Source organism: Monodelphis domestica, chromosome 5, assembly GCF_027887165.1.
Source record: "Monodelphis domestica isolate mMonDom1 chromosome 5, mMonDom1.pri, whole genome shotgun sequence".
Taxonomy (NCBI): domain Eukaryota; kingdom Metazoa; phylum Chordata; class Mammalia; order Didelphimorphia; family Didelphidae; genus Monodelphis; species Monodelphis domestica.
Window position 1 is genome coordinate 86,738,603 of NC_077231.1, and position 144,179 is coordinate 86,882,781.

At 38.3% G+C, this 144,179-nt stretch overlaps 2 protein-coding genes and 1 long non-coding RNA gene across 5 annotated transcripts in view; 2 read left to right on the plus strand and 1 right to left on the minus strand.

Annotated features, from left to right (window-relative positions):
• The first annotated feature begins 8,466 nt into the window (after positions 1-8,466).
• LOC103098723 (mucin-16-like) lies at positions 8,467-53,725 on the plus strand. Of its 2 annotated transcripts, none has more exons than XM_056798715.1 (15): positions 8,467-9,024; positions 23,194-23,321; positions 23,443-23,510; positions 24,623-24,792; positions 25,627-25,665; positions 26,850-26,966; positions 34,906-35,004; positions 35,733-36,365; positions 36,879-36,992; positions 40,203-40,250; positions 47,258-47,385; positions 47,509-47,576; positions 48,663-48,835; positions 49,539-49,577; positions 53,269-53,725. In XM_056798715.1, the coding sequence occupies exons 1-15, from the start codon at positions 9,000-9,002 to the stop codon at positions 53,574-53,576; spliced, it is 2,157 nt and encodes a 718-aa protein (XP_056654693.1). In that variant the 5' UTR covers positions 8,467-8,999; the 3' UTR covers positions 53,577-53,725. The 2 variants fall into 2 exon arrangements, with proteins under 2 accessions (XP_056654693.1, XP_056654694.1); XM_056798716.1 differs by having other exon boundaries at positions 8,468-9,024; positions 47,261-47,385.
• On the minus strand, positions 42,128-47,905 carry LOC130454518 (uncharacterized). Its single transcript, XR_008912131.1, has 3 exons — positions 47,769-47,905; positions 45,831-45,914; positions 42,128-42,682 (listed from the first exon to the last, which is right to left on the minus strand). It is a non-coding gene; the product is annotated as an uncharacterized LOC130454518 (long non-coding RNA).
• Positions 53,726-95,485: 41,760 nt separating the features above from the next.
• Positions 95,486-144,179, plus strand: part of LOC103100152 (mucin-16-like) — a 55,931-nt gene continuing 7,237 nt past the window's right edge. Inside the window, exons 1-11 of one of the 2 annotated variants that reach the window (XM_056798717.1) lie at positions 95,486-105,505; positions 105,540-106,712; positions 120,882-121,009; positions 121,131-121,198; positions 122,311-122,480; positions 123,315-123,353; positions 124,538-124,654; positions 132,596-132,694; positions 133,423-134,055; positions 134,569-134,682; positions 137,893-137,940. In XM_056798717.1, coding sequence (XP_056654695.1) covers positions 106,688-106,712; positions 120,882-121,009; positions 121,131-121,198; positions 122,311-122,480; positions 123,315-123,353; positions 124,538-124,654; positions 132,596-132,694; positions 133,423-134,055; positions 134,569-134,682; positions 137,893-137,940 — 1,441 coding nt within the window. In that variant the 5' untranslated portion in view covers positions 95,486-105,505; positions 105,540-106,687. Of the gene's footprint in view, positions 106,713-120,881; positions 121,010-121,130; positions 121,199-122,310; positions 122,481-123,314; positions 123,354-124,537; positions 124,655-132,595; positions 132,695-133,422; positions 134,056-134,568; positions 134,683-137,892; positions 137,941-144,179 lie in introns of both variants that reach the window. The other variant, XM_056798718.1, reaches the window with a different exon arrangement.

Here is a 144,179-nt window from a genome sequence, read left to right on the forward strand (position 1 = left end):
AAAATCTTAAACAAAATTCTTGGATTTTTATAAAAATACAATCTCAAACAAACAAAAAAAATTCAAAAAAATATTCTTAGATTTTAAATTAAAATACAATCCCCCCTGAAGTAAGTATTAATAAATACATCAAGTTTAGCTCAGAATGCAATTTTCAGTTATGGGCTTGTTTGTGTCAATTATCAAAAGAATAGAAAAATAATCAAAAACATAAGAAAAATTCAAAATGGGCCTTGTATAGATCCAGTTTAAAGTAATTTCTATCCCACAAGTATGTAGGACAGGATTTCAGTAATATTTCACTTAGACATTTGTAGCCAAGACTACAGGAAGTTTCCAAAATATAAGAAGAAAAGAATTAGAATTCTATTTTGATGGGGAAATGTCATTCACTCGTCTGATTTTTTTTTCCCTCAGGGATATAGGAAGCCTGCATGATAGTCAAGCTTTGTAATTGTTTGAGTACTTCATGATGATACAATTTATGAGAGTTACACAAAACATTTTCCCCACATATTAATATATATAATTAGATGTAAATTTGGTACTGGCTAAGAAACAGAAAGGAAGATCAGTGGAATAGACTGGGGGAAAGTGACCTCAGCAAGACAGTATACGATAAACCCAAAGATCCCAGCTTTTGGGACAAAAATCCACTATTCGATAAAAACTGCTGGGAAAATTGGAAGACAGTGTGGGAGAGACTAGGAATAGATCAACACCTCACACCCTACACCAAGATAAATTCAAAATGGGTGAGTGACTTAAACATAAAGAAGGAAACCATAAGTAAATTGGGTAAACACAGAATAGTATACATGTCAGACCTTTGGGAGGGGAAAGGCTTTAAAACCAAGCAAGATATAGAAAGAATCACAAAATGTAAAATAAATAATTTTGACTACATCAAACTAAAAAGCTTTTGTACAAACAAAACCAATGTAACTAAAATCAGAAGGTAAACAACAAATTGGGAAAAAATCTTCATAGAAACCTCTGACAAAGGTTTAATTACTCATATTTATAATGAGCTAAATCAATTGTACAAAAAATCAAGCCATTCTCCAATTGATAAATGGGCAAGGGAAATGGATAGGCAGTTCTCAGATAAAGAAATCAAAACTATCAACAAGCACATGAAGAAGTGTTCTACATCTCTAATAATCAGAGAGATGCAAATCAAAACAACTCTGAGGATAAACTATGGGAGTGGAAACACCGAGAAAAAGCAACTGCCTGAATACAGAGGTTGAGGGGACATGACAGAGGATAGACTCTAAATGAACACTCTAATGCAAATACTATCAACAAAGCAATGGGTTCAAATCAAGAAAACATCTAATGCCCAGTGGACTCACGCGTCGGCTATGGGGGGTGGGGAGGAGGAAAAGAAAATGATCTATGTCTTTAACGAATAATGCTTGGAAATGATCAAATAAAATATATTAAAAAAATATTTCTGGCACTACTCAGGTTTAGTCTCTACTCCTTATTTTTATCCCTTTTCCTGGAATCAGAAACAAACATTAATCACAGTCCTATAATATTTTATCAATAAATGGCAGGTTCCCATAGTTTAAAGCTTTGAGGCATATATTGATATTATAGCAAGAGTATATATATATTAACTTGTATTACTGCAGGAAAAAAATAATATTAATATTAATTATGTGTACCTTCAGTACAAATAATGAGAAAAAAATCAAATATTCTGATCAAAAAAGAAAAGAAATAAGAATAATAAGAAAAAAATCAGTAATTCAATATATTCTTGAAAAAACAGCATCCATTTGTCTATGGATTATTATCTCTAATTCATATGATAAGGTAGAGTCACCATTCATATAATAGGATAGAGTCAATCAGTCTCAGCAGAAGATGCTTTCTTCACATGTGAGCCGTGAATCCAAGAGTCCCTTTCTCCAATCTTTATAGATGTTGGAGTAGTTAATAATATTTGGAATGGTCCTTCCCATGAAGGTTGAGTTGCTCCAGTTGGCTTGAAATTCTTGATATAAACTTTATCTCCTGGGTTCAGGTCATGCAGAGAAAAGCCTAATGGTCCAGCTTGTTCTGCAACTCCGGATTCATGAAGTTCACGTAGTTTGTTCTGTAACTCCTGTATATAGGAAGCAATAGTAATATCTCTCCCTAATAGCGATGTATAAGCCAGGGAGAAAGGCTTAGCCTGTATAGGTGGATGTCCAAAAAGCATCTCAAATGGTGAATTATGTAAGTCTCCTCTAGGCCTGCTTCTAAGATAAAATAGGGCCAGAGGGAGAATTTCAGGCCATTTTAAATGGGTCTCAGTGTATAATTTGCCAATCATAGTCTTAAGTTCTTTATTCATCCTCTCCACTTGGCCTGAGCTCTGGGGGTGATATGGAACATGGCATTTTAGAGTTATCCCCAAGCAAGAATATATTTGGTTTAAGACAGAATTGGTAAAATGACTCCCTCTATTGGAGTCAATATGTGCTGGCAGGCCAAAATGAGGAATGATTTCTTTTAAAAGTATCTTTGCAACAAAATCTGCTGTGGCTTGAGTTGTAGGAAATGCTTCCGGCCATCTGGTTAGTTGATCTACAATTACTAGACAAAATTTATAATGTCCAGCCTTTGGCATCGTTATGAAATCTATCTGTAGATGTTCAAAAGGTGTGTAAGCCAGAGGACATCCCCCAAAGGCTTTTCCACAATATGCATGTTGGTTATATGCATGGCAGATAGGGCAGGCTGAACATACTTTAGAGGCTATAGTAGTTATACCAGGGGCTATCCATACTCTCTTGACAGAGTTCACGATGCCCTGGGTGCCATAATGACCATTTTTATGAATAGATTGGCAAATTTGGTTATAGAAACTTCTAGGGAGCAGGGGTTTTCCTTCAGATGACACCCATACTCCATTAAACTGTTTTGCTTTAAATTTTTGTTTCTATTTTTCCACTTCCTTTTCATTATAGGAAAGTGATAAATTTAAATTATCAGTGGTTGTTAATGTTAAAATTAATCCAGGTCCTTCTATGGCTGCTAGTTTTGCAGCGGCATCTGCTCGGTCATTTCCTCTAGAGACAGGGTCAGAGCCACCTGTATGGGAAGAGCAATGAACTACAGCTAGGTCTTTAGGCAGTTTGAGAGCAGAAAGAACTTCATTAATAATTACTGCATTAGCTATGGATTTTCCAGCTGAGGTTAAAAATCCTCTTTGGAGCCATGGCATCCCGACTGAGTGACAAATGCCAAAAGCATACCTAGAATCCGTATAAATTGTTGCCTTTTTATCCTTGGCAATTATACAAGCTTGTTTTAGAGCTATGAGTTCTGCTCCTTGAGCGTTAAAGTTAGAAGGTAGTGAAGCTGACCATTCAGTGGCAAATTCTGAGACTAAGGCAGCTCCAGTGTAACGTATGCCATCCCTCATAAAAGAGGAACCATTGGTAAATAAAATCAGATCTGCATTGTCTAAGGGAGTATCCAAGAGATTATCTCAAGGCTTTTCTGCCATGGACACTAATGTTTCACAGTTATGTAATGGTTCTCCAGAAGTGGGTAAATCTGGAAGCAAGGTGGCAGGGTTAAGAGTTGAACAGCGTTTCAAGGTAATATTTTCACTATTTAATGAGGTTATTTCATACCTTGTAATTCTCTGATCCGAGAATGCCTGTGTTCTATGTTTTATCAATAATGCTTCTATCTCATGTGGGCACATTATTGTTAATGGACATCCCAATGCTAAATCAACGGATTTTGTTACTAGTAAGGCTGTAGCAGCGACTCCTCTAAGGCATGGTGGTGCTCCTGCTGCTACTTGGTCTAGTTGGGCAGAATAATAAACAATTGGGTCCTGAGAAGGTCCCAAAGTCTGGGTTAACACACCAGAGGCTAGTCCTCTTCGCTCATGCACATATAAAGTATGGCTTGTTGTAATCTTGTTGTTGAACCCAGGACCTTCTGTCTCTAGGCCTGGCTCTCAATCCACTGAGCCACCCAGCTGTCCCTTAAGATTAAAGGGAAGAAAAAGAAAAACTGCTGATTCCAATTTAACTTAAGAAGAAAAGAGAAGAGAGAAAAAGTTTTTTATACTCATGTGTTCTAGTAGCTGTGTCTTTAAGCCAAGTTTTTTGTTAAAAGGGACTAAGTGGTGAGACGGTAGAGTAAAAAGGCAAGGAATTTCAGAAGTTTATTGAGAGAATTCTTTAGACTCCCGTGTGGTCAGCCACAAATGTGAAAAGGAAATCACTTTAAAAGACTGATATATATTAAATTAAGGTCACCAAAGAATTCAGCTATGTAATTCCTAAATGAAAACTCAAGTCAGCAGTCAACCTTTTATGGAGTTTAATTACAAACAGGAGGAAGAAAGGTATTAGAGATAGAGAGAGAGAGGGAGAGAGAAAGGGGAGTGAAGGGAATAGGGCTTAAATACCCCTTCTGTTTAGGCTGGGCCAAAAGGCCCAAGCCCTTAGATAGCTGAGGCAAAGAAAAGAGATCAGTCCATATCACTCACGTGACCAAAATGGAGAAACAGTCTCAGGGGCCTCCACCTCCAGCTTCCTTCAGAGCAAGCTTCTCGGAGCACAACCTCTCCAACCAACCACCCCTAGTCCTCAGACCCCGCTATCTTTAAGGAAACCATCCAAGTTCCCTCCCCTCAGTTCTCACATTTACCAATCACTGTCCATGTCTTCCCTGTGCCAATGGTGGCTCTACCTTATCCCAGGACAGCCCAGAGGTCTGTGGCTTTGCACATGTCTGTTGAAGGTCATATTCTCAAATAATTAAATCTTGATCCTTTGCTTCAGCCCTTCCTAAATCCTGTTACCCTGAGTATGGTGGAGATTGGAATAATTAAATTTTGATCTATGCTGCAGCCTTTTCCATTGTTCAGCAAAATGTTTCTGTCCTAAAGTAATTGTAAGAAGGGAGGAGGAGGAACCTCCCTTGCCAATGGGGTTCACATTCCAATAGAGTTCCCACTATCAGTATGAAATTTTCCAAGTATGAAATTTCCCAATGGTGAAATTTCCAACATTTATAAGTCTAAGAAATTTTAAAGTTTACAATGCCTCCTCTTTGCTTCCTCTCCTGGAGAGTGATTCCTTCCTACTCTTTGCAGAAAACCCAGTGAAATCACCTCCAGAGACTGCAGTGAAGATACCTTTGTGAAGGGCACTTGGCTTCAAGCCTTTGTGGCAATAATGCTCTTTTGATCTCTCTTCCTAGGCATATTATATAGGGCTTCCTCTTTCCCCTGGGAGAAATATTTTCGGTTTGACCAACCAATGTAGGCCAGGATAAGAGCCCTTAATTAAGCCTGACCATCTATTGCATTCCCTGTTCTCATCTGTGCCTTCTTTAGACTTCATTTGGGATGAAACAAGGATATTGGTAAAAATAAAACATGGATCCCTTCAGAAACTTTTCTATGATTGGTAAATTTCTAATCAGAATTGGAGGCAGGTAGCCACCTGCCAAAGATAATGGCCTGTTTTTCTATGGGACCTAGCAAGCCACCATCAGGAGTTTCGGGTAGAGTCTGTCCCAGCCTAGACAAATGGACTTCTAGCCCCTGAGTCTACTGTCCATGTTGCATTAGAGAACTCCTCTATCCCTCCTCTGCCGAGGGTTTACCATTCCTGAGGTTTCATTTTCTGCTTTGTGGCAGTAATTCACTGGTTCATCTTTAGAATCTCAGAGGAACAGGCTTCTTGAGAATTGGTTTGGCCATAGCTTTCAAGTCCCCAAGGATTATTGAATGAAAAGCAGGTTATACTTGAGAAAGAGACTGGACTGAGTCCCACCCATAACTGCAGAATCCCCACTCCAGAGTAGCCAACAAGCATCCCCAGTGCAGCATTTCTAACTTTTTCAGTAAGATTTTACATAGAGGAGAACCCACTACTTTCTGGGGCAGCCTCTCATTTTGGGGCAGTGCTCAGTGGTAGAAAGTGACTTCCTGACACTCAACCTTAATTTCTCTTTGTTCTTTTGCATCTATTGCTTTTGTTCTTCCTCTGGGTAACAAACCAAAATAGTGTTTCCAAGAAAACACTTCCAAAGGAAAACCATTCAAATACTTAGAAAACAACCATCATGTTCCCTTTGAGCCATTACTTCTCTGAGTTAAAGTTCCACAGTTACTTCAACAGATACTTAGTGGATATGGTGTTGAGATGTTTTTTCATTCTGGTTACCCTCATAGGATCAGTTATCTAGAACTTGAAAGGGCCTTGGATTTATCTTGTGCTAATGTCTTATTTCAATGTAAAGGAAACTGAGTCTGAGGATGGACCTTGGTAAACCACTCCAGAGAAGCAGGATGCCCAGACAGTAACAGAGTCAGGCTTATCTCAACATCTGCTGGTGGAGAAACAAGCTCATTTCTGTCTACAGAAGGACCAAGTGATGGTAGAAACAGTGTTCAGCCTTTTTTTCAGAGAACACAGATGCTCCTGGAATCACTCAGAATGCATGTATTCCACAGCCCCACAGTCAGACAGGGGCTCCACTTCTTTGCCTAGCCTAAACAAAGGAACCAAGTAGTCCAGGACTGTCCCTTCACCCTTTGTTAGGAGTATGATGAACACTGCCATGATTGGAGCTCAGATTAGCCCAATTGTACCTTTTTCAAAGGAACCCACTGAGTCCCCACTTCCTAAGAGGGGTCCTCCCTCTGTTGCACCAGTGACTGAATTCAGAACCAGGGACAATGGACAGCTCAGTGGTGTTTCCTCCTTGTCCCCCAGTTCCCCAGAATGGGAGGCCATAGAGTTGGTAGTTTAACTGTTTCATAGCTCAGTACACTCACATCTGGACAGTCTCCCTCAGAGGAGCTTGACTGGCTGTCTTCATGGCAAGTCCTGTGAAAGGGTCCAACCCAGAGCCAGATATTTATACTGCTTTCATCCAAATCTCAATTACTACAAGAACTAGGATCATAGAGTGTGTCTCAAACTTGACATCAACCAGTGAAATACCAGCTATGTCCACCAGAAGCAGCTCCCCAGCTTTTTCTGAAGGAAGAATGGGCACTCTATGGCCCTAAGGCTCAGAAGTCACAAGTCTCTCACAACTTCAGCCCAACTTGGCACATGACACTCTTTTCCCTCCAACTCCTATTCCAGTTATTCCTGTAGCCTCTTCCAGTTATACCCATGGCAAAAGAACAGGAGATCTGCTGAAACCGCTACTAGTAACAAACAGACAACTCTGTCTCTTAGCAGCAAAGTCAGACATAATCCTTTCTTCTATGAGCACTGTCACTCGAGCTCCAAGCACTGAGTCAGAAAGCAGCACAAGTCACCCCTTGACCAATTCTTTTTCTGAAGACCCCAAGGTGTCCTTAACCACTGTTTCTGCAGAAAAATCCCGATTAGTCACCTCTATTAAATAGCATCCCTTGACAATCACAGCCCATGGCGGCCAACATACAGAATCAGAGAAAATCTCTCTAATCCCCTTACCCACAGGGGCCACAGCCAGAACTTTTACTGTCAAGGTGACAAACAGTACCTATCCTCAGCAATTTCATTGCTCAGCTCAACACCTGAAGTGAATTCAGTTCTGCCTCCTAGTACAATTCCAGGGGATATCCCAAAGAGTTTAAGGTCATGACTCTGGAGAGACAGGTGGACTACTGTAAAGATTAAAATTTTGGGGAGACTGAAGCAAGATAGAAATTAGTTTATCTCTGCAAGGAATATTATATTTTATGAGGTTTATTGAAGAATAAAATATAAAGAAAACACAAGTAAGAAAAGCACGTGTCTAGGCCCAGAGAGCCTATACACGACCACTCACATCTTGCCTGCTAGGTGGAGAGCCGACCACTCATATCTTGCCTGCTAGGTGGAGAGCCGACCACTCACATCTTGCCTGCTAGGTGGAGAGCCGCATGTGCTCTGAAAAGGAAGTAAAAAAGAAGGCTGAGCCTATTCACAACCAGGTTTAAATACCCCATCTCACTCTTGGCCCAGGTGAGAATTCAGTGAGATTCGAGGGCATTCTGGGGAAGTGGAGCAAGGATTTCTGGGGAATGAAGTCCTGGATTCAAGTCTATTTTTACATTATGCTAAACACAGTGACCACTGCCAATGCTGATTCAGGTTCAAATCCAGCTGCTGGGAACCAGGGTTGAGCTATCTATAACTCAAATTCCATTAGTCACCAAAATTCACAGGGGAGGGACATAGAATCCGTATTATTTTTTCATCCTATACTTTAGTCCAGTGGAACTAATTCAATATCAGCTTCCAATTTGATGCCAGGACTAGGGGACAGCCAATATTCTATGGGTAACATAGGCACAGAGGCCAGCCATTAACTGTGCAATCTCATATCCTCGTATTTATGCAGCACAAACATATGAGTGTGCTGTGGACATTGTCACCCTCAATGGAAAGTAGTCTTTGAGGCCAAGGGTTGTGTCATTTTCCTCTTTGCATCTATAAATTTAAGCACTGAATATTTGTGGATTTGTTTGACAAGGAGACACTGGGGTCTCAGGAAAACAGGCCAAGGAAACAGAGGTTGGACCTCAGACATGTGTCCCATGAAGTGATCTCTTTTAAAACCTGACACCTAGCTTTCTAAGCTCTTGGACTTGGATTTAATCATCTAGGAGGTCTCTTGCAGCTCTAAAAATAATAACTAACATCTATATAATGCTTACTTTGAACCAGTCCCTATGCCAAGTGCTTGGCAAACATCTCATTCAATCCTCGCAACAACCTTTGAAGGTAGGTGCTCTTATAACCCCTATTTTTAGGATGAAGAACTTGAAGCAGTCAGAGTCAAGTGATTTGCCCAGAGTACCAGAAGTAGTAATGTCTGAGGCTAATTTTGAACTCAGGTCTTTCTGACTCTAAGTCCAGTTCTCTGTCCACTGCACTACTTAACTATTGGATCATAGGTAGATTTATTTTCTTCTGTTTCTCTCCTAAACATAGTCTCTCCTCTCATGGCTGTTTTCTCTCCCTACAGGTTATAAACATCAAATGAGCTTCCCTTGCTTCACAAACAGTGAGTATTCTTATCCTGGCACTGAACAGAGGATACAGTTTGTGCATCCTGACCTTGTTCCAATAGCATCTTAGGAAAGAGAAGCTGGGATAGGAGGGCCAAAGAGAGAGAAAGACACAGAAAATCCTGGTTCCTTTCTCATATTTCAATCCCCACATGTCACCCTGTGACCATGTGAAACAGAAATAGTTTCCCTTGTATTTTATAGCCCCTCCCTATGATCATACATGCTTATCTGGTCCATAGTTTTCATTCATGATCTTTCTTCCTCAGTGCCTCAGAGAAAAACCATCACTTTAGCATTCTCTCTGACTTCATCCTCAGTTCCTCTCACTGCAGGTAGCATTCATTTGAATTTTTGATGAATGCTGGTAAATTTTGCTGCATTTTTTATGAAGTTGAAAGCTAGCTACTGGTCCTAGACTCATAAGATGACAGACTTACATCTATAAGTGAACTTCCAGGCTATCTCGTTCAATCTACTCATGATAAAATTAAATAAAAAATTTCCAATGGAAAAAAAGCTATCTTTTCTACCTCCCCTTAAACTATAACTGTAAGAAATACTTATAATCTAATAAAACAAATTATTTCATTAGCCATTTCAAAAGCATATATCCTATTCTGCCCCCTGAATCCAACACCAATCTGTTCAAAAGTATGCTTCATCAATGATTCTCTGGTATTCTGATTAGTCATGGTAGTGATCAGAATACTTAAATCTTTTAAAGTTATTTATTTTTATGATGTTGTTATTGTATACATTGTTCTTCTGGTGCTACTCACAAGTCTCCTCAGGTTTTTCTGAAAATATCTCAAAATTTATTTTTAAGAAAGCCATGATTTTCTGTCTGAAAACTGGTAGTAAGTATCCATTCCAAGGCAGAAAGAATGTTACAAGCTAGGCAACTGGGGTCAAGTGACTTACCCAGAGTCACACAGCCCAGAAGAATTTCAGGCCACACTTGAACCCAGGACCTCATAACTCTAGAGGTGTCTCTCAGTCCATGGAGTTCTTTGTTCCTCTTCCATAATTTCTTATAGCAAAATAATATTTCATCACACTCATGAACATCAGAACTTGTTCAGTCATTCCCCAACTGATGAGAATATCTCCTCAACTTCTATTCTTTAGTATCCATTCATTCCAATCTTTGCCACATTAAAAATGTTTGGAATATATTCCTTAGGATATCTGGTTCTTTTTCTTTGAACTCTTTGGGATATAGATCTAGTAATGATACTTTTTCAGTCAAAGGGCTTACGCATAGTTTCCTGGCATATTTCTAGTTTACTTTCTTAAAATTTGACTCCAATGTACAGCACTGCTCTAACAATAGTATATTAGTAGACCATTTTCTCTATTACCCATATTGGTCCTTTCCCTTTTTTCCAGCATTTCTAATCTTATCGGCTTATGTGAAACATCTAAATTATTTTAATTTTCATTCTATAATTATCAGTTATTTGGACAATTTCTTCACATAGATACAGTTTCTTCATTGAGACTCCCTATTCATAATCTTTGACTAGTATTGGAGAATCAATTTGATTTTTTCAAAATTAAGTTTTTCTGTTATATGTAACAACAGTTTCTAAATTTTTTTTAAAATATATTTTATTTGATCATTTCCAAGCATTATTCGTTAAAGACATAGATCATTTTCTTTTCCTCCCTCCCACCCCCCATAGCCGACGCGTAAGTCCACTGGGCATTAGATGTTTTCTTGATTTGAACCCATTGCTTTGTTAATAGTATTTGCATTAGAGTGCTGTCCCCCTTTTCATCTTTAATGCTGTGAATTTGCTTTTCTTCCTTCCTTTTTTTAATTAGATTGACCAGTACTTTGTCTATTTTGTTTGTTTTTTCAAAGTACCAGCTTCTTGTCTTATTTATTAAATCAATAGTTCTATCACTTTCGATTTTATTAATTTCTCCCTTAATTTTTAGGATTTCTAATTTGGTTTTCTGCTGGGGGTTTTTAATTTGATCGCTTCCGAGTTTTTTCAATTGCATTTCCAATTGATTGATCTCTGCTCTCCCTTGTTTGTTAATATAAGCTCTCAGGGATATGAATTTGCCTCTGATTACCGCTTTGGCTGCATCCCAAAAGGTTTGAAAGGATGTTTCGCCATTGTCATTTTCCTTGATGAAATTATTAATTGTTTCTATGATTTCTTCTTTAACTAAACGGTTTTGGAGTATCATATTGTTTAATTTCCAATTGGTTTTAGATTTGGCTTTCCATGTACCATTACTAATCATTATTTTTATTGCCTTGTGATCTGAGAAGGCTGCATTCATTATTTCTGCTTTTTTGCATTTGTGTGCTATGTTTCTGTGACCTAATGTATGGTTAATTTTTGTGAATGTGCCATGTGGTGCTGAGAAGAAGGTGTATTCCTTTTTATCCCTATTTATTTTTCTCCATATGTCTATTAATTCTAATTTTTCTAAGATTCCATTCACTTCTTTTACCTCTTTCTTATTTATTTTTTGATTTGATTTATCTAAATTTGATAATGGTTGGTTTAAGTCTCCCACTAGTATGGTTTTATTGTCTATTTCTTCCTTCAATTCTCCTAGTTTCTCCATTAGAAATTTGGGTGCTATATTATTTGGTGCATACATGTTGATTAATGATATTTCCTCGTTGTCTACAGTCCCTTTTAACAAAATATAATTACCTTCCCTATCCCTTTTGATCAGGTCTATTTTTGCATTGGCTTTATCAGATATCATGATTACCACTCCTGCCTTCTTTCTATCAGTTGAGGCCCAGAAGGTCTTACTCCATCCTTTAATTCTGACCTTGTGGGTGTCAACCCGCCTCATGTGTGTTTCTTGAAGACAACATATGGTAGGGTTTTGGATTCTAATCCATTCTGCTATTCGTCTACTTTTTATGGGTGAGTTCATCCCATTCACGTTCAAAGTTATGATTGTCATTTGTGGACTCCCTGGCATTTTGATTGCCTTCCCTAATTCTAACCTTTTCTTCTTCGGCTCTACCTTTTAGTCCAGTGATTTACTTTGAATCAGTCCCCTTGTCCCCTCCCTTGATGTTTCCCTTTTTAGTCCCTCCCTTTTTCTTCCCTCCCCCTCCCCCCTCTCTTTAACTCCCTTTTTGTTCTCCCTCTCACCCTCCCCCCTTGGTTTTCCCTTCTCCTTACCCTTGTTTGGTAAGATAGAATTCAAGATCCCAATGGATCTGGATGTTTTTCCCTCTCAGAGTTGATTTCCCTGAGATTGAGGTTTAAGTAACCCCCCCCCCTCTCTTCCTCTCCTTCTTATAGGAGTTTTCTTCCCCTCCCCTTCCCATGTGAATCTTTGTGTGAGAATGATTATTCTATTTGGTCTTTCTTTACCCCCTATTTATACATTACATTTCCCCCACATATTAGTATACGTAGATTGATATAAATGTAGTCCTTATAGAAGAGAGTTTGAGTAAAAGAAGAAGATAACATTTTTCCCCTTCCCTTAATATTTACCTTTTCAGGTATTCCTTGCTCTTTGATTTTCAGTATCAAACTTTCCACAGAGCTCTGGTCTTTTCTTTGCAAAAAGTTGGAAGTCTTCTATTTTGTTGAATGCCCATACTTTCCCTTGGAAGTATATAGTCAGTTTTGCTGGGTAGCTGATTCTTGGTTGGAGACCCAGCTCTCTTGCCTTTCTGAAGATCATGTTCCATGCCTTACGATCATTCAGAGTAGAACTTGCAAGGTCTTGTGTGACCCTGATTGGCATTCCTTTATATCTAAATTGTCTTTTTCTGGCTTCCTGTAGGATTTTTTCTTTTGTTTGATAGCTTTGGAATTTGGCAATTACATTCCTGGGAGTTGTCTTTTGGGGGTTTAGTGTAGAAGGTGTTCTGTGAGCTCTGTCAGTGGCTGTATTGCCCCCTTGTTCTAGAATCTCTGGGCAATTTTCTTTGATTATATCTTGTATCACCATGTCCAGTTTGGTGTTTATTTCTGGCTTTTCTGGGAGTCCAATTATTCTTAAATTATCCCTTCTCCTTCTATTTTCCAGATCTATCACCTTGTCGGTGAGATATTTTATGTTCTCTTCTAATTTCTTGGTGTTTTGGCTTTGCTTTATTAATTCTTGCTCTTTTACACGATCGTTGTCTTCCAGCTGCCTGATTCTGGCCTTTAAAGCCTGCTTTTCCTTTTCAGTTTCATCATAACGGTTTTGTAGATGCGTGAATTTCTTTTGCATTATTTCCAACTTTTCCTCCCAGAAGGCTTCCATCTTTTTGGTCATTTCTGATTCAAATTCTTCATAGGTTTGTGGAGAGTTTCCATTTCCTTTGGAAGGTTTTGGAGCATTTTCTTTTATATTATCTTCTATCTGCTCTGTATTTTGTATTTTGGCTCCATAGAATGTGTCCAAAGTTGCCCCTTTCTTCTTATTTTTCTTGGTATTTTGGGGCTTCTGTGCTTCTGTGGAGTTTGCCATCTCTGAATGTGGAGGATTAGCTTTTCTTATCTCTGTCTGGTGTTCGAGGCTTTAGTCCTGGGCAGATGGTTCTATGAGCTTTCCCTGGGTTAAACTGAATATGCCTCACTGGAACTAGAATGGAAGGGTCGGACCACGTTGCTTTCCGGAAGTTGCCTTCAGAATTGCTGGCCGTGAGGCTGTTTCGTTGGCCTGTGGGGGGATGAGCTGCAGCTTCCCCAAGCTTCGAGGGCAGGGACTTTCACTGAGACTTTGATAGCAGGATCCAGCCCCTGAGGCTGTCTTGCTCCAGGCAGTGACTTTCACTGGGACTCAGATAGAGGGCCCTGAGGGTTGTTGTTCCGAGGACCCTGCTCTCTGAGCCGGGCCTGGCTGCGGCTTCCCGGAGCCTTGGACTCTGCGCTCCTACCCCTGAGGTCCGAGTGATCTCGGGTTCTGGGTTTTGAGGGGAGCCGTACCTTTTGAACCGGGTCCAGGTCCAGGAGGAGGGTTCCCAGGGTCTGGGCTGTTGATCGTTTTGAATTTCGGCGCCTTAGGAGCTTATAGTTTGAGATCGGTCGGGAAGGGTTTTCCGGAGATCTGAGCTTTAGCTTTCTCTAAGCCGCCATCTTAACCGGAAGTCCCCAGTTTCTAAATTTTTTAAGGATCATTGAGACACAAATTCCCCCACCCACTCCCCAATTTTGAAATAGTAAGTAAATAATATGTAGATTTTACATATGTAAATATATAAAAATTTCGCATATTAAACCTTTTATGAAATGAAACTGAAATTAAAAAAAAATATAAGGTGAAAATGCTCCTGTTTTCTTCTGGATTTAGAATTCATCAGTTCTTTTTCCCTGGAAGCAGATGGCATTTTAAAAAATCACGAGTCCTGAGGGAAAGTTTTGGATCATTATATTGCTGAGAAATAACTGTTATTCACAGTTGTTCATTTTACTGCATTACTGTCACTGTCTTCAATGTCCTCCTGGTTCTGTCTATTACCCTATGCTTTAATTGCTGTAAATCTTTCCAGGTTTTTCTGAGTTCCTCCTTTTTTTTTCTTATATTACAATAGTATTCCATAACAATCATATAATATAACTTTGTCATTCCCCAATTGATGGATATCCTTTCATTTGCCAATTATATACACGTCATATCCCCCTAATATCCCCCCAAAAGAGCTGCTTTAAATATTTTTTGCACATATAACTTCTTGCCCCTCCCCCCCTTTTCATCTCTTTGGTAAAGAAACCTAATAATGGTATTACTGGCTCAAAGAGTATGTACTGTTATAGGCCTTTGCCTTTGGGCATAAGTCCAAATTGCACTCTAGAATGGATAAATAAGTTCACATATTCCATAAAAGGGCATTAGTGTCTCAACTTTTCCATTTGCCCTCCAAGTTTTGTCATTTTCTTTTCTTCCATCATAGGAAATATTTTTTTCATTGTAAATTATTTATTTAATCAATTTTGAACATTATTCCTTGGTTACAAGAATAATATTCTTTCCCTGCTTTCCGTCCCCCCAACCTTCTAGTAGCTGACATGCAATTCCACTGAGTATTACCTGTGTCCTTGATAAAACCCCATTTCCATGTTGTTGGTGTTTGCATTAGGATGTTCATTTAGAATCTTCATCCCCAATCATATCGCCTCGACCCATGTAATCAAGCAATTGTTTTTCTTCTGTGATTCTTTTCCCACAGTTTTTTACTCTGAATGTGGATAGTATTCTTTCTCATAGATCCCTCCGATTTGTTGAGGATCACTGCATTGCCACTAATGGAGAAGTCCATTACATTCGATTATACCACAGTGTATCGGTCTCTGTGTACAATGTTCTCCTGGTTCTGCTCTTTTCACTCTGCATCAATTCCTGGAGGTCATTCCAGTCCCCATGGAATTCCTCCAGTTCATTATTCCTTTGAGCACAATAGTATTCCATCACCAAGAGATACCACAATTCCTTCAGTCATTCCTCCAAATGAATGGCATTCCTTCCTTTTCCAATTTTTTTGCCACAATAAAGAGCCCCAGCTATGAATATTCTTGTACAAGTATTTTTCCTTTTTATCTCTTTGGTGTACACACCCCAGCAGTGATCAAAGGGCAGAGAGTCTTTTAAAGCCCCTTGGTCATAGTTCCATATTGCCTTCCAGAATGGTTGGATCAATTTACAACTCCACCAGCAATGCATTAATGTCCCAACTTTGCCACATCCCCTCCAGCATTCAGATTGGATGAATAAGTTAACAAATTCCACTACAGGGCATTAGTGTCTCAACTTTTCCATATCCTCTCCAAGTTTTGTCATTTTCCTTTTCTTCCATAATAGCCAATCTCTGATGAGTTGTAGAGTGACAACTTAGAGTTGTTTTAATTTGCAATACTCTATATTATAGTGGTTTAGAACATATTTTGCACATCTGAAGAGAACATTAATTACTTTGAGAATTCCCTCTTCATCTCCTTTGACCATTTTTCATTTTGGGAAAGATTTGTATTCTTGTATATTCTACTCATTTCTCTACGTATTTGAGAAATAAGTCTCTTATTAGAGAGATGTGTAAATTTTTTTTTTGCTTCATTTTGATTAGTGAATATGAGAGTCTCCATCTTATTTACTCCTGGTTATGTTCTGGCCTCCATTTCCCCCAATTTGCGCTCTTTTCTTATCAGTTCTTTTAACCCCTTCTCTTACTCCCTTCACTTCCTTCTGTAATGCAGGGTAAATAGATTTTTAATACACACACATATACTTTTTTTTCTTCATCTTTTGATTTTCTTTGATTATTTCTTGATATCTCATGGAGTCATTATCTTCCACTTTCAGAATTGTCATTTTTAATGTCTGATTTTTTTCCATTTTTATTTTTTAATTAATTAATTAAGAATATTTTTCCACTGTTGCATGATTCCTGTTCTTTCTACCTCCTGCCTCCCAGAGCTGAAAAACAATTCCACTGTATTATACAATTATTATTGTTCAAAACCTATTTCCCAATTACTAATAAAGTGATTTTTAAAAGTCAAAATCAGGACTTCTGGGTTAAGATGGCTGCTGTGTCTAAGCAGGACTTTTACTCTCCAAACCACCAACCAATATAGAATACCTCAAAAGGACAAAAAACCAAGTTCAGATGAAAAAAGGAATACCACAGTAGAACTCAGCATTGAAATGACAGTCAGAGCCAGCGAATCATAATCTGAATCAACTCTAGCTCCTTGGGAACTAATTAAGACCACCAGGGACTTCTTACCCCAGAAAGCAGCTAAACTTTTAGAACTCCAGAAGACTGAAGTTTGTAAACATTCGGTACAGAGATAGAGCAGGGAGATATATCACCTCTAATGAAGAGGCAATTAAGGTAATCATTAAAAACTATTTTGCTCAATTATCTGGCAATATAAATATGGAAATCTAGGTGATATAGATGAATATTTACAAAAATATCAATTGCCTAGATTAACAAAAGAAAGCATAGAATACTTAAATAATCCCATATCAGGAAAAGAAATTGAATAAGCAATCAAAGAACTCCCTGAGAAAAAATCCACAGGACCAGATGGATTGACAAATGAATTCTATCAATCATTCAAAGAACAACTAATCCCAATACTATTGAAAATATTTAAAATAATGAGAAAAGAAAAAGAGTTCTACCAAATTCCTTTTATAACACAAACATGGTACTGATTCCAAAGCCACATAGATCAAAAACAGAGAAAGAAATCTACAGACCAGTCTCCCTAATGAAAAATCTTAAATAGAATATTAGAAAAAAGAATCCAGCAAGTCATCATGAGGGTTATTCATTATGATCAGGTGGGATTTATACCAGGAATGCAAGGATGTTTCAGTATTAGGAAAACCATTCATATAATAGACCATATCAACAAGCAAACCAACGAAGTAACATTATTATCTCAATAGATGCAGAAAAAGCTTTTGACAATATACAACAGTTATTCCTATTGAAAACACTAGAATGTATAGGACTAGAAGGACTTTTCCTAAAACTAATGAACAGTATAAATATATCCAAAACCATCAGTAAGCATCATCTGCAATGAGGATGAATTAGAATCATTCCCAATAATAAAAAGAGTGAAACAAGGATGGGCCCTATATAACCTCTATTATTTAACATTGTACTAGTAACACTAGCTATAGAAATTAAAGGAGAAAAAGAAATTTATTAAAATAGGCAGTGGGGAGAACAAGCTATCACTCTTTGCAGATGATATGATGGTCTACCTTAAGAATCCTAGGGAATCCACTAAAAAGCTGATGAAAAAATCAACAACTTTAGAAAAGTTGCAGCATACAAAAGGAACCCACATAAATCATCAGCATTTCTATATATTTCCAACACACCCAGGCAGCAGATGTTAGAAAGAGAAATTCCATTTAAAATCACCCTAGACAATATAAATTAATTAGGAATCTATTTGCAAAGACAAAGAGAGGAATTATACAAACACAACTACAAAATACTTTCTACCAAACTAAAACTAGATCTAAACAATTGGAAAAATATTAATTGATCATAGGATTAGCTAACTTAATAAAAATGATCATCTTACCCACATTAATTTACTTATTTAGTGCCATGCCTATCAAACTACCAAGAAAACTTTTTTCTGCATTTGAAAAAAAAAACTATGACAAAGTTAATTTGGAAGCACAAAAGATCAAGAATATCAAGGTTAATAATGAAAAAAAAGGGGAGGAAGGTTGCCTAGCAGTACCAGATCTTAAACTTATACTATAAAGCAATGGTCATCAAAACAATATGGTACTGGCAAACAGACAGAAGGAGAGGATCAGTAGAATAGGCTTGGGGTAAGTGACCTCAGGAAGACAGTCTATGATAAACTCAAAGGTCCCAGCTTTTGGAACAAAAATGCACTATTTGACAAAAACTGCTGGGAAAATGGGAAAATAGTATGGGAGAGATTAGGTTTAGATCAGTATCTCACACCCCACAACAAGATAAACAAAGAATGGGTGAATGACTTGAATATAAAGAAGGAAACTATAAATAAATTTAGTGAACACATAATAGTATACTTGCCAGTCTTTAGGAAAGGAAATAATTTAAGACCAAGCAAAAAATCACAAAATGTAAAATAAATAACTTTGATTACATTAAATTAAAAAGGGTTTGTTCAAACAAACCAATGCAACCAAAATCAGATGGGAAGCAAAAATTGGGAAATATTTTTTATAAGAAACCACTGACAAAGGTCTAACTAATCCAATATATAGACCTTAATCAATTGTATAAAAAATCAAGCCATTCCCCAATTGATAAATGGGCAAGGGATGGGACATGAATAGACAATTTTCAGAAAAAGGAATCACAGCTATCAATAAGCACATGAACAAATGTTCTAAATCTCTCATAATGAGAGAAATGCAAATCATAACAACTCTTATTTACCACTTCACACCTAGCAGATTAGCTAACATGAAAGCAAAGGAAAATAACAAATGTTGGAGGGGATGTGGTAAAATTGGGACATTAATACATTACTGGTAGAGTTGTGAATTGATCCAACCATTTTGGATGGCAATTTGGAACTATGCCCAAAAGGTTTTTAAAGACTGTCTTCCCATTGATCCAGCCATATAACTGCTGGGTTTATAATTCCCCAAAGACATCAAAGGGAAAAAGACTTGTACAAAAATAATTATAGCTGTGTTCATTGTGGTGGCAAAAAAGTGAAAAATGAAAGGTGTTCCCTTCAAATGGGGAATGGTTTAACAAATTGTGGTATCTGTTGTTGATGGAATAGTATTGTGCTATAAAGAATTATGAACTGGAAGGATTCCATGTGAACTGAACAACCTCCAGGAAGTGATGCAGAGTGAAAAGAGCAGAACCAGGAGAACATTATACACAGAAACTGATACACTGTGGTTCAATTGAATGCAATGGACTTCTCTATTAGCAGTAATGCAATGATCCAAGACAATTCTGAGGAACTTTTGGGAAAGATAGCTATCCACATTCAGAGGAAGAACTGTGGGAATAGAAACACAAAAGAAAAACATCTGCTTGATTACATGGGTTGTTGGGGATATGACTGGGGATGTAGACTCCGAACAATCACCATAGTGCAATCAAAATTTGGAAACAGGTATTCATCACTATATATTTCCTTAATACATGTGACTTAGAATCATTTTGTAGTCCTTATCTTTCCTTGATAAATCAATGACACAAGTAAAACGCAGTGGAATTGTGTGGTGGCTATGGGGGAGGAGGAGGGGAGGGAAAGAACACGAACCATGTAACCATGGGAAAATCTTCTAAATTAATTAATTAAATGAATTTTTTTCATTTCAATGTAAAAAATATAATGTCCAAAAGTCAAAATCCCCAATCATTATCCCAATCAGATCATATGATGAATCATAAGTTTTTCTTAAGCATTTCTGCAATCACCCCTCTTTCTCTGGATGTAGGTAGCATTCTCTTATAAGTCCCTATAAATTGTCCTAGAACCTTGCATTGCTACTAGTAGAGAAGTTCATTACATTTGATTATGACACAATGAATCAGTCTCTGTGTACCATGTTCTACTTCTGATCATTCTCTCTGCATCTTTCTGAAGGTATCTTTCTGATTCACATGGAATTCCTTCAGTTCAACAATCCTTTCAACACAATACTATTCCATCACCATCAGATACCACAATTTTTCAGCAATTTTCCCATTGATGGACAACAGATGATTTTCTTGAGTGAGGTTTTGTAGTTCATATTCCCTTTGGCCTATTGTACTATCTAAAGTTGTTTTCCTCAGCAAATTTTTATACCTCTTTTTTTCTCCTAGTGTTAATTTTGCCTTTCAAGAAATTCTTCAGTGTATTTTTGTGTATCTTCTTCCATATAGCCAATTCTACTTTTTGAAAGAGTTCATCTCTTCTTTGAATTTTTATAAAATGTCTTTTACCATTTCGTATATTCTGATTTGAAAGATGTTCATTTCTTCAATATTGTTTGTGCCTTCTTTAATAAGGTATTGACTTTTTACATGAATATCCTATATCACTGTCATCACTTCTCCTGAATTTTCTTCTACCTCTCCTACTGGATCATTAAATCTCTTTTTTGAGCTTCTTCCATCAATTCTTTTTTAGGCTTGAGAGCAATTCTTATTTTTATTGCAAAGTTTGCATGCAGCGGCATTGATTTTGTGTAGACTTCTACTGAGTTTGTGTTTTGGTTTTCTCTGTCACCAAAATAGCTCTCTGTGTTGAATTTCTTTTTCATCTTTTTGCTCATTTCCAGCCCTTTCCTTTCCATTTAAAAAAGACAGTTAAAATTGAATCTGTACCTGTGGTGATGTGAGTACTGCTCCAAGTTTAAGGTTCTTTGTACAGCTGCCCTCAGAGTTAAATCTGGGGATCAATCTGCTTATGGCCCTTCAAATTTGGAATCATGAAAGCAATGGTGTTTTCAATACCCTTCTGCTCTATATTCTGCCTTGTGAGTAACCTTAAGCACCCTTTTCTCCCCTGGAACAGTGACCAGGGAGAGTCTGATTCTCTCCTGTGGCTACAAGCACTGGTCTCTGCTAGCCCTCTCCACCCTGAGAATCTCTCCCACAGACTGGGATATGAATATAAGCAATGCAACAAGAATTGCCTTAAGAGTGAGTGAAGGGACCCCATGTAATCTCCTTCTAAGCAATTTTCTGATCCCCCACTCATTTATTATCTGGGGCTTAATGCTCTAGAAGCCTTTCCTGTTACTTCAGTTGTGGTCAAGGCCTGCTGGCTTGGTGGTCCTGCCCTGGTGCAATGTGTTCCACTTCTACCTCTACCACAGTCCATCCCATCTGTCCTGCTAGCTTTTCTAAGTTGTTTTGTGCTGGAAAATCAGTTGTCTTTTTTGTGTTATAATACTGCTCCAGAATTCATTGTAAGACATTTTATCAGGATTTTAAAGGGTAATTTGATAGAGATCAAGTGAGAGATCACTATATTCTCTATCAATTTGACTCTGCACTTGGCTTTTATTCTTATAAATTTGAATTAGAAATGAGACCCCTAGCAGAAGAATTTGAAGCAAATATTTTTCCCCTCAAATACCTGATTCCCTTCTAATTTTACTACATTGGTATTGTTTTGAGGGGAAAACAATTTAATTTCATGTAAGCAACATTATCCATTTTACCTTGCTGTCCTATATATCCCTCATGTGACCATGAACTCTCCCCTGTCCATTAATATGTGAGTCAAAAATTTCCCCATTACTCTCATTTCTTTTATATCAACTTTTGTATCTAAATCATGAACCCATTTGGAATTTATTTTATGTGATGCAAGAATATTGGTCCATTCCTAGTTTCTGCAAAATGAATTTTCAGTATTTTCAGCAATTTTTGTTATGTAATCAGTACTTAACATTGAAAATGGATTAACCTCCTCATTTTACTTGTGAGGAAACTAAGGCAAAAACATAGGACGTGGCAGGGCCACAATTTGAACCCAGGTCTTCTTTCAAGATATGTTCCATGGTCTCTCACTATGTGAGGTGTTACTCCTCCTTTGTGTAATGAATCAGTTGAGAAATAGAGTTGAGACCTGCTATGTGCTCAGTCCCACATGCCTAGGAGTCACATAGCAGTCTGCCATTGCATGGAGGCTTGTTTATTACATAGTTTAGTGATCACATACTTCTTTGGCACACAGTCAATTTTATACATATATGTTTCCATGCAACTTAACAGCAAACACCAAGCCTAAGTAAATACTCAATGAAACATTGTTGCTATAGATGAATGACATAACAACAGTGTGATCTAGATGTTAGTTATCCCTGATCTTAGGATAGTCATTGTTACTTTTGGTCAGCTTTCACAATCAATCACAATTACTTAGGATATGGATAACAAAACATTTCATACCTAGGTGCATGAATCGAAGGTTAATTTGAGACAGACCAGATTTGGGGTTTCCTTCAATTTACATGTTCAATTTTTTTTGGTGTTACTTTAAAGCACCTGGCAATGTTGCCTGGTTTCTATCTGCAGTGGAGTGTGTCTTGAAGGTTATTGATGTTCTTGGCTTCCCTGGCTTGTAATAAAAGTGAATGTAAATGTGGAGAGGAAAAAGAAGGGGGATAATGATCTTTATGTTTAATTCTGTGAATGTAAACTTTTAGGGTAATAATCTGGGAGGATTAAGGTATAGGATGTAGATGTGTGTTAATCCTATAAGTATTTGCTCTCATAGTACTTCTCCTGTATTGGGGAGGAGACAATCATCTTAACGAGACCATTGTAGTAAGGGATGTTGGAGAGAGAGAGAAGTCACTGAGAGGGATCAGTGGGAACCTCATTTTCAGGGAGCTGCCTTGCCAGGCTCCCATCTCCCAAACTGTGACTTTGCCAGACAGTAAGGATTTGTCAGCTTCCCTCAGTCTTCTAACTCCAAGTCCACAATTTTTAACACTGCTAAAAAAATTGTGTATGGCTGGAGGGATCCTCAGAATTTCATTAGTGGGTTCATTCTGCTGAGATTTCCTCTGAGGAAGGACTTGAACAGTGCCACCTGGAATAATGATGATGATCATTGTAATGATCATCACAATAACTAGCTTTTAGATAGAACTTGAAGGTTTACAAAGCATTTCCTCTCATTTGAATGACATTTGCAAGTCTCAGCCAATGGGATACCTTTCCTTTTGTACAGTATCATGGAGCTCTTGCTACAAAACCTTCAAACTCAGCTTCACTATTACCAACATGTTTTACACAACAAAGATGAATCAAAAGGACACCAGAACATTCAAGGCTGCTGAGCATATCCTACAAATCTTGGTGAGATTCTACTCCCATTCCCTTCTACCTCCTCTGTCCCATGCTACCTTCCTTAGCCCTGTGTATTCAGGCTTGTTCTAGCCAGGTATACAGAAGTCCCCTTCTCTCTTTTTGTTTCCAGCTCAAGGTATTGTTTGGAAGCAGCAAGCTTGGCTCTCAGTATTGTGGATGCAGTGGCCTTTCACTGAGGTGAGATTCCTTCACGACATCATCAGCTCAGATATTAGGGACCAGCAATTTCCATTTCACTCAGATGTTGCCCAGGCTGTTTCTTCTGCTTCTTAATAGAAATTCCTTCTTTCCCAAGCTGTAATGGATAAAATCTTCCAACCAAGAAGCCATTAAAGTATTTTAGACTCCTTATTCTCTTTCTCAGGTAGAAAAATATTCATTCCCCATTACTCTTTCCAAAGATAAGTTTGCAACTGTTTTCACTTTATAACTCCACATGAAAGGAATAACCTAGGAGGCATCAAATGAGTGCTTAGAAAATGATTGATTAATAAATACATATCAACATTACCTTTCTCTAGAATCATATATAGGCTCCAAGCTGGAAGGGACAGTAGAGGTAACCTGGACCATTCTCTTCATTTACAGATGAAAAAATGAAGACCCAAGGAGATCCCAATAACTTTCCCCAGGTCAAAAATAGTCAGAGTTTGAACACTTGATCTTTGATTTTAAATTCATTGTTCTTTCCACTACTCTAAAGAAACTACTGAAAATAATCAGACCCCACAGACACTTGTAAACATACAAATAAGTGATGTTACAAAGCACTGCCAATTCCGTTGTCGTGGATAAGGTGGTAAGTGTGGAATCAGAAAGAACAGAGTTCAAATTTTCTCTCACTTACCAGATGTGTGATGCTATGCAAGTCACATAATCTGCCTTAGCCTCCATTTCTTTCCTCTATAAACTGAGAGGGCTATATTTGATGGCTTCCAATGTCCTTTTCAACTTTAAATCTACAATCATCTCTAAACCTTTATTCCAAGTCAGCCACTTCTCTCAAGAGTGTTCTCTGAATAACTAAATTTCAGAAACTAAACCAGTGGTGTCAAACTCAAAAGGAAATTTCTGAAGCCACTAAAGTATACATCAGCAAAGTCCCTATAGCCTGCATTTTGGCTCAGAAAAGCATATACATTTATATATATACATATACATATATATGTATTACTTTATAAATTAATAAGCTAACACATTAAAATTAGATTGGAACTACCCTTAATATAGCTCATGAGACTCCTAGGAAGGGCTGTTTGAAACCACTTGTCTGAAACATTAATTTCCAGGTCTCTGAGGAACAGCATAGCAACTGGAGTAGATATACTCTGCACTTTCAAGAAGGACTCCTCCAACCTTGTCCTGGACAAAAAGGTGGTTTCCTGGGAGCTGACTGAACAGCTCTGTAGAAGAGAGCTAAAACACCTGGTTATAGACAATGATAGCCTCATTGTGAATGGTAACTAGCTTGACTTTTGGGATATGTGCCTCTCTTTCTCTGGGTGGTTCCCTTTCCAGAAAACAACTTACCTGCCCCAAATTCTTCTTTCCTTTCGGGTCTCCTTTGTTTTCATGGTTTTTCTCTCACTCCTGGGAGCACTGGCCCTCAAAGTGGTGACAAACTATGAAGACATGGGGAGCTCACTTCTCAAGATCAGAAGAGACTGGATTGTTTTTAGACTCCTTCAACAAAGAAGTATGCCATGAATGCCTTCTTGAATGCTGAAGCACCATTTTTCCCCTATGGGCCCCAAACCAACTCCTCTCCATTACTCCTTTAATTTTTTTGCCCACAAAGAGATACCCTACTCAAATTCTCTTCCTCCCTCTCTCCCCCCTCTATCTTTACTTCCCTCTCTCCTTCTCTCTCCTTCTTACTCTCTCTCTCCTTCTCTCTCTCTCTCTCTCTCTCTCTCTCTCTCTCTCTCTCTCTCTGTCTCTGTCTCTCTCTCTCTCTCTCTCTCTCTCTCTCTCTCTCTCTCTCTCTCTCTCTCTCTCTCTCTCTGTCTCTGTCTCTCTCTATCTCTCTGTCTCTCAACTTTCTTTATTTCTTCTATCTTTTCTCCCTCTCTTTTCTCTTTCTATTTTGGCCTTCTTTTCTGTACCTTTCCCAAAATCTTGTGTTTATGTCTCTTCTGTCCCATTCTCTTTTTTTCCTCTGCTATTCTCTTCTTGTCTTCCCTCCTTTCATCTGCTGTCCCTTGCCTCATCCTTCCCTGCCCTCACCTTCTCTCCAAAACTTGTTCCCTCTGAATTTTTCTTTCTTCTTTTCTTTTCCCTTCTCAAACTACAGGGTATCAACATAAGCTGCCAGGAATCAGATCCACAAAGAGTAAGTTTTAGATTTCTTTATTGTCTGTTTGTATCTATATTTATATCCACTCTCTTTAATGAGACACTACAATGAAAGATTTTTTTTTATCTTTTTGGAAGGGATTAATGTAGGGCAGAGGATTAAAAGTGGTGTTAGGGATTCCTAGAATTAGATACACTATTAGATATGGCCAAAGTTTAGACTTCATTTACTCATTTGTCTATTCTCTTTTTGCTACTCAAAATATATATAAATAGTTCAAAAGGGAAAATTATCCCATGGGCCTGGGAAAGCAGGCTGTCCCTATCTCTTTCTTGTTCAAAATTAAGAGTCAGACCTTGTGGTCTTTGTAATCTTCTGATACATTGAGGGGATCTCCCAACATTCCAGAGAGACTTGTGGCTCTCCCTTATATTCTTCATTCACCAAAGTTGCCCAATAGTTTTCATTAATAATGTTTTTATTCTCTGCTCCTTCAATAACTACACTCTCTCAAACCAGTGTCTTGCTCGGTTGCTCTCAGATTTGAGATTCATCAGAAAAGAGATGATAGATAAATTTATGTGAGTTTATGAGCACTGAGTGAAATCCCATAGAAGAAGAGAAGAAGAGCCCAGTTCAAAACCTTGTAGGGCACCTACAGGAAGGACTTAAGTAAGAATCCAGCAAAGGAGACTAAAACAGGATAATCAGAGAAGTCCTAGGACAACCAGGAGAGTTTTGTTATGAAAATTAGAGAATTTGGGTATCATGGAGTGCAGAGAGCTTAAGAAGAATGAGGATTAAGAAGAAGGCCATTAAGAGATTTTTGCAATTTCATTTGAATGATGAAGTTGAAAACCAGACTGTAGTTAAAAAAAAAGAGTAGGAAGAAGGGAAGTAGAAGCACCTTTCATAGATAGCATTTTCAAAAATTTCAATCCCAAAGGGAAGAGAGAGATAGGAAATGATAGCTATCAGGGATAGATGGATAAAATGAAGGCTGTTTTTCATTTGGGGTTGAAGGAAAGCTGCCAGTAGATGAGGAGAGTTTGAAAACAAAATGAAACAATGGGAATACTAGAGAGATTCTCTGCTGGGTGAAGGATGAAGTAAAGAGAGCACATATTTTGGCAATTCCTACAGAATATATGGGGACAACATATTGTCCTTTCTACACCCACTCCTGTGGCTGAGATATATGTTCTCATCTATTGTTCTAGGAAGTGAGGTTGGTGTAGGACCTGTCACCCATATCCCAGACCATGGAGAACCAGGAAAAATCATGACATCACTGACTAGTGGCCTCCTGATCCGTGAATCCCCTGTATATGCTATAGGTATGAAAATATATTTTCTTTCTTTTATACTGGCATTTATCCTTGCTTTGGGCACTTGTTTTCAATTTTGAGATATGGAGTCACCTGCATAGACTGAGAACAGGACAATCACTTATGGGGGAAGTTTGTCATTAGGTTGTAAGATTTGACAATTTCCTCTGTCCTATTGCTTTCTGCCCTAAAATTTGCTGTGATAGTAGCCTTTGGATGAAGATCTCATGGGGGATTTTGCTATTTCTTTTGTTTGCTTGGGTGTATACATATAATAGCCTATTCTTTTTCTTTGATCATTTCTCAACTGTGGAATGACTCTTTTAAAAATAATTTTGTTAATTTATAAAACATATACATTCATAATGTGTATTAAATATTATATAGGACACATAAAATTTATAATTGTCCCCTCCAATGTAGAAATATTTTCTTTGTTCCTTATGTGAAAAATCTACCCCATTCTAACTCTTCCATCCCTCTTCGTCCAGTGCTTCCCTCTTTATCATCCCTTCATTCTTTTTTGGAAATCATTCCAATATCATAGACTGATACACATGCTGAAATAGAGAAATATAAACTGAGGAAATTATTTCTTTTGCAATGACTACTCTGGCTGGCTTATGACTAGAGAGAGTTGCTAGAGGGAAACTTGAAAACTGTTTGGGAGTAATGGAGGTAGTAATGAGAAATGCTGAGGGATGCTAGTACAGGGATGGTACCACACAGGGGAACTGCCCTGGGGAATGCTCTGAGGTTTGCCTACTGATCCCTACTGATGGCTGATGGATCAGTATCTGTTTCTAACTTCCTCCTCCCCTTCACTCCCTCCCTTCTCCAACACTCTCCTTCCTGCCTCCCTCACCTCCCAGTTCTTCTTGAAGCTTTTGGCTTCTTCCCTTCTCCCTTGAGTAAAGTATAAAGATACTCTTTTCTTTTCCTTTTTCAAGTCAAGGGGTTTATTGGGATAACAGGATAGGAAACTGAGGTAAGAGGGATGAGGATTTCCCTCATCTATAATGAAGGGAGAATTTGAGGGTTTGAGAGAGTAGTCCATTCACAAACTGTGACTCTAAGACAGAGAGATGAAGGACAACAGCTGTTTAAAATCTTCTTTTACTTCACAAAGTCAGCAAGGTCTCTCAGCTTAATTAACCCCAGAAAGAAAACAAAGTCCAAAGTCTCCCAGTTTCTCCTGGCCAGCTCAACTCTCAAAGAGACAACCAACTCCAAAAGCCAATTTCTCCTTCTTCTCCTCTCTCTGTCATAGTTTCTCCTGGCCAGCTTAACTGCCTGAGTCAGAGAGCCAAAGTTAAAGCCAAGTTTCTCCTTCTCCTCTCTGTGGCCAGAAACCCCCAACTGCCACTCCTGGGAACATTCCATTTGGAACCTTCCTCTTGATTGACAGGCAGGTTAGGTCCCCAGCTTGTTTCTTGCATCTTGGCTTACAAGTCCTCTCTCTCTCTCTCCATGTCTCTACCGCAAATCCCCCCTTTTATTAGCAAAAAATGTAACTTGCATTTTTCAATGATACTTACCTTAATCATTTTATCTATCTTAACTCTTTGCTATCTGAAATATACTCCACCCCCCCCCATTACAAAATGCTAAACTCATCTTAGCTGTTCTATCTAAATGCTAAGCTAAAATGGGTTATAGGAAAATGGTTACATGAACATAGTTTCACATAACAAAGCAAATAACAATTTCCAAATCATCTCAACAATTCCCCTATCATTAAGAATATGCAAATATTCTAATTCCTAATGTCTATAAATTCACTAAGTAAAATTTCCTATCACTAATAAATGCTAACCTACAATCATAATACAATATAACTTCCATGCTTCAGAACTTCTATGTCTCTACTTTCTTAAGCCTTAAACAAATTCAATAGGCTATTACTAATGTTAGTAGTTAGAATATTAATAAACTTACTCTAAAAAGTTAGCTCGTTAGTCAATTAGTAAGTTTAGTACAGATTTAAATATATACCTCATTCTAAATTTCTGTGCAAACTCATGCAGAAAAGGATATTACTTTCTGTTTGAATTTCCCACAGAAATTTCTCATCAGTGTGTCTTTGTTATCATGCATGTCATGTAATTACCCATTCCATGGATATCTTATTTTGCTATGTAGGATGTACATGCATACATGTGGTGTTTACATGTATGACACAGTCTTACACTTATTCATGGCCAAAATTTCAAAGTTCCAAAGTCCTTCCATGTCCATTCATGTTGCCTGTAGAAACTCTTCCATCCTTTCTGCTCAACATATCACTCTTCTGTCTTCCATCACTTGATTGAAGACTTGTGTTCTTCAAGTCAGGATCCACTGCAATAATCAGGAACCTGGGAACACACAAACAAACCACGAACATGTGTGCAAGTTAGTTTTTTACATATGTCTGCAAGTAAATGTGAAAAGTTACTTTTGCATGGAAGTGAGATGAAATTTTTGAGTAACAGAATGTATCAATTTTTTGTGTGTGCAAGTAAGATAACATGATTTTCTTCATGAATGGGGGTAAGCTTTTTGCATTTGTACATCTTCGTGTTTACAAGTTAGGTCAACTTGTGTTTTTCCTCATGCAAGGGGGTAAGCGTTATGCATAGGTTTTCAAGTCTTTGGTAAGAATAATGACATCAATTTTTTTTTCTTTCAAGGAGGTTTATGATATGGTTACTGTATGTAGTTCTTGGATGGTTACTATATGTAGAATTTGGAGATAGTTCTTTTTGTTTTGTTACTATGTCAGGCAGAGGCTTTTATATCTTATATTGAGGCTTTGTGGCTGCTAATCTTTCTCATGCAAGGTTTTACTTTCATATTACTGTGTTACTGTCTGTATATTTTCAGGGTTCTATCCTTTCATTATTTTAACTTGTGCAGGGGTCTCTCTACTCTATTCTGGTGGCAAGTATTCATGTGCTTTCCTGTGTTTCTGGTAGGGACTGCATTTGCTTATCAATTATTTTCCTAGGGCTACTCAATATTATGGTTGTGATGCAATTTCACATGTGAAGCATGGAACCATGGATCTCTTTGATCAACTTTTATAGCTATTGGGGTTGTCATTATGACTGTAGTAGGTCCAATCCATCTTGGTTCTGTAGGAGATTCTCTATTAAAGTTCTTGACATAAACTTTATCACCTGGTTTTATCTTGGGCAATGAAAAATCTAGTGGTGTTCTTTGCACAAGCAAACCCAGTTTCCTTAGTTCTTCAATCCTATGTTGTATCTGTTTTAAGTATTCATGAAGAACACATTCACCTCTTAACATGGATACAAGTAAGGTGGCTTTACTGTCCTACGATGCCAAAGAGGGCTGCCCATACAGAATTTCAAAAGGTGATAGGTGCAGGTCAGTCCTAGGCCTGGTTCTAATGTTGAAGAAAGCAAGGGACAAAACATCTGCCCATTTTAAATGTGTTTCTGAACAGAGTTTACATATTTTTGTTTTTAACTCTTTGATCATCTGTTCGAGCAGCCTGGAACTTTGGGGCCGATAAACTGAATGGTAATTGCACTTAATCCCCAAGTTCTTATAGATTTCTTGTAGAACCCGGGAAGTGAAGTGGGTCCCCTTGTCCGAGTCAATGGTATTGGGAATGCCATGTCTAGGTATAATCTCCTTCAATAGAAATTTCACTACTGTAGCAGTGTCACTTTTCTTATACGGACATGTTACAACCCATCTAGTCAGTCTATCCAATATAACCAATGCATATTGGCATCCCCTTTCCTTAGGCATGTTGATATCATCAATTTGAATACAGTGGAAAGGCATATAACTGAGTGGTCTGCCTCCCAATGCAACACTCTTGAAATGTCCTTGATTTTATCTCCTGCATGTTTCACGTGCCTTGACTAGTTCTAATGGCATTTGTAGTCATTCCTGGTGCTGTCCAATATCTCTTTATGCTATCCAAAATCCCTTGTACTCCGTAATGTCCCTTTGCATGAATTACGGTGCATAGATGTTGATACAACTTTTTAGGGAGAATAGGATTACCCCCATGAGCAATACAGATGCCTTTGATCAGTTCAGTAGCTGCTCTTTCCATGAATGTATCTCTTCTCTGTCATAGGCTTTAGTGAGATTATTCCTTTTGATCAGAGAGAAATGCAGCACATGGTGGGAACCGAACCTAACAGCATACTTTGATGTTATGTCTGCTCTTTCATTGTTAGGGATATCCTGTCCTATCCATGAGTGTGTACCTTACAATGAATTATGGCCACCTCCTTAGGAAAGTCTACAACATTAATAATACTATGTATAAGATTGCTATATGCAATTGGTTTCCCAGCTGAAGTTTTATAACCTTTGTTTTTCCATATGTATGATGACCAAAGCACAGTGGAGAAAGCGTAGTGTGAATCCAGAAATATATTAGCTTTTTTCCCCCTAGCTAATTCCAGGGCCATGAGCATAGCCTTAAGCGTGGCTCCCTGGGTGCTCACATGACTTGGCAACGATACGTGCCAAAGCATTTTGTCATTGTCAACAACCGCTGACCCTGAGAATGTCTCTCCCATCACGAACATAGAAGGACCCATCTGTGTATAACTCCATTTCTGAATTTATAAGAGGTGTATCTTTCAGGCGTTCATTTGGCCTATGCATGAGTTCTACTATCTGATCACAATCATGCAATACTTCTCCACCCATTGGCAAATCAGGGACCAGAGTGGCTGGGTTCACCGGTGCACATCTATGAATTGTGATGTTATCATTGCCTAACAAAATGACTTCATACTGGGATATTCTTGCATCGGTGAATGAATATGTACTCTGTGACCGTAACAGATTTTCAATTTCGTGTGCAGAATACACCTGCAATTTACATCCCAGTACTATGTCATAGGACTTCTTGACCATTAGAGTTGTAGCTACTACACTCCTGAGGCAATGTACTATGCCCTGTACAACCGTGTCAAGGATAGAACTGTAAAATACAATAGCCCTTAGATTCAACTGAAAATACTGTGCTAACATTGCAGAAGCATTGCCTTTTGCTTCATGGACTTCCAAGTGGAATTCTTTCTTATATTTAGGTATTCCCAAAGCTGGAGCTGATAGAATATCTCCCTTCAACTGTGACAAAGCATGCAAATGTTCCTTATTCATTTGCAATGGTTCTTTGAAGTCTTTCTTTGTCAAATCAGTCAAGTACTTGGATATATGAGAATAACCCACTATGTACTGCCTCCAGAAACCAGCAACCCCCAGAAAAGCTCTCAGTTCTTTCTTAGTTCGAGGGATGCCTAGCTTCTGTATATCTGCTACCTTTTTATTTGAAATTTTCCTGGTGCCCCCCTCCAGGACAAATCCTAATATTCAACTATTGGTAGGACCCTTTGAATCTTCTTTTTAGAAACTTTATGTCCCCTCTGATAAAGTTCTATTAACAATTTCTTTCAATGTTCTAAACAAGTTTTAGGGTCAGGAGATGCTAGCAACAAATCATCCACACAGTGTATCAATTTGCTATGTTTGATCTCTTTGCAACAGTTGAGAAAATATTGAAGCCGACTCCCAACAATCTTGCACTAATCTAGTATAGCACAGCTGGGTTTGTTGCCATTGGAAAGCAAAAATATTTTGAGAACCAGGGTGCAACGGTATAGTGAAGTAAGCATTGCTCAGGTCCAACACTGTACACCTCCTAGCTTCTGCAGGTATCTGAGTTATAATATCATTTGGAGATGGTGTTACAGTATATCTCTTCCTAATGAAATTATTCACAGCCCTCAAATCATCACAAATCTCCATGCAGGAGTGCCATCTTCATTCAGCTTATTCTTTTTAATGGCTAATATTGGGTTATTGTATTCAGATACCATAGGTCTCAATATACCTTGCTCAAGCAAGCTATTTATAATGGGTATTATCCCTTCTCTTGCTTCTCTACTCAACTTGTATTGTGGTATCTTAGGTGGTATCCCTTCCCTGACCTCAATCCTAACAGGAGTAATCGATTTAATCCGACCCACATCATTTTGGTGTTTTGCAAGCACCCCCTGTGGCATATCTGTGGGTATGTCATATTTAGAAGTCACAACTTGAATTTTTTCAGGTTCTTCCTCAAGTTGCTCTAAGTAACAATGGATAGTGCTTCAGTGAATTCTTGGGTAGATGCAAAGAAATTACCCCATATTTTTCACATTGTAATGTTGCCTGCATGTTGCACAAAACATCTTGTCCTAAAGATTGGCTAGGCATGATGGAATCAACAAGAAGTTATGATCTATGGTGAGAGGACCTAGTTTAACCATAGTGCTTTTGAGCTCAGGGACCTATTGTCTTTGTCCCATTGCTCCAGCTACAGAAGCCATACCCCCTATGTAGGTATCCCCTGGACTTGTATTTAGGACAGACTTTGAAGCACCAGTATCCAAGAGAGCCTTAAGGTTTTTCTTCCCCACCTTAATCCATACCTATGTTTCTGGCCTGTTTGTAGGTAAAGAGTTTATTGCCACCGAATTAGTACTCGTGTCTTTGCTACCCTCTGCCAGCTGCATATGTAACTCAGTTAATTCTTTTTGATTTGATCCATTCCCAATGAAGTCTTCAATGGTACATGAAGCTAAACCATCACAGTAGCTTTGGCTGGATATCCCTTTGCCACTTAGAATGCTGACTTCAAGCCTGCCTTTTGAATTCTTGGTGGTTATTCCAATTGAGAAGAATTCCATTCCATCCTGCTTTTCAAATTTAACTGAAATGTCACCTCCACTACTTTGAATATGATAATTATTTTCAAAAGTAATTTCAGCTTCATTATCAGTTAGTTTTTACTTAACTAAATCACTCAGTACTGGATGAAAGGTACTAGCTTCTCGATTCCAATTAGATGTCATTTCTGAGGGTATATCTGCCATAAAGCTCTTGGGAGAATTAACTAAGTTAAATGGGACTTCATCTGTGAATGTTTCTAGAGCCTTGTCATATTTAGCAACAGTAAACGTTAGGGAATTGAAACTATGATTTTTGGTATTAGTCACTAACTTTTTCTTGAGTTCTTGTGACTCTTTCTTTTTCTTTTGCATAATTCAATACTATTATCTATTCTACCCTGGAAAAATTTCTTAAGGAACGATCTGATTTCCTTTACAGACTTTTCCTGTGTGGTTACTATAGGTCTTATCAAAGTCTCTCATCTCATTTGCAATTGGAGATGTTATTTCATTAATCTCTGCCTCATTTTCTTTAATCTGGCTCGGCCTTTCTCTTGCTTTATTGAAATGGCTATCATTCATAGAGCATTTTCTTATACCAATTTCACTATTTCCCAAGCTTTTTCTATTATTTTTATCTGTAGCCTCATTATTACTACTTTTTCTACCTCCAAGTGTCACCCTATGTGCCTGGCTTCATAATTCTCTTCTAACCACATCTGAATACTTTGGCTTTGCTCCAGTTGTTATAGCATTTTGTATTTCACTCAAATCAGGAGCTTGCTGTGAGGACTTTAACTTGCAGTGTGAACAGTAAGTAATTTTCTTGTATCTAGTTTCGGCATTATGTTTGTCTCTGTTATTAATCTTATGTTTCTTCTTCAAAAAGCAGCTTCTAAACCAGACTGTATAGTTAAAAAGAGAATAGAAAGAAGGAAAGTAGAAGCACCTTTTATGAGCATCCTCAAGGATTTCAGTCACAAAAGAGAAGAGAGACAGGAGAATATAGCTTTCAGGGACAGGTGGATAAAATGAAGGGTTTTTTTCCAGATGGGGAAGTAATAAAGCTGTCATTAGATTAGAAGAGTTTGAAAAAATGAGAATATAGGAGTACTAGAGAGATTCTCTGCTCGATGAATGATGAAGAAAAAAGAGCACATATTTTGGAGGTTCCTTCAAAATATAAGGGAACAACATATTGTCCTTTCTACCCCGAGTCCTGTGGCTGAGATTTATGTTCTCACTTATTCTTCTAGAGAGTGACATTGGTGTAGGGCCCTTCACCCATATCCCAGAACATGGAGCACCTGGAGACATGACATCAGTGACCAGTGAATCTACTGTATGTGCCATGGGTAAGAAAAGATTTCTTTTTCTATTATATTGGTATTCATCCTTGCTCTGGGCCCTTGTTTTCCAGGTTTGAGATATGATATGGACTCATCTTCATAGTCTGAGAACAGGAGGCTCACTGATGGGGGAGTTTGTGATTAGGTTGTAAGACCTGGCAACTTCCTCTGTCCCATTACTGTCTGCCCAGATGTATACTGTGATGCCAGCCTTTGGATGAAGAGCTCATGGAGGATTTTGTCCATTTCTTGTGTTAGTTTGTGTGTATACATATAATTTACTAGGATAAAAGTCAGCTACTGGAGGACAGGCTTTTCTATGCCCAGCACCTAAAACCCTGAATGGGGTACCTGATTCTTAACAAATGATTACTGCTTCATTTTCCATTTAACCTGAGCAGATATCTTTCAGGCAGTTTGTCTGAGCCACGTGCCTTGTCTCATCTGAGGGCAAGAAGACAGGACAGATCCATCTATATATCAGTCTCAGCTTATTTAATACTTTCTCATGGTGGCCATGCACCCTAGAGCACAAGGAGATCCTAATTCCTGTCACAGTCTTTTTGTTTTGAAAGTGCTTGTCAGGGAGAAGGTGCTAATGTGAGGGGTTGGGGATTGGTTGCTCTTCTCAGGAAGTTCAAAATCCTCACAGGCTCTGGGGATCTCTGTCCAAATGAATCCAAACTTCCCCCATCAACCCTTAGGCATACTTCAACTAACTGCTTTGGTCACAGGATTCTCTACTGAGACTTCAGGGACACTGAAGAATGTGAGTGGATCTGACCAGGGAAGAGAACCAACGAACTCCACCAGTATCCCTATGACTGGCTTTATCGGGAGAGATTCCATTGCTTACACTGAAACGGACATACGTGTCATGGAGACAACCTTGGAAGCCACAGCCACTCAAGACCCACTTCTCACTGTGCCCACTGGAGCAGGTGACCTCATCCCTGGGATGCACAGGAGAACTGTGTCCTCTCCCACCGAAACCTCAGTTCCATCTGAGATATCCTCTGGAGTCACCATTGCCATTGCAAGGACCTCACTCTCCATGACTCCAGTAGAAATCACAGCTAGCCCCGGCTCCAGTGCTCCCTTAAACATCAGCCTAAGCACAAGAACAGCTTCCCTTGAGCCTGCTACTTCGTTGGAGGACCCAGGGCCAGCCGGCCTGACTCCAGAAACTGAGAGAAACCCACAGGCAACACCAACTCCAGCTATCACCCTGCCTCCAGCCAGCACACAGGAAGTTTGCACAACAGCATCTCCCAGTCCTCCTGACACAACCACAGAGGGCAGCAGTGTCCAGGCAGGGACAGCCTCTGTTTCTGATCAGGAGCCTTCCACTTCCAGCCTCTTCCCAAGTAAGCATATTTTAAATAAACTTCCCAGGGAGGAAATTGGGGTATGGTCTTGGAGGGAATGGAGAGTGTCTGTCCAGGGAGGGTTAGTTTGTGCCTTTCTAAGGGGAAGGGTCTTCCTCCCAGGTCCTTCCTCTCTTTAGCCTTCCATTGAGCCACTGTAGGGACATTTTCGGTTCCATATCTGTTGAATTAGTGTCATCTCTCCAGGCTTCCTCAACTCCATGCAAGGATAGTTTCACAGTCCCTGTGCTAAAGTGATTCTCCTCTTCTTATTGATGGGATTCTGATTCCACTTGATTTAGTGGAACCTCATGATTTAACATATATGGGGATTGTCCATCAGTGAGTCCATGCTTTGAAGGGGAAAATTTGATTATTTATCCTGTGGGGAAAAGTCAGAGAAGCCATGTATTTTTGGTCTCAGCAGTTAGTAGCAACAATGTACTTTCCTTTGGGAGTCCACCAATAAAGACTTGACTGAGCTCTGGTTTCTCCCCTCCTCTCATCCTGTAGGAGGTGATGCTGGTGTGGTGCCAGACACACATGCCCAAGGCCATGATGCACCAGGAAGCACAGTAGCACCAATAAGGAGCTCCCTCACCCCTGTGTCTACTATTATTCCCACAGGTAAGTAGGTACCTCCTCTCTGTCTCTGTGTTGGAGGTTTATCCTTTTTAGGGCCTTGTTTCCCAATCTTACAGAGGAAACATGAAATTATTTTAGAGATCAATCCTCAAGAACTCTTCTGAACCTCTGATTCCTTTCTATGTATAGCCTGGAGAAGAGAAGTTTTAGAGGTAGGAGTGAGATTCCCACTGCTAAGGTCTTTTATATAAGCAACCATAGGTATAAAGTTGGAAGGAAACTTTAAACCATCAGGTATTATGGATAGCCTCTCATTTTACTGATGTGGATACTGAGGTTTAGAGAAGTAAAGTAATTAGCTCAGGGTGACCGGATATGACTGGAAAGGACCCTTAAAGGTCATCTAGCTGGATCCCATCTTTTTACATATTGGAAAATTGGGGTGGAGAGAAGTTATGTGACATGCCCTATGACACAAAAGTAGAAAGCAGCAGACGTGAGATTTGAACCTAGGACTCTATTATGCTGTATTTCAAGGTCAAGAGGAGAAGTCAGCCCTAACACCTCACATTGAATGGCTTCCACTTTGGGAAAGATTCCTTCTATGAACTCTCCCAAGTTCATAGCAGAGAATGTGTTTTTACATTCTTATTTACATCTTCAGTATTTAGGATAGAGCTGGGCACATGATAAATACTTAATTAATGGAAACTAATTGATTGCTTTGATCTAATGAGTAGATTTGTGAGATTCAGTTTATTAAAAAAATTTGTCTTAAAAATGTATCTTATAAACCTACAAACTGAACTTGCCTATGGAAAAGTGAAGGAGAATGGAATAAGCAATTACGTAACCCTACTATGTGCCAGGCACTTTGACTAAGCATTTTTTATAGAAATAGTATCTCATTTGATCCACAGAACAACCCTAAGTGTTGGGCTTTATAGTTAGCCCCATTTTTCAGATGAGAAAAAGATGCAAGCAATGACTGCTTGACTTTCCCAGGGTCATACAGCTAATGAGTTCTTAGGTCACATTTGAACTCAGGTCTTCCTGACTCCAGGCTCAGCACTATCTCCACGGTGCCAACTAATTGCTTATATGGTCTGAGCCACAGAGTTCCTGGTGTCAAGAGTCAGGAATGGAGACAGATCCAAAGGCTGTGCTTTTTAGCAGTGAACTTGGGGAAGGTGGATCCTGCAGATATGGGCAAATCACTTTATTTCTATGAGCCTTGACTTGCCAAAGAGGAAAAGAATGGTTCTGGGACCTTCCCTTTAAGGTATGATTTCATGACCTTCTCCCTCATCTTAGCTTAATAGTTCACTTGGACCTTTGGTGATTGATTGCACTTGGCACACCCATTTAATACTGAATCCCAAGAATTTGCCTCTAGGTTTTGTCCTTTCTGAGAAGTTCTTGAACCAGGGATGCCTCTTGGTCACTAGTTTATGGATTGATTCCTACACATTAGCTCTGTGATTCCTGTGTCCTGGTCGTACTCTACTATGGCCTCTGAGTGTTTCCAAGAACTTCTGTAGCCAGGAGATCCTAGATTGGTCAGAGGTCAGAACTGAAAAACTGGACCTCTCTGATGTCATTGTCTCCAAATGGCTCCTGGCAGCCCTTCAGCCTGGTGGACAAGGTCAAATTTGGAGTTCTAGGTGTGATGATGTAATAGTTAAAATAGATGTTTGTCTTAAACTGTAGTGATTAAAATAGTGGAAGACTTAAATTGTAGTAGATAAAAGAGTGGATGAGTAAGTTGTGACCGCAGAAAATATGTTTTTATGACAGTGTCTTGTTTTAAATCAAATATAAGGTGGTCGCCAGGGAAAAATTCCCAATTATTAGAATATACCCAAGTAAACTGGGTTTTATAGAGATTTTAATTAATACAATGAGGAATTAAGAACGAGAGAGAGAAAAGGGGAATAATGAGAAAAGGATAGGCTGGCCCAGGGCAGCCCTGGCCAACCTAGGCCTAAGCCTTAAGAGAAAGATCAGTCAGTCCTTAATCACTCATCACAAGATCTGTCCAAGCAAGGATTCTAGTGACACCCGGCCAGCTTCATCTCAGCTGATTCCACCAGCTCAATCCTGAATCTGAATGTCATCTGAATGAATCTGAGCTCCTATTTAAAGGGAATTTTCTACTATGTCTCCTCCCCTAAGTTCTCACATCTACCAATCACAGTAGACATTTTTCAAAGGACAGACCATTCTTAGTTCACACCTGATTAGAGTAGAATCTCTGAGTAAGTTTTCATCTCTTTGCTCCTTGTAAAATTCACAAGCTGCCTGACCTTTATAGGTACTTAGCACCCCTTTGTATTAGTTCTAAAAATAGGCATGGCTTAAGAACTTTTTGTCTTACTATAACTATGGGTTGACATACTTTGTATGTAAAAGTATCTTGTATCAAAAGTATCTTTCAATGTTTCAGCAAAGACTTTACAACTTCATCTTCCCCTAAGGCATGCTTAAGTATGGTGAAGTGGAGTTCTCACATTCCTGTTTTAAGTACCTTCACTGCCCAAATGGTGAATGGTCCAAATGGGGAATGGTCTTAACCCAACCTCATGAAGTAGAGTCTGAGAAATTTTAAGGTTCACAATGGGAGATGAAGATGAGGAGACAAGTGTCTCTAGATCAGTGGTTCTCAACCTCTCAATATGTAGCAATGAGAATACATAATGCATATCAGGTATTTGCATTCCTAATCATAACTGTAGCAAAATTACAGTTTTGAAGTAGCCACCAAAATAATTTTTTGGTTTGGGGTCACTGCAACATGAGGAACTGTATTGCGGGGTCATGGCATTAGAAAGGTGGAGAACCACTGCCCTAGGTGATCTTAGGTGAGGATTGGAGGCAGACCATCAAGCCATTTTCTGGATAAGAAACTTCAAGGAAGGGAAGTGTGTCCCATGTACCATAAAATCCCTAAAGCATCCTCTTATTAAGTTGTGACTGATATTCCTCTCAATTTGTTTATTGCTTTTGTTAATAATCCTTGTTCAGACATCTATTTCCAATAGAAAATCACCTATGCTATTAGAGAAGCTGTATGTCATTCAGCATTGCTGTTGAGAAATCAAGCCATATCTGATTAGCATGTTGCTTAATAATCTCTGATGCTCTTTATCTTTTAAAATTTGACTTTAATTAAAATAATTTTATTTAAAGATATGATATTTGGCTAATTAAATCTAGTAATAATTTTCAATATATGTTTTCTGAAATTATTAGGTCCAAATATTGTTCCCCCTTTCCTTCGGTCCCCCTCTTGGAGAGATGGTAAGTAATTTGAAATGGATTATACATATATTATCATGTAAAACATAATTCCATATTGGTCATTTTTATAAGAGAACACTCATATCAAACCAGAGCCACATAAACTGTACATAAAATGATGTGAAAGGGAGTATGCTTTGAACTGCAGCTGACTCCCACATTTCTTTCTCTAGAAGCGTAAAACATTCTTGGTCAAAAGTCCTTCAGAACTGATCCAGATTGCTGTCTTTCTGAGAGTAGCTACAACTTTCACAGTTGATCAAATGCAGATCAAAGCATGCTCCCCTTTAAATTCAATTCAAAATTATTCATGTTATATCTTATAATACTCTCTGTTTCTTGTTTGGTCTTGTCATGGTTATTGTCTGCCTAGTAATTATTGATCTCTAGAGAGCTGTTAAAGATAGATAGATAGATGAGTGAGGAAAGGTAGTAGTCAAGGTGGAATGGCTCATGTTGTACTCTCTCACTCTCTTTTCCTGGTCTATGGTAGCTGAGGAGTATCTCTGGGAAATGGTGATCCTGGGTGATGTGTTAGTGTAAATAAGTTAGGGGAAGGTTTCCCCTATTGAGAGATAAGAGGGTTACCCCAGAATTAATTGGCACAGTCTTTTAGAATTGTAAGCCTCTCCTCACTTCATGACTCAGTGAGGAGTCCTGACCTGCACTTTTTTTTTGCAATGGCTGATCATGCACAAAATATATCAATCTACTTTCCTTATAGTGGATGTTTGTAAGGTCTTTCATCAAAATTTGGGAAAATAATCACGAACTTTCACAGAACCCTTGGGACAGGCAGAAAGAGGTCAGCTGGATTCCTTTTCATATGAATGCAAAAATCTTTTGGGATTCCTCGTGTATTGGGATGGAGACAAAAGCAGTAAATAAATCAACTACTGTGAAACATTTTGCATGAGTGGGAATTGCATAAATTATCATTGCAGGACTTGGTACAACACAGTGGTTTTTTATCATATGGTCATTGACTGCTCTCAGATCTTGAACAAATATATAGACCACATTGCTCTTTGCATCTAACTTGGGCTTTTTCACAGTGAATATGGGGGTGTTTTATTTGGAGATACAGGGTACTAGTATTCCTCGCTGTAATAGGGACTCTATTATGGGGTTAGCTCATCAATTGCTTCTTTGCTTAGTGGGTATTGTGGGATTTCTTGTGGTGAACCTTCTTTAGTTCTTTATCTTAACAGGGACTGCTGATTTCAATTACCCAACATCTATAGAATTGGTGGCCCATAAACCTTCAGGGATATCGGGTGATATTTCATTGATGTGATTTCCTTTACCCTCTGAATCTATTGCATCTAGAAACAATACTAGAAAAAGATTTAGGGATTCTTCAGGTAGTTCTAGTGAAATATCTCCAGTAGGGGTACTGAGAGAGATGGCTGACCAAAGCTGGGTCTGGGTAGTCCAAAAGCCCTAGGTAAAGCAGCAATGCTGCTCAGACCACTAGCTCAGGCCTACTCAGTCCTCTTGAGGGAGCAATCCCAATGGAGGCACAACCTGAAATATCTCTGCCAGCATGGAGACTTTGCCTCCTCAGCAGCCACAGCTCCTTACCACCTGGCCTTGCAGAGGATGAGTCCAGCTGATGCCAAAAGCAGAGCCAAGCACCAGAAAAACAAGCAGGGCAGAGGGAGCATCAGTAACAGCAGCGACGGTGGCGGCGGCCTTCAAGTTCCCCCACCCACTGGCATGGCTTCCCCCCAGAGTGCTGTAGCAGGCCTGCTCCTGGCCCCGGCCGCGGAACCCAAAGGACCCCTGGACACTCCGTAATCCTCTTTCTAACTAAGTTTCTTCCATATTCTCTACTCCAAAGAATAATTTTTGACAATTACAAATATCCTCTTTCCATTTCGATATATAAACATTTTAACTCTTTAATGAGTCCATTCAATTTTCTCTTTTTGATTTACCATTTTGGGCTTCTCTTCTGTATCATGTTTGGACATAAAATGTTTTATTTTGGTCTGACTTATTCCTCAGGAATACTTTGAAATCTTCTATATTATTGAATTTCCATTTCTCCCCTGAAAAAATGTACTCAGTTTTGCTGGATAGGTGACTCTGGCTTACAAACCCAGATCTTTTGCCTTCCTGAATATCCTATTCTATAACACTCAATCCTTCAGTGTAGAAGCTGCTAGATCCTGTGTGATCCTGATTTTGAGTTTCATGGTATTTGAATTGGTTTTTATGGCTGCTTACAGTATTACAGTATTTTCTTTTTATCTTGATGGCTCTTGAATCTATTACATTCTTGGAAATTGTCATTTGAGCATTTCTTTCTAGAGGTGATCTGTGAATTCTTTGAATTTCAATTTTATTTTTGTGTCTGACAATATCTCAGGAGTTTCTTTGGTAATTTCCTGTAGTGTGACAGCCTACACTCAGAATGGGTGAATGACCTGAATAGAAAGAAGGAAAGTATAAGCAAATTATGTGAATACAAAATGGTATAATTGTCAGATCTTTGGGAAAGGAAAGACTTTTAAAACCAAGCAAGAGCTAAAAAAATCACCAAATGTAAAATCAATCATTTTGATTACATCAAATTAAAAAGCTTTTGTACAAACAAACCTAATGGATCCAAAATTAGAAGGGAAGCAACAAACTGGGAAACAATCTTCATTACAAAAACCTCTGACAAAGGTCAAATCATCCAAATTTATAAAGAACTACAGCCAATTGTACCAAAAAACCAAGCCATTCTCTAATTGATAAATGTGCAAGGGACATGAATAGGCAATTTTCAGTTAAAGAAATCAAAACTAGTAAATAAGCACATGAAAAATTGTTCTAAACCTCTTATAATCAGAGAAATACAAATCAAAACAACTCTGAGGTTATCACCTCACACCTAGCAGATTGGCTAACATGATAGCAAAGGAAAGTAATGAATGCTAGAGGCGGTGTGGCAAAGTCTGGACATTAATTCATTGCTGGTGGAGTTGTGAATTAATCCATCCATTCTTCAAGGCAATTTGGAACTATGCCCCCAAAGGGTGCTAAAAGACTGTCTGCCCTTTGATCCAGCCATAGCACTGCTGGATTTGTACCCCTGAGAGATAATATAGAAAAGGACATGTACAAAAATATTCATAGCTGGGCTCTTTGTGGTGGCAAAAAATTGAAATATGAGGGGATGCCCTTCAATTGGGGAATGGCTGAACAAATTGTGGTATATGTTGGTGATGGAATACTATTGTGCTCAAAGGAATAACAATAAAGTTGAAGAATTCCATGGCGACTGGAACAACCTCCAAGAAATAATGCAGAGGGAGAGGAGCAGAACCAGGAGAACACTATACACAGAGCCTGATACACTGTGGTACAATCAAATGTAATGGACTTCTCCATTAGTGGCAATGCAATGACCCCGAACAACCTGGAGGAATCTACGAAAAAAACTGGAATTCACATCCAGAGGAAACACTTTGGGAGAAAAAACACCAAAGAAAAAGAACTGCTTGAATGCCTGGGTCGAAGGGATATGGTTGGGGATGCAGACTCTAAATGAATATCCTAGTGTAAACAACAACATGGAAATAGGTCCTGATCAACGACACAAGTAATACCTCATGAAATTGCGGGTTGGCTGTGGGAAGGGTAGGTGGAGTGGAGGGAGGGAAACAATGTGATTATTATAACCAAGGAATAATGTTGTAAATTGACTAAATATACTAATTCAAATTGAAAAAATAAATAAAAGGCATGTTAACATTAACATTTAAAAATTAATATATAAATATATTTTGAAAATACAAGATTAAGTGTTCTTTTCATCAGTGAGTTCTCATACCACTTTTTAATATAGCTCCAATTTTGCCGTTCTAGAAGTTCTTCTTCTGTGCATTTTTGTATATCTTGTTCCATATGGCCAATTCTGCTTTTCAAAAGAGTTCCTCTCTCCTTTGAATGTTTATGCATCTCTTACCACTTTGTCTATTGTGATTTTACCCCCATTTGAATTAGTTTATTTAGTCAATTTAGAACATTAGTACTTGTTTACAATAATCACATTGTTTCCCTACCTCCCTCTTCATTTGAGGTGGTCTCCCTATTCATCTTGGATACTGTCAATTAGATTTTTTTCTTTCCTTTTTTTAATTAGACTGACTAGTATTTTGTATATTTTATTTGTTTTTTTTCAAAGTGCCAGTTTCTAGTCTTATTTATTAAATCAATAGTTCTTTGACTTTCGATTTTATTAATTTCTGCTTTGATTTTTTGGATCTCTAATTTAGTCTTCATCTGAGGAGTTTTAATTTGTTTGCTTTCTAGATTTTTAATTTGCATTCCCAATTCATTGACCCTCTGCCCTTCTTAATTTGTTAATATATGAACAGACATCAGAGAAGGAACTAGAGAGGGAACATAAAGCTGGCTGACTGGCCAGAGCTGTGTAGATCCTCCATATTTGCTCCAGCCTTACAGGAGGTGATGGCCTCAGAGCACACCCAGCCCAACCAATCTGAACTTAATCTCATCAAAAGTCTTCAGAACTCAGGGAAGTCCAGGGTCCACACCCCTTCCTCATTGACTGCTGGACTTTAATGCAATCAAAAGACTCCAGAGGACAGGGAAGCTCAAACCCCCAACAACCCTCCCCAACAGACTGCACCAAGAGATCTTCTGTCACAGCTCCAAGAGGGGAGACTGACAGAAGCCCCGAAATCCCCCCAAAATGAGAGGATCAAGATCACAGACAAATATAGGGAGCAAAGAAGTGGTGAATATGAGCAAAGAACAGAAAAAGAAGAAAGAAATTACAGTAGACAGCTTCTACACAGCGAATGGAGCAGAGGGGGAGGGATCAACAATCAATAAATCAGAAATCCCAGCGAATTGGATACAGGCTTTGGAAGAACTCAAAATGCAATTCAAAACACAATTAAGAGAGGCTGATGACAATTTTAATAGCAAGATAAGTCATCTGGAAACAGAAAACAGTGTCTTGAAAGCCAAAATTAATCAGCTGGAAAACAAGGCAAAGAAGATGAGCTATTGTGCTCAAAGGTATAGTGAACTGGAGGAATTCCATGTGAACTGGTACAGCCTCCAGGATTGATGTAGAGGGATGGGAACAGAACCAGGAGAACATTGTACAGAACCAGGAGACTGATACACTGTGGTAAAATCAAATATAATGGACCTCTCTATTAGTCGCAATGAAATGATCTAGAGCAATTCGGAGGGATTTATGAGAAAAAACACTATCCACGTTCAGAGGAAAAACTCTGGGAGCAGAAACACAGAAGCAAAACAATTATTTGACCATATGGGTCAATGGGAATATGATTGGGGATGTAGACTCTAAATTATCACCCTAGTATTATAAACATCAATAATATGGAAATAGATTTTGATCAAGGACACCTGTAAAACCCAGTGGAATTTCACACTGGCTCTGGGGGGTGGAGGGGGGTGGAGGGGGAGGAGTGAGGGAGGTGAGGGAAAGAACGTGATTCATGTAACCAGGGAAAAATATTCTAAATTAACTAATTAAATTAAATATAAAAAATAAAAAGAGACAGTTAAACTTGGAATCTGTACCTGTGGTGAATGGAGCGCTGTTCTCAGTTTCAGATTCTTTGTGCAGCTACAGTATACTCTCTGGGGATCTATCTTCTTTCAGTTCTTCAAATGTGGTATCATGCAAACAAAGGTGTTTTTAATAGCCTTCTGATCTAAATTCTGGTTTCTGAGTAACCCCAGCCATTTCCCCCCACTTTGAAATGTGACCAGGGAGAGTCTGCTGCCATCCCCCCACCCCCGTGGCTACAAGTACTCCTGTCTGCTCGCACTCCTCCACCTTGAGATCTCCCCCACAGATTAGGGTCTCATTCTGAATATGAGCAATGCAGCAGGAGAATTGCCTTCACTGTCAGCAAAGGGATTCCTGTAATCTCCTTCTGAGTCACTCTCTGATCCCTCAACCCCTTATTGACTGGGGATGAATGCTCCAGAAGCCTTTCCTGTTGCTTCAGTTGTGGACAAGTCATTTTGGCATGATGGGGTCTGCCCTGGTACACTGCTTTACTTCCACCTCCACCTCTGTACACATCATCTGTCCTGCAGGTCTTCAAAGTCGTTTTGTGCTGGAAAATGATTTGTTTTTCTTTTTTTGTGATATACTCCTCCAGAATTCATTTTAGGACATTGTATCAGGTTTTGGGGTGGTAATTTGATAGAGATCAGATGGGGGATGTGTATCTTCTCCACCAACTTGGTGAGACTCTGCCCTTGGCTTCTATTCTTATACATTTGAATTATTGGAAATTGGAAATGAGACCCTTATCAGAAGAATATGAAGCAAAGATTTTTTCTCTCCAGTTAGCCAATTCCCTTCTCATTTTACCTACATTGGTCTTGTTCTGGAGGAAAACCCAATTTTAAGTTAGCAACACTCTCCATCTTATCTTGCTGTCCTATCTATCCCTCATGTGCACATGAACTGTCCCTCTGTCCATTAAAATGAAAGATACAATTTTCCAGATAACTCATTTTTTTACATCACCTTTTAGGTAGCTTGCTCATATACCCATTTGAGTTTACTTTGTTATGTCAAGCAAGAATATCGGTCTATCCCTAGTTCTCCTGGACTAATTTTCAGTATTACCAGCAATTTTTGTTAAGTAATGAGTTCTTACTCTTGAAACTGGATTAACCTCCTCATTTTATGTGTGAGGAAACGAAGGCAAAAACATAGGATATGGCAGAACCATGATTTGAATCCAGGTCTTCTGACTCCCAAGTCCACAATTTTTAATACTGCCAGAAAAAAGTATAGTAGAGGTATCCTCAGTTTTCCTCTGAGGAAGGACTAGAATAGTGCCACCTAGAATAATGGTCATGATCATGATAATGGTCACCACAGTAACTAGCATTTAGAGAGATCTTTAAGGTTTACAAAGCATTTTCTCTCATTTGAATAACATTTGTAAGGCTCAGACAATTGGGTATCTTTCCCTTCTGTACAGCAGCAGGGAGATACAACTGGAAGAGCTTCATCCTTAACTTCACCATCACCAACATGTTTTATACAACCAAGATGGCTCAAAGGGATTCCAGCACATTCCGTCTTCCTGAATGTTTCCTGCAGCGCATGGTGAGACTCTTCCCCTCCACACCCCTCTTCCTCCTTGCATCCATGCTTCCTTCCTCATCCCTGGATATACAGACTTCCTCTAGCCAGGTACTCAGAAGTTCCCTTCTCTCTTTTTGTTTCCAGTTCAAGGTATTGTTTGAAAGAAGCAGCCTTGGCTTTCAGTATTGTGGATGCAATGTGATCTTGCTGAGGTGAGAATCTTGAAAGCCATGAGCTCAAATAGCAGGGACCATAACATTCCCATTTGACACAGATCACACACAGGCTGCTGCTGCTTCCCAATAGCAATTCCTTCTTTCACAAGCTGTAATGGATTCACCACCACAACCACCCCCACTCCCCCCAACCAACAAGCCATTAGAAATATTGTGGGCACCTTCTACCTTTTCCTTGGTGGAGAAAAACTTCTTTTTCCACAAGTCTTCCAAAGACAAGGTTGTAAGTTTAATCACTTGAACTTTATAACTCCATGTGAAAGAAATAACATAGGAGGCACCAGAGTGCTTAGAAAATAATTGATTAGAACATATCAACATTCACTGTCTCTAGAATCATAGGATTATAGAATGGAAGCTTAAAGAGATAGTAGAGGCCATATGGACCACTCTTCATTTACAGATGAAAAAATGAAGAGCCAAGGACATTCCAGTGACTTTTCCAAGATCAAAGATACTGTCAGATCCAGAATTTGGACACAGGCCATTTGATTTTAAATCCAGTGGTCTTTGTAGTACTCTAAAGAAACTACTGAAAATAATCTGATCCCATACACACTTGTAAACATAGATGTGAGTGAATTTACACAGCACTGCCAATTTCATTGCAGCAGATCAGAGTGCTGAGCTTGAAATCAGGAACACCTTAGTTCAAATTCTCTCTGAGACTCTTAGCAGCTGCGTGACCCTCAGCAAGTCACATCATTTGTCTTAGCCTCAATTCCTTCATCTTTAAAATGATAAGGTTGGTTTTGATGCCTTCCAATGTCCTTTTCAACTCTCAAACTATAATTCTCTCCAAACCATTGTTCAAAGTGGGTCACTTCTTTCAAGAGTGTTTTCTGAATAATTAAATTTCATTAATTAAACCAAAGGTGTCAACCTCAAAAGGAAACAACATCCCTGTCCCCTGCATGTTGACTCAGAAAATTATGCATATTTATATATTTCATCATGAACACTTTAAAATTATAGAGGAACAGTACTACACTATAGTCTTGTTCAAGTGATTTTCAGGAAGGGCCATGTTTGATATCTCTTGTGTAAATCATCAATTTCTAGGTCTATGAAAAATGGGGCAGCAACAGGAGTGGAGGTTATATGTTTTTATAAGGAAGTTTTCTCTGTCCCCGTCTTGGACAAGAAGAAGATTTACCAAGAGCTGAGTCAAGAGACTAATGGAATAACAAGGCTTGGACATTATATTCTAGATAAGAAAAGCCTCTATGTGGATGGTGAGTAGCCCAAATTGGGACATACATTTTTATTTCTCTAGGTGATTCCATTTCCAGAAAACAACCCACCTACCCCAAATTCTTCTTACCTTTTTAGACCACCCTTATTTTCATGGCTTTTTTTTCTATCCCTCCTGGGATGCTGGCCCTCAAAGTGGTGACAAAATATAGAGATATGGGGGTTTACTTCTAAAGATCATAAGTGGCTGGATTTTTCTTAGGCTCCTTAAACAAAGATATATGCCATCAATCTCCCTTCCTCTTGATTGAGGAAGTGCCTTGAATGATAAAGTGCCATTTTACCAACCTTGTGGGCCCCAGAACATCTCTCCATTGCTTCCTTCAACGTTTGCCCAGATACCCTACTGAAATATTAATGTTTACTCTCTCTCTCCCACCCTCCCTGCTCCTCTCTCTCCTCTTCCCTCAACCATTACTTTTCCTTCTCATTTCATTTCTCCTTCATCTTTTCTCCCTTTTTTTATTCTTCTCTTTTTTCTATTTCCCCTCTCCTCTTGTCTTCACTTCCCTTCTGTCCAATTCTCTTCCATTTTGTTCCCTTCTCCTCTCCTCTCCCCTCCTTTCATCTCTGTTTCCCTGCCTTCTTTCCCTCCCTTCTTCCCTTCCCTCCCCCGAATCTCTCCTTCTCTCCTTCCCTCTGAATTTCTTCCTCCTCTTTTTCTTCTCCCCTTCCCAACTATAGGGTATAACCCTCAGATGATGCCACCCCCCTACACAAAAGGTGAGTTTTCAATTTATTAATTTCTCTATATTTTGACCTTTTTTTGGAAGGAGGGGAATAGGGAAGAGGGGAAATGGGTTTGGGGGGTTCAGAATGAAGTGTACTGTTACAAATGGCCAATGTAGAGCCCTTCTTTACTCATATATCTATGGGGGTTATTTTGCTACTCAAAACATATATAAATTGTTCAAAAGGGTAAAAATTAATCCAATAGGACGTGGAAAGCAGGTTACCCCTATCCCCTTCTCATTCAATATTTAGTCAAACCTTGTGGTCTTTGTAACCCTGGTACAAAGAAGGCATCTCCAAGGATTTCAGGGAGACTTGTGCCTGTCCTCTATGATCTTCATTCAGTAATATTGGCCAATGGTTTTCTTTTTTTTTTTTTAATTTAATTTAATTTTTTTGTTGTTGCAATACTCACTTTATTTCCCTCCCTCCCCTCCAACCACCCTTTTCCAGCAGCCAAATTGCAATTTCATTCGGTATTACTTGTGTCCTTGATCAGAACCTATTTCCATGTTCTTGTTTGCATTAGGATGTTCATTTAGATTCTACATCCCCAACCATATCCCTTCGACCCATATATTTAAAGCAGTTCTTTTTCTTTCGTGTTTTTACTCCCACAGTGTTTCCTCTGAATCTGGATATTGGTTTTCCTTGTAGGTTCCTCAGAGTTGCACAGGGTCATTGCATTGACACTAATGGAGTAGTCCATTACGTTTGATTGTACCACAGTGTCAGGCTCTGTGTATAATATTTTCCTGTTTCGGCTCCTCTCATTCTGCTTCAATTCCTGGAGGTTGTTCCAGTCCCCATGGAATTCTTCAACTTTATTGTTATTCCTTTGAGCACAATAGTATTCCATCACCAACATATGCCATAATTTGTTCAGTCATTCCCTAATTGAAGGGCATCATCTCATTTTCCAATTTTTTGCCACCACAACGAGCCCAGCTATGAATATTTTTGTATATGTATTTTTCCTTATTATCTCTTTGGGGTACAAAGCCAGCAGTGCTATGACTGGATCAAAGGGCAGAAAGTGCCCTTTGTGGGCATAGTTCCAAATTTCCCTCCAGAATGGTTGGATCAATTCACAACTTCACCAGCAATGCATTAATGTCCAGTCTTTGCCAACACCTCTTCCAGCTGTCATGTTAACCAATCTGCTAGGCGTGAGGTGATATCTTAGAGTTGTTTTGATTTGCATTTCTCTGATTATTAGAGATTTAAAGCACTTTTTCATATGCTTATTAATAGTTTTGATTTCCTTAACTGAAAATTGCCTATTCATATCCCTTGCCCATTTAAATTGGAGAATGGCTTGCTTTTTTGTATGATTGGTTTAGCTCTTTATAAATTTGTGTAATTAGACAAACACAGGAAGTATATGAACACAACTACAAAACACTTTCCACAAAGTTAAAACTAGATCTAAACAATTGGAAAAACATTGATTGCTCATGGGTGGGATGAACTAACATAATAAAAATGACAATCCTACCCAAATTAATTTGGCACTTATGGCACTTATTTAGTGCCATACCCATTGAACTACCAAAAAACTTCTTTACTGAATTAGAAAAAACAACAACTAATTTCATTTGGAAGAACAAAAGATGCAGGGAAATCATGAAAAGAAAATGCAAAGGAAGGAGAACTTGCAGTCCCAGATCTCAAACTATACTATAAAGCAGTGGTTATAAAAACAATTTGGTACTGACTAAGAGACCAAAAGGGGATCAGTGGAATAGACTTGGCGTAAATGATCTCATCAAGACAGTTTATAACAAACCCAAAGACCCCAGCTTTTGGGACAAAAATCCACTATTTGATAAAAAGTGCTGGGAAAATTGGGAGAGTGTGGGAGAGATTAGGTTTGGATCAACACCTCATATTCAAAATGGGTGAATGACTTGAACATTAAGAAGGAAACTATAAGTAAATTAGGTGAACACAGAATAGTATACATGTCAGACCTTTGGGAAGGGAAAGACTTTAAAACCAAGCAAGACTTAGAAAGAATCACAAAATATAAAATAAATAATTTTGACTACATCAAATTAAAAAGGTTTTGTACAAACAAAACCAGTGTAACTAAAATCAGAAGGGAAGCAACAAATTGGGAAACAATCTTCATAAAAACCTCTGACAAAGGTTTAATTACTCAAATTTAAAAAGAGCTAAATCAATTGTACAAAAAATCAAGCCATTCTCCAACTGATAAATGGGCAAGGGACATGAACAGGCAGTTCTCAGCCAAAGAAATCAAAAGTATTAATAAACACATGAAAAAGTGTTCTACATCTCTTATGATCAGAGAGATGCAAATCAAAACAACTCTGAGGTATCATCACACACCTAGCAGATTGACTCACATAACAGCTATGGAAAGTAATGAATGGTGGAGGGTATGTGGCAAAGTAGGGGCATTAATTCATTGCTGGTGGAGTTGTGAATTGATCCAACCATTCTGGAGGGCAATTTGGAACTATGCCCAAAGGGCGATAAAAGTCTGTCTGCCCTTGCATCCAGCTATGGCACTGCTGGGTTTCTACCCCAAAGAGATAATATGGAAAAAGGCTTGTACAAGAATATTCATAGCAGCGCTCTTTGTGGTGGCCAAAATTGGAAAATGAGGCGATGCCCTTCAATTGGGGAATGGCTGAACAATTTGTGGTATATGTTTGTGATGGAATGCTATTGTGCTAAAAGGAATAATAAAGTGGAGGAATTCCATGGGGACTGGAACAACCTCCAGAAAGTGATGCAGAGCAAAAGGAGCAGAACCAGGAAAACATTGTACACAGAGACTGATACACTGTGGTACCATCGAAGGTAATGGACTTCTCCATTAGTGTCAATGCAATGTCCCTGAACAATCTGCAGGGATCTAAAAAACACTACCCACAAGCAGAGGATAAACTGTGGGAGTAAAAACACCGATGAAAAGCAACTGCTTGACTATAGTGGTGGAGGGGATATGACTGATGAGAGACTCTAAATGAACACTCTAATGTAAATACCAACAACATGGAAATGGGTTCGAATCAAGAACACATGTGATACCCAGTGGAATCACGCGTCGGCTATGGGAGTGGTGGTGGGAGGGATGGGGAGGGAAGAAAAGAAAATGTTCTTTGTTTCCAATGAATAATGTTTGGAAATAACCAAATAAAATGATGTTAAAAAATAATAAAAAATAACTTTGTGTAATTAGACCTTTGTCAGAGGTTTTTGTAATGAAGATTGTTTCCCAGTTTGTTGCTTCCCTTCTAATTTTGGTTGCATTAGCTTTGTTTGCATAAAAACTTTAATTTGATGTAATCAAAATGATTAATTTTACATTTTGTGATTTTTTCTAGCTCTTGCTTGGTTTTAAAAGTCTTTCCTTTCCCAAAGTTCTGAGAAGTATACTACTCTGTCTTCACCTAATTTGCTTATAGTTTCCTTCTTTACATTCAGGTCATTCACCCATTCTGAGTTTATCTTGGTGTAGGGTGTGAGATGTTGATCCAAACCTAATCTCTCCCATACTGTCTTCCAATTTGCCCAGTAGTTTTTATCAAATAGTGTGTTTTGGTCCCCAAAACTGGGATCTTTGGGCTTATCATAGATTGTTTTGCTGAGGTCATTTTCCCCTACTCTATTCCACTGATCCTCCTTTCTGTCTTTATATCCTTTCTAGAATCAGTCTACCACCATGGGTCCAGAAGATGGAGGAAAGTCTACCGAATGAATGGGCATCTGTTTCAATCCAAACGTTTTAACAGAAGAGCCTACTGTGCCCAGTGCAGTGAAAGGATATGGTGTCTCGGAAGGCAAGGCTACAAGTGTATCAAGTGCAAATTACTGGTCCATAAAGGTTGTCATATTTTTGTACCACGGACCTGCAAAAGGCATATGGATTTGATGATGCCATCCCAAGAAACTCAAGTAGAGGATAAAAATGATAATGTTGACCTTCCCTCCGAAGAAAATGATGGACTCGCTTAAGTTCTCTCAACCTGGAAACACGACAGCCTTAAAGATGATTCTGGGGACATTAAGCCAGTTATCGATGGGATGGATGGAATTAAAATATCTCAGGGGCTCGGGCTGCATTGCCACTAATGGATAAATCCATTACCCTCAATTGTATTGTACCACACTGTGTCAGTCTCTGTGTACAATGTTCTCCTGGTTCTGCTACTTTCACTCTGCATCAGTTCCTAGAGGTCATTCCAGTTCACTTGGAATTCCTCCAGTTTGTTATAACTTTGAGCACTATGTTATTCCATCACCAAAGTATACCAGAATTTGTTCAGTCATTCCCCAATTGAAGAGCATTACCTCATTTTACAATTTTTTGCCACCACAAAGAATGTAGCTAGGAATATTCTTGTAGAGGTCTTTTTCTTTACTATCTCTTTGGAGTACCAACCCAGCAGTGTCATGGCTGGATCAAACGGAAGACAGTCTTTTAGCACCCTTTGAGTAGAGTTCCAAATTGCCCTCCAGAATGGTTGAATCAATTCACAACTCCACCAGCAGTGCATTAATGCCCTCACTTTGCCACATCCCCTCCAGCATTCATTACTTTCCATTCCTATATTAGCCAATATGCTTGGTATGAGGTGATACCTCAGAGTTGTTTTGATTTGCATCAATATGATTATAAGAGATTTAGAACACTTTTTCATATGCTTATTAATAGTTTTGATTTCTTTGGCTGAACACTGCCTATTCATGTCCCTTGCCCATTTATCAATTAGAGAATGGCTTGATGTTCTGTAAAATTGATTTAGCTAGCTTTTCATAAATTTGAGTAATTAGACTAATTAAACCTTTTCAGAGGTTTTTGTTTTGAAGATTGTTTCCCAATTTTTGCTTCTCTTCTAATTTGGGTTGTATTGGTTTTGTTGGTACAAAACATTTTTAATTTGATGTAATCAAAATTGTTTATTTTACATTTTGTGATTTTTTTTCTAAATCTTGCTTGGTTTTAAATTTTTTTCCTTTCCCATAGATCTGACATGTATGCTATTCTGTGTTCACCTAATTTGCTTATAGTTTCCTTCCTTATAGTGAAGTCTTTCACCATTTCTGAGTTTATCTTCGTGTAAGGTGTGATACGTTGATCCAAACATAATCTTACCCATACTGTCTTCCAATTTTCCCGGTAGATTTTATCAAGACGTTGATTTTGATCACAAAAGCTGGGATCTTTGACTTTATCATAGACTGTTTTGCTGAGGTCACTTACCCCATGATTTCCCTGGATATCTTTAATCTTTTGTTCTTCAAATGAACTTTGTTATTTTTTTAAATAGTTCAGAAAGAAGTTTTTTGTTAGTTCAATGGGTATGGCACTAAATAAGTAAAGTAATTTGGGTAGGATGGTCATTTTTATTATGTTAGCTCATACTTCCCATGAGCAATTCATATTTTTAGAATTCTTTAGATCTAGTTTTAATTATGTGGAGAGTGTTTTGTAATTGTGTTCATATAGTTCCTGTTTTTTTCTAGGCAGATAGATTCCTAAGTATTTTATATTGTCTAGGATGATTTTAAATGGAATTTCTCTTTCTAATTCTTGCTGCAGAGACATGTCGGAAATATATAGAAATGCTGATGACTTATGTGGGTTTATTTTATGTTCTTCAACTTTGCTAAAGTTGTTGATTATTTCAACTAGCTTTTTATTTGATTCTCTAGGATTCTTTAAATAGACCATCATATCATCAACAAAGAATGATAGCTTGGTCTCCTCATTGCCTATTTTAATACCTTCAATTTCCTTTTCTTTAATTCCTACTGCTAGTTTTTCTAGTACAATGTTAAATAATTGAGATGATAAAGGGCATTCTTGTTTAACTCCTGTTCTTATTGGGAAGGCTTTTGGTTTATCCCCATTGCAGATGATATTTATTTGTTGATGGTTTAAGATATATACTGTTTATTATTTTTAGGAAAGGCCCTTCCATTCCTATGCTTTCTAGTGTTTTCAATAAGAATGAGTGTTGTATTTTGACAAAGCTTTTTTCTCCATCTTTTGAAATGATCAAGTGATTTTTGTTGGTTTTCTTGTTAATATGGTCAATTATATGGATGGTTTTCTTAATATTGAACCATTCTTGCATTCCAGGTATAAATCCTAACTGGTCATATTGAATAACCCTTGTGATCACTTGCTGGAGTCTTTTTGCTCGTATCCTATTTAAGACTTTTGCATCTATATTCATTAAGGAGATTTTGGTCTGTAGTTTTCATTCTCTGTTTCTAACCTGACTGGCTTTGGAATCAGTACCATATTTCTGTCATGAAAGGAATTTGGTAGAATTCCTTCTTTGTTTATTCTGTCAAATAGTTTGTTTAATATTGGCATTACTTATTCTTTGAATGTTTGATAGAATTTATTTGTGAATCCATCTGCTCCTAGGGAATTTTTCTTAGGGAATTCTTTGATGGCTTGTTCAATTTCTTTTTCTGATATGGGGTTGTATTAGGTAGTCTATTTCTTCCTTATTTAGTCAAGGCAATTTATATTTTTATAAATATTCATCCATGTCACCTAGATTGCCATATAATTGGGCATAATAATTTTTAATGTTTACCTTAATTTCCTTTTCATTAGAAGTGAGGTCTCCCTTTTCATCTTGGATACTGTCAATTTGGTTTTATTCTTTCCTTTTTTAAATTAGATTGACTCGCACTTTGTGTATTTTATTTCTTTTTTCAAAGTACCAGCTTCTAGTCTTATTTATTAAATCAACAGTTTTTTGACTTTCAATTTTATTAATTTCTCCTTTGTTTTGTAGAATCTTTAATTTAGTCCTCATCTGAGGATTTTTAATTTGTTCACTTTCTAGTTTTTTAATGTGCATGCCCAATTTATTGACCTCTGCCCTCGCTAATTTGTTACTATATGAATTTAAGGATATATATTTCCCCCTGAGTAACTCTTTGGCAGGATCCCATAGATTTTGAAAGAATGTTTTCTTCATTGTCATTTTCTTCAGTGAAATTATTGTTTCTATGACTTGTTCTTTAACTAACTGATTTTGGAGAATTGTATTGTTTAATTTCCATTTAATTTTTTTTTCCTCTGCCTCTCCATGTATCTTTACTAATTATAATTTTCATTGCATTGTGCCTGAGAAAGTTCCATTCATTATTTCTCCGCTTTTGCAGTTTTTTGTAATATTTTTATACCCTAGTAAAAGGTCAGTCTTTATGAATGTATCATGTGCTGTTGAAAAGAAGGTGTATTCCTTTTTGTCCCTATTTATTTTTCTCCACATATCTACTAACTCTAATTTTTATAAAATTTCTTTCACTTCTCTTACCTCTTTCTTATTTATTTTTTGGTTTAATTCATCTAGTTCTGATAGAGGAAGTTTCAGGTCTCCTATCAATATATTTTTTTCTATCTATTTCATCCTTGAGCTTCATAGTTTCTCCTTTAGAAATTTGGATGCTATGCCATTTGGTGCATACATGTTGAGTACAGATATTTTCCTCATTATCTGTACTGCCTTTTATTAGGATGTAATTAACTTCCTTATGACTTTTAACTAGATATAGTTTTTCTTTGGCTTTGTCAGAGATCATGATTGTGACTCCTGCCTTCTTTTTTTTTAAATATTATTTTATTTGGGTATTTACAAACATTATTCAATGGAAACACTGATCGTTATCTTTTCCTCTCCCCACCCCCTTCCCACCACTTCTCCCATAGTCGGCTCACAATTCCACTGGGTTTCAGATGTGTTCTTGGTTCGAACCCATTTCCATGTTGTTGATATTTGCACTAGAGTGTTCATTTAGAGTCTCCCCTCAGTCATTTCCTCTCAGCTACTGTAGTCAAGCAGTTGCTTTTCATCAGTGTTTTTACTCCAGTAGTTTATCCTTTGCTTGTGGATAGTGTTTTTTAGATCCCTGGAGATTGTTCAGAGACATTGCATTGTCCCTAGTGGAGGAGTCCATTACCTTTGATTGTAACACAGTGTATCAGTCTCTGTGTACAAGATTTTCCTGGATCTGCTCTTTCACTCTGCATCATTTCCTGGAGGTTGTTCAAGTCTCCGTGGATTTCCTCCATGTTATTATTCCTTTTAGCACAATAGTATTCCATCACCAACATAGACCACAAATGGTTCAGCCATTCCCCAATTGAAGGGCATCGCCTCATTTTCCAAATTTTGGCTACTACAAAGAGTGCAGCTATGAATATTCTTGTACAAGTCTTTTTCCATATTATCTCTTTGGGGTACAAGCCCAGCAGTGCTATGGCTGGATCAAAGGACAGAAAGTCTTTTATCACCCTTTGGAGATAATAAACCCTTTGGGTTTATCATATATTGTCTTGCTGAGGTCAGTTGCCCCAAGTCTGTTCCACTGATCCTCCTTTCTGTTTCTTAGCCAGTACCAAATTGTTTTGATGACTACTGCTATGTAATATAGTTTGAGATCTGGGACTGCAAGGCCCCCTTTCTTTGTATTTTTTTTTTCATTATTTCCCTGGATATCGTTGATCCTTTGTTCTTCCAAATGAACTTTGTTATGGTTTTTTCTAAATCAGTTAAGAAATTTTTTGGAAGTTCTATGGGTATGGCAATAAATAGATGGATAAGTTTGGGTAGGATGGTCATTTTTATTATATTGGCTTGTCCTATCCATGAGCAGTTCATGTTTTTCCATTTGTTCAGGTCTAGTTTTAGTTGTGTGGCGAGTGTTTTGTAGTTGTGTTCATATAGTTCCTGTGTTTGTCTTGGGAGATAGATTCCTAGCTATTTTATTTTGTCTAAGGTGATTTTGAATGGGATTTCTCTTTCTAGTTTTTGCTGCTGAACTATTTCGGAGATGTATAGAAATGCTGATGACTTATGCGGTTTTATTTTGTATCCTGCAACTTTGCTAAAGTTGTTGATTATTTCAATTAGCTTTTTGGTTGAATCTCTAGGATTCTTTATGTAGACCATCATGTCATCTGCAAAGAGCGATAGCTTAGTCTCCTCCTTGCCTATTTTGATGCCTTCAATTTCTTTATCTTCTCTAATTACTACTGCTAGTGTTTCTAGTACAATGTCAAATAGTAGAGGTGATTATGGGCATCCTTGTTTCACTCCTGATCTTATTGGGAATGCATTTATTTTATCCCCATTGCAGATGATATTGGCTGATGATTTTAGATATATACTGTTTATTATTTTTAGGAACAACCCTCCTTTTCCTATGCTTTCTAGTGTTTTCAATAGGAATGGATGTTGGATTTTATCAAAGGCTTTTTCTGCGTCTATTGAAATAATCATGTGATTTTTGTTGGTTTGCTTGTTGATATGGTCGATTATGTGGATGGTTTTCCTAATATTGAACCAGCCCTGCATCCCTGGTATAAATCCTACTTGATCATGGTGGATGACCCTTCTGATCTCTTGCTGGAGTCTTTTTACTAGTATCCTCTTTAAGATTTTTGCATCTATATTCATTAGGGAGATTGATCTATAATTTTCTTTCTCTGTTTTTGATCTGCCTGGTTTTGGAATCAGTACCATGTTTGTGTCATAAAAGGAATTTAGGAGAATTCCCTCTTTGCTTATTATGCCAAATAGTTTGTATAGTATTGGGGTTAACTGTTCTCTGAATGTTTGATAGAATTCACTTGTGAATCCATCGGGCCCTGGGGATTTTTTCTTAGGGAGTTCTTTGATGGCCTGTTGGATTTCATTTTCTGATATGGGATTATTTAAGAATTCTATTTCTTCTTCTGTTAGTCTAGGCAGTTTGTATTTTTGTATATATTCATCCATATCACCTAGATTGCTGTATTTATTGCCATATAATTGAGTAAAGTAATTTTTAATGATTGCCTTGATTTCCTCTTCATTGGAGGTGAGGTCCCCCTTTTCATCTTTGATGCTGTTAATTTGCTTTTCTTCTTTCCTTTTTTAAATTAGATTGACCATTACTTTGTCGATTTTGTTTGTTTATTCAAAGTACCATCTTCTAGTCTTATTTATTAAATCAATAGTTCTATCACTTTCTATTTTATTAATTTCTCCCTTAATTTTTTGGATTTCTAGTTTGGTTTTCTGCTGGGGGTTTTTAATTTGATCGCTTTCGAGTTTTTTTATTTGCATTTCCAATTGATTGATTTCTGCTCTCCCTAGTTTGTTAATATTGTAAACCTTAAAATTTCTTAGACTTATGAATGTTGGAAATTTCCCCCATTGGGGAATCTTATACTTGAAAAATTACCTACTGATATAGTAAGAACTCTATTGGAATGTGAAACTCCTTGATATGGGAGGATCCTTCTCCTCCCTACTTTAGACTACTTTAGGACAGAAACCTTTTGCTAAACAATGGAAAGGGCTTTGACCTATGCTTATGGATAGAACAGGAAGTTCTTTGAGTCATGATTGATTTTAAAATTGATACAATGGGATACTAAGTATCTATAAAGGTGGGGCAACTTGTATGTAAACTTGCTTAAACCAAAAAAGGAAAAGATTTAATCAGAGTCTTCCTCTTGATGAAATTAAGACAACCCAAGAATGTTTTCTAGGGTTCAGATCAATTGAAGAGACTGAATCTACTCAGCTGTGAATTCAAATGGGCTGTCTTTTTTAAACATCTACAGTGATTAGTAGATGTGAGAACTGAGGGGAGGGAACTTAGATTTTTCCTTTAAAGATAGCAGGGTCTGAGCAAGGAGGGGGAGGCTTGAAGGAGTCTTTCTCTGGAGGAGCTTGACAGAGAACTCAGGGAGAGAGGCTGGAAGGAGAGAGGCTGGAAGGAGAACTCAGGAGGGGTCAGGAGGAGACTCTGTTGGTCTTGGGAGAAGGATTTGGGGAGACTCTCTCTTTGAGGAAGGACACTGGCCTGGTGTCATTAGAACCTTTACCTAGACAGATCTTGGGTGAGTGATAAAACAAACTGACTGATTTCTTTCTTAGGACTGAGGTCTAGGCCTTATTGGCTTGAGGCCCTTCATACTTATTCCTTTCTTACTTTCTCTCTTTTTCTTTTGATTAATCAGTGTATTATGAATTAAATTTCTCTATAAAACCCAGTTGGCTTGGACATATTCATAATTTGGGAATATATTCCCTGGTGGCCATCTTATATTAATTAAAACAAGACACTGTAGGAAACATATTTCAGTGGTCATAATTGTTATATATTTCCCTGGCTCCCAAACATTTTAATTATAACAACATATGCACTCAGGGATATGAATTTACCTCTGATTACCACTTTGGCTGCATCCCAAAAAATTTGAAAGGATGTCTCTCCTTTGTCATTTTCCTAGATGAAATTATTAATTCTTTCTGTGATTTCTTCTCTAACTAAACAATTTTAGATTATCATATTGTTTAATTTCCAATTAATTTTTGATTTGGTTTTCCACGTACCATTACTGATCATCATTTTTATTGCCTTGTGATCTGAAATGTCTGCATTATTTCTGCTTTTACGCATTTGTATGCCATGTTTCTGTGACCTACTGTATGGTCAATCTTTGTGAATGTGCCACATGGTGCTGAGAAGAAGGTGTATTCCTTTTTGTCCCTATTTATTTTTCTCCATATGTCTATGAACTCTAATTTTTGTAAGATTCCATTCACTTCTTTTACCTCTTTCTTATTTATTTTTTGATTTGATTTATCTAAATTTGATAATGGTTGGTTCAAATCTCCCACTAATATTGTTTTGCTGTCTATTTCTTCCTTCAATTCTCCTAGTTTCTCCGTTAGAAATTTGGGTGCTATATTATTTGGTGCATACATGTTGATTAGTGATATTTCCTCATTATCTAAAGTCTCTTTTAACAAAATATAATTACCTTCCCGATACCTTTTAATCAGGTCTATTTTTGCTTTGGCTTTATCAGATATCATGATTGCAACTCCTGCCTTCTTTCTATCAGTTGAGGCCCAGAAGGTCTTACTCCATCCTTTAATTCTGACCTTGTGGGTGTCTACCCGCCTCATGTCTGTTTCTTGAAGACAACATATGGTAGGGTTTTGGATTCTAACCCATTCTGCAATTTGTCTACATTTTATGGGTGAGTTCATCCCATTCACATTCAAAGTTATACTTTTGAATTTTGAATTCTCTGGCATTTTGATATCCTTCCCTCATTCTAACCTGTCTTCTTTAGCTCTAACCTTTTAATCCAGTGATTTACTTTAAAAGAGTCCCCCTTGTCACCTCCCTTGATATGTTTCCCTTTCTAGCCCCTCCCTTTTTGTTCCCTCCCCCTCTCCCCTCTCTTTCCCTCCCCTTTTGTTTTCCCTCCCCCCCCCCTTGGTTTTCCCTTCTCCCTACTCTTGTTGGGTAAGATAGAATTCAAGATCCCAATGGATCTGGATGTTTTTCCCTCTCAGAGTTGATTTCCCTGAGAGTAAGGTTTAAGTAAAAACTCTCTTCCTCTCCTTCTTATAGGAGTTTTCTTCCCCTCCCCTTCCCGTGTGAATCTTTGTGTGAGAAAGTTTATTCTATTTGATTTTTCTTTTCCCCCTATTTTCACATTACATTTTCCATATATTAATATATATATATATAGATTCATATAAATGTAGTCCTAATAGAAGAGAGTTTGAATAAATGAAAAGTTAATAATTTTCTCCTTTTCCCTTTCCATCATATTTACCTTTTCAGGTATTCCATGCTCTTTGTTTTTCAATATCGAACTTTCCAAAGAGCTCTGGTCTTTTCTTTGCAAAAAGTTGGAAATCTTCAATTTTGTTGAATGCCCATACTTTCCCTTGGAAGTATATAGTCAGTTTTGCTGGATAGCTGATTCTTGGTTGAAGACCCAGCTCTATTACCTTTCTGCAAATCATGTTCCATGACTATACCATTTCTGGATGTTGTCAGTTGAGGATTTAATGCAGGAGTGGATCTGTGGAATTTTCAGGCTCTAATTTACTCTCTTGTTTAAGAATATCAGGGAAGTTTTCTTGGATAATTTTCCTTTTGTCTTGATTTTCCAGTAATCCAATAATTCTTAAATTGTCTCTCCTGGATCTGTTTCCTGGTCTGTTGTTTTATCAATGAGGCATGGTATCATATTTTCCTCAATTTTTTTCATTCTTTTGATTTTGTTTTATAGAATCTAGCTGCCTTGTGAAATATTTTGATTCCAGTTTTTCAATGGTTATTTTTAAAGACTATATTTAATCCCTAAATTTTTTATCATCCTTTTCTGTTTCTTCTATTTTTTATAGGTCATCTTTCACTTTCTTTGCCTTCTTTTCAAGCTGATTAATTATGGCTTTGAGGATTGTTATTTTCTTGTTTCAGTTCGTGTGCCTGTTTCCAGATGGTCTATTCTGCTTTTTAAGGTTTTTCCCCAAATTTTCTTCAGCCTCTCTTAATTATTTTTTGAGTTCTTTGAAAGCATGAGTCCAATTTGCTGGAGTTCCTGAGGTTTTGCTTGATGTTCTTTTGTCCTCCTCTGTTCCATTTGTTCTTTCTTCATTACCTGAATAGAAGTTGTTGTTTGTAATTACTTTTTTCTTTTTCACTTCTATTTTTTCCTTCTTTCTGACTCCTTATTGGCTATATTCTTGCTGCTCTCTTCATTTCCTGGATCTATGAGTTTGGGCTTTTCTGCCATGAAGGGATGACTTCTCTGATCTTCTGATTAACTGGATTAGGCTGATGGAATTAACCTGTTGTATTAATGATCCCTGAGAGCAGATCTTCCCCTGCTGCTAGCATAATCTGAAGGTGAAATTGAAGCTGTGGAGGCTGAAGGTAGTTATCCTTATCCTTCTCACTTCCTTTCTTCCAGCTGCCTGGTCAGAATCCTGAGCTTCCTGTGGTGGTACAAAGGTACTCTGTCATGGTTGTAGCCTTCTCCTTGGGATCCCCAGCTGCAGGATTCTTACTGCTGGTCTCAGCACAATAAGTGCTGAGTGGAGGAGGAGTAGTGTTGGAGGTTGAGCTTTTCTATCTCCTGGAGTTTTTTCCTTCATTATCTATAGATTGGATAAAGCCAGTTTAGATGACCTACAGAGCTCAGTGAGCTCTGAGGTCAAGCAGGGGCCCCAGATGGAGGAGTGAAGGAAGGCAATGACCAGGCTTCCCTCCTCTCTGCCCTTCTCCTCCAGCACTGCCTCTCTGCCAGCTGTGGTAATAACCCTGAGCCTAGGGTAGCAGTGGTAGCTGGAGCCCTTGCTCTGGGATCTCAGCAACCACCTCCTTCTCAGCAGAGTAGGTGGTGTAAGGGAACTGGAAATTTCCTTTTTCTATTCCTTAAACTAAGAATTCAACCTTCTCTGTGTACCTTTTAAGTTGAATCAAGTAGGAGGGTACCATAACTCTGTCCTGTTGTTGTATTTGGTTTTCTGACCACCTCAAAGAGCTTTGTCTTTCATTGCTGTGGATGGATTTTCATAGAGGATTTGACTTTTGCTGCTTCTAAGACACCAACTTTACTCTTCCCCATTCCCTCACTTCCTAATTCTTTGCCTTCCCCCACAAAAGAGCTGTTTAAAGTTTTTTGTATATGCAAATACTTTGCCCCCTTTTTTTTCTCCTTGATTTAATAACCAAATAATTGCATTACTAGCTCAAAGAGTATGTGCTGTTATAGGCCTTTGGACGTAGACCAAGCTACTCTTTGGAATGGTTGAATCAGTTCACAACTCCCACAATGAGGCATTAATGTCTCAACTTTTCCATATCCTCTCCATGTTTTGTCATTTTACTTTTCTATCATAAGAGCAAATCTCATAGGTTGTAAGGTAGTACTTCAGGTTTGTTGTACTTTGAATTTCTCTAAATAATAGTGATTTAGAGTATTTTTGCATGTCTAGAGTTACATGTCTAAAGAGAGCTTTAATTACTTTGCCTGAGAATTCCCTTTTCATATCCTTTGACCATTCCTCAATTGGGAAATGACTTGTATTATATCAGTTTTGTGAAGGGTAATTTGATAGAGATCACATGAGAATTTGAACCTTCTCAAACACCTTGTCTCCAAGCTATGCTTTTACTCTTACAAATCTGAATTAGTGGAACCTGGAAAGAAGACACTTTTCAGAAGAATTGAATGCAAAGGTCCACCCTATTACCTCATTCCTTCTAATTCTTTTACCTAATGTTACAAGGGAATCACTTTAAAAGACGGATATATATTAATTTAAGGTCGCCAAGGAATCAGCTATGTAATTCCTAAATGAAAAACTCAAGTCAGCCGTCAGCCTTTTTTGGAGTTTAATTACAATAGGAGCAAGAAAGGAATTAGAGATATATATATAGAGAGAGAAAAGGGGAGAGAAGGGAATAGGGCTTAAATACCCCTTCTGTTTAGGCTGGGCCAAAAGGCCCAAGCCCTTAGATAGCTGGGGCAAAGAAAAGAGATCAGTCCCTATTACTCACGTGTCCAAAATGGAGAAACAGTCTCAGAGGCCCCCACCTTCAGCTTCCTTCAGAGCAAGCTTCCTCAGAGCCCAGGAACCACACCGACCAAACTCAAATCCCCTCCAGTCTCCAGACCCTCCTATCATTAAGGACACCATCCAAGTTGCCTCCCCTCAGTCCTCACATCTACCAATCACTCTTCATCAATTTCCCTGTCAATGGAGGCTCTCGCTTAACCCAGGACCGCCCAGAGGTTTCTGGTTTTTGCACATGTCTGTTGAAGGTCATATTTTCAAATGATTAAATCTATACTCCTTTGCTACAGCCCTTTCTAAATCCTGTTAACTTGAGTATGGTAGAGATTGGAATAATTAAATTTTGATCTAGGCTGCAGCCCTTACTCAATCCTGTTAGGACTGAATAGGGTGGAGATTTATTCCAAGTATCTCCATTGTATCAATTCTAAAATCAATCAAGACTCAAAGAAATTCCTGTTCTATGCTCAAGCATAGGTCAAAGTCCTTTCCATTGTTCAGCAAAGGGTTTCTGTCCTAAAGTAATCTTAAGAAGGGAAGAGAAGGAACCTCCCATGTGTTACAAGGGAATCACTTTAAAAGACTGATATATATTAATTTAAGGTCGCCAAGGAATCAGCTATGTAATTCCTAAATGAAAAACTCAAGTCAGCCGTCAGCCTTTTGGAGTTTAATTACAATAGGAGCAAGAAAGGAATTAGAGATATATAGAGAGAGAGAAAGGGGAGAGAAGGGAATAGGGCTTAAATACCCCCTCTGTTTAGGCTGGGCCAAAAGGCCCAAGCCCTTAGATAGCTGGGGCAAAGAAAAGAGAGCAGTCCCTTTCACTCACGTGTCCAAAATGGAGAAACAGTCTCAGAGGCCCCCACTTTCAGCTTCCTTTAGAGCAAGCTTCCTCAGAGCCCAGGAACCACCGACCAAAAACTCAACCCCCTTTCAGTCTCCAGACCCTCCTATCTTTAAGGACACCATCCAAGTTGCCTCCCCTCAGTCCTCACATCTACCAATCACTCTTCATCAATTTCCCTGTCAATGGAGGCTCTCGCTTAACCCAGGACCGCCCAGAGGTTTCTGGCTTTTTGCACATGTCTGTTGAAGGTCATATTTTCCAATGATTAAATCTATACTCCTTTGCTACAGCCCTTTCTAAATCCTGTTAACTTGAGTATGGTAGAGATTGGAATAATTAAATTTTGATCTAGGCTGCAGCCCTTACTCAATCCTATTAGGACTGAATAGGGTGGAGATTTATTCCAAGTATCTCCATTGTATCAATTCTAAATCAATCAAGACTCAAAGAAATTCCTGTTCTATGCTTAAGCATAGGTCAAAGTCCTTTCCATTGTTCAGCAAAGGGTTTCTGTCCTAAAGTAATCTTAAGAAGGGAAGAGAAGGAACCTCCCATGCCAATGGAGTTCCCATTCCAATAGACTATCAGTAAGAAATTTTCCAAGTATGAAATATCCCAATGGTGAAATTTCCAACATTTATAAGTCTAAGGAATTTTGAGGTTTACAATCCCCCCTGATGATCATTGGGAGACTAGTCTCCCCATTGATCATTTAACATAATCATTTTGTAGTTCTAAATTCACTTCTAACTAAAGATATACACAATATTCAATTTTCTAGGAGAAATTAGAATAGTGAGAGAGGAAATAGAAAAGAAAAGAAAGCAAAACCAATGTTTGCTAGGCGCATTGACAGAAAGCCAAATTAGGGGCAGTCCCTTTTGGCATAAATGTTACAATAAATGTTCAATCAAAAGTTCAGTCCAATCAATCACATCCAAAGTTCATTCTTGATCTTCTTGATGAAGTGTAGGTTTTTGGCATCTTTCTGTAACAGTTCATTCTCTGGATATAAAAGTTTCAAGCTTCTTTCTTGAAGATCTTTTCTTGAACAAAATCAAAATCTTTGAATTTTTTATAAAAGTAAAATCTTAAACAAAAGTCTTGGATTTTTATAAAAATAAAATCTCAAACAAAAAAAATTCAAAAATTCTTAGATTTTAAATTAAAATACAATCCCCCCTGAAGTAAGTATTAAAAAAAAAATATCAAGTTTAGCTCAGAATGCAATGTTCAGTTATGGGGTTGTATGTGTCAATTATCAAAAGAATAGAAAAAAATAATCAAAAACATAAGAAAAATTCAAAATAGGCCTTGTATAGGTCCAGTTTAAAGTAATTTCTATCCCACAAGTATGTAGGACAGAATACAGTAATATTTCACTTAGCCATTTGTAGCCAAGACTACAGGAAGTTGCCATAATATAAGAAGGAAAGAATTAGAATTTTATTTTGATGGGGAAATGTCATTCCCTTGTCTGATTTTTTTCCTCAGGGATATAGGGAGCCAGCATGATAGTCAAGCTTTGTACTTGTTTGAGTACTTCGAAAGGAGTGTAGATACAAGGAAGTCCTACGACTTAAACATAAGTTAAGCGTCGCAACCTTGAGTCTCACTTTAATATTTCATGTGTGCTCTATTGGCACTATTCAGGTTTAGTCTGTGCTCCTTGTTTTTATCCCTTTTCCTGGAATCAGACACAAACATTAATCACAGTCCTATAATATTTTATCAATAAATGGCAGGTTCCCATAGTTTAAAGCTTTTAGGCATATATTGATATTATAGCAAGAGTATATATATTAACTTGTATTACTGCAGGGAAAAAAATAATATTAATATTAATTATGTGTACCTTCAGTACAAAAAAATGAGAAAAAAATCAAATATTCTGATCAAAAAATAAAAAGAAATAAGAAAAAATAAGGAAAAAAATCAGTAATTCAATATATTCTTGAAAAAAAAACATCCATTTGTCTATGGATTATTATCTCCAATTCATATGATAAGATAGAGTCACAATTCATATGATAGGATAGAGTCAATCAGTCTCAGCAGAAGATGCTTTCTTCACATGTGAGCAGTGAATCCAAGAGTCTCTTTCTCCAATCTTTATAGATGTTGGAGTAGTTAATAATATTTGGAATGGTCCTTCCCATGAAGGTTGAGTTGCTCCAGTTCGCTTGAAATTCTTGATATAAACTTTTCTCATATATTGTTGAGTATTATCATTAAAATTTTCTTCAATTTGAGCATTGTCATTAAATTCCCAATTCCTATTTCTATAATTCTGGTTTCTAAAGTTCTTATTTCTATATTCATTATAGTTATTTCCATAGTCATTATTATAATTTCTAGAATTCTGGTTTCTATAACCATTATCATAATTTCTATAGTTATTATTTCTAAAACCATTATTAAACTGTGTATTCCTTCCAAACATCTTAAGAAAGGTTCTACATTCCATCATTTTGTGGCCCTTCTTCTCACAGAAGTGGCAAGTAATGGATTGATAATTGGATTTCTGGAGAGGGGCAATTGTCGTTGGTTCATTATCATGCCCACTTTCTAATTTAGTTATCCTATCTATTACACATCTCATTTTTTTCTTCATTTCCTCCATGTCATCATTATTCTCTTTCTCCTTTTCTTCGTTTCCCTTAAAAACATATATAGCTGTTTTTCGCAATTCTTCAAGGTCCATATCTGACCATCTTGGGCATTGTGTTTTAAAATAATTTTTAATTACTTTGCATGAATTATTTACAAAGATTCTTCTAACTTGTCTTAAACTATTCTCTTTATTTAAGTCCCAATCTAAGTATCTGTCCCCAAACTCGATAATTCTGTCCATAAATCTGGAGGGTGTTTCGTTTTCCTTTTGCTTAATTTTTTCCAGTTCCATCCACTTATCTGTACTGTCCGCACATTCCTTCATGGCTGTGAGGATGGCCTCTCTACAACGGTATAGTTGTAGATAGTCCTCAGGATTATTATAGTCCCATTCGGGATCCTGAGATGGCCAATGTGCTGCATTACACCCCCGGGTTTTGTTGACATGAGCAATTATTTTATTTTTTTCACGTTCACTTAAAAAAGCCTGTAGTAAGCTCTCAACGTCCTTGTAAGACGGATTATATTGAAAAAATATGTCTCCCATCTTTTTTGTTACTAGAAAAGGATCTTGTTCATATGTGGGGATATTTCGTGTAAATTCATTTATTTCTTGGGGAGTAAACGGTATCCTATGTCTTAAAGTCACCACATCCCCATTTCGTCCTATTTCAGGTACTTCTCTTAGAGGAAACAGGCCTCTAGTTGAATTTTGCACCTGTGGGTCAGTTTGACAAGGACAGGTTTCTCTAGGAGGACAAGATCTCCCTTGCATTGGAATTTGGTTTTCTGTAGGAGAAGGAACATGAGAAGCTGGGATTGCAGGGGAAGGGTTTTGGGGATTAAATTCAGACAAGATTTGCACTGCACGAGAGAAGCAGTCTGTTAACTGGGCTATAGGGAAGGTGTTTTCCATCTCTATTTCAGGGAAGGAAATTTCCTCATTCAAAGGTTCAGAAACAGGTCTGTTTCTGGTAGAGTGGGTGTTTGCCCATTGATCCTGTAAGAAACATTTTAGGTCTTCTAATTGGGCTTGCATTTTATCCTCAATTTTTCCTATTTTATCTTCCATATCTCCCATTTTATCCTCAATATTTCCTATTTTATTCTCAATATTTCCTATTTTATCCTCAAGTTTTTCTATTTTATTCTCAATATTTCCTATTTTATCCTCAATTTTTTCTATTGTATCCTCAATTTTTTCTATTGTATCCTCAATTTTTTCTATTTTATCCTCAATATTTTCTATTTTATCCTCAATATTTTCTATTTTATCCTCATTTTTTTCTATTTTATCCTCAACATTTTCTATTTTATCCTCAATATTTTCTATTTTATCCTCATTTTGTTTTATTTTATCCTCATTTTGTTTTATTTTATCCTCATTTTGTTTTATTTTATCCTCATTTTGTTTTATTTTATCCTCAATATTTTTTATTTTTTCATCTCTAAATATAGTATTGAGGAGTACAAAAATGACAGTACCTATTAATATAAAAATTTGGAGGTATCCTTCATTCCTCAATGCCCCTACTTCTTCAGCTGCCATATAATTGTCAAAGAATGTAGTACTCATTTTTATATGTATATTTTGTAATTTCACAAAACACGTGGGGAGCAGGGCAAAGCAACAAACTTTCCACAGGGTTTTTTTTTTTTTTAATCCAGGAAGTTGTTCCTTAAGGGAAAGGATATTTAGAAACAGTTCTTCCAGCCAGGACTTTAGAGTCCTGTTGCTGAGATTTAAAAACAGCTGTTTTCTGTCTATCAGAGTCACACAGCTGGGAAGTATCTGAGGTCCGATTTGAACCCAGGACCTTCTGCCTCTAGGGCTGGCTCTCAATCCGCTGAGCTACCCAGCTGTCCCTTAAGATTAAAGGGAAGAAAAAAGAAAAAACTGCTGATTCCAATTTAACTTAAGGAGAAAAGAGAAAAAGTTTTTTATACTCACGTGTTCTAGCAGCTGTGTCTTTAAGCCAAGTTTTTTTTTTTTTAAAAAAAAAGGACTAAGTGGTGAAACAGTATAGTAAAAAGGCAAGGAAAAAGTTTTATTGAGAGGATTCTTTAGACTCCCGTGTGGTCAGCCACAATGTTACAAGGGAATCACTTTAAAAGACTGATATATATTAATTTAAGGTCGCCAAGGAATCAGCTATGTAATTCCTAAATGAAAAACTCAAGTCAGCCGTCAGCCTTTTGGAGTTTAATTACAATAGGAGCAAGAAAGGAATTAGAGATATATAGAGAGAGAGAAAGGGGAGAGAAGGGAATAGGGCTTAAATACCCCCTCTGTTTAGGCTGGGCCAAAAGGCCCAAGCCCTTAGATAGCTGGGGCAAAGAAAAGAGAGCAGTCCCTTTCACTCACGTGTCCAAAATGGAGAAACAGTCTCAGAGGCCCCCACTTTCAGCTTCCTTTAGAGCAAGCTTCCTCAGAGCCCAGGAACCACCGACCAAAAACTCAACCCCCTTTCAGTCTCCAGACCCTCCTATCTTTAAGGACACCATCCAAGTTGCCTCCCCTCAGTCCTCACATCTACCAATCACTCTTCATCAATTTCCCTGTCAATGGAGGCTCTCGCTTAACCCAGGACCGCCCAGAGGTTTCTGGCTTTTTGCACATGTCTGTTGAAGGTCATATTTTCCAATGATTAAATCTATACTCCTTTGCTACAGCCCTTTCTAAATCCTGTTAACTTGAGTATGGTAGAGATTGGAATAATTAAATTTTGATCTAGGCTGCAGCCCTTACTCAATCCTATTAGGACTGAATAGGGTGGAGATTTATTCCAAGTATCTCCATTGTATCAATTCTAAATCAATCAAGACTCAAAGAAATTCCTGTTCTATGCTTAAGCATAGGTCAAAGTCCTTTCCATTGTTCAGCAAAGGGTTTCTGTCCTAAAGTAATCTTAAGAAGGGAAGAGAAGGAACCTCCCATGCCAATGGAGTTCCCATTCCAATAGACTATCAGTAAGAAATTTTCCAAGTATGAAATATCCCAATGGTGAAATTTCCAACATTTATAAGTCTAAGGAATTTTGAGGTTTACACATGCCAATGGAGTTCCCATTCCAATAGACTATCAGTAAGAAATTTTCCAAGTATGAAATATCCCAATGGTGAAATTTTCAACAATTATAAGTCTAAGGAAATTTGAGGTTTACAATCCCCCCTGATGATCATTGGGAGACTAGTCTCCCCATTGATCATTTAACATAATCATTTTGTAGTTCTAAATTCACTTCTAACTAAAGATATACACAATATTCAATTTTCTAGGAGAAATTAGAATAGTGAGAGAGGAAATAGAAAAGAAAAGAAAGCAAAACCAATGTTTGCTAGGCGCATTGACAGAAAGCCAAATTAGGGGCAGTCCCTTTTGGCATAAATGTTACAATAAATGTTCAATCAAAAGTTCAGTCCAATCAATCACATCTAAAGTTCATTCTTGATCTTCTTGATGAAGTGTAGGTTTTTGGCATCTTTTTGCAAAAGTTCATTCTCTGGATATAAAAGTTTCAAGCTTCTTTCTTGAAGATCTTTTCTCGAACAAAATCAAAATCTTTGAAAATTTTTTATAACAGTATAATCTTAAACAAAAGTCTTGGATTTTTATAAAAATACAATCTCAAACAAAAAAATTCAAAAATTCTTAGATTTTAAATTAAAATACAATCCCCCCTGAAGTAAGTATTTAAAAAAATATATCAAGTTTAGCTCAGAATGCAATGTTCAGTTATGGGGGTGTATGTGTCAATTATCAAAAGAATAGAAAAATAATCAAAAACATAAGAAAAATTCAAAATAGGCCTTGTATAGGTCCAGTTTAAAGTAATTTCTATCCCACAAGTATGTAGGACAGAATACAGTAATATTTCACTTAGCCATTTGTAGCCAAGACTACAGGAAGTTGCCATAATATAAGAAGGAAAGAATTAGAATTCTATTTTGATGGGGAATGTCATTCCCTTGTCTGATTTTTTTCCTTCAGAGATATAGGGAGCCAGCATGATAGTCAAGCTTTGTACTTGTTTGAGTACTTCAAAAGGAGTGTAGATACAAGGAAGTCCTACGACTTAAACATAAGTTAAGCGTCGCAACCTTGAGTCTCACTTTAATATTTCATGTGTGCTCTATTGGCACCATTCAGGTTTAGTCTGTGCTCCTTGTTTTTATCCCTTTTCCTGGAATCAGACACAAACATTAATCACAGTCCTATAATATTTTATCAATAAATGGCAGGTTCCCGTAGTTTAAAGCTTTTAGGCATATATTAATATTATAGCAAGAGTATATATATTAACTTGTATTACTGCAGGGAAAAATAATATTAGTATTAATTATGTGTACCTTCAGTACAAAAAATGAGAAAAAAATCAAATATTCTGATAAAAAAAATAAAAGAAAAGAAATAAGAAAAAATAAGAAAAAAAATCAGTAATTCAATATATTCTTGAAAGAAAAACCAGCATCCATTTGTCTATGGATTATTATCTCCAATTCTTATGATAAGATAGAGTCACAATTCATATGATAAGATAGAGTCAATCAGTCTCAGCAGAAGATGCTTTCTTCACATGTGAGCAGTGAATCCAAGAGTCTCTTTCTCCAATCTTTATAGATGTTGGAGTAGTTAATAATATTTGGAATGGTCCTTCCCATGAAGGTTCAGTTGCTCCAGTTCGCTTGAAATTCTTGATATAAACTTTATCTCCTGGGTTCAGGTCATGCAGAGAAAAGTCTAGTGGTCCAGCTTGTACTGCAGCTCCGGATTCATGAAGTTCACGTAGTTTGTGCTGTAACTCCTGTATATAGGAAGCAATAGTAATATCTCCCCCTAATAGCGATGTATAAGCCGGGGAGAAAGGCTTAGCCTGTATAGGCGGATGTCCAAAAAGCATCTCAAATGGTGAAATATGTAAGTCTCCTCTAGGCCTGCTTCTAAGATAAAATAGGGCCAGAGGGAGAATTTCAGGCCATTTTAAATGGGTCTCAGTGCATAATTTGCCAATCATAGTCTTAAGTTCTTTATTCATCTTTCCTACTATTTGGAGAGGAGAAAAAAAACTGAAAAAGGTTAATTAATATCAACAAAATCAATACAATCTAAGAAGAATCATCTTTATTATACTGGGAAGTTCCCTGGGCACCCTCCTGAAGGGCACCTCTCTGAGGATCATTAGTACCTCGAGTAATTTTTGGACGAGCGCCATTTCTCATATATTGCTGAGTATTATCATTAAAATTTTCTTCAATTTGAGCATTGTCATTAAGTTCCCAATTCCTATTTCTATAATTCTGGTTTCTAAAGTTCTTATTTCTATATTCATTATAGTTATTTCCATAGTCATTATTATAATTTCTAGAATTCTGATTTCTATAACCATTATCATAATTTCTATAGTTATTATTTCTAAAACCATTATTAAACTGTGTATTCCTTCCAAACATCTTAAGAAAGGTTCTACATTCCATCATTTTGTGGCCCTTCTTCTCACAGAAGTGGCAAGTAATGGATTGATAATTGGATTTCTGGAGAGGGGCAATTGTCGTTGGTTCATTATCATGCCCACTTTCTAATTTAGTTATCCTATCTATTACACATCTCATTTTTTTCTTCATTTCCTCCATGTCATCATTATTCTCTTTTTCCTTTTCTTCGTTTCCCTTAAAAACATATATAGCTGTTTTTCGCAATTCTTCAAGGTCCATATCTGACCATCTTGGGCATTGTGTTTTAAAATAATTTTTAATTACTTTGCAAGAATTATTTACAAAGATTCTTCTAACTTGTCTTAAACTATTCTCTTTATTTAAGTCCCAATCTAAGTATCTGTCCCCAAACTCGATAATTCTGTCCATAAATCTGGAGGGTGTTTCGTTTTCCTTTTGCTTAATTTTTTCCAGTTCCATCCACTTATCTGTACTGTCCGCACATTCCTTCATGGCCGTGAGGATGGCCTCTCTACAACGGTATAGTTGTAGATAGTCCTCAGGATTATTATAGTCCCATTCGGGATCCTGAGATGGCCAATGTGCTGCATTACGCCCCCGGGTTTTGTTGACATGAGCAATTATTTTATTTTTTTCACGTTCACTTAAAAAAGCCTGTAGTAAGCTCTCAACGTCCTTGTAAGACGGATTATATTGAAAAAATATGTCTCCCATCTTTTTTGTTACTAGAAAAGGATCTTGTTCATATGTGGGGATATTTCGTGTAAATTCATTTATTTCTTGGGGAGTAAACGGTATCCTATGTCTTAAAGTCACCACATCCCCATTTCGTCCTATTTCAGGTACTTCTCTTAGAGGAAACAGGCCTCTAGTTGAATTTTGCACCTGTGGGTCAGTTTGACAAGGACAGGTTTCTCTAGGAGGACAAGATCTCCCTTGCGTTGGAATTTGGTTTTCTGTAGGAGAAGGAACATGAGAAGCTGGGATTGCAGGGGAAGGGTTTTGGGGATTAAATTCAGACAAGATTTGCACTGCACGAGAGAAGCAGTCTGTTAACTGGGCTATAGGGAAGGTGTTTTCCATCTCTATTTCAGGAAAGGAAATTTCCTCATTCAAAGGTTCAGAAACAGGTCTGTTTCTGGTAGAGTGGGTGTTTGCCCATTGATCCTGTAAGAAACATTTTAGATCTTCTAATTGGGCTTGCATTTTTTCCTCAATTTTTCCTATTTTATCTTCCATATCTCCCATTTTATCCTCAATATTTCCTATTTTATTCTCAATATTTCCTATTTTATCCTCAAGTTTTTCTATTTTATTCTCAATATTTCCTATTTTATCCTCAATTTTTTCTATTGTATCCTCAATTTTTTCTATTGTATCCTCAATTTTTTCTATTTTATCCTCAATATTTTCTATTTTATCCTCAATATTTTCTATTTTATCCTCATTTTTTTCTATTTTATCCTCAACATTTTCTATTTTATCCTCAATATTTTCTATTTTATCCTCATTTTGTTTTATTTTATCCTCATTTTGTTTTATTTTATCCTCATTTTGTTTTATTTTATCCTCATTTTGTTTTATTTTATCCTCAATATTTTTTATTTTTTCATCTCTAAATATAGTATTGAGGAGTACAAAAATGACAGTACCTATTAATATAAAAATTTGGAGGTATCCTTCATTCCTCAATGCCCCTACTTCTTCAGCTGCCATATAATTGTCAAAGAATGTAGTACTCATTTTTATACGTATATTTTGTAATTTCACAAAACACGTGGGGAGCAGGGCAAAGCAACAAACTTTCCACAGGGTTTTTTTTTTTTTAATCCAGGAAGTTGTTCCTTAAGGGAAAGGATATTTAGAAACAGTTCTTCCAGCCAGGACTTTAGAGTCCTGTTGCTGAGATTTAAAAACAGCTGTTTTCTGTCTATCAGAGTCACACAGCTGGGAAGTATCTGAGGTCCGATTTGAACCCAGGACCTTCTGCCTCTAGGGCTGGCTCTCAATCCGCTGAGCTACCCAGCTGTCCCTTAAGATTAAAGGGAAGAAAAAGAAAAAACTGCTGATTCCAATTTAACTTAAGGAGAAAAGAGAAAAAGTTTTTTATACTCACGTGTTCTAGCAGCTGTGTCTTTAAGCCAAGTTTTTTTTTTTTTTTTAAAAAAAAGGACTAAGTGGTGAAACAGTATAGTAAAAAGGCAAGGAAAAAGTTTTATTGAGAGGATTCTTTAGACTCCCGTGTGGTCAGCCACAATGTTACAAGGGAATCACTTTAAAAGACGGATATATATTAATTTAAGGTCGCCAAGGAATCAGCTATGTAATTCCTAAATGAAAAACTCAAGTCAGCCGTCAGCCTTTTTTGGAGTTTAATTACAATAGGAGCAAGAAAGGAATTAGAGATATATATATAGAGAGAGAAAAGGGGAGAGAAGGGAATAGGGCTTAAATACCCCTTCTGTTTAGGCTGGGCCAAAAGGCCCAAGCCCTTAGATAGCTGGGGCAAAGAAAAGAGATCAGTCCCTATTACTCACGTGTCCAAAATGGAGAAACAGTCTCAGAGGCCCCCACCTTCAGCTTCCTTCAGAGCAAGCTTCCTCAGAGCCCAGGAACCACACCGACCAAACTCAAATCCCCTCCAGTCTCCAGACCCTCCTATCTTTAAGGACACCATCCAAGTTGCCTCCCCTCAGTCCTCACATCTACCAATCACTCTTCATCAATTTCCCTGTCAATGGAGGCTCTCGCTTAACCCAGGACCGCCCAGAGGTTTCTGGTTTTTGCACATGTCTGTTGAAGGTCATATTTTCAAATGATTAAATCTATACTCCTTTGCTACAGCCCTTTCTAAATCCTGTTAACTTGAGTATGGTAGAGATTGGAATAATTAAATTTTGATCTAGGCTGCAGCCCTTACTCAATCCTGTTAGGACTGAATAGGGTGGAGATTTATTCCAAGTATCTCCATTGTATCAATTCTAAAATCAATCAAGACTCAAAGAAATTCCTGTTCTATGCTCAAGCATAGGTCAAAGTCCTTTCCATTGTTCAGCAAAGGGTTTCTGTCCTAAAGTAATCTTAAGAAGGGAAGAGAAGGAACCTCCCATGCCAATGGAGTTCCCATTCCAATAGACTATCAGTAAGAAATTTTCCAAGTATGAAATATCCCAATGGTGAAATTTTCAACAATTATAAGTCTAAGGAAATTTGAGGTTTACACTAAGCTGTTTTGTTTGGGAGAGGGGTATTTTAAATTTCATCTTAACAACATGATCTCGCCTGCCTGAAATCTATATAAGGTTCGATATACCCCTTAACCCCAATGGACCATGTTAAAAACCCGTCTTTCAGACATAAGTGCAGTTCTGCTGGACCATAGTCTAACATGGAATGAGACAGTGAACCATATTTTTAGAGCTAAAGAACTGTATTTAGTTATGAATTTGCACAAGGCAGGAATAGAAGAAAAGTAACCAGGTAGATGATGTCTCCAACCAGGTCCCTCTCATAGAAAGCTGGACATGGTGATAAGTGAACAAGATGGGCAAAGGACTCTTGTTATGGGATGGACTCAAGGAAGTCCTTAAGCATCCATGAAACTGCTTCTGAACATTGTGACAGTAGAGTAGAGAAACTGGAATTACGAGGGGAGTATAAGGAATGTTGGATTTAGAATCAGAAGAAATGGACTCATATCTTGACTCTGTTACTACCTAAGTGAACTTGGGAAAGTTATTTACTCAAATCCTTAGTTTCTTATTCTATCAAATGAGAGAGTTTAACTAGATGAACCACAATGCCCCTTCTAGCTCTAAACCCAAAGAGTTCATTTCCCACTAGAGCCAAGGAAAGAATTGAACCTCTTACCACCTAACTTGACCTAACATAACTACCTTCTCTGCTTGTGGATATAGATCTGGGCTCTCATTCTGAGATGGGAACTGAATGGGAAGAATTAGAAGGGGGTCCATATGCTGCCTAGCCTGACCTTCCTCCATGAGCAGGAATCCCCCAGTCTGCTGCCTCCTCAAAGCTTTTCTCCCTTTTGAGTACTGCCCTTGTAGCATACAAGCTCCCTTAATGGAGCCTTGAGATTGTCTTGGCTCTCTCAGAAGTGACATTACACTTGGAAAAATGTGACCACTCACCGTCTCAAGGAAGAATAAGATCTCCCTGTCTACTGTCTTCTTAGAACCAGCAGTAAACACAATTAGTACCACAGTGGAGATTTTGTTCATTTCTTGGTCTTGACCCTCTTCTTGGAGGGAACTTGGGTGAGTGAATAGCTGGCTTTCCTTTCCTGCCATCTGGAGAGGGTTTCATCCCAGCCAAAGGTCAACAAGTCCTGGCTGAGTCAAACACTGGAGTAATATTCAGATAGAAAGGCTAAATGTCTTCTCTACCTTTCTGTATTTCTGTACTTTCAATCAATCTCTTTTGTAAATAAAAGCTATTAAAAAGTCATTTCAACTTTGAGTAAGTATTACTTTAAATTGGTGCCCACCATATTATTTATACTGTTCACGTGTTTTATTCAAAGTATTAAAATTTAATTCCTACAGTCAGAATTGGAGATGCCAGGTCAGATTCTACTCTTTCCCCAGGCATGGGATCAACTCTTCTTTCATTTCCTCATGCTTGGTCATGGGGGTCAGCTCTTCTTTCATTTCCCCAAGCTTACATCTGAGGAGCAAAGTGGATCTTCTCATAAGACAATATCTCCAGGCCCCATGAATCTCAGGACAGATGTCTCAATCTCTAGGCCAGCCACCATTTCAGGGTTGTGTTCACCTTCCCAGGGAAAATCAAATGGGAAATTGATTCCAGGTCAACTGCCCCTCTGCCCACCAGACTGCCAAACTTCATTAGCTCAGCTACTGAGGCAGACGCCCCAAGGCTAGGGCACAACCATCAGGGACTGGCCTGCCCTTCAGCTCTCCCCTGACAAGGGATTCTAGTTTTCTTCTGCACACATACTGACTCATGAACAAGTTTATCTAGATTTACGATCAGGTATCTAATGACATCAGACAACAACATTCTCACCCTGGTCACCACCTTGACTGAGGCAGCTTGACTTTTTCTGTTCATTCCCAGAGGCATGTACCTCTGGCAAGCTGCATTTGCTGTCCAACTTCACCTTAGACTCTTCTTCTATGTTCAACCACTTGTAAACCTTAATATTTCTGAGACTTATAATTATTGGAAATTTCACTATTGGGAAATTTCATACTTGAAAAATTTCCTATTGATAGTGGAACTCTATTGGAATGTGAACCCCATTGGCATGGGAGGTTCCTCCTCCTCCCTTCTTAAGATTACTTTAGGACAGAAACCTTTTGCAGAACAATGGAAAGGGCTTTGACCTATGCTTAAGCATAGAACAGGGATTTCTTTGAGTCATGATTGATTTTAGAATTGATACAATGGAGATACTTGGAATGACAGAACCAGGTCTTGGAAATTGCAATCTCCACCCTACTCTGTCCTAACAGGATTTAGGAAGGGCTGCAGCATAGATCAAAATTTAATTATTCCAATCTCTACCCTACTCAGGGTAACAGGATTTAGGAAGGGCTGTACCAAAAGATCAAGATTTAATTATTTGAGAATATGACCTTCAACAGACATGTGCAAAGCCACAGACCTCTGGGCAGTCCTGGGTTAAACTATAGCCACCATTGGCACAGGGAAAGTAATGGACAGTGATTGGTAGATGTGAGAACTGAGGGGAGGGAACTTGGATGGTTTCCTTAAAGATAGAGGGGTCTGAGGACTAAAGGGGAGTGTTTGGAGAGTTTTGGCTCTGAGTTGTTGGAGAGGTGCTCTGATAAGCTTGCTCTGAAGGAAGCTGGTGGTGGAGGCCTCTGAGACTGTTTCTCCATTTTGGTCACTTGAGTAATAGGGATTGATCTCCTTTCTTTGCCCCAGCTATCTAAGGGCTTGGGCCTTTTGGCCCAGCCTAAACAGAAGGGGTATTTAAGCCCTATTCCCTTCTCTCCCCTTTCTCTCTCCCTCTCTCTCTCTATCTCTAATTCCTTTCTTCCTCCTGTTTGTAATTGACGGCTGACTTGAGTTTTCATTTAGGAATTACATAGCTGAATTACTTGGCGAGCTTAAATTAATATATATCAGTCTTTTAAAGTGATTTCCTTGTCACATTGTGGCAGACCACACAGGAGTCTAAAGAATTCTCTCAATAAACTTCTGAAATTCCTTGCCTTTTTTCTATACCGTCTCACCACTTAGTCCCTTTTAACAAAAAACTTGGCTTAAAGACACAGCTGCTAGAACATGTGAGTATAAAAAACTTTTTCTCTCTTCTAATTTCTCCTTAAGTTAAATTGGAATCAGCAGTTTTTCTTTTTCTTCCCTTTAATCTTAAGGGACAGCTGGGTAGCTCAGCAGATTGAGAGCCAGGCCTAGAGACAGAAGGTCCTGGGTTCAAATCAGACCTCGGATACTTCCCAGCTGTGTGACTCTGATAGGCAGAAAACAGCTGTTTTAAATCTCAGCAATAGGACCCTAAAGTCCTGGCTGGAAGAGTTGTTTCTAAATTTCCTTTCCCTTAAGGAACAACTTCCTGGATTAGGGAAAAAAAAAACCTGTGGAAAGCTTGTTGCTTTGCCCTGCTCCCCACGTGTTTTGTGAAATTACAATATATATATATATATATATATATATATATATATATATATATATATATATATATATAAATGAGTACTACATTCTTTGACAATTATATGGCAGCTGAAGAATTAGGGGCATTGAGGAATGAAGGATACCTCCAAATTTTTATATTAATAGGTACTGTCATTTTTGTACTCCTCAATACTATATTTAGAGATGCTAAAATAAAAATTATTGAGGATAAAATAGAAAAAAAATGAGGATAAAATGCAAGCCCAATTAGAAGATCTAAAATGTTTCTTACAGGATCAATGGGCAAACACCCAATCTACCAGAAACAGACCTGTCTCTGAACCTTTGAATGAGGATATTTCCCTCCCTGAAATAGAGATGGAAAACACCTTCCCTATAGCCCAGTTAATAGACTGCTTCTCTCGTGTAGTGCAAATCTTGTCTGAATTTAATCCCCAAAAACCTTCCCCTGCAATCCCAGTTTCTCATGTTCCCTCTCCTACAGAAAACCAAATTCCAACACAAAGGAGATCTTGTCCTCCTAGAGAAACCTGTCCTTGTCAAACTGACCCACAGGTACAAAATTCAACTAGAGGCCTGTTTCCTCTAAGAGAAGTACCTGAAATTGGACGGAATGGGGATGTGGTGACTTTAAGACATAGGATACCGTTTACTCCCCAAGAAATAAATGAATTTACACAAAATATCCCCACATATGAACATGATCCTTTTCTAGTAACAAAAAAGATGGGAGACATATTTTTTCAGTATAATTCCTCTTACAAAGACATTGAGAACTTACTACAGGCTTTTTTAAGTGAACGTGAAAAAAATAAAATAATTGCTCATGTCAACAAAACCCGGGGGCTTAATGCAGCACATTGGCCATCTCAGGATCCCGAATGGGACTATAACAATCCTGAGGATTATCTACAACTATACCCTTGTAGAGAGGCTATCCTCATGGCAATGAAGGAATGTGCAGACATTACAGATAAGTGGATGGAACTGGAAAAAATTAAGCAAAAGGAAGAAGAAACACCCTCCAGATTTATGGATAGAATTATCGAGTTTGGGGACAGATACTTAGATTGGGACTTAACTAAAGAGAGTAGTTTAAGACAAGTTAGAAGAATCTTTGTAAATAACTCTTGCAAAGTAATTAAGAATTATTTTAGAACACAATGCCCAAGATGGTCAGATATGGACCTTGAAGAATTGCGAAAAACAGTTATAAATGTTTTAAAGGGAAACAAGGAAGAGGAGGAAGAAAATAATGATGACATGGAGGAAATGAAGAAAAAAATGAGATATTTAATAGATAGGATGACTAAATTAGAAAGTGTGCATGATAATGAACCAACGACAATTGCCCCTCTCCAGCAATCCAATTATCAATCCATTACTTGCCACTTCTGTGAGAAGGTCCACAAAATGATGGAATGTAGAACCTTTCTTAAGATGATTGGAAGGAATACACAGATTAATAATAGCTTTAGAAATAATAACTATAGAAATGATGATAATGGTTATAGAAACCAGAATTCTAGAAATTATAATAATGACTATGGAAATAACTATAATGAATATAGAAATCAGAACTTTAGAAACCAGAATTATAGAAATAGGAATTGGGAAAATAATGACAATGCTCAAAATGAAGAAAATGATAATGCTCAACAACAATATATGAGAAATGGAGCTCGTCCAAAACATACTCGAGGTGCTAATGACTCTCAGAGAGGTGCCCTTCAGGAGGGTGCCCAAGGAACTTCCTAATATAATGAAGATGATTCTTCTTAGATTGTATTGATTTTGTTGATATTAATTAACCTTTTTCAGTTTTTTTTTCTCCTCTCCAAATAGTAGGAAAGAATGAACAAAGAACTTAAGACTATGATTGGCAAATTATGCACTGAGACCCATTTAAAATGGCCTGAAATTCTCCCTCTGGCCCTATTTTATCTTAGAAGCAGGCCTAGAGGAGACTTACATATTTCACCATTTGAGATGCTTTTTGGACATCCACCTATACAGGCTAAGCCTTTCTCCCCGGCTTATACATCGCTATTGGGGGAGATATTACTATTGCTTCCTATATACAGGAATAACAGCACAAACTACGTGAACTTCCTGAATCAAGAGCTGCAGTACAACCTGGACCATTAGACTTTTCTCTGCATGACCTGAACCCAGGAGATAAAGTTTATATCAAGAATTTCAAGCGATCTGGAGCAACTCAACCTTCATGGGAAGGACCATTCCAAATATTATTAACAACTCCAACATCTATAAAGATTGGAGAAAGGGACTCTTGGATTCACTGCTCACATGTGAAGAAAGCATCTTCTGCTGAGACTGATTGACTGTATCCTATCATATAAATTGTGACTCTATCTTATCATATGAATTGGAGATAATGATCCATAGACAAATGGATGCTGTTTTTTTTCAAGAATATATTGAATTACTGATTTTTTTCTCCTATTTTTATTATTTCTTTTCTATTATTTTTTGATCAGAATCTTTGATTTTTTTCTCATTTTTTTTACTGAAGGTACACATAATTAATATTAATATTATTTTTCCCTGCAGTAATATAAGTTAATATATATATATATATATATATATATATATATATATATATATATATATATATATACTCTTGCTATAATGTCAATATATGCCTAAAAGCTTTAAACTATGGGAACCTGCCATTTATTGATAAAATATTATAGGACTGTGATTAATGTTTGTGTCTGATTCCAGGAAAAGGGATAAAAAAAAGGAGCACAGACTAAACCTGAATAGTGCCAATAGAGTCTTTTAAAGTGATTTCCTTGTCACACACTCCACATCCTAGAGTAGCACCTCTTCTCCTGGAATTACCCCATTCTCTGGGGCCCCAACAACATTTTTTACCTACACTGTCTCAGAGCAGAACAAAGGATAGATAGTAGAACAAGGGAGATAGGAGAACAAAGGAAATTAGTTATTTACATCATCCTCAATTGACAAGGAGACCCAGTGGACATCTGCCTCTTCCCCCTCAGGGTCCACACTCACAAGCAGACATCCCTCCCTCATCTCTGCTTCAGGCTTTGATGCTTTCATTTCAACCCTATTCATGAGTATTTGTGCCCTCTCCCCTCCTTTCTGGAGGGTCAGATTTGAGGTGGGGGAGGTGGATTCATTTGTGTCTTGATGTTTGATGAATCCCAGTGTCTTTAACAGGAAACCATGTCCTTCCTTGATAGTTCCCCCTCAGGCTCCCTATTTCCATCCACTCAAGATCTCTGACCTCTGTTGAGCCCTCTAGTTCCCTACACTGGTCATGAGGGTAGCCTTGCGGTCTTTGGGGTTAAAATGACCCTCTCCATTGGGTAAAAATTGCACTTTTTCATTCTTATCAAATACTTTTGATGTGATACAGAATTGGACTGTGCAATGTGTATAATCCTGAAGGTTCTTTAAGGAAGGGATGAAATTGTTAGGGTCAGAGATGCAGACCACCCAAGGAGCACGCGAACACAATGCAATTCAAGCAAGGAAAAGCCTTTATTACTAGTACACTATCACTACCATGCTAGGGCACAGCTCAGCAAAGCAGTTCCATCCTCCCAGTGTTGGGACCCTACATATATACCTCACAATATTACTTAACCTGGAGGATTGTTTAAACCCTAGAGCACTTTATGGCTAGTTATTTCTCTGAAATGTTGCAACAGTCCTGAAACACCCTACCGTCAGCTATCTGCTGAAATGTTTGCAACTGGGCAGCATAGCTAGAGGATGTGTTTATCAAATGGGTTGGATGTCCTGTGTCCCTTTTCCTTTACTTCATTCCTCACTTTTTTCAGGGACCGCCATGAGGAATCATCCTCATGGGAAAGGCCTCATCCCGGGGGAACCCTCTTCTGTAGCCATGGGTAGATCCAGGGCCCAAAGGTTAAGAGAAAGAGAAGTACTAGGAGGGGGCCTACAAATGCTGAGATCAAAGTCGTGAGCCTGGTGGATGTCTGAAAAACTTGCAGATACCACGCCTGAGATTCGGACAGAGCCTGGTCGCAGGAACTTAGGCTCTTCTGAAGTTCTGCCAGGAACTCTCCAATATGGTCTGTGTAGAAACAACACCCCTCCCGAAGGGCAGCACAGAGAATAGAAGATCTAGCCCTCTCCAGTTAAGACCTTTGAGTGTATGGAGTCTTTAGCTACACAGGAGGTCAAACCTGAGGATGCGCACAACCATTGGGCGCCTTTGGGTGGGAGAAGGTATTTACTGTTGCTAGGAGTCACGAGGATGTAAGGGAGAAAAGGAATTTCCCTGACAATAGTCAGCCCCAGTTTCTTGGGGTACAATGCCCATGTCATCTCCCCCCTCTCCTAATATGTAAGGGAAAAGGGATGGCGGTCTCTGTCTTCTGTAACTTCTTCACAGCTGAGAATGGGCATAGAGTATTCCCTGCCTATGTTAGGAGAGAGAGAGGTATTGACTGTAGGCCACGTCCAGAGCTTCAGGCTGGGATGGTGGCCTTGGTTAGGGTGGCATCTGGCATCGGGTTGACTCCCATGAGTGCTTTTACCCTAGAAGCAACTAGGGAGATGACAGGGTTACAAATACAAAGTCCACAGTCCCCACAGAGGAGGAGTCAAAAATGGAGTGGTTGCTAATCTCCTTAAGGCCTCAGGTCTTGAATATACCTCAGAGGCACTGAGACCTTGGGCTAGAGGCCTGGGGTTCTCTCCACCTTGGGGGTGCTACATAGAGACCCAACAGTTAGAGGGCCCCACTTTGGCTGCTGCTTCTCCAAGCTGAATCAGAGAATTATATGTCCAGCTGGCTGGGCATGCATGATTTAAAACATAGAAGAAGACCCAAAATTTAAGGAAAGAAATAGTTATGGCCACGTAGTTAAAGGCTAAAGTAAAAGGGGTTAAGATTGCAGAGAGGGAAAGGCTGTGGGCACAGGGTCTTAGGGACATGTCCTCAGTGAGTGCCTGGGTCCTAGGTAGATGGGAATCTGGGCAAACACTAGAACACCAGAGAGAAACAGAGATTACACATTTGTCTTTGGGGATCTTAGCCAACAGACTTTTTCAGAAATCATCTTCTGACAGGAATAGATCCCTTTAGGAAATGGGATTCCTGAGTTGTTTGCAGAGCTTGTATGTGATGTCTTTGTTAAAAGAATATCCTTTTGCAAAACACTCATTAACTATAACCTCTATAAACACTTGAGTAACAACACTTTACAGATGTATTCCTTTACCTCAGATTCCGGGGGAAATTCAAGAAAGCTTTGAGCTATATTTCCAAACTCAAGATCCAAACTTCAACTGTGGTAAAATTAAGACTGCAAATACAAGTCATCTATGAATAAACTTCACCTACTTCTCAAAGTATGTTCCCTAACAATTTGAGAATGTTCAATTATTAACCTAATAGGTTGTTTGGGGAAATGGAAACTTTAATTTTCCAATTTGTATTATGTCCTGATTATGGGAATGTCACAAAGGTAGAAGGCCCAAAAAGGGAAAATATCTCCTCATGTCACAAAGGACACAGTGAGTGACTTCATGTACCAAGCAAGGCTGTCACTGCCATTATTGTTTCACTCAATTGGCAGTCTAGATGGTCAGGAAAGTCCAGTCCAAGGTGAGCTTTGGGCTGCCTTCTCTAACCATCCTAGGACTGTCTTTCTCCTTAGAGCACTTGCCATTGGATCCCAGGAGCCTTCTTCTGTTCTCCTTAAAGGACAAGTCTGACCCCATTACAGCTTCATAGAATTGCTGCTTATCCGCAGTCCAGAAACAAATTTCCATACCTTCAAACAAGCTTTTCTGACCATTTGCCCTCTCTAAGGATTCCCTGAAGCCTATGAGTCTACATAGCAATTATTCTTGTATATTTTGGCAATGATCAATTTATCACAATTTAGTCACAAAACCTGAACAGGAATGTTGAACTCATGAGCTCTACAGTAAACACAAGTCAGGGCCAGATCCAATCCTGACCTTAGGCCATCTGAAGAAATTAAGACAAGATCAGTCAGGAATTTCTCTAAGGAAGCTTTATGGACTTTAGATCAAAGTCCCTTCCTTCCAAATTCAAATCCAACACACTATCCCACCTTCTCTGACTAACTCATATCAAACAAACATTGGTGGTATTACTTCAATTTCTAATCAGTACCCCAAACGAATTCTGATTTAAAGGATTACATCATGGAAACACTGTCTGTAGCATAGTGCTCATCCATTATAAACTTCAGTTCATAGTACAAATTGGTAAACTGAGGTAACCACTGAGTATTGAACAAAATCTGTGGCACAGGTTTACAGTGAGCTTTTGTTAACATCCAAACAATACTTAAAATACATATTTTAGCAGCAACTCCCATAACAATTGTAAAATTCTGAGCAAGCATTTTCACATATATGTCATTTTCAACATCCTATCCACTCTTTGGCTACTATGTGCCACAAATATCTTTATACAGATCAAAAATGTAATCAAGATGTCAGCCAATAAATCCCCAAAACTTGTGTGAGGTAACACCAATTACATATCACCCAACTCATTTTATCACTCTGGACATGGAATGTTTGCATTAACATCCCACAGCTTCAAGCAAGCATCTTGGTCAGACAGGGCTGACAACATTCACTTGCTGGAGCACCTGAAAACCTCCAAAATGTACAATTAAAATGTACTCATCTTCAAGTTCTATCACACAGTGATTGTCAACCTTTTGACGTCCCTATTTCAGGCCCTAAGTATCAGTGTGGAACTATTATAAGAACCTCTTTCTCTTTCCTGTGAGCAAGGAAGGGGTTAATAGCTTCTGAGCAATTGATCCTAAGGCTGTTTGGCTTGATTTAGATTTTATTACTTAGCAACCTTGTCCCATCCTTCTTTGCCAGTGAGCTCACTATAATTTAAAAGTTTGAATGCATTGAACCCCTTTTCATAATGATTCACTCTCAATAGATTTCAGTTTGAACCCCACAACTTCCAAATAACTCTGATTATGTCCTTTAGCGATGTTTCAGTGTAACCAGACTGAAGTGCGAAGCATTTTCCTGTACTTCTCTCAAACCTGTCCAAAGTAGAATAGAACCTTCAATTTAGTTTTCTTTTAACTCAAAATATTGCTGCATTCCTAATTAAATTCCATCAATATTATTCCAATTATATCTATTTCATACCAGAATTCATAGTATCAGTTAGTATCTCTATTCATTACTCTTATTGAAGTGGAGCACATCATAAAATGAATCCAGACACCCCCAAAATTCAATTATGAACTTATATAGATAGGTTATAAGACATAAAGTTATTTCCTTTCACATACAGGTTCTTATTTGGCAATCAAGCAAACCTTATCACAGACGCAGTTATGCTTAGAGGTCAGTGAGGAGTGGACAATCCTTAGGTTTGTCCTCAGGGGTTGGTTACTTTCACATGTACTTAATCACTTCTCCTTTAGTTAGCTGCATGTTACCTGGCATTCCAGCCTGACCTCTTTGATATTCCTGAAATTCCTTTTTTCCCCCGACCCTCCTAATTCTTATCCTTTGGCTAATTATAGTCCATTCCCTGGCCTGCCTAACCTGCTTGACCTCCTGGGGGTGGGGCAGAAAGGGAATGGGTTTGTTTCCTGAGAAGAATGTAGGAAGGGATAGATCTACTTTTTCTACTTCAATTTAATTGTCTTCTCTTATTGGGAGACTACTTCATTATTTCTTCTGGCTTCTCTTCTGTACCATTATTGTAAGTAGAGGAAAGGCACTAGACTGTATTTAATCCTCATGACAAGCCCTCTCAATTTCAGGGCTGCTTAAATTTGTCTTGGTAAGGACATACAGTTTGCATATCATAAGCCCTTAACCTTTTTAGGTGGAACAAATATAGTACAAATGCACACATAATTTATAGCTGAATACATGTTCATCTCTAGATCACAAATTCCTTTCTATGCATTTTAAAATAATTCCTATGACCGTAGTCAAATAAAATACTGTTTAGCTCAGTATTATTATTATGAAATCCTAAGCACAGATTACCCACTTTGAAAACTTCTTGTGTTACATGATTTCAAGTTCTTACAGCACATGCATTAAAATAAAACTGATCTGAAAGATCCCCAATTTTAAATCCTAGAATAAGTTCTTCTCAACAACATAACAGTTTCTTCTGGATGACTTTTACATCTATAAAGTAGCCATACGATTTCTGTCCTCATAGAATAAAATATTTCTTCTCTGTGTCAGGCAATTACATTTGGACAATTCTCAAAAATTCACCGAAACCATTATGCATTGCAATATCTAACAAAACAACCCTCTAACCATGAGTTTTTTGTGCTCAATAAAAAATCTGGCTAACATTTCACATGTACTGACAAACACCACAATACACTATATTTGCATCATATCAAAATCATTAGCAATCCTCCCAAGTTGAGAATTGATTTTAAATGCAAATTGCTAACTGTGGAGTAAAAAATCTCCCTTTTCTGCTCAGAATTTCTCTCTTTTACTCCTTTGGGGGACCATCCAAGGGAAGAAAGAGGGAAATATAACTGAACAGGTATTTGCTTTTGTCCTCTGCTAAGGAATTTTGACAGTGGAAAGCTCAAGCATGCAACTCCACCCTTCTTTTCAGATAGAGAAGAGACAGTGAAAAAGACAAAGAAAAACAGTAAGATACAAAGGTGTGACAAGCATGCTTTGAGAGGAAAAAATAGGCGTTTTTAGGATCCATTCTTAAGAAAAAAATATTTGCAGGGAGAAAAATTCATTAAAACAGTTTCAGCATACTTGGGGAAGCTGTGATGAGCTAAGCCATCTGATTGGCTGATCTGACTTTCTTGTTTCCTCTCTCTCTCTGAACTGATCTTACAAAAAAAAAAAAAAAACTGACTCTTTTTGACTGAGATTTCTTAACAAAATGCTCTTGGAGTATCTGGCCAGTTGAGTTGGAAGTGAGCTGTTTCCAGAGTCTGGCTGATTTTCTCAAGGAAGGAACTTTTAAATCCCCTCCTATTTCAGATTCTCTCTCCTGCTTAGGAGCTTGCTGCCAGAGCAAGAACAGCCCCTCCCCCATAACCTAGCCCATTGAGATGCAGGTGTGGGAAGTGGAGGAACAGCCACTACATTCCCCACCTTACCTTCATTCCCAATTTATGGGCAAGGGCTTTGAAGTCCAGATAATGGCTCAGAACCAAGTCCAGGGGGACTGACTGCCCCTGGCCCATTACTGGGATGGAGGAAAGAATCAAGGGCAAAAAAAGAAGAGGAAGAGAACAAGACAGAGAAGCCTTAAGCAGAGTGCCAAACAGAGGATTTTTCTGTGGCTCAGTAACAAAGAGAACAAGACAGACAAAGAGACAAACAGACAATGAAGAATTCTCTTGCAACTCCCTCCTTTTACTTGTCCTGTGCCTGCAGTGCACAGTGCCCATTCACTTAATCTGTGCCCTAGTGCGTCCACTACGAGACTTACCTTGCTGGGGACTCAAATCCCAGTCTCAGGGACTTGCACCCTGGACCACCAGAGACTTGAATGCTGATGCCCCCGACACAATGTCAGGGCAGAGGGACTCAAACCCACTTATGTTCAGGATGAGATTTCAAGACACGGACAATTCTCCCCATCCATCTCACCGCAATCACTTCCCACCGTTCCCTATGTGGTTCCTGGCGGAAAAACAGGAAATTCATATACTTGGTGGTACACACTCAGAAACAAGAAGATTAGGATTTTTTCCCTGGGGGCTTGGCATAGGACAACCCCTACAATCCGGGGGTACAGGATCTCTTGTCCACTAAGCCTTATGTCCAACCAGAGTCCAAATCCCCCTATACACATTCATACAACCATTCACACTTCCCCAGTCTCACCTCTTGAGAATTTTCACAGGGCCTGGAAAAAGAGCTTTCCTTGTCACGGTGGTCCTCAGGGGGTCACCGGGATGAGCCCCCAAATATTAGGGTCCAAGTTGCAGACCACCCAAGGAACACACAAAGACAATGCAAATCAAGCAAGGAAAAGCCTTTATTACTAGCACACTATCACTAGCATGCTAGGGGAAGCTCAGCAAAGCAGTTCTGTCCTCCCAGAGTTGGGACCCTACATATATACCTTACAATATTACTTAGCCTGGATGATTGTTTAAATCCTAGAGCTCTTTATGGCTAGTTATTTCTCTGAAATGTTGTAACAGTCCTGAAACACCCTACGGTCAGCTATCTGCTGAAATGTTTGCAATTTATCAGATGGGTTGGAGGTCCTGTGCACTTTTTCCTTTACTTCAAAATAACCAAAGACACAGAGACTATGCATGAACCTATGGGAGATCATAGGTCTTTTTTTGATGCTTCATATCTGAGGGGAATCCCTGCCTGGCATACAGCAAATAGTCAGAAAATATATACTGATGGATAGATTGAGCAATTCCCTTTTTTGCGAGCATCAATGAGAAGTTGGGTGCTGGTACCCCCATTACAGGCTCAACCTTACAGGAACATACCAAGTTAACAGCCAGCCAGCCCTAGTGCCCACCACTACTGTCAGTGTTTCACGTTAGGAAAAGTCTCTCCTGTCCCCCCTGTACTGGCTAAATCTTCAGGAATGCTTGTTTTCTCTTTCTTCCTTTTTGGAAGGTCTCGATTTCATGGATAATTCTTGGGCCCTAGAATCTTTTATTCCTCACAAAATTTAATTCTATCTTCCTCGATTTCTCTATTTAAAACCTTTTCCAATTTCTATTCTTTGGGATTGTGAATTCGGACACTTCCTTTGGAAGAATTAGGGGATTCAATATTTTGCCTATTGCTTTTCTTTTTTAAATTTTATTCAATAGTTTAAAAAACTCAATAAAACAAACATATCTATACATAATGAACAAGATTGTACATAAATGAAGTTACAAATCTCTGCTATGTTTAACTTACTTTTCTTCACATATAAATAATAAATTCTGAACACAAGTATCCTTCCTCCTCCCCACCCTATCTGCATCAAAGAAAGTATTATATGGGAGACCAGTATGTTTATACAATTTAAATCTTTAATGTTTTTACCTTTCAGTTTACATGCTGTAGGTAACATTCACAATTTATTCTTCTAGTATTAATTCTGTCATTGTGTATAGTGTTCTCTTGGTTCTACTCATTTCACTATTCATTAGCCTGTGTAGTTCTTTCCCAGTTCCTTAAAAATTTCCCGGTTCATCACTACTTACAGCATAGTACTGTTCAACCACAATCATGTACCACAATTGGTATAGCCAATTCCCAATTAATGGGCATCCCTTCAGTTGCCAGTTCTTTGACCCCACAAAGTGAGCTACTTTAAATCTGTTAGAATATATGAGTTCTTTTCCCTTTCCTCTGATCATCTTGGAAAACAGACACAGTTATGGGATTCCTGAGTCTATACAATTTCATGACTATATGTGTAGGTCTGAATAACTCTTCACAATGGATGGATTGGCTGGTTTACAGTTCCACCAACAATGTATTTGTTCTTTTTTCCCACATCCCCTCCAATAATTGCCCTTTGGTCAGTTTAGCCAATCTGATGTGTATGAAAGAATATCTCAGAAGTTGGCATTTCTCTAATCACTAGTGACTTGGAGCACTTTTTTCATATAACTATATATGGCTTTGATTTCTCCACCTAAAACTTGTCTATTAATAACTTTGGGCCATTTATCAATTTGGGGATGGCTGTTTTTCTTACAAACACAGCAAAGATCTCTATATGTTTGACATTTGAGTGTATAAAAATGTCTTCCCAATTTTCTGCTTTCCTTCTAATCTTGACAGAATTTATTTTATTTCTACCAAATCTTTTCAAATTAATGCACTCAAAATTACCCCCATTTCACATTTCACAATGCTCTCTGCTCAGTCTACCAATTCCCACTATGAATTGTGCTACAGGGATACAATGTCCAGAGGCACCCCCAAACAATCATTTCTTTTCTTTAAGGACCACCCCATCCCCAGAACTACTGAAGCTTCTTCAAGAGAGTCTATGGACACTAACTTTCTCCCACATCATTCCACATCAGTTGAGTCTAAAGGTATGCTAGACTCTGATCCTTCCTCAGACATCAGCCCAAAAGGGATCTCTTTTTTCTTTCCCCCATGGGCACCCCTAGTGAAGCCACAACTTCAGGGTGGGAACCTAACACTACCAGATACCCTGAAACTAGTCCATTCAACTGATTCCACAAAAAGATCTCTTCTTCAGGGAAAGGCATTAGCTGAACATTTAATATTTTCATCTGACTCAGTCTCTATGAGCAATGTTCCCATTTCAAAGGCATCACATTCAGTTAATTGTGACATCACAATGAAGGCCCCTACAAAAAGATTTACTCAGCTCAGTTGGGCTACCTTGGACTAAGGTCCCCATCAACCCTTACCTTTTTCATTTTCTCCCCTGAACGATGGGTGCAATGTGCACCCATATGCATAGGAAAAAGAAAAAAGCAGGTAAGTCTTTGGTTCAGTTCATGGTCCTTCATGAACTCTTTTTCTTCTCTGGAAGATCAGGGTCATGTTTGAGTTGGGGAGGTTGATTACTTTCTGCTTTAAGGTAGGAAGGAACTATATATATTTAACATGAAGACATTCCATTCTCTGATAGAGCCTCTCCTGGAGAATTTTGGATTCTAATGGTCACTTAATTTCTCCTATTCTTCTTCAATGTCATCTTGTCTTCCTTGAGCCTCAAATGATCCTTCCTTTCCTCACTTTGGTCAAAGCCTTTACATAGGAGTTAAAATTGGGCTGTGGTAAGTGCCTTGGGGCAGTTAAGAAAAGGGATAGATTGATCAAAGATACTCAGATTTTTTGTATGGACTTCTTTAGAACATCCTTATCTGAATGGGCTCTGCCTGGTATAGAGTAATTCTCAATAAGTATGTGCTGAATAAGGGATTGACTGAAATCTCTTTTTTAAAAGTATGAGCAACAGCCTAGGTCTCCACACTGCCACTGGCAGACCTAACCTTACAGGAAGATACCATATCTCCAGCCAGTGAGTCCCTGGTGCCCATTACCAGTGCTAGTACTTCAGGTTTGTAAGAGTCAATCTCTGCTGACTCTGCTGGACAAATGTACATGGGACCCAGTTTCTGTTTCCTCTTTCTGAGAGTTCTCCATCTCATGGATATTTACAGTGCTATTCTTGGTTCTTGGTGATTTGCATTTGAATTTCCATTTCTGGGAATATTTTTGTTCTTTCTTCCTCAGTTTATCTCTTTGGAGCTTTCTCCTAAGTATCTATTTTTCTTGATTGAAAGTAGATGGCCCTTTTTATCCTTTGGAAGATGTAGGAGAAGCAAGAGTTTGCCCGCTGCTTCTCTAGGAAGCTATTTGAGGAGAGTGAACATTTGTCAGTAGATGACATGTACTAGTCTGCCAAGGGGAGTCATTCAAAGGAAGAGGATTTGAGGAAGTGGTCTTTGCAGCCCAGGAGGGAGTAAGAGCACATTGCAGACAGGTCTTGTTCCCACCACCTCCAGTGGATTCACAAGGAAGCATCAACTCCTGCTGGGGATCTTGTTAGTCCATGGGAATCACTCCTGACTCTCTCCTTTCACAATCTGTATTGGTGGACCTGACTTCAGGGGTTTTACGATATTCTGTCATGGTCACTCCAGTTCCCTTTCAGACTGTCTGGAAGGGAGTTATTTGGCACTCAAAATAACTTCTTCCCCTCCTTACTTTTTTTGTCTTATCTTTTCTCCTTCTCCACTCCTCCCTTCCTATTGGCTCAAATTGACTGTCATTATTTTGGGCAATTGATTTAAGTGATTCGAAGGACTTTGAGAAAGAGGGACCTGTGGGGCCAATATAAGGAAGTAAAGGAGAGAGAGAGAAGACACAGGCAGTATATTTTGAATTTTGAATCTTTCTAAACAATTTTTGTACTTTGCCTTCCTCATGACGGTACTCAAGTCAATAAATGTTAATAAGTGTTATTTGATTGACTTTCTGACTGACTTCCTTTTCCCACAGAGTTAAACAGAAGACTAGCTTCTGGAAGAAAAAAATTTGACACATCTTTGCCTGATGGTACTATTTCCCCATCAGATGACTCCTCGGTGTCCACAATGACTGCCAACAATACTTCAGGTCAGTAGAAGCCTCCTTTTTGCCTTCTCTGTTTGACAGAAATTCTTTCCTCCCAGGTCATCCTTCCTCTTTTAAGGGCTTTCCATTTCACCATTATTTGTACTGCTTTTCCTTCATCTCATATTAATTACATGGTTGATACAGTTGAATGAAGATAGTAGGAGGAAAAATTTGTGGTCTGAAGTCTCTTTATTTTTCAAAATGTTAGAATGAAATAGATAGAAGAAGAAGGTTGTTAAAAGTTTTAATCACAGGGACCGGAGTTCACTGGAAGAAGATTACAAACAGTTTGTTTTTTTCAGAAGCCTTCTTCAGTATATGCTCTGTATAGGCTTTGTAGTAAGACTCTTAATATTTGAATTAAACATCGTAGCTCATCCATCACTAAGGGTTTTTTGATCATCGGAATAGATGATTACTTCTCCAACTGGTGTGTTGGATCTACCTGCTATTCCTTGAGTATCCATTTCTTTTCCATTACATCAATATTGAATATCTTTTCTATATTTTCCCCTGGGATAATAACTTGAGTTTTCAACCAGAATACCACCTGTTTATTGGCATCAGTTTGAGCACAAACAAATTTACTTATAATAGGCAATGTATTCCATTCAGCCTCAAACTCTTATTAGAGCTGCATGACCCTGATCAAATCAATGGTCCTTAATTGCTGCCTGCCTCAGTTTCCTCATCTATAATATGGTGAATTTAAGATGAAATAATCAAATAATAGTAGTTTTTAAAAGCACAGTGGTTGTCATACAGTGTTATTGAAACATTATTATTAGCTCTATATTATTTATATATATATATAATTTTTATATATATTATATTACTATATAATATAATTATAATATATATTTCCTCTGTAATGCCCTTCAGGAGATAATACATTGCAGAACATCAGAGGGTTAGAAAATATATAAGTCTGGAGGGGAACATCAAGTTTATTTAGTACAAAGACCCCATTTTACCGATGAGGTTTGCCCAAAGTCACAGCAGGAGTAAGTATCCAAGTTAGGAATTGAACCCAGGTATACAGTGCCTTCTATTTCTTGAGCTCCTTCCATTTTACCATGTTGTCTCCTGGGTGAAATCTCTCCCCTGGCTTTTTCCTCTCTGGGTGCCTATTTTGGGCTACTTTGGAGCTTGGATTTCCAAGTTATATCTCTTAAATCAGTCTTGTCTCCCTCAGATCACTATATAGGAGGGTAGCCTGCCTAAGTGGTCTGTGTGGCTCCACTGCTTGTTGGTGAAAACGGAATAGTCCTATTGGTCCTGGGATATCCAAATCTGAGATATAGTTTTGTAATTGGATTTTCCCTGGAGTCAGAGTAAATATTAATAACAGAATGCATACAATCTTAGGCTGTGAAGTGAGTACCATGCATTTGCTACCTTGCACACTATGAGTTAATCATGAGAGATCCCTGGACCCCTCCCTCATTCCTTCCTGCAGACAAAGTAGCTGATGTGGTGTGCACCACACAAATGCTAAACCCAAGAGCAGCAGAAGGTCCTGTAGCAACTGACAAACAGCTTTCTAGCACTCAGCCACCCTCAGTTCTAATCTGGCCTCAGATGTTTCCTGACTGTGTGACCCTGTACAAGGCATTTAACCCTCATCGCCAAGTCCTTACCACTATTTTGTATATATAGTATGTATTGTTTCCAAGGCAGAAGAATGTAAGGGTTAAAAACATGCCCTTAACTATACAGGTTAGTAGATGCTGTGACAAGGAAATCACTTTAAAAGACTGATATATATTAATTTAAGTTCACCAAGGAATTCAGCTATGTAATTCCTAAATGAAAACTCAAGTCAGCAGTCAACCTTTTATGGAGTTTAATTACAAACAGGAGGAAGAAAGGTATTAGAGATAGAGAGAGAGAGGGAGAGAGAAAGGGGAGTGAAGGGAATAGGGCTTAAATACCCCTTCTGTTTAGGCTGGGCCAAAAGGCCCAAGCCCTTAGATAGCTGAGGCAAAGAAAAGAGATCAGTCCATATCACTCACGTGACCAAAATGGAGAAACAGTCTCAGGGGCCTCCACCTCCAGCTTCCTTCAGAGCAAGCTTCTCGGAGCACAACCTCTCCAACCAACCACCCCTAGTCCTCAGACCCCGCTATCTTTAAGGAAACCATCCAAGTTCCCTCCCCTCAGTTCTCACATTTACCAATCACTGTCCATGTCTTCCCTGTGCCAATGGAGGCTCTACCTTATCCCAGGACAGCCCAGAGGTCTGTGGCTTTGCACATGTCTGTTGAAGGTCATATTCTCAAATAATTAAATCTTGATCCTTTGCTGCAGCCCTTCCTAAATCCTGTTACCCTGAGTAGGGTGGAGATTGAAATAATTAAATTTTGATCTATGCTGCAGCCCTTTCCATTGTTCAGCAAAAGGTTCCTGTCCTAAAGTAATCTTAAGAAGGGAGGAGGAGGAACCTCCCTTGCCAATGGGGTTCACATTCCAATAGAGTTCCCACTATCAGTATGAAATTTTCCAAGTATGAAATTTCCCAATGGTGAAATTTCCAACATTTATAAGTCTAAGAAATTTTAAGGTTTACAAAGCCCCTGATGATTATTGGGGACTAGTCTCCCCATTGATCATTTAACATAATCATTTTGTAGTTCTAAATTCACTTCTAACTAAAGATATACACAATATTCAATTTTCTAAAACAAATTAGAATAGTGAGAGAGGAAATAGAAAAGAAAAGAAAGCAAAACCAATGTTTTGCTAGGCCTATTGTCAGAAAGCCAAATTAGGGGCAGTCCCCTTTGGCATAAATGTGTACAATTACAATAAATGTTCAATCAAAAGTTCAGTCCAATCAAATCATATCCAAAGTTCATTCTTGATCTTCTTGATGAAGTGTAGGTTTTCAGCATCTTTCTGCAACAGTTCATTCTCTGGATATAAAAGTTTCAAGCTTCTTTCTTGAAGATCTTTTCTCAAACAGAATTAAAATCTTTGAATTTTTTATAACAGTAAAATCTTAAACAAAATTCTTGGATTTTTATAAAAATACAATCTCAAACAAACAAAAAAAATTCAAAAAAATATTCTTAGATTTTAAATTAAAATACAATCCCCCCTGAAGTAAGTATTAATAAATACATCAAGTTTAGCTCAGAATGCAATTTTCAGTTATGGGCTTGTTTGTGTCAATTATCAAAAGAATAGAAAAATAATCAAAAACATAAGAAAAATTCAAAATGGGCCTTGTATAGATCCAGTTTAAAGTAATTTCTATCCCACAAGTATGTAGGACAGGATTTCAGTAATATTTCACTTAGACATTTGTAGCCAAGACTACAGGAAGTTTCCAAAATATAAGAAGAAAAGAATTAGAATTCTATTTTGATGGGGAAATGTCATTCACTCGTCTGATTTTTTTTTCCCTCAGGGATATAGGAAGCCTGCATGATAGTCAAGCTTTGTAATTGTTTGAGTACTTCATGATGATACAATTTATGAGAGTTACACAAAACATTTTTCCCACATATTAATATATATAATTAGATGTAAATTTGGTACTGGCTAAGAAACAGAAAGGAAGATCAGTGGAATAGACTCTGGGAAAGCGACCTCAGCAAGACAGTATACGATAAACCCAAAGATCCCAGCTTTTGGGACAAAAATCCACTATTCGATAAAAACTGCTGGGAAAATTGGAAGACAGTGTGGGAGAGACTAGGAATAGATCAACACCTCACACCCTACACCAAGATAAATTCAAAATGGGTGAGTGACTTAAACATAAAGAAGGAAACCATAAGTAAATTGGGTAAACACAGAATAGTATACATGTCAGACCTTTGGGAGGGGAAAGGCTTTAAAACCAAGCAAGATATAGAAAGAATCACAAAATGTAAAATAAATAATTTTGACTACATCAAACTAAAAAGCTTTTGTACAAACAAAACCAATGTAACTAAAATCAGAAGGTAAACAACAAATTGGGAAAAAATCTTCATAGAAACCTCTGACAAAGGTTTAATTACTCATATTTATAATGAGCTAAATCAATTGTACAAAAAATCAAGCCATTCTCCAATTGATAAATGGGCAAGGGAAATGGATAGGCAGTTCTCAGATAAAGAAATCAAAACTATCAACAAGCACATGAAGAAGTGTTCTACATCTCTAATAATCAGAGAGATGCAAATCAAAACAACTCTGAGGATAAACTATGGGAGTGGAAACACCGAGAAAAAGCAACTGCCTGAATACAGAGGTTGAGGGGACATGACAGAGGATAGACTCTAAATGAACACTCTAATGCAAATACTATCAACAAAGCAATGGGTTCAAATCAAGAAAACATCTAATGCCCAGTGGACTCACGCGTCGGCTATGGGGGGTGGGGAGGAGGAAAAGAAAATGATCTATGTCTTTAACGAATAATGCTTGGAAATGATCAAATAAAATATATTAAAAAAATATTTCTGGCACTACTCAGGTTTAGTCTCTACTCCTTATTTTTATCCCTTTTCCTGGAATCAGAAACAAACATTAATCACAGTCCTATAATATTTTATCAATAAATGGCAGGTTCCCATAGTTTAAAGCTTTGAGGCATATATTGATATTATAGCAAGAGTATATATATATTAACTTGTATTACTGCAGGAAAAAAATAATATTAATATTAATTATGTGTACCTTCAGTACAAATAATGAGAAAAAAATCAAATATTCTGATCAAAAAAGAAAAGAAATAAGAATAATAAGAAAAAAATCAGTAATTCAATATATTCTTGAAAAAACAGCATCCATTTGTCTATGGATTATTATCTCTAATTCATATGATAAGGTAGAGTCACCATTCATATAATAGGATAGAGTCAATCAGTCTCAGCAGAAGATGCTTTCTTCACATGTGAGCCGTGAATCCAAGAGTCCCTTTCTCCAATCTTTATAGATGTTGGAGTAGTTAATAATATTTGGAATGGTCCTTCCCATGAAGGTTGAGTTGCTCCAGTTGGCTTGAAATTCTTGATATAAACTTTATCTCCTGGGTTCAGGTCATGCAGAGAAAAGCCTAATGGTCCAGCTTGTTCTGCAACTCCGGATTCATGAAGTTCACGTAGTTTGTTCTGTAACTCCTGTATATAGGAAGCAATAGTAATATCTCTCCCTAATAGCGATGTATAAGCCAGGGAGAAAGGCTTAGCCTGTATAGGTGGATGTCCAAAAAGCATCTCAAATGGTGAATTATGTAAGTCTCCTCTAGGCCTGCTTCTAAGATAAAATAGGGCCAGAGGGAGAATTTCAGGCCATTTTAAATGGGTCTCAGTGTATAATTTGCCAATCATAGTCTTAAGTTCTTTATTCATCCTCTCCACTTGGCCTGAGCTCTGGGGGTGATATGGAACATGGCATTTTAGAGTTATCCCCAAGCAAGAATATATTTGGTTTAAGACAGAATTGGTAAAATGACTCCCTCTATTGGAGTCAATATGTGCTGGCAGGCCAAAATGAGGAATGATTTCTTTTAAAAGTATCTTTGCAACAAAATCTGCTGTGGCTTGAGTTGTAGGAAATGCTTCCGGCCATCTGGTTAGTTGATCTACAATTACTAGACAAAATTTATAATGTCCAGCCTTTGGCATCGTTATGAAATCTATCTGTAGATGTTCAAAAGGTGTGTAAGCCAGAGGACATCCCCCAAAGGCTTTTCCACAATATGCATGTTGGTTATATGCATGGCAGATAGGGCAGGCTGAACATACTTTAGAGGCTATAGTAGTTATACCAGGGGCTATCCATACTCTCTTGACAGAGTCCACGATGCCCTGGGTGCCATAATGACCATTTTTATGAATAGATTGGCAAATTTGGTTATAGAAACTTCTAGGGAGCAGGGGTTTTCCTTCAGATGACACCCATACTCCATTAAACTGTTTTGCTTTAAATTTTTGTTTCTATTTTTCCACTTCCTTTTCATTATAGGAAAGTGATAAATTTAAATTATCAGTGGTTGTTAATGTTAAAATTAATCCAGGTCCTTCTATGGCTGCTAGTTTTGCAGCGGCATCTGCTCGGTCATTTCCTCTAGAGACAGGGTCAGAGCCACCTGTATGGGAAGAGCAATGAACTACAGCTAGGTCTTTAGGCAGTTTGAGAGCAGAAAGAACTTTATTAATAATTACTGCATTAGCTATGGATTTTCCAGCTGAGGTTAAAAATCCTCTTTGGAGCCATAGCATCCCGACTGAGTGACAAATGCCAAAAGCATACCTAGAATCCGTATAAATTGTTGCCTTTTTATCCTTGGCAATTATACAAGCTTGTTTTAGAGCTATGAGTTCTGCTCCTTGAGCATTAAAGTTAGAAGGTAGTGAAGCTGACCATTCAGTGGCAAATTCTGAGACTAAGGCAGCTCCAGTGTAACGTATGCCATCCCTCATAAAAGAGGAACCATTGGTAAATAAAATCAGATCTGCATTGTCTAAGGGAGTATCCAAGAGATTATCTCAAGGCTTTTCTGCCATGGACACTAATGTTTCACAGTTATGTAATGGTTCTCCAGAAGTGGGTAAATCTGGAAGCAAGGTGGCAGGGTTAAGAGTTGAACAGCGTTTCAAGGTAATATTTTCACTATTTAATGAGGTTATTTCATACCTTGTAATTCTCTGATCCGAGAATGCCTGTGTTCTATGTTTTATCAATAATGCTTCTATCTCATGTGGGCACATTATTGTTAATGGACATCCCAATGCTAAATCAATGGATTTTGTTACTAGTAAGGCTGTAGCAGCGACTCCTCTAAGGCATGGTGGTGCTCCTGCTGCTACTTGGTCTAGTTGGGCAGAATAATAAACAATTGGGTCCTGAGAAGGTCCCAAAGTCTGGGTTAACACACCAGAGGCTAGTCCTCTTCGCTCATGCACATATAAAGTATGGCTTGTTGTAATCTTGTTGTTGAACCCAGGACCTTCTGTCTCTAGGCCTGGCTCTCAATCCACTGAGCCACCCAGCTGTCCCTTAAGATTAAAGGGAAGAAAAAGAAAAACTGCTGATTCCAATTTAACTTAAGGAGAAAAGAGAGGAGAGAAAAAGTTTTTTATACTCATGTGTTCTAGTAGCTGTGTCTTTAAGCCAAGTTTTTTGTTAAAAGGGACTAAGTGGTGAGACGGTAGAGTAAAAAGGCAAGGAATTTCAGAAGTTTATTGAGAGAATTCTTTAGACTCCCGTGTGGTCAGCCACAAATGTGACAAGGAAATCACTTTAAAAGACTGATATATATTAAATTAAGGTCACCAAAGAATTCAGCTATGTAATTCCTAAATGAAAACTCAAGTCAGCAGTCAACCTTTTATGGAGTTTAATTACAAACAGGAGGAAGAAAGGTATTAGAGATAGAGAGAGAGAGGGAGAGAGAAAGGGGAGTGAAGGGAATAGGGCTTAAATACCCCTTCTGTTTAGGCTGGGCCAAAAGGCCCAAGCCCTTAGATAGCTGAGGCAAAGAAAAGAGATCAGTCCATATCACTCACGTGACCAAAATGGAGAAACAGTCTCAGGGGCCTCCACCTCCAGCTTCCTTCAGAGCAAGCTTCTCGGAGCACAACCTCTCCAACCAACCACCCCTAGTCCTCAGACCCCGCTATCTTTAAGGAAACCATCCAAGTTCCCTCCCCTCAGTTCTCACATTTACCAATCACTGTCCATGTCTTCCCTGTGCCAATGGTGGCTCTACCTTATCCCAGGACAGCCCAGAGGTCTGTGGCTTTGCACATGTCTGTTGAAGGTCATATTCTCAAATAATTAAATCTTGATCCTTTGCTTCAGCCCTTCCTAAATCCTGTTACCCTGAGTATGGTGGAGATTGGAATAATTAAATTTTGATCTATGCTGCAGCCTTTTCCATTGTTCAGCAAAATGTTTCTGTCCTAAAGTAATTGTAAGAAGGGAGGAGGAGGAACCTCCCTTGCCAATGGGGTTCACATTCCAATAGAGTTCCCACTATCAGTATGAAATTTTCCAAGTATGAAATTTCCCAATGGTGAAATTTCCAACATTTATAAGTCTAAGAAATTTTAAAGTTTACAATGCCTCCTCTTTGCTTCCTCTCCTGGAGAGTGATTCCTTCCTACTCTTTGCAGAAAACCCAGTGAAATCACCTCCAGAGACTGCAGTGAAGATACCTTTGTGAAGGGCACTTGGCTTCAAGCCTTTGTGGCAATAATGCTCTTTTGATCTCTCTTCCTAGGCATATTATATAGGGCTTCCTCTTTCCCCTGGGAGAAATATTTTCGGTTTGACCAACCAATGTAGGCCAGGATAAGAGCCCTTAATTAAGCCTGACCATCTATTGCATTCCCTGTTCTCATCTGTGCCTTCTTTAGACTTCATTTGGGATGAAACAAGGATATTGGTAAAAATAAAACATGGATCCCTTCAGAAACTTTTCTATGATTGGTAAATTTCTAATCAGAATTGGAGGCAGGTAGCCACCTGCCAAAGATAATGGCCTGTTTTTCTATGGGACCTAGCAAGCCACCATCAGGAGTTTCGGGTAGAGTCTGTCCCAGCCTAGACAAATGGACTTCTAGCCCCTGAGTCTACTGTCCATGTTGCATTAGAGAACTCCTCTATCCCTCCTCTGCCGAGGGTTTACCATTCCTGAGGTTTCATTTTCTGCTTTGTGGCAGTAATTCACTGGTTCATCTTTAGAATCTCAGAGGAACAGGCTTCTTGAGAATTGGTTTGGCCATAGCTTTCAAGTCCCCAAGGATTATTGAATGAAAAGCAGGTTATACTTGAGAAAGAGACTGGACTGAGTCCCACCCATAACTGCAGAATCCCCACTCCAGAGTAGCCAACAAGCATCCCCAGTGCAGCATTTCTAACTTTTTCAGTAAGATTTTACATAGAGGAGAACCCACTACTTTCTGGGGCAGCCTCTCATTTTGGGGCAGTGCTCAGTGGTAGAAAGTGACTTCCTGACACTCAACCTTAATTTCTCTTTGTTCTTTTGCATCTATTGCTTTTGTTCTTCCTCTGGGTAACAAACCAAAATAGTGTTTCCAAGAAAACACTTCCAAAGGAAAACCATTCAAATACTTAGAAAACAACCATCATGTTCCCTTTGAGCCATTACTTCTCTGAGTTAAAGTTCCACAGTTACTTCAACAGATACTTAGTGGATATGGTGTTGAGATGTTTTTTCATTCTGGTTACCCTCATAGGATCAGTTATCTAGAACTTGAAAGGGCCTTGGATTTATCTTGTGCTAATGTCTTATTTCAATGTAAAGGAAACTGAGTCTGAGGATGGACCTTGGTAAACCACTCCAGAGAAGCAGGATGCCCAGACAGTAACAGAGTCAGGCTTATCTCAACATCTGCTGGTGGAGAAACAAGCTCATTTCTGTCTACAGAAGGACCAAGTGATGGTAGAAACAGTGTTCAGCCTTTTTTTCAGAGAACACAGATGCTCCTGGAATCACTCAGAATGCATGTATTCCACAGCCCCACAGTCAGACAGGGGCTCCACTTCTTTGCCTAGCCTAAACAAAGGAACCAAGTAGTCCAGGACTGTCCCTTCACCCTTTGTTAGGAGTATGATGAACACTGCCATGATTGGAGCTCAGATTAGCCCAATTGTACCTTTTTCAAAGGAACCCACTGAGTCCCCACTTCCTAAGAGGGGTCCTCCCTCTGTTGCACCAGTGACTGAATTCAGAACCAGGGACAATGGACAGCTCAGTGGTGTTTCCTCCTTGTCCCCCAGTTCCCCAGAATGGGAGGCCATAGAGTTGGTAGTTTAACTGTTTCATAGCTCAGTACACTCACATCTGGACAGTCTCCCTCAGAGGAGCTTGACTGGCTGTCTTCATGGCAAGTCCTGTGAAAGGGTCCAACCCAGAGCCAGATATTTATACTGCTTTCATCCAAATCTCAATTACTACAAGAACTAGGATCATAGAGTGTGTCTCAAACTTGACATCAACCAGTGAAATACCAGCTATGTCCACCAGAAGCAGCTCCCCAGCTTTTTCTGAAGGAAGAATGGGCATCTATGGCCCTAAGGCTCAGAAGTCACAAGTCTCTCACAACTTCAGCCCGACTTGGCACATGACACTCTTTTCCCTCCAACTCCTATTCCAGTTATTCCTGTAGCCTCTTCCAGTTATACCCATGGCAAAAGAACAGGAGATCTGCTGAAACCGCTACTAGTAACAAACAGACAACTCTGTCTCTTAGCAGCAAAGTCAGACATAATCCTTTCTTCTATGAGCACTGTCACTCGAGCTCCAAGCACTGAGTCAGAAAGCAGCACAAGTCACCCCTTGACCAATTCTTTTTCTGAAGACCCCAAGGTGTCCTTAACCACTGTTTCTGCAGAAAAATCCCGATTAGTCACCTCTATTAAATAGCATCCCTTGACAATCACAGCCCATGGCGGCCAACATACAGAATCAGAGAAAATCTCTCTAATCCCCTTACCCACAGGGGCCACAGCCAGAACTTTTACTGTCAAGGTGACAAACAGTACCTATCCTCAGCAATTTCATTGCTCAGCTCAACACCTGAAGTGAATTCAGTTCTGCCTCCTAGTACAATTCCAGGGGATATCCCAAAGAGTTTAAGGTCATGACTCTGGAGAGACAGGTGGACTACTGTAAAGATTAAAATTTTGGGGAGACTGAAGCAAGATAGAAATTAGTTTATCTCTGCAAGGAATATTATATTTTATGAGGTTTATTGAAGAATAAAATATAAAGAAAACACAAGTAAGAAAAGCACGTGTCTAGGCCCAGAGAGCCTATACACGACCACTCACATCTTGCCTGCTAGGTGGAGAGCCGACCACTCATATCTTGCCTGCTAGGTGGAGAGCCGACCACTCACATCTTGCCTGCTAGGTGGAGAGCCGCATGTGCTCTGAAAAGGAAGTAAAAAAGAAGGCTGAGCCTATTCACAACCAGGTTTAAATACCCCATCTCACTCTTGGCCCAGGTGAGAATTCAGTGAGATTCGAGGGCATTCTGGGGAAGTGGAGCAAGGATTTCTGGGGAATGAAGTCCTGGATTCAAGTCTATTTTTACATTATGCTAAACACAGTGACCACTGCCAATGCTGATTCAGGTTCAAATCCAGCTGCTGGGAACCAGGGTTGAGCTATCTATAACTCAAATTCCATTAGTCACCAAAATTCACAGGGGAGGGACATAGAATCCGTATTATTTTTTCATCCTATACTTTAGTCCAGTGGAACTAATTCAATATCAGCTTCCAATTTGATGCCAGGACTAGGGGACAGCCAATATTCTATGGGTAACATAGGCACAGAGGCCAGCCATTAACTGTGCAATCTCATATCCTCGTATTTATGCAGCACAAACATATGAGTGTGCTGTGGACATTGTCACCCTCAATGGAAAGTAGTCTTTGAGGCCAAGGGTTGTGTCATTTTCCTCTTTGCATCTATAGATTTAAGCACTGAATATTTGTGGATTTGTTTGACAAGGAGACACTGGGGTCTCAGGAAAACAGGCCAAGGAAACAGAGGTTGGACCTCAGACATGTGTCCCATGAAGTGATCTCTTTTAAAACCTGACACCTAGCTTTCTAAGCTCTTGGACTTGGATTTAATCATCTAGGAGGTCTCTTGCAGCTCTAAAAATAATAACTAACATCTATATAATGCTTACTTTGAACCAGTCCCTATGCCAAGTGCTTGGCAAACATCTCATTCAATCCTCGCAACAACCTTTGAAGGTAGGTGCTCTTATAACCCCTATTTTTAGGATGAAGAACTTGAAGCAGTCAGAGTCAAGTGATTTGCCCAGAGTACCAGAAGTAGTAATGTCTGAGGCTAATTTTGAACTCAGGTCTTTCTGACTCTAAGTCCAGTTCTCTGTCCACTGCACTACTTAACTATTGGATCATAGGTAGATTTATTTTCTTCTGTTTCTCTCCTAAACATAGTCTCTCCTCTCATGGCTGTTTTCTCTCCCTACAGGTTATAAACATCAAATGAGCTTCCCTTGCTTCACAAACAGTGAGTATTCTTATCCTGGCACTGAACAGAGGATACAGTTTGTGCATCCTGACCTTGTTCCAATAGCATCTTAGGAAAGAGAAGCTGGGATAGGAGGGCCAAAGAGAGAGAAAGACACAGAAAATCCTGGTTCCTTTCTCATATTTCAATCCCCACATGTCACCCTGTGACCATGTGAAACAGAAATAGTTTCCCTTGTATTTTATAGCCCCTCCCTATGATCATACATGCTTATCTGGTCCATAGTTTTCATTCATGATCTTTCTTCCTCAGTGCCTCAGAGAAAAACCATCACTTTAGCATTCTCTCTGACTTCATCCTCAGTTCCTCTCACTGCAGGTAGCATTCATTTGAATTTTTGATGAATGCTGGTAAATTTTGCTGCATTTTTTATGAAGTTGAAAGCTAGCTACTGGTCCTAGACTCATAAGATGACAGACTTACATCTATAAGTGAACTTCCAGGCTATCTCGTTCAATCTACTCATGATAAAATTAAATAAAAAATTTCCAATGGAAAAAAAGCTATCTTTTCTACCTCCCCTTAAACTATAACTGTAAGAAATACTTATAATCTAATAAAACAAATTATTTCATTAGCCATTTCAAAAGCATATATCCTATTCTGCCCCCTGAATCCAACACCAATCTGTTCAAAAGTATGCTTCATCAATGATTCTCTGGTATTCTGATTAGTCATGGTAGTGATCAGAATACTTAAATCTTTTAAAGTTATTTATTTTTATGATGTTGTTATTGTATACATTGTTCTTCTGGTGCTACTCACAAGTCTCCTCAGGTTTTTCTGAAAATATCTCAAAATTTATTTTTAAGAAAGCCATGATTTTCTGTCTGAAAACTGGTAGTAAGTATCCATTCCAAGGCAGAAAGAATGTTACAAGCTAGGCAACTGGGGTCAAGTGACTTACCCAGAGTCACACAGCCCAGAAGAATTTCAGGCCACACTTGAACCCAGGACCTCATAACTCTAGAGGTGTCTCTCAGTCCATGGAGTTCTTTGTTCCTCTTCCATAATTTCTTATAGCAAAATAATATTTCATCACACTCATGAACATCAGAACTTGTTCAGTCATTCCCCAACTGATGAGAATATCTCCTCAACTTCTATTCTTTAGTATCCATTCATTCCAATCTTTGCCACATTAAAAATGTTTGGAATATATTCCTTAGGATATCTGGTTCTTTTTCTTTGAACTCTTTGGGATATAGATCTAGTAATGATACTTTTTCAGTCAAAGGGCTTACGCATAGTTTCCTGGCATATTTCTAGTTTACTTTCTTAAAATTTGACTCCAATGTACAGCACTGCTCTAACAATAGTATATTAGTAGACCATTTTCTCTATTACCCATATTGGTCCTTTCCCTTTTTTCCAGCATTTCTAATCTTATCGGCTTATGTGAAACATCTAAATTATTTTAATTTTCATTCTATAATTATCAGTTATTTGGACAATTTCTTCACATAGATACAGTTTCTTCATTGAGACTCCCTATTCATAATCTTTGACTAGTATTGGAGAATCAATTTGATTTTTTCAAAATTAAGTTTTTCTGTTATATGTAACAACAGTTTCTAAATTTTTTTTAAAATATATTTTATTTGATCATTTCCAAGCATTATTCGTTAAAGACATAGATCATTTTCTTTTCCTCCCTCCCACCCCCCATAGCCGACGCGTAAGTCCACTGGGCATTAGATGTTTTCTTGATTTGAACCCATTGCTTTGTTAATAGTATTTGCATTAGAGTGCTGTCCCCCTTTTCATCTTTAATGCTGTGAATTTGCTTTTCTTCCTTCCTTTTTTTAATTAGATTGACCAGTACTTTGTCTATTTTGTTTGTTTTTTCAAAGTACCAGCTTCTTGTCTTATTTATTAAATCAATAGTTCTATCACTTTCGATTTTATTAATTTCTCCCTTAATTTTTAGGATTTCTAATTTGGTTTTCTGCTGGGGGTTTTTAATTTGATCGCTTCCGAGTTTTTTCAATTGCATTTCCAATTGATTGATCTCTGCTCTCCCTTGTTTGTTAATATAAGCTCTCAGGGATATGAATTTGCCTCTGATTACCGCTTTGGCTGCATCCCAAAAGGTTTGAAAGGATGTTTCGCCATTGTCATTTTCCTTGATGAAATTATTAATTGTTTCTATGATTTCTTCTTTAACTAAACGGTTTTGGAGTATCATATTGTTTAATTTCCAATTGGTTTTAGATTTGGCTTTCCATGTACCATTACTAATCATTATTTTTATTGCCTTGTGATCTGAGAAGGCTGCATTCATTATTTCTGCTTTTTTGCATTTGTGTGCTATGTTTCTGTGACCTAATGTATGGTTAATTTTTGTGAATGTGCCATGTGGTGCTGAGAAGAAGGTGTATTCCTTTTTATCCCTATTTATTTTTCTCCATATGTCTATTAATTCTAATTTTTCTAAGATTCCATTCACTTCTTTTACCTCTTTCTTATTTATTTTTTGATTTGATTTATCTAAATTTGATAATGGTTGGTTTAAGTCTCCCACTAGTATGGTTTTATTGTCTATTTCTTCCTTCAATTCTCCTAGTTTCTCCATTAGAAATTTGGGTGCTATATTATTTGGTGCATACATGTTGATTAATGATATTTCCTCGTTGTCTACAGTCCCTTTTAACAAAATATAATTACCTTCCCTATCCCTTTTGATCAGGTCTATTTTTGCATTGGCTTTATCAGATATCATGATTACCACTCCTGCCTTCTTTCTATCAGTTGAGGCCCAGAAGGTCTTACTCCATCCTTTAATTCTGACCTTGTGGGTGTCAACCCGCCTCATGTGTGTTTCTTGAAGACAACATATGGTAGGGTTTTGGATTCTAATCCATTCTGCTATTCGTCTACTTTTTATGGGTGAGTTCATCCCATTCACGTTCAAAGTTATGATTGTCATTTGTGGACTCCCTGGCATTTTGATTGCCTTCCCTAATTCTAACCTTTTCTTCTTCGGCTCTACCTTTTAGTCCAGTGATTTACTTTGAATCAGTCCCCTTGTCCCCTCCCTTGATGTTTCCCTTTTTAGTCCCTCCCTTTTTCTTCCCTCCCCCTCCCCCCTCTCTTTAACTCCCTTTTTGTTCTCCCTCTCACCCTCCCCCCTTGGTTTTCCCTTCTCCTTACCCTTGTTTGGTAAGATAGAATTCAAGATCCCAATGGATCTGGATGTTTTTCCCTCTCAGAGTTGATTTCCCTGAGATTGAGGTTTAAGTAACCCCCCCCCCTCTCTTCCTCTCCTTCTTATAGGAGTTTTCTTCCCCTCCCCTTCCCATGTGAATCTTTGTGTGAGAATGATTATTCTATTTGGTCTTTCTTTACCCCCTATTTATACATTACATTTCCCCCACATATTAGTATACGTAGATTGATATAAATGTAGTCCTTATAGAAGAGAGTTTGAGTAAAAGAAGAAGATAACATTTTTCCCCTTCCCTTAATATTTACCTTTTCAGGTATTCCTTGCTCTTTGATTTTCAGTATCAAACTTTCCACAGAGCTCTGGTCTTTTCTTTGCAAAAAGTTGGAAGTCTTCTATTTTGTTGAATGCCCATACTTTCCCTTAGAAGTATATAGTCAGTTTTGCTGGGTAGCTGATTCTTGGTTGGAGACCCAGCTCTCTTGCCTTTCTGAAGATCATGTTCCATGCCTTACGATCATTCAGAGTAGAACTTGCAAGGTCTTGTGTGACCCTGATTGGCATTCCTTTATATCTAAATTGTCTTTTTCTGGCTTCCTGTAGGATTTTTTCTTTTGTTTGATAGCTTTGGAATTTGGCAATTACATTCCTGGGAGTTGTCTTTTGGGGGTTTAGTGTAGAAGGTGTTCTGTGAGCTCTGTCAGTGGCTGTATTGCCCCCTTGTTCTAGAATCTCTGGGCAATTTTCTTTGATTATATCTTGTATCACCATGTCCAGTTTGGTGTTTATTTCTGGCTTTTCTGGGAGTCCAATTATTCTTAAATTATCCCTTCTCCTTCTATTTTCCAGATCTATCACCTTGTCGGTGAGATATTTTATGTTCTCTTCTAATTTCTTGGTGTTTTGGCTTTGCTTTATTAATTCTTGCTCTTTTACACGATCGTTGTCTTCCAGCTGCCTGATTCTGGCCTTTAAAGCCTGCTTTTCCTTTTCAGTTTCATCATAACGGTTTTGTAGATGCGTGAATTTCTTTTGCATTATTTCCAACTTTTCCTCCCAGAAGGCTTCCATCTTTTTGGTCATTTCTGATTCAAATTCTTCATAGGTTTGTGGAGAGTTTCCATTTCCTTTGGAAGGTTTTGGAGCATTTTCTTTTATATTATCTTCTATCTGCTCTGTATTTTGTATTTTGGCTCCATAGAATGTGTCCAAAGTTGCCCCTTTCTTCTTATTTTTCTTGGTATTTTGGGGCTTCTGTGCTTCTGTGGAGTTTGCCATCTCTGAATGTGGAGGATTAGCTTTTCTTATCTCTGTCTGGTGTTCGAGGCTTTAGTCCTGGGCAGATGGTTCTATGAGCTTTCCCTGGGTTAAACTGAATATGCCTCACTGGAACTAGAATGGAAGGGTCGGACCACGTTGCTTTCCGGAAGTTGCCTTCAGAATTGCTGGCCGTGAGGCTGTTTCGTTGGCCTGTGGGGGGATGAGCTGCAGCTTCCCCAAGCTTCGAGGGCAGGGACTTTCACTGAGACTTTGATAGCAGGATCCAGCCCCTGAGGCTGTCTTGCTCCAGGCAGTGACTTTCACTGGGACTCAGATAGAGGGCCCTGAGGGTTGTTGTTCCGAGGACCCTGCTCTCTGAGCCGGGCCTGGCTGCGGCTTCCCGGAGCCTTGGACTCTGCGCTCCTACCCCTGAGGTCCGAGTGATCTCGGGTTCTGGGTTTTGAGGGGAGCCGTACCTTTTGAACCGGGTCCAGGTCCAGGAGGAGGGTTCCCAGGGTCTGGGCTGTTGATCGTTTTGAATTTCGGCGCCTTAGGAGCTTATAGTTTGAGATCGGTCGGGAAGGGTTTTCCGGAGATCTGAGCTTTAGCTTTCTCTAAGCCGCCATCTTAACCGGAAGTCCCCAGTTTCTAAATTTTTTAAGGATCATTGAGACACAAATTCCCCCACCCACTCCCCAATTTTGAAATAGTAAGTAAATAATATGTAGATTTTACATATGTAAATATATAAAAATTTCGCATATTAAACCTTTTATGAAATGAAACTGAAATTAAAAAAAAATATAAGGTGAAAATGCTCCTGTTTTCTTCTGGATTTAGAATTCATCAGTTCTTTTTCCCTGGAAGCAGATGGCATTTTAAAAAATCACGAGTCCTGAGGGAAAGTTTTGGATCATTATATTGCTGAGAAATAACTGTTATTCACAGTTGTTCATTTTACTGCATTACTGTCACTGTCTTCAATGTCCTCCTGGTTCTGTCTATTACCCTATGCTTTAATTGCTGTAAATCTTTCCAGGTTTTTCTGAGTTCCTCCTTTTTTTTTCTTATATTACAATAGTATTCCATAACAATCATATAATATAACTTTGTCATTCCCCAATTGATGGATATCCTTTCATTTGCCAATTATATACACGTCATATCCCCCTAATATCCCCCCAAAAGAGCTGCTTTAAATATTTTTTGCACATATAACTTCTTGCCCCTCCCCCCCTTTTCATCTCTTTGGTAAAGAAACCTAATAATGGTATTACTGGCTCAAAGAGTATGTACTGTTATAGGCCTTTGCCTTTGGGCATAAGTCCAAATTGCACTCTAGAATGGATAAATAAGTTCACATATTCCATAAAAGGGCATTAGTGTCTCAACTTTTCCATTTGCCCTCCAAGTTTTGTCATTTTCTTTTCTTCCATCATAGGAAATATTTTTTTCATTGTAAATTATTTATTTAATCAATTTTGAACATTATTCCTTGGTTACAAGAATAATATTCTTTCCCTGCTTTCCGTCCCCCCAACCTTCTAGTAGCTGACATGCAATTCCACTGAGTATTACCTGTGTCCTTGATAAAACCCCATTTCCATGTTGTTGGTGTTTGCATTAGGATGTTCATTTAGAATCTTCATCCCCAATCATATCGCCTCGACCCATGTAATCAAGCAATTGTTTTTCTTCTGTGATTCTTTTCCCACAGTTTTTTACTCTGAATGTGGATAGTATTCTTTCTCATAGATCCCTCCGATTTGTTGAGGATCACTGCATTGCCACTAATGGAGAAGTCCATTACATTCGATTATACCACAGTGTATCGGTCTCTGTGTACAATGTTCTCCTGGTTCTGCTCTTTTCACTCTGCATCAATTCCTGGAGGTCATTCCAGTCCCCATGGAATTCCTCCAGTTCATTATTCCTTTGAGCACAATAGTATTCCATCACCAAGAGATACCACAATTCCTTCAGTCATTCCTCCAAATGAATGGCATTCCTTCCTTTTCCAATTTTTTTGCCACAATAAAGAGCCCCAGCTATGAATATTCTTGTACAAGTATTTTTCCTTTTTATCTCTTTGGTGTACACACCCCAGCAGTGATCAAAGGGCAGAGAGTCTTTTAAAGCCCCTTGGTCATAGTTCCATATTGCCTTCCAGAATGGTTGGATCAATTTACAACTCCACCAGCAATGCATTAATGTCCCAACTTTGCCACATCCCCTCCAGCATTCAGATTGGATGAATAAGTTAACAAATTCCACTACAGGGCATTAGTGTCTCAACTTTTCCATATCCTCTCCAAGTTTTGTCATTTTCCTTTTCTTCCATAATAGCCAATCTCTGATGAGTTGTAGAGTGACAACTTAGAGTTGTTTTAATTTGCAATACTCTATATTATAGTGGTTTAGAACATATTTTGCACATCTGAAGAGAACATTAATTACTTTGAGAATTCCCTCTTCATCTCCTTTGACCATTTTTCATTTTGGGAAAGATTTGTATTCTTGTATATTCTACTCATTTCTCTACGTATTTGAGAAATAAGTCTCTTATTAGAGAGATGTGTAAATTTTTTTTTTGCTTCATTTTGATTAGTGAATATGAGAGTCTCCATCTTATTTACTCCTGGTTATGTTCTGGCCTCCATTTCCCCCAATTTGCGCTCTTTTCTTATCAGTTCTTTTAACCCCTTCTCTTACTCCCTTCACTTCCTTCTGTAATGCAGGGTAAATAGATTTTTAATACACACACATATACTTTTTTTTCTTCATCTTTTGATTTTCTTTGATTATTTCTTGATATCTCATGGAGTCATTATCTTCCACTTTCAGAATTGTCATTTTTAATGTCTGATTTTTTTCCATTTTTATTTTTTAATTAATTAATTAAGAATATTTTTCCACTGTTGCATGATTCCTGTTCTTTCTACCTCCTGCCTCCCAGAGCTGAAAAACAATTCCACTGTATTATACAATTATTATTGTTCAAAACCTATTTCCCAATTACTAATAAAGTGATTTTTAAAAGTCAAAATCAGGACTTCTGGGTTAAGATGGCTGCTGTGTCTAAGCAGGACTTTTACTCTCCAAACCACCAACCAATATAGAATACCTCAAAAGGACAAAAAACCAAGTTCAGATGAAAAAAGGAATACCACAGTAGAACTCAGCATTGAAATGACAGTCAGAGCCAGCGAATCATAATCTGAATCAACTCTAGCTCCTTGGGAACTAATTAAGACCACCAGGGACTTCTTACCCCAGAAAGCAGCTAAACTTTTAGAACTCCAGAAGACTGAAGTTTGTAAACATTCGGTACAGAGATAGAGCAGGGAGATATATCACCTCTAATGAAGAGGCAATTAAGGTAATCATTAAAAACTATTTTGCTCAATTATCTGGCAATATAAATATGGAAATCTAGGTGATATAGATGAATATTTACAAAAATATCAATTGCCTAGATTAACAAAAGAAAGCATAGAATACTTAAATAATCCCATATCAGGAAAAGAAATTGAATAAGCAATCAAAGAACTCCCTGAGAAAAAATCCACAGGACCAGATGGATTGACAAATGAATTCTATCAATCATTCAAAGAACAACTAATCCCAATACTATTGAAAATATTTAAAATAATGAGAAAAGAAAAAGAGTTCTACCAAATTCCTTTTATAACACAAACATGGTACTGATTCCAAAGCCACATAGATCAAAAACAGAGAAAGAAATCTACAGACCAGTCTCCCTAATGAAAAATCTTAAATAGAATATTAGAAAAAAGAATCCAGCAAGTCATCATGAGGGTTATTCATTATGATCAGGTGGGATTTATACCAGGAATGCAAGGATGTTTCAGTATTAGGAAAACCATTCATATAATAGACCATATCAACAAGCAAACCAACGAAGTAACATTATTATCTCAATAGATGCAGAAAAAGCTTTTGACAATATACAACAGTTATTCCTATTGAAAACACTAGAATGTATAGGACTAGAAGGACTTTTCCTAAAACTAATGAACAGTATAAATATATCCAAAACCATCAGTAAGCATCATCTGCAATGAGGATGAATTAGAATCATTCCCAATAATAAAAAGAGTGAAACAAGGATGGGCCCTATATAACCTCTATTATTTAACATTGTACTAGTAACACTAGCTATAGAAATTAAAGGAGAAAAAGAAATTTATTAAAATAGGCAGTGGGGAGAACAAGCTATCACTCTTTGCAGATGATATGATGGTCTACCTTAAGAATCCTAGGGAATCCACTAAAAAGCTGATGAAAAAATCAACAACTTTAGAAAAGTTGCAGCATACAAAAGGAACCCACATAAATCATCAGCATTTCTATATATTTCCAACACACCCAGGCAGCAGATGTTAGAAAGAGAAATTCCATTTAAAATCACCCTAGACAATATAAATTAATTAGGAATCTATTTGCAAAGACAAAGAGAGGAATTATACAAACACAACTACAAAATACTTTCTACCAAACTAAAACTAGATCTAAACAATTGGAAAAATATTAATTGATCATAGGATTAGCTAACTTAATAAAAATGATCATCTTACCCACATTAATTTACTTATTTAGTGCCATGCCTATCAAACTACCAAGAAAACTTTTTTCTGCATTTGAAAAAAAAAACTATGACAAAGTTAATTTGGAAGCACAAAAGATCAAGAATATCAAGGTTAATAATGAAAAAAAAGGGGAGGAAGGTTGCCTAGCAGTACCAGATCTTAAACTTATACTATAAAGCAATGGTCATCAAAACAATATGGTACTGGCAAACAGACAGAAGGAGAGGATCAGTAGAATAGGCTTGGGGTAAGTGACCTCAGGAAGACAGTCTATGATAAACTCAAAGGTCCCAGCTTTTGGAACAAAAATGCACTATTTGACAAAAACTGCTGGGAAAATGGGAAAATAGTATGGGAGAGATTAGGTTTAGATCAGTATCTCACACCCCACAACAAGATAAACAAAGAATGGGTGAATGACTTGAATATAAAGAAGGAAACTATAAATAAATTTAGTGAACACATAATAGTATACTTGCCAGTCTTTAGGAAAGGAAATAATTTAAGACCAAGCAAAAAATCACAAAATGTAAAATAAATAACTTTGATTACATTAAATTAAAAAGGGTTTGTTCAAACAAACCAATGCAACCAAAATCAGATGGGAAGCAAAAATTGGGAAATATTTTTTATAAGAAACCACTGACAAAGGTCTAACTAATCCAATATATAGACCTTAATCAATTGTATAAAAAATCAAGCCATTCCCCAATTGATAAATGGGCAAGGGATGGGACATGAATAGACAATTTTCAGAAAAAGGAATCACAGCTATCAATAAGCACATGAACAAATGTTCTAAATCTCTCATAATGAGAGAAATGCAAATCATAACAACTCTTATTTACCACTTCACACCTAGCAGATTAGCTAACATGAAAGCAAAGGAAAATAACAAATGTTGGAGGGGATGTGGTAAAATTGGGACATTAATACATTACTGGTAGAGTTGTGAATTGATCCAACCATTTTGGATGGCAATTTGGAACTATGCCCAAAAGGTTTTTAAAGACTGTCTTCCCATTGATCCAGCCATATAACTGCTGGGTTTATAATTCCCCAAAGACATCAAAGGGAAAAAGACTTGTACAAAAATAATTATAGCTGTGTTCATTGTGGTGGCAAAAAAGTGAAAAATGAAAGGTGTTCCCTTCAAATGGGGAATGGTTTAACAAATTGTGGTATCTGTTGTTGATGGAATAGTATTGTGCTATAAAGAATTATGAACTGGAAGGATTCCATGTGAACTGAACAACCTCCAGGAAGTGATGCAGAGTGAAAAGAGCAGAACCAGGAGAACATTATACACAGAAACTGATACACTGTGGTTCAATTGAATGCAATGGACTTCTCTATTAGCAGTAATGCAATGATCCAAGACAATTCTGAGGAACTTTTGGGAAAGATAGCTATCCACATTCAGAGGAAGAACTGTGGGAATAGAAACACAAAAGAAAAACATCTGCTTGATTACATGGGTTGTTGGGGATATGACTGGGGATGTAGACTCCGAACAATCACCATAGTGCAATCAAAATTTGGAAACAGGTATTCATCACTATATATTTCCTTAATACATGTGACTTAGAATCATTTTGTAGTCCTTATCTTTCCTTGATAAATCAATGACACAAGTAAAACGCAGTGGAATTGTGTGGTGGCTATGGGGGAGGAGGAGGGGAGGGAAAGAACACGAACCATGTAACCATGGGAAAATCTTCTAAATTAATTAATTAAATGAATTTTTTTCATTTCAATGTAAAAAATATAATGTCCAAAAGTCAAAATCCCCAATCATTATCCCAATCAGATCATATGATGAATCATAAGTTTTTCTTAAGCATTTCTGCAATCACCCCTCTTTCTCTGGATGTAGGTAGCATTCTCTTATAAGTCCCTATAAATTGTCCTAGAACCTTGCATTGCTACTAGTAGAGAAGTTCATTACATTTGATTATGACACAATGAATCAGTCTCTGTGTACCATGTTCTACTTCTGATCATTCTCTCTGCATCTTTCTGAAGGTATCTTTCTGATTCACATGGAATTCCTTCAGTTCAACAATCCTTTCAACACAATACTATTCCATCACCATCAGATACCACAATTTTTCAGCAATTTTCCCATTGATGGACAACAGATGATTTTCTTGAGTGAGGTTTTGTAGTTCATATTCCCTTTGGCCTATTGTACTATCTAAAGTTGTTTTCCTCAGCAAATTTTTATACCTCTTTTTTTCTCCTAGTGTTAATTTTGCCTTTCAAGAAATTCTTCAGTGTATTTTTGTGTATCTTCTTCCATATAGCCAATTCTACTTTTTGAAAGAGTTCATCTCTTCTTTGAATTTTTATAAAATGTCTTTTACCATTTCGTATATTCTGATTTGAAAGATGTTCATTTCTTCAATATTGTTTGTGCCTTCTTTAATAAGGTATTGACTTTTTACATGAATATCCTATATCACTGTCATCACTTCTCCTGAATTTTCTTCTACCTCTCCTACTGGATCATTAAATCTCTTTTTTGAGCTTCTTCCATCAATTCTTTTTTAGGCTTGAGAGCAATTCTTATTTTTATTGCAAAGTTTGCATGCAGCGGCATTGATTTTGTGTAGACTTCTACTGAGTTTGTGTTTTGGTTTTCTCTGTCACCAAAATAGCTCTCTGTGTTGAATTTCTTTTTCATCTTTTTGCTCATTTCCAGCCCTTTCCTTTCCATTTAAAAAAGACAGTTAAAATTGAATCTGTACCTGTGGTGATGTGAGTACTGCTCCAAGTTTAAGGTTCTTTGTACAGCTGCCCTCAGAGTTAAATCTGGGGATCAATCTGCTTATGGCCCTTCAAATTTGGAATCATGAAAGCAATGGTGTTTTCAATACCCTTCTGCTCTATATTCTGCCTTGTGAGTAACCTTAAGCACCCTTTTCTCCCCTGGAACAGTGACCAGGGAGAGTCTGATTCTCTCCTGTGGCTACAAGCACTGGTCTCTGCTAGCCCTCTCCACCCTGAGAATCTCTCCCACAGACTGGGATATGAATATAAGCAATGCAACAAGAATTGCCTTAAGAGTGAGTGAAGGGACCCCATGTAATCTCCTTCTAAGCAATTTTCTGATCCCCCACTCATTTATTATCTGGGGCTTAATGCTCTAGAAGCCTTTCCTGTTACTTCAGTTGTGGTCAAGGCCTGCTGGCTTGGTGGTCCTGCCCTGGTGCAATGTGTTCCACTTCTACCTCTACCACAGTCCATCCCATCTGTCCTGCTAGCTTTTCTAAGTTGTTTTGTGCTGGAAAATCAGTTGTCTTTTTTGTGTTATAATACTGCTCCAGAATTCATTGTAAGACATTTTATCAGGATTTTAAAGGGTAATTTGATAGAGATCAAGTGAGAGATCACTATATTCTCTATCAATTTGACTCTGCACTTGGCTTTTATTCTTATAAATTTGAATTAGAAATGAGACCCCTAGCAGAAGAATTTGAAGCAAATATTTTTCCCCTCAAATACCTGATTCCCTTCTAATTTTACTACATTGGTATTGTTTTGAGGGGAAAACAATTTAATTTCATGTAAGCAACATTATCCATTTTACCTTGCTGTCCTATATATCCCTCATGTGACCATGAACTCTCCCCTGTCCATTAATATGTGAGTCAAAAATTTCCCCATTACTCTCATTTCTTTTATATCAACTTTTGTATCTAAATCATGAACCCATTTGGAATTTATTTTATGTGATGCAAGAATATTGGTCCATTCCTAGTTTCTGCAAAATGAATTTTCAGTATTTTCAGCAATTTTTGTTATGTAATCAGTACTTAACATTGAAAATGGATTAACCTCCTCATTTTACTTGTGAGGAAACTAAGGCAAAAACATAGGACGTGGCAGGGCCACAATTTGAACCCAGGTCTTCTTTCAAGATATGTTCCATGGTCTCTCACTATGTGAGGTGTTACTCCTCCTTTGTGTAATGAATCAGTTGAGAAATAGAGTTGAGACCTGCTATGTGCTCAGTCCCACATGCCTAGGAGTCACATAGCAGTCTGCCATTGCATGGAGGCTTGTTTATTACATAGTTTAGTGATCACATACTTCTTTGGCACACAGTCAATTTTATACATATATGTTTCCATGCAACTTAACAGCAAACACCAAGCCTAAGTAAATACTCAATGAAACATTGTTGCTATAGATGAATGACATAACAACAGTGTGATCTAGATGTTAGTTATCCCTGATCTTAGGATAGTCATTGTTACTTTTGGTCAGCTTTCACAATCAATCACAATTACTTAGGATATGGATAACAAAACATTTCATACCTAGGTGCATGAATCGAAGGTTAATTTGAGACAGACCAGATTTGGGGTTTCCTTCAATTTACATGTTCAATTTTTTTTGGTGTTACTTTAAAGCACCTGGCAATGTTGCCTGGTTTCTATCTGCAGTGGAGTGTGTCTTGAAGGTTATTGATGTTCTTGGCTTCCCTGGCTTGTAATAAAAGTGAATGTAAATGTGGAGAGGAAAAAGAAGGGGGATAATGATCTTTATGTTTAATTCTGTGAATGTAAACTTTTAGGGTAATAATCTGGGAGGATTAAGGTATAGGATGTAGATGTGTGTTAATCCTATAAGTATTTGCTCTCATAGTACTTCTCCTGTATTGGGGAGGAGACAATCATCTTAACGAGACCATTGTAGTAAGGGATGTTGGAGAGAGAGAGAAGTCACTGAGAGGGATCAGTGGGAACCTCATTTTCAGGGAGCTGCCTTGCCAGGCTCCCATCTCCCAAACTGTGACTTTGCCAGACAGTAAGGATTTGTCAGCTTCCCTCAGTCTTCTAACTCCAAGTCCACAATTTTTAACACTGCTAAAAAAATTGTGTATGGCTGGAGGGATCCTCAGAATTTCATTAGTGGGTTCATTCTGCTGAGATTTCCTCTGAGGAAGGACTTGAACAGTGCCACCTGGAATAATGATGATGATCATTGTAATGATCATCACAATAACTAGCTTTTAGATAGAACTTGAAGGTTTACAAAGCATTTCCTCTCATTTGAATGACATTTGCAAGTCTCAGCCAATGGGATACCTTTCCTTTTGTACAGTATCATGGAGCTCTTGCTACAAAACCTTCAAACTCAGCTTCACTATTACCAACATGTTTTACACAACAAAGATGAATCAAAAGGACACCAGAACATTCAAGGCTGCTGAGCATATCCTACAAATCTTGGTGAGATTCTACTCCCATTCCCTTCTACCTCCTCTGTCCCATGCTACCTTCCTTAGCCCTGTGTATTCAGGCTTGTTCTAGCCAGGTATACAGAAGTCCCCTTCTCTCTTTTTGTTTCCAGCTCAAGGTATTGTTTGGAAGCAGCAAGCTTGGCTCTCAGTATTGTGGATGCAGTGGCCTTTCACTGAGGTGAGATTCCTTCACGACATCATCAGCTCAGATATTAGGGACCAGCAATTTCCATTTCACTCAGATGTTGCCCAGGCTGTTTCTTCTGCTTCTTAATAGAAATTCCTTCTTTCCCAAGCTGTAATGGATAAAATCTTCCAACCAAGAAGCCATTAAAGTATTTTAGACTCCTTATTCTCTTTCTCAGGTAGAAAAATATTCATTCCCCATTACTCTTTCCAAAGATAAGTTTGCAACTGTTTTCACTTTATAACTCCACATGAAAGGAATAACCTAGGAGGCATCAAATGAGTGCTTAGAAAATGATTGATTAATAAATACATATCAACATTACCTTTCTCTAGAATCATATATAGGCTCCAAGCTGGAAGGGACAGTAGAGGTAACCTGGACCATTCTCTTCATTTACAGATGAAAAAATGAAGACCCAAGGAGATCCCAATAACTTTCCCCAGGTCAAAAATAGTCAGAGTTTGAACACTTGATCTTTGATTTTAAATTCATTGTTCTTTCCACTACTCTAAAGAAACTACTGAAAATAATCAGACCCCACAGACACTTGTAAACATACAAATAAGTGATGTTACAAAGCACTGCCAATTCCGTTGTCGTGGATAAGGTGGTAAGTGTGGAATCAGAAAGAACAGAGTTCAAATTTTCTCTCACTTACCAGATGTGTGATGCTATGCAAGTCACATAATCTGCCTTAGCCTCCATTTCTTTCCTCTATAAACTGAGAGGGCTATATTTGATGGCTTCCAATGTCCTTTTCAACTTTAAATCTACAATCATCTCTAAACCTTTATTCCAAGTCAGCCACTTCTCTCAAGAGTGTTCTCTGAATAACTAAATTTCAGAAACTAAACCAGTGGTGTCAAACTCAAAAGGAAATTTCTGAAGCCACTAAAGTATACATCAGCAAAGTCCCTATAGCCTGCATTTTGGCTCAGAAAAGCATATACATTTATATATATACATATACATATATATGTATTACTTTATAAATTAATAAGCTAACACATTAAAATTAGATTGGAACTACCCTTAATATAGCTCATGAGACTCCTAGGAAGGGCTGTTTGAAACCACTTGTCTGAAACATTAATTTCCAGGTCTCTGAGGAACAGCATAGCAACTGGAGTAGATATACTCTGCACTTTCAAGAAGGACTCCTCCAACCTTGTCCTGGACAAAAAGGTGGTTTCCTGGGAGCTGACTGAACAGCTCTGTAGAAGAGAGCTAAAACACCTGGTTATAGACAATGATAGCCTCATTGTGAATGGTAACTAGCTTGACTTTTGGGATATGTGCCTCTCTTTCTCTGGGTGGTTCCCTTTCCAGAAAACAACTTACCTGCCCCAAATTCTTCTTTCCTTTCGGGTCTCCTTTGTTTTCATGGTTTTTCTCTCACTCCTGGGAGCACTGGCCCTCAAAGTGGTGACAAACTATGAAGACATGGGGAGCTCACTTCTCAAGATCAGAAGAGACTGGATTGTTTTTAGACTCCTTCAACAAAGAAGTATGCCATGAATGCCTTCTTGAATGCTGAAGCACCATTTTTCCCCTATGGGCCCCAAACCAACTCCTCTCCATTACTCCTTTAATTTTTTTGCCCACAAAGAGATACCCTACTCAAATTCTCTTCCTCCCTCTCTCCCCCCTCTATCTTTACTTCCCTCTCTCCTTCTCTCTCCTTCTTACTCTCTCTCTCCTTCTCTCTCTCTCTCTCTCTCTCTCTCTCTCTCTCTCTCTCTCTGTCTCTGTCTCTCTCTCTCTCTCTCTCTCTCTCTCTCTCTCTCTCTCTCTCTCTCTCTCTCTCTCTCTCTCTGTCTCTGTCTCTCTCTATCTCTCTGTCTCTCAACTTTCTTTATTTCTTCTATCTTTTCTCCCTCTCTTTTCTCTTTCTATTTTGGCCTTCTTTTCTGTACCTTTCCCAAAATCTTGTGTTTATGTCTCTTCTGTCCCATTCTCTTTTTTTCCTCTGCTATTCTCTTCTTGTCTTCCCTCCTTTCATCTGCTGTCCCTTGCCTCATCCTTCCCTGCCCTCACCTTCTCTCCAAAACTTGTTCCCTCTGAATTTTTCTTTCTTCTTTTCTTTTCCCTTCTCAAACTACAGGGTATCAACATAAGCTGCCAGGAATCAGATCCACAAAGAGTAAGTTTTAGATTTCTTTATTGTCTGTTTGTATCTATATTTATATCCACTCTCTTTAATGAGACACTACAATGAAAGATTTTTTTTTATCTTTTTGGAAGGGATTAATGTAGGGCAGAGGATTAAAAGTGGTGTTAGGGATTCCTAGAATTAGATACACTATTAGATATGGCCAAAGTTTAGACTTCATTTACTCATTTGTCTATTCTCTTTTTGCTACTCAAAATATATATAAATAGTTCAAAAGGGAAAATTATCCCATGGGCCTGGGAAAGCAGGCTGTCCCTATCTCTTTCTTGTTCAAAATTAAGAGTCAGACCTTGTGGTCTTTGTAATCTTCTGATACATTGAGGGGATCTCCCAACATTCCAGAGAGACTTGTGGCTCTCCCTTATATTCTTCATTCACCAAAGTTGCCCAATAGTTTTCATTAATAATGTTTTTATTCTCTGCTCCTTCAATAACTACACTCTCTCAAACCAGTGTCTTGCTCGGTTGCTCTCAGATTTGAGATTCATCAGAAAAGAGATGATAGATAAATTTATGTGAGTTTATGAGCACTGAGTGAAATCCCATAGAAGAAGAGAAGAAGAGCCCAGTTCAAAACCTTGTAGGGCACCTACAGGAAGGACTTAAGTAAGAATCCAGCAAAGGAGACTAAAACAGGATAATCAGAGAAGTCCTAGGACAACCAGGAGAGTTTTGTTATGAAAATTAGAGAATTTGGGTATCATGGAGTGCAGAGAGCTTAAGAAGAATGAGGATTAAGAAGAAGGCCATTAAGAGATTTTTGCAATTTCATTTGAATGATGAAGTTGAAAACCAGACTGTAGTTAAAAAAAAAGAGTAGGAAGAAGGGAAGTAGAAGCACCTTTCATAGATAGCATTTTCAAAAATTTCAATCCCAAAGGGAAGAGAGAGATAGGAAATGATAGCTATCAGGGATAGATGGATAAAATGAAGGCTGTTTTTCATTTGGGGTTGAAGGAAAGCTGCCAGTAGATGAGGAGAGTTTGAAAACAAAATGAAACAATGGGAATACTAGAGAGATTCTCTGCTGGGTGAAGGATGAAGTAAAGAGAGCACATATTTTGGCAATTCCTACAGAATATATGGGGACAACATATTGTCCTTTCTACACCCACTCCTGTGGCTGAGATATATGTTCTCATCTATTGTTCTAGGAAGTGAGGTTGGTGTAGGACCTGTCACCCATATCCCAGACCATGGAGAACCAGGAAAAATCATGACATCACTGACTAGTGGCCTCCTGATCCGTGAATCCCCTGTATATGCTATAGGTATGAAAATATATTTTCTTTCTTTTATACTGGCATTTATCCTTGCTTTGGGCACTTGTTTTCAATTTTGAGATATGGAGTCACCTGCATAGACTGAGAACAGGACAATCACTTATGGGGGAAGTTTGTCATTAGGTTGTAAGATTTGACAATTTCCTCTGTCCTATTGCTTTCTGCCCTAAAATTTGCTGTGATAGTAGCCTTTGGATGAAGATCTCATGGGGGATTTTGCTATTTCTTTTGTTTGCTTGGGTGTATACATATAATAGCCTATTCTTTTTCTTTGATCATTTCTCAACTGTGGAATGACTCTTTTAAAAATAATTTTGTTAATTTATAAAACATATACATTCATAATGTGTATTAAATATTATATAGGACACATAAAATTTATAATTGTCCCCTCCAATGTAGAAATATTTTCTTTGTTCCTTATGTGAAAAATCTACCCCATTCTAACTCTTCCATCCCTCTTCGTCCAGTGCTTCCCTCTTTATCATCCCTTCATTCTTTTTTGGAAATCATTCCAATATCATAGACTGATACACATGCTGAAATAGAGAAATATAAACTGAGGAAATTATTTCTTTTGCAATGACTACTCTGGCTGGCTTATGACTAGAGAGAGTTGCTAGAGGGAAACTTGAAAACTGTTTGGGAGTAATGGAGGTAGTAATGAGAAATGCTGAGGGATGCTAGTACAGGGATGGTACCACACAGGGGAACTGCCCTGGGGAATGCTCTGAGGTTTGCCTACTGATCCCTACTGATGGCTGATGGATCAGTATCTGTTTCTAACTTCCTCCTCCCCTTCACTCCCTCCCTTCTCCAACACTCTCCTTCCTGCCTCCCTCACCTCCCAGTTCTTCTTGAAGCTTTTGGCTTCTTCCCTTCTCCCTTGAGTAAAGTATAAAGATACTCTTTTCTTTTCCTTTTTCAAGTCAAGGGGTTTATTGGGATAACAGGATAGGAAACTGAGGTAAGAGGGATGAGGATTTCCCTCATCTATAATGAAGGGAGAATTTGAGGGTTTGAGAGAGTAGTCCATTCACAAACTGTGACTCTAAGACAGAGAGATGAAGGACAACAGCTGTTTAAAATCTTCTTTTACTTCACAAAGTCAGCAAGGTCTCTCAGCTTAATTAACCCCAGAAAGAAAACAAAGTCCAAAGTCTCCCAGTTTCTCCTGGCCAGCTCAACTCTCAAAGAGACAACCAACTCCAAAAGCCAATTTCTCCTTCTTCTCCTCTCTCTGTCATAGTTTCTCCTGGCCAGCTTAACTGCCTGAGTCAGAGAGCCAAAGTTAAAGCCAAGTTTCTCCTTCTCCTCTCTGTGGCCAGAAACCCCCAACTGCCACTCCTGGGAACATTCCATTTGGAACCTTCCTCTTGATTGACAGGCAGGTTAGGTCCCCAGCTTGTTTCTTGCATCTTGGCTTACAAGTCCTCTCTCTCTCTCTCCATGTCTCTACCGCAAATCCCCCCTTTTATTAGCAAAAAATGTAACTTGCATTTTTCAATGATACTTACCTTAATCATTTTATCTATCTTAACTCTTTGCTATCTGAAATATACTCCACCCCCCCCCCATTACAAAATGCTAAACTCATCTTAGCTGTTCTATCTAAATGCTAAGCTAAGAATGGGTTATAGGAAAATGGTTACATGAACATAGTTTCACATAACAAAGCAAATAACAATTTCCAAATCATCTCAACAATTCCCCTATCATTAAGAATATGCAAATATTCTAATTCCTAATGTCTATAAATTCACTAAGTAAAATTTCCTATCACTAATAAATGCTAACCTACAATCATAATACAATATAACTTCCATGCTTCAGAACTTCTATGTCTCTACTTTCTTAAGCCTTAAACAAATTCAATAGGCTATTACTAATGTTAGTAGTTAGAATATTAATAAACTTACTCTAAAAAGTTAGCTCGTTAGTCAATTAGTAAGTTTAGTACAGATTTAAATATATACCTCATTCTAAATTTCTGTGCAAACTCATGCAGAAAAGGATATTACTTTCTGTTTGAATTTCCCACAGAAATTTCTCATCAGTGTGTCTTTGTTATCATGCATGTCATGTAATTACCCATTCCATGGATATCTTATTTTGCTATGTAGGATGTACATGCATACATGTGGTGTTTACATGTATGACACAGTCTTACACTTATTCATGGCCAAAATTTCAAAGTTCCAAAGTCCTTCCATGTCCATTCATGTTGCCTGTAGAAACTCTTCCATCCTTTCTGCTCAACATATCACTCTTCTGTCTTCCATCACTTGATTGAAGACTTGTGTTCTTCAAGTCAGGATCCACTGCAATAATCAGGAACCTGGGAACACACAAACAAACCACGAACATGTGTGCAAGTTAGTTTTTTACATATGTGTGCAAGTAAATGTGAAAAGTTACTTTTGCATGGAAGTGAGATGAAATTTTTGAGTAACAGAATGTATCAATTTTTTGTGTGTGCAAGTAAGATAACATGATTTTCTTCATGAATGGGGGTAAGCTTTTTGCATTTGTACATCTTCGTGTTTACAAGTTAGGTCAACTTGTGTTTTTCCTCATGCAAGGGGGTAAGCGTTATGCATAGGTTTTCAAGTCTTTGGTAAGAATAATGACATCAATTTTTTTTTCTTTCAAGGAGGTTTATGATATGGTTAGTGTATGTAGTTCTTGGATGGTTACTATATGTAGAATTTGGAGATAGTTCTTTTTGTTTTGTTACTATGTCAGGCAGAGGCTTTTATATCTTATATTGAGGCTTTGTGGCTGCTAATCTTTCTCATGCAAGGTTTTACTTTCATATTACTGTGTTACTGTCTGTATATTTTCAGGGTTCTATCCTTTCATTATTTTAACTTGTGCAGGGGTCTCTCTACTCTATTCTGGTGGCAAGTATTCATGTGCTTTCCTGTGTTTCTGGTAGGGACTGCATTTGCTTATCAATTATTTTCCTAGGGCTACTCAATATTATGGTTGTGATGCAATTTCACATGTGAAGCATGGAACCATGGATCTCTTTGATCAACTTTTATAGCTATTGGGGTTGTCATTATGACTGTAGTAGGTCCAATCCATCTTGGTTCTGTAGGAGATTCTCTATTAAAGTTCTTGACATAAACTTTATCACCTGGTTTTATCTTGGGCAATGAAAAATCTAGTGGTGTTCTTTGCACAAGCAAACCCAGTTTCCTTAGTTCTTCAATCCTATGTTGTATCTGTTTTAAGTATTCATGAAGAACACATTCACCTCTTAACATGGATACAAGTAAGGTGGCTTTACTGTCCTACGATGCCAAAGAGGGCTGCCCATACAGAATTTCAAAAGGTGATAGGTGCAGGTCAGTCCTAGGCCTGGTTCTAATGTTGAAGAAAGCAAGGGACAAAACATCTGCCCATTTTAAATGTGTTTCTGAACAGAGTTTACATATTTTTGTTTTTAACTCTTTGATCATCTGTTCGAGCAGCCTGGAACTTTGGGGCCGATAAACTGAATGGTAATTGCACTTAATCCCCAAGTTCTTATAGATTTCTTGTAGAACCCGGGAAGTGAAGTGGGTCCCCTTGTCCGAGTCAATGGTATTGGGAATGCCATGTCTAGGTATAATCTCCTTCAATAGAAATTTCACTACTGTAGCAGTGTCACTTTTCTTATACGGACATGTTACAACCCATCTAGTCAGTCTATCCAATATAACCAATGCATATTGGCATCCCCTTTCCTTAGGCATGTTGATATCATCAATTTGAATACAGTGGAAAGGCATATAACTGAGTGGTCTGCCTCCCAATGCAACACTCTTGAAATGTCCTTGATTTTATCTCCTGCATGTTTCACGTGCCTTGACTAGTTCTAATGGCATTTGTAGTCATTCCTGGTGCTGTCCAATATCTCTTTATGCTATCCAAAATCCCTTGTACTCCGTAATGTCCCTTTGCATGAATTACGGTGCATAGATGTTGATACAACTTTTTAGGGAGAATAGGATTACCCCCATGAGCAATACAGATGCCTTTGATCAGTTCAGTAGCTGCTCTTTCCATGAATGTATCTCTTCTCTGTCATAGGCTTTAGTGAGATTATTCCTTTTGATCAGAGAGAAATGCAGCACATGGTGGGAACCGAACCTAACAGCATACTTTGATGTTATGTCTGCTCTTTCATTGTTAGGGATATCCTGTCCTATCCATGAGTGTGTACCTTACAATGAATTATGGCCACCTCCTTAGGAAAGTCTACAACATTAATAATACTATGTATAAGATTGCTATATGCAATTGGTTTCCCAGCTGAAGTTTTATAACCTTTGTTTTTCCATATGTATGATGACCAAAGCACAGTGGAGAAAGCGTAGTGTGAATCCAGAAATATATTAGCTTTTTTCCCCCTAGCTAATTCCAGGGCCATGAGCATAGCCTTAAGCGTGGCTCCCTGGGTGCTCACATGACTTGGCAACGATACGTGCCAAAGCATTTTGTCATTGTCAACAACCGCTGACCCTGAGAATGTCTCTCCCATCACGAACATAGAAGGACCCATCTGTGTATAACTCCATTTCTGAATTTATAAGAGGTGTATCTTTCAGGCGTTCATTTGGCCTATGCATGAGTTCTACTATCTGATCACAATCATGCAATACTTCTCCACCCATTGGCAAATCAGGGACCAGAGTGGCTGGGTTCACCGGTGCACATCTATGAATTGTGATGTTATCATTGCCTAACAAAATGACTTCATACTGGGATATTCTTGCATCGGTGAATGAATATGTACTCTGTGACCGTAACAGATTTTCAATTTCGTGTGCAGAATACACCTGCAATTTACATCCCAGTACTATGTCATAGGACTTCTTGACCATTAGAGTTGTAGCTACTACACTCCTGAGGCAATGTACTATGCCCTGTACAACCGTGTCAAGGATAGAACTGTAAAATACAATAGCCCTTAGATTCAACTGAAAATACTGTGCTAACATTGCAGAAGCATTGCCTTTTGCTTCATGGACTTCCAAGTGGAATTCTTTCTTATATTTAGGTATTCCCAAAGCTGGAGCTGATAGAATATCTCCCTTCAACTGTGACAAAGCATGCAAATGTTCCTTATTCATTTGCAATGGTTCTTTGAAGTCTTTCTTTGTCAAATCAGTCAAGTACTTGGATATATGAGAATAACCCACTATGTACTGCCTCCAGAAACCAGCAACCCCCAGAAAAGCTCTCAGTTCTTTCTTAGTTCGAGGGATGCCTAGCTTCTGTATATCTGCTACCTTTTTATTTGAAATTTTCCTGGTGCCCCCCTCCAGGACAAATCCTAATATTCAACTATTGGTAGGACCCTTTGAATCTTCTTTTTAGAAACTTTATGTCCCCTCTGATAAAGTTCTATTAACAATTTCTTTCAATGTTCTAAACAAGTTTTAGGGTCAGGAGATGCTAGCAACAAATCATCCACACAGTGTATCAATTTGCTATGTTTGATCTCTTTGCAACAGTTGAGAAAATATTGAAGCCGACTCCCAACAATCTTGCACTAATCTAGTATAGCACAGCTGGGTTTGTTGCCATTGGAAAGCAAAAATATTTTGAGAACCAGGGTGCAACGGTATAGTGAAGTAAGCATTGCTCAGGTCCAACACTGTACACCTCCTAGCTTCTGCAGGTATCTGAGTTATAATATCATTTGGAGATGGTGTTACAGTATATCTCTTCCTAATGAAATTATTCACAGCCCTCAAATCATCACAAATCTCCATGCAGGAGTGCCATCTTCATTCAGCTTATTCTTTTTAATGGCTAATATTGGGTTATTGTATTCAGATACCATAGGTCTCAATATACCTTGCTCAAGCAAGCTATTTATAATGGGTATTATCCCTTCTCTTGCTTCTCTACTCAACTTGTATTGTGGTATCTTAGGTGGTATCCCTTCCCTGACCTCAATCCTAACAGGAGTAATCGATTTAATCCGACCCACATCATTTTGGTGTTTTGCAAGCACCCCCTGTGGCATATCTGTGGGTATGTCATATTTAGAAGTCACAACTTGAATTTTTTCAGGTTCTTCCTCAAGTTGCTCTAAGTAACAATGGATAGTGCTTCAGTGAATTCTTGGGTAGATGCAAAGAAATTACCCCATATTTTTCACATTGTAATGTTGCCTGCATGTTGCACAAAACATCTTGTCCTAAAGATTGGCTAGGCATGATGGAATCAACAAGAAGTTATGATCTATGGTGAGAGGACCTAGTTTAACCATAGTGCTTTTGAGCTCAGGGACCTATTGTCTTTGTCCCATTGCTCCAGCTACAGAAGCCATACCCCCTATGTAGGTATCCCCTGGACTTGTATTTAGGACAGACTTTGAAGCACCAGTATCCAAGAGAGCCTTAAGGTTTTTCTTCCCCACCTTAATCCATACCTATGTTTCTGGCCTGTTTGTAGGTAAAGAGTTTATTGCCACCGAATTAGTACTCGTGTCTTTGCTACCCTCTGCCAGCTGCATATGTAACTCAGTTAATTCTTTTTGATTTGATCCATTCCCAATGAAGTCTTCAATGGTACATGAAGCTAAACCATCACAGTAGCTTTGGCTGGATATCCCTTTGCCACTTAGAATGCTGACTTCAAGCCTGCCTTTTGAATTCTTGGTGGTTATTCCAATTGAGAAGAATTCCATTCCATCCTGCTTTTCAAATTTAACTGAAATGTCACCTCCACTACTTTGAATATGATAATTATTTTCAAAAGTAATTTCAGCTTCATTATCAGTTAGTTTTTACTTAACTAAATCACTCAGTACTGGATGAAAGGTACTAGCTTCTCGATTCCAATTAGATGTCATTTCTGAGGGTATATCTGCCATAAAGCTCTTGGGAGAATTAACTAAGTTAAATGGGACTTCATCTGTGAATGTTTCTAGAGCCTTGTCATATTTAGCAACAGTAAACGTTAGGGAATTGAAACTATGATTTTTGGTATTAGTCACTAACTTTTTCTTGAGTTCTTGTGACTCTTTCTTTTTCTTTTGCATAATTCAATACTATTATCTATTCTACCCTGGAAAAATTTCTTAAGGAACGATCTGATTTCCTTTACAGACTTTTCCTGTGTGGTTACTATAGGTCTTATCAAAGTCTCTCATCTCATTTGCAATTGGAGATGTTATTTCATTAATCTCTGCCTCATTTTCTTTAATCTGGCTCGGCCTTTCTCTTGCTTTATTGAAATGGCTATCATTCATAGAGCATTTTCTTATACCAATTTCACTATTTCCCAAGCTTTTTCTATTATTTTTATCTGTAGCCTCATTATTACTACTTTTTCTACCTCCAAGTGTCACCCTATGTGCCTGGCTTCATAATTCTCTTCTAACCACATCTGAATACTTTGGCTTTGCTCCAGTTGTTATAGCATTTTGTATTTCACTCAAATCAGGAGCTTGCTGTGAGGACTTTAACTTGCAGTGTGAACAGTAAGTAATTTTCTTGTATCTAGTTTCGGCATTATGTTTGTCTCTGTTATTAATCTTATGTTTCTTCTTCAAAAAGCAGCTTCTAAACCAGACTGTATAGTTAAAAAGAGAATAGAAAGAAGGAAAGTAGAAGCACCTTTTATGAGCATCCTCAAGGATTTCAGTCACAAAAGAGAAGAGAGACAGGAGAATATAGCTTTCAGGGACAGGTGGATAAAATGAAGGGTTTTTTTCCAGATGGGGAAGTAATAAAGCTGTCATTAGATTAGAAGAGTTTGAAAAAATGAGAATATAGGAGTACTAGAGAGATTCTCTGCTCGATGAATGATGAAGAAAAAAGAGCACATATTTTGGAGGTTCCTTCAAAATATAAGGGAACAACATATTGTCCTTTCTACCCCGAGTCCTGTGGCTGAGATTTATGTTCTCACTTATTCTTCTAGAGAGTGACATTGGTGTAGGGCCCTTCACCCATATCCCAGAACATGGAGCACCTGGAGACATGACATCAGTGACCAGTGAATCTACTGTATGTGCCATGGGTAAGAAAAGATTTCTTTTTCTATTATATTGGTATTCATCCTTGCTCTGGGCCCTTGTTTTCCAGGTTTGAGATATGATATGGACTCATCTTCATAGTCTGAGAACAGGAGGCTCACTGATGGGGGAGTTTGTGATTAGGTTGTAAGACCTGGCAACTTCCTCTGTCCCATTACTGTCTGCCCAGATGTATACTGTGATGCCAGCCTTTGGATGAAGAGCTCATGGAGGATTTTGTCCATTTCTTGTGTTAGTTTGTGTGTATACATATAATTTACTAGGATAAAAGTCAGCTACTGGAGGACAGGCTTTTCTATGCCCAGCACCTAAAACCCTGAATGGGGTACCTGATTCTTAACAAATGATTACTGCTTCATTTTCCATTTAACCTGAGCAGATATCTTTCAGGCAGTTTGTCTGAGCCACGTGCCTTGTCTCATCTGAGGGCAAGAAGACAGGACAGATCCATCTATATATCAGTCTCAGCTTATTTAATACTTTCTCATGGTGGCCATGCACCCTAGAGCACAAGGAGATCCTAATTCCTGTCACAGTCTTTTTGTTTTGAAAGTGCTTGTCAGGGAGAAGGTGCTAATGTGAGGGGTTGGGGATTGGTTGCTCTTCTCAGGAAGTTCAAAATCCTCACAGGCTCTGGGGATCTCTGTCCAAATGAATCCAAACTTCCCCCATCAACCCTTAGGCATACTTCAACTAACTGCTTTGGTCACAGGATTCTCTACTGAGACTTCAGGGACACTGAAGAATGTGAGTGGATCTGACCAGGGAAGAGAACCAACGAACTCCACCAGTATCCCTATGACTGGCTTTATCGGGAGAGATTCCATTGCTTACACTGAAACGGACATACGTGTCATGGAGACAACCTTGGAAGCCACAGCCACTCAAGACCCACTTCTCACTGTGCCCACTGGAGCAGGTGACCTCATCCCTGGGATGCACAGGAGAACTGTGTCCTCTCCCACCGAAACCTCAGTTCCATCTGAGATATCCTCTGGAGTCACCATTGCCATTGCAAGGACCTCACTCTCCATGACTCCAGTAGAAATCACAGCTAGCCCCGGCTCCAGTGCTCCCTTAAACATCAGCCTAAGCACAAGAACAGCTTCCCTTGAGCCTGCTACTTCGTTGGAGGACCCAGGGCCAGCCGGCCTGACTCCAGAAACTGAGAGAAACCCACAGGCAACACCAACTCCAGCTATCACCCTGCCTCCAGCCAGCACACAGGAAGTTTGCACAACAGCATCTCCCAGTCCTCCTGACACAACCACAGAGGGCAGCAGTGTCCAGGCAGGGACAGCCTCTGTTTCTGATCAGGAGCCTTCCACTTCCAGCCTCTTCCCAAGTAAGCATATTTTAAATAAACTTCCCAGGGAGGAAATTGGGGTATGGTCTTGGAGGGAATGGAGAGTGTCTGTCCAGGGAGGGTTAGTTTGTGCCTTTCTAAGGGGAAGGGTCTTCCTCCCAGGTCCTTCCTCTCTTTAGCCTTCCATTGAGCCACTGTAGGGACATTTTCGGTTCCATATCTGTTGAATTAGTGTCATCTCTCCAGGCTTCCTCAACTCCATGCAAGGATAGTTTCACAGTCCCTGTGCTAAAGTGATTCTCCTCTTCTTATTGATGGGATTCTGATTCCACTTGATTTAGTGGAACCTCATGATTTAACATATATGGGGATTGTCCATCAGTGAGTCCATGCTTTGAAGGGGAAAATTTGATTATTTATCCTGTGGGGAAAAGTCAGAGAAGCCATGTATTTTTGGTCTCAGCAGTTAGTAGCAACAATGTACTTTCCTTTGGGAGTCCACCAATAAAGACTTGACTGAGCTCTGGTTTCTCCCCTCCTCTCATCCTGTAGGAGGTGATGCTGGTGTGGTGCCAGACACACATGCCCAAGGCCATGATGCACCAGGAAGCACAGTAGCACCAATAAGGAGCTCCCTCACCCCTGTGTCTACTATTATTCCCACAGGTAAGTAGGTACCTCCTCTCTGTCTCTGTGTTGGAGGTTTATCCTTTTTAGGGCCTTGTTTCCCAATCTTACAGAGGAAACATGAAATTATTTTAGAGATCAATCCTCAAGAACTCTTCTGAACCTCTGATTCCTTTCTATGTATAGCCTGGAGAAGAGAAGTTTTAGAGGTAGGAGTGAGATTCCCACTGCTAAGGTCTTTTATATAAGCAACCATAGGTATAAAGTTGGAAGGAAACTTTAAACCATCAGGTATTATGGATAGCCTCTCATTTTACTGATGTGGATACTGAGGTTTAGAGAAGTAAAGTAATTAGCTCAGGGTGACCGGATATGACTGGAAAGGACCCTTAAAGGTCATCTAGCTGGATCCCATCTTTTTACATATTGGAAAATTGGGGTGGAGAGAAGTTATGTGACATGCCCTATGACACAAAAGTAGAAAGCAGCAGACGTGAGATTTGAACCTAGGACTCTATTATGCTGTATTTCAAGGTCAAGAGGAGAAGTCAGCCCTAACACCTCACATTGAATGGCTTCCACTTTGGGAAAGATTCCTTCTATGAACTCTCCCAAGTTCATAGCAGAGAATGTGTTTTTACATTCTTATTTACATCTTCAGTATTTAGGATAGAGCTGGGCACATGATAAATACTTAATTAATGGAAACTAATTGATTGCTTTGATCTAATGAGTAGATTTGTGAGATTCAGTTTATTAAAAAAATTTGTCTTAAAAATGTATCTTATAAACCTACAAACTGAACTTGCCTATGGAAAAGTGAAGGAGAATGGAATAAGCAATTACGTAACCCTACTATGTGCCAGGCACTTTGACTAAGCATTTTTTATAGAAATAGTATCTCATTTGATCCACAGAACAACCCTAAGTGTTGGGCTTTATAGTTAGCCCCATTTTTCAGATGAGAAAAAGATGCAAGCAATGACTGCTTGACTTTCCCAGGGTCATACAGCTAATGAGTTCTTAGGTCACATTTGAACTCAGGTCTTCCTGACTCCAGGCTCAGCACTATCTCCACGGTGCCAACTAATTGCTTATATGGTCTGAGCCACAGAGTTCCTGGTGTCAAGAGTCAGGAATGGAGACAGATCCAAAGGCTGTGCTTTTTAGCAGTGAACTTGGGGAAGGTGGATCCTGCAGATATGGGCAAATCACTTTATTTCTATGAGCCTTGACTTGCCAAAGAGGAAAAGAATGGTTCTGGGACCTTCCCTTTAAGGTATGATTTCATGACCTTCTCCCTCATCTTAGCTTAATAGTTCACTTGGACCTTTGGTGATTGATTGCACTTGGCACACCCATTTAATACTGAATCCCAAGAATTTGCCTCTAGGTTTTGTCCTTTCTGAGAAGTTCTTGAACCAGGGATGCCTCTTGGTCACTAGTTTATGGATTGATTCCTACACATTAGCTCTGTGATTCCTGTGTCCTGGTCGTACTCTACTATGGCCTCTGAGTGTTTCCAAGAACTTCTGTAGCCAGGAGATCCTAGATTGGTCAGAGGTCAGAACTGAAAAACTGGACCTCTCTGATGTCATTGTCTCCAAATGGCTCCTGGCAGCCCTTCAGCCTGGTGGACAAGGTCAAATTTGGAGTTCTAGGTGTGATGATGTAATAGTTAAAATAGATGTTTGTCTTAAACTGTAGTGATTAAAATAGTGGAAGACTTAAATTGTAGTAGATAAAAGAGTGGATGAGTAAGTTGTGACCGCAGAAAATATGTTTTTATGACAGTGTCTTGTTTTAAATCAAATATAAGGTGGTCGCCAGGGAAAAATTCCCAATTATTAGAATATACCCAAGTAAACTGGGTTTTATAGAGATTTTAATTAATACAATGAGGAATTAAGAACGAGAGAGAGAAAAGGGGAATAATGAGAAAAGGATAGGCTGGCCCAGGGCAGCCCTGGCCAACCTAGGCCTAAGCCTTAAGAGAAAGATCAGTCAGTCCTTAATCACTCATCACAAGATCTGTCCAAGCAAGGATTCTAGTGACACCCGGCCAGCTTCATCTCAGCTGATTCCACCAGCTCAATCCTGAATCTGAATGTCATCTGAATGAATCTGAGCTCCTATTTAAAGGGAATTTTCTACTATGTCTCCTCCCCTAAGTTCTCACATCTACCAATCACAGTAGACATTTTTCAAAGGACAGACCATTCTTAGTTCACACCTGATTAGAGTAGAATCTCTGAGTAAGTTTTCATCTCTTTGCTCCTTGTAAAATTCACAAGCTGCCTGACCTTTATAGGTACTTAGCACCCCTTTGTATTAGTTCTAAAAATAGGCATGGCTTAAGAACTTTTTGTCTTACTATAACTATGGGTTGACATACTTTGTATGTAAAAGTATCTTGTATCAAAAGTATCTTTCAATGTTTCAGCAAAGACTTTACAACTTCATCTTCCCCTAAGGCATGCTTAAGTATGGTGAAGTGGAGTTCTCACATTCCTGTTTTAAGTACCTTCACTGCCCAAATGGTGAATGGTCCAAATGGGGAATGGTCTTAACCCAACCTCATGAAGTAGAGTCTGAGAAATTTTAAGGTTCACAATGGGAGATGAAGATGAGGAGACAAGTGTCTCTAGATCAGTGGTTCTCAACCTCTCAATATGTAGCAATGAGAATACATAATGCATATCAGGTATTTGCATTCCTAATCATAACTGTAGCAAAATTACAGTTTTGAAGTAGCCACCAAAATAATTTTTTGGTTTGGGGTCACTGCAACATGAGGAACTGTATTGCGGGGTCATGGCATTAGAAAGGTGGAGAACCACTGCCCTAGGTGATCTTAGGTGAGGATTGGAGGCAGACCATCAAGCCATTTTCTGGATAAGAAACTTCAAGGAAGGGAAGTGTGTCCCATGTACCATAAAATCCCTAAAGCATCCTCTTATTAAGTTGTGACTGATATTCCTCTCAATTTGTTTATTGCTTTTGTTAATAATCCTTGTTCAGACATCTATTTCCAATAGAAAATCACCTATGCTATTAGAGAAGCTGTATGTCATTCAGCATTGCTGTTGAGAAATCAAGCCATATCTGATTAGCATGTTGCTTAATAATCTCTGATGCTCTTTATCTTTTAAAATTTGACTTTAATTAAAATAATTTTATTTAAAGATATGATATTTGGCTAATTAAATCTAGTAATAATTTTCAATATATGTTTTCTGAAATTATTAGGTCCAAATATTGTTCCCCCTTTCCTTCGGTCCCCCTCTTGGAGAGATGGTAAGTAATTTGAAATGGATTATACATATATTATCATGTAAAACATAATTCCATATTGGTCATTTTTATAAGAGAACACTCATATCAAACCAGAGCCACATAAACTGTACATAAAATGATGTGAAAGGGAGTATGCTTTGAACTGCAGCTGACTCCCACATTTCTTTCTCTAGAAGCGTAAAACATTCTTGGTCAAAAGTCCTTCAGAACTGATCCAGATTGCTGTCTTTCTGAGAGTAGCTACAACTTTCACAGTTGATCAAATGCAGATCAAAGCATGCTCCCCTTTAAATTCAATTCAAAATTATTCATGTTATATCTTATAATACTCTCTGTTTCTTGTTTGGTCTTGTCATGGTTATTGTCTGCCTAGTAATTATTGATCTCTAGAGAGCTGTTAAAGATAGATAGATAGATGAGTGAGGAAAGGTAGTAGTCAAGGTGGAATGGCTCATGTTGTACTCTCTCACTCTCTTTTCCTGGTCTATGGTAGCTGAGGAGTATCTCTGGGAAATGGTGATCCTGGGTGATGTGTTAGTGTAAATAAGTTAGGGGAAGGTTTCCCCTATTGAGAGATAAGAGGGTTACCCCAGAATTAATTGGCACAGTCTTTTAGAATTGTAAGCCTCTCCTCACTTCATGACTCAGTGAGGAGTCCTGACCTGCACTTTTTTTTTGCAATGGCTGATCATGCACAAAATATATCAATCTACTTTCCTTATAGTGGATGTTTGTAAGGTCTTTCATCAAAATTTGGGAAAATAATCACGAACTTTCACAGAACCCTTGGGACAGGCAGAAAGAGGTCAGCTGGATTCCTTTTCATATGAATGCAAAAATCTTTTGGGATTCCTCGTGTATTGGGATGGAGACAAAAGCAGTAAATAAATCAACTACTGTGAAACATTTTGCATGAGTGGGAATTGCATAAATTATCATTGCAGGACTTGGTACAACACAGTGGTTTTTTATCATATGGTCATTGACTGCTCTCAGATCTTGAACAAATATATAGACCACATTGCTCTTTGCATCTAACTTGGGCTTTTTCACAGTGAATATGGGGGTGTTTTATTTGGAGATACAGGGTACTAGTATTCCTCGCTGTAATAGGGACTCTATTATGGGGTTAGCTCATCAATTGCTTCTTTGCTTAGTGGGTATTGTGGGATTTCTTGTGGTGAACCTTCTTTAGTTCTTTATCTTAACAGGGACTGCTGATTTCAATTACCCAACATCTATAGAATTGGTGGCCCATAAACCTTCAGGGATATCGGGTGATATTTCATTGATGTGATTTCCTTTACCCTCTGAATCTATTGCATCTAGAAACAATACTAGAAAAAGATTTAGGGATTCTTCAGGTAGTTCTAGTGAAATATCTCCAGTAGGGGTACTGAGAGAGATGGCTGACCAAAGCTGGGTCTGGGTAGTCCAAAAGCCCTAGGTAAAGCAGCAATGCTGCTCAGACCACTAGCTCAGGCCTACTCAGTCCTCTTGAGGGAGCAATCCCAATGGAGGCACAACCTGAAATATCTCTGCCAGCATGGAGACTTTGCCTCCTCAGCAGCCACAGCTCCTTACCACCTGGCCTTGCAGAGGATGAGTCCAGCTGATGCCAAAAGCAGAGCCAAGCACCAGAAAAACAAGCAGGGCAGAGGGAGCATCAGTAACAGCAGCGACGGTGGCGGCGGCCTTCAAGTTCCCCCACCCACTGGCATGGCTTCCCCCCAGAGTGCTGTAGCAGGCCTGCTCCTGGCCCCGGCCGCGGAACCCAAAGGACCCCTGGACACTCCGTAATCCTCTTTCTAACTAAGTTTCTTCCATATTCTCTACTCCAAAGAATAATTTTTGACAATTACAAATATCCTCTTTCCATTTCGATATATAAACATTTTAACTCTTTAATGAGTCCATTCAATTTTCTCTTTTTGATTTACCATTTTGGGCTTCTCTTCTGTATCATGTTTGGACATAAAATGTTTTATTTTGGTCTGACTTATTCCTCAGGAATACTTTGAAATCTTCTATATTATTGAATTTCCATTTCTCCCCTGAAAAAATGTACTCAGTTTTGCTGGATAGGTGACTCTGGCTTACAAACCCAGATCTTTTGCCTTCCTGAATATCCTATTCTATAACACTCAATCCTTCAGTGTAGAAGCTGCTAGATCCTGTGTGATCCTGATTTTGAGTTTCATGGTATTTGAATTGGTTTTTATGGCTGCTTACAGTATTACAGTATTTTCTTTTTATCTTGATGGCTCTTGAATCTATTACATTCTTGGAAATTGTCATTTGAGCATTTCTTTCTAGAGGTGATCTGTGAATTCTTTGAATTTCAATTTTATTTTTGTGTCTGACAATATCTCAGGAGTTTCTTTGGTAATTTCCTGTAGTGTGACAGCCTACACTCAGAATGGGTGAATGACCTGAATAGAAAGAAGGAAAGTATAAGCAAATTATGTGAATACAAAATGGTATAATTGTCAGATCTTTGGGAAAGGAAAGACTTTTAAAACCAAGCAAGAGCTAAAAAAATCACCAAATGTAAAATCAATCATTTTGATTACATCAAATTAAAAAGCTTTTGTACAAACAAACCTAATGGATCCAAAATTAGAAGGGAAGCAACAAACTGGGAAACAATCTTCATTACAAAAACCTCTGACAAAGGTCAAATCATCCAAATTTATAAAGAACTACAGCCAATTGTACCAAAAAACCAAGCCATTCTCTAATTGATAAATGTGCAAGGGACATGAATAGGCAATTTTCAGTTAAAGAAATCAAAACTAGTAAATAAGCACATGAAAAATTGTTCTAAACCTCTTATAATCAGAGAAATACAAATCAAAACAACTCTGAGGTTATCACCTCACACCTAGCAGATTGGCTAACATGATAGCAAAGGAAAGTAATGAATGCTAGAGGCGGTGTGGCAAAGTCTGGACATTAATTCATTGCTGGTGGAGTTGTGAATTAATCCATCCATTCTTCAAGGCAATTTGGAACTATGCCCCCAAAGGGTGCTAAAAGACTGTCTGCCCTTTGATCCAGCCATAGCACTGCTGGATTTGTACCCCTGAGAGATAATATAGAAAAGGACATGTACAAAAATATTCATAGCTGGGCTCTTTGTGGTGGCAAAAAATTGAAATATGAGGGGATGCCCTTCAATTGGGGAATGGCTGAACAAATTGTGGTATATGTTGGTGATGGAATACTATTGTGCTCAAAGGAATAACAATAAAGTTGAAGAATTCCATGGCGACTGGAACAACCTCCAAGAAATAATGCAGAGGGAGAGGAGCAGAACCAGGAGAACACTATACACAGAGCCTGATACACTGTGGTACAATCAAATGTAATGGACTTCTCCATTAGTGGCAATGCAATGACCCCGAACAACCTGGAGGAATCTACGAAAAAAACTGGAATTCACATCCAGAGGAAACACTTTGGGAGAAAAAACACCAAAGAAAAAGAACTGCTTGAATGCCTGGGTCGAAGGGATATGGTTGGGGATGCAGACTCTAAATGAATATCCTAGTGTAAACAACAACATGGAAATAGGTCCTGATCAACGACACAAGTAATACCTCATGAAATTGCGGGTTGGCTGTGGGAAGGGTAGGTGGAGTGGAGGGAGGGAAACAATGTGATTATTATAACCAAGGAATAATGTTGTAAATTGACTAAATATACTAATTCAAATTGAAAAAATAAATAAAAGGCATGTTAACATTAACATTTAAAAATTAATATATAAATATATTTTGAAAATACAAGATTAAGTGTTCTTTTCATCAGTGAGTTCTCATACCACTTTTTAATATAGCTCCAATTTTGCCGTTCTAGAAGTTCTTCTTCTGTGCATTTTTGTATATCTTGTTCCATATGGCCAATTCTGCTTTTCAAAAGAGTTCCTCTCTCCTTTGAATGTTTATGCATCTCTTACCACTTTGTCTATTGTGATTTTACCCCCATTTGAATTAGTTTATTTAGTCAATTTAGAACATTTGTACTTGTTTACAATAATCACATTGTTTCCCTACCTCCCTCTTCATTTGAGGTGGTCTCCCTATTCATCTTGGATACTGTCAATTAGATTTTTTTCTTTCCTTTTTTTAATTAGACTGACTAGTATTTTGTATATTTTATTTGTTTTTTTTCAAAGTGCCAGTTTCTAGTCTTATTTATTAAATCAATAGTTCTTTGACTTTCGATTTTATTAATTTCTGCTTTGATATTTTGGATCTCTAATTTAGTCTTCATCTGAGGAGTTTTAATTTGTTTGCTTTCTAGATTTTTAATTTGCATTCCCAATTCATTGACCCTCTGCCCTTCTTAATTTGTTAATATATGAACAGACATCAGAGAAGGAACTAGAGAGGGAACATAAAGCTGGCTGACTGGCCAGAGCTGTGTAGATCCTCCATATTTGCTCCAGCCTTACAGGAGGTGATGGCCTCAGAGCACACCCAGCCCAACCAATCTGAACTTAATCTCATCAAAAGTCTTCAGAACTCAGGGAAGTCCAGGGTCCACACCCCTTCCTCATTGACTGCTGGACTTTAATGCAATCAAAAGACTCCAGAGGACAGGGAAGCTCAAACCCCCAACAACCCTCCCCAACAGACTGCACCAAGAGATCTTCTGTCACAGCTCCAAGAGGGGAGACTGACAGAAGCCCCGAAATCCCCCCAAAATGAGAGGATCAAGATCACAGACAAATATAGGGAGCAAAGAAGTGGTGAATATGAGCAAAGAACAGAAAAAGAAGAAAGAAATTACAGTAGACAGCTTCTACACAGCGAATGGAGCAGAGGGGGAGGGATCAACAATCAATAAATCAGAAATCCCAGCGAATTGGATACAGGCTTTGGAAGAACTCAAAATGCAATTCAAAACACAATTAAGAGAGGCTGATGACAATTTTAATAGCAAGATAAGTCATCTGGAAACAGAAAACAGTGTCTTGAAAGCCAAAATTAATCAGCTGGAAAACAAGGCAAAGAAGATGAGCTATTGTGCTCAAAGGTATAGTGAACTGGAGGAATTCCATGTGAACTGGTACAGCCTCCAGGATTGATGTAGAGGGATGGGAACAGAACCAGGAGAACATTGTACAGAACCAGGAGACTGATACACTGTGGTAAAATCAAATATAATGGACCTCTCTATTAGTCGCAATGAAATGATCTAGAGCAATTCGGAGGGATTTATGAGAAAAAACACTATCCACGTTCAGAGGAAAAACTCTGGGAGCAGAAACACAGAAGCAAAACAATTATTTGACCATATGGGTCAATGGGAATATGATTGGGGATGTAGACTCTAAATTATCACCCTAGTATTATAAACATCAATAATATGGAAATAGATTTTGATCAAGGACACCTGTAAAACCCAGTGGAATTTCACACTGGCTCTGGGGGGTGGAGGGGGGTGGAGGGGGAGGAGTGAGGGAGGTGAGGGAAAGAACGTGATTCATGTAACCAGGGAAAAATATTCTAAATTAACTAATTAAATTAAATATAAAAAATAAAAAGAGACAGTTAAACTTGGAATCTGTACCTGTGGTGAATGGAGCGCTGTTCTCAGTTTCAGATTCTTTGTGCAGCTACAGTATACTCTCTGGGGATCTATCTTCTTTCAGTTCTTCAAATGTGGTATCATGCAAACAAAGGTGTTTTTAATAGCCTTCTGATCTAAATTCTGGTTTCTGAGTAACCCCAGCCATTTCCCCCCACTTTGAAATGTGACCAGGGAGAGTCTGCTGCCATCCCCCCACCCCCGTGGCTACAAGTACTCCTGTCTGCTCGCACTCCTCCACCTTGAGATCTCCCCCACAGATTAGGATCTGTTTCTGAATATGAGCAATGCAGCAGGAGAATTGCCTTCACTGTCAGCAAAGGGATTCCTGTAATCTCCTTCTGAGTCACTCTCTGATCCCTCAACCCCTTATTGACTGGGGATGAATGCTCCAGAAGCCTTTCCTGTTGCTTCAGTTGTGGACAAGTCATTTTGGCATGATGGGGTCTGCCCTGGTACACTGCTTTACTTCCACCTCCACCTCTGTACACATCATCTGTCCTGCAGGTCTTCAAAGTCGTTTTGTGCTGGAAAATGATTTGTTTTTCTTTTTTTGTGATATACTCCTCCAGAATTCATTTTAGGACATTGTATCAGGTTTTGGGGTGGTAATTTGATAGAGATCAGATGGGGGATGTGTA

Bases quoted from the DNA above. Each gene is read 5' to 3' on its own strand.
- LOC103098723 (XM_056798715.1), top strand. From the start codon at position 9,000: ATGAGCTTCCCTTGCTTCACAAACA. The intron at 24,793-25,626 runs GTAACTAGCTTG...CTCAAACTACAG, and splicing joins TGATAGCCTCATTGTGAATG to GGTATCAACATAAGCTGCCA. The intron at 49,578-53,268 runs GTGAGTTTTCAA...TATCCTTTCTAG, and splicing joins GCCACCCCCCTACACAAAAG to AATCAGTCTACCACCATGGG.